Source organism: Acipenser ruthenus, chromosome 8 (assembly GCF_902713425.1).
Source record: "Acipenser ruthenus chromosome 8, fAciRut3.2 maternal haplotype, whole genome shotgun sequence".
Taxonomy (NCBI): Eukaryota; Metazoa; Chordata; class Actinopteri; order Acipenseriformes; family Acipenseridae; genus Acipenser; species Acipenser ruthenus.
The window spans coordinates 57,108,732-57,252,910 of record NC_081196.1 but is presented as its reverse complement, the minus strand read 5'-3'; the positions used below and the strand labels follow the sequence as shown (position 1 = coordinate 57,252,910).

At 38.1% G+C, this 144,179-nt stretch overlaps 2 protein-coding genes across 2 annotated transcripts in view; one reads left to right on the top strand and one right to left on the bottom strand.

Moving 5' to 3' along the window:
- The window catches only part of LOC117406760 (Krueppel-like factor 5), a 9,500-nt gene extending 4,033 nt beyond the window's left edge, over window positions 1-5,467 (top strand). The window contains exon 4 of the mRNA XM_034011047.3: window positions 3,534-5,467. Within this exon, the coding sequence (XP_033866938.1) occupies window positions 3,534-3,712 (179 nt within the window). The 3' untranslated portion in view covers window positions 3,713-5,467. The remainder of the gene's footprint in view (window positions 1-3,533) is intronic.
- Window positions 5,468-37,654: 32,187 nt separating this feature from the next.
- Window positions 37,655-116,848, bottom strand: LOC117407189 (Krueppel-like factor 12). The gene is made up of 6 exons (XM_059029349.1): window positions 116,693-116,848; window positions 90,218-90,307; window positions 71,358-71,913; window positions 59,740-59,875; window positions 48,065-48,222; window positions 37,655-43,659 (listed from the first exon to the last, which is right to left on the bottom strand). Exons 2-6 carry the CDS (start codon window positions 90,281-90,283, stop codon window positions 43,478-43,480), a joined length of 1,098 nt encoding a protein of 365 aa, XP_058885332.1. The 5' UTR covers window positions 90,284-90,307; window positions 116,693-116,848; the 3' UTR covers window positions 37,655-43,477.
- Window positions 116,849-144,179: the final 27,331 nt, after the last annotated feature.

Here is a 144,179-nt window from a genome sequence, read left to right as displayed (position 1 = left end):
GTGTTAGATAAATTAGGAATATTATCACTTGCATGACTATCAGCCACCATAAATCTAAACTGTCTGTGCAATATTTATCTATTGGCATAAGAAGGTCATGTACATTGTAACCGACCTGTATTTTCTGAAATGGTGTGTTATTTGTAACATATCTTGTACATTTGGAAGGACGGCCATAAATTCTGCCTTATTTATAGGGACCATCTAGTCTCGTACTCGTTGAACTGGGGAAACAATCACAGTCATTTTTTTTTCAGTCAATAGTTAATGGCCTGCATTTGCCTTGAAAGATTTGATTTTTTGTTTGAAAATAAGTTAGTAACCCTCAACCTTTATAAGGTCGAGTGGTTAAAGAAAGGGGCCTGTTACCAGGAGGTTCCCGGTTCAAATCCCAGCTCAGCCACTGACTCACGGTGTGTGACTCTGAGCAAGTCACTTAACCTCCTTGTGCTCCGTCCTTTGGATGAGACGTAAAAACTGAGGTTGTATTGTAAGTTATTCTGCAGAAGCAGTTGTTGAGTTGTAAGTCGCTTTGGATAAAAGTGTCTGCTAAATGACTAAATAATATACATAAATACTGAAAAATATCTTCTACAGAAAAGGTTCACTGAAATATATGCTATGCAGTAATGCAATATTGGCTCTGATATACGTGAACATGGTTTATTCCCGTGAAAATGATTAAGCATATTGTTCAGAGAGCTACGTTATTATTTAAAAGTTTTAGACAACAAAAATTAAGCAAACTGGATTATGCACGTGCACGCATAGCGTGACCTCTATGGAAGGCCATCTGGGTCAAAAACGCATTATGCAGCGAAATGTTGTGTAGTGATTTTTATATCGATTTTATATATTATATATATTTTTGTTCCAACTTTCTGTTCTGTGGAATGTAATAATCGAGAACCAAAACAGTGAGTTTTTTCCCCTTCATTTTACAATGGCATTTCCACGTTTGTTTCATTTGAAGTGTTTAAATTTCAGTTTTCGTTTGCTTGTTCAGCTACAGAAAGGCACAAGTAAACCTTATAATGTGTTACATATTGTAAGGTCGTGCTGTAAAATAAAGGCACACACACAGGGGCCACGCCCCCTGCCCCTGCTGCTATGCTGTCTCTGCCTGCATTCTGAGCAGTATAATGGCTTTTATTACTTTTTGAAAACAAACGACTATCCGAACGACTATTTAAATTATGAGCGAATATCCGAACATGAAAATCCTGTGTTCGTCCCAGCACTAGCACAGAGACATAGTATTGAAGAAGTTTTGCTTTCCACTCTGAATGAAAAGTGGGGATCCACATGTATATAATATCTCAAATATCTGTCATTCAGACTGTCTGCTCAGTGAGTGTCTGTGGGATATTTTTAGCTTTGCAAAGAGCACTAGCTTTTCCCCTGCTATGTGATATAATTGAATGTCCAGTCTGTGGGCTTGTTGATCAACAAAAGCAAAGAAAGTTGTCTGTTAGTATGATAACACTCTACATGTGTTAAGAAATTGGTTATGTCAGTACTATAGGAATAATGGAAGTTGATTATGCAGCATTTGGTTAATTCAACTTGCACATTTTATGGCATGCATTTATGTCTAGAAATATGTTTTTGTCTTGTTTTTGTAACTTTTTATAACTAAGATTTTGCAAAACTACAATACCTTAATCCTTTCACAAAATACAAAAACATTTAAATACACTTTTATTTGTGTTTGTTTTTGTTCTCTGTCCAATTCATCTTTTGCAAACCTTCTGGGAGGCCCTGTACGCTTTCTCTGAGCAGTCGTGCTCTTTAGAAATCCTGTATCGTTTGAAGCACTGGGCTTTTCCTAACCTGAAAGGGTCTACACAACAGCTACATAAGTACATGCAATAAAGACAATCTTGTCTGTCTTTCAGGTGAAAAGTGCTGTTTGCAAAATGTGTCCTCTACAGGTGTATACCTGCCCCTTTGTTCCTGTCTATACCAAGGCTTTAGTTCACTCTGAATGGCTCTTGTGGGAGAAGGGGAAGTAATATATTTATAGAGGTTATTGGTTCTCAAATAAAGTATGTTTAAGTTTCCTGAAAGAGTGACTTACAATATTTACAATGGTTCGCAAAAGTGCTCTATTTTGGGTAACCTTGTGAATCGCACTGAAATCCTTTCATCTGGGAAGACCATATACACATTTTAATTGTTACCACAAACAACTGTTGATGTAATAAGAAACAGGTGCAGAGTAGCAGAATGTTATGTGCTAATAAGTTATGCCATATTTAATAACAGACAGGAGCTCAGGATTACAAACTTTGGCAACTGTTTAGTGAGCTGTTAAGTATGTCAGCAGGCCAGCAACCAGAAAACCAAAAAATCTGTGGAATTTGATACAGCCACATAAAAAACTTGTAGTGTACTTGATATCCTAAAGCTTCATACTTCTTTTTGGATGAGGTAAAATAGCAATCCAGATGAGGCATGTGTTCTGTGTATTGCTTGCCATTAATTATTCTGTGATTCCTATGATGTCACTGTTTTCTGATTAAAGTGGGACAAATTAGCATGCACTAATTTAAAATAAATAAAAACTTGTGGGGAGTATATCTGCCTTCTGTATAATACAAATATCTGTAAGAGGCATGTATCATAGGTATCTGTGGTCACATCTGCCTCTGTATGTTTGCTTGACTAAAGTTTGGTATTCTGCAACAATGTTAGTTCATTTTGATTAAGGTTAAACCACTTTTAGCATTGCATAAAACATTTGTGTCGTCTGTCAGAGTGGTTTAACTAGTGTAACAGGTGTTGGTACAGGTGTCTTATTTAAGAAAAGGATGTTTCCCTGAGGGTCCCCTTCCCCAGGTCTCCAAACACCCCAGTGGTTTATGGGTAAAAGTTGAAAAATGTATTATTGCTATGAGGTAGTTTTCTTCAGTGTTAAGAGATCACCAGATTCCCTTGATAATTGACACATTTTTAAATATTGGTTTTGCTATTGTGTTTTAATTTGTTTTGTGTTAAGGTGAATTTATAGGATTGTATTTTGTATGAGAATTCTTGGTGTGCCAATATGTTTTTCCATAGTGGTGAAACTTCTTAAATTTACACTGTCCACACTACGTGACTTCTCATTCTCATTGAAGTACATATGTTACATGAGATAAGCACAGTGAATCTGTTAAAGACTTTCAGTTTACTGACCAAGACCCCAAGCTGTCCTTTAGTCCATCTTTTGAAGTATATGAAATGCCCTTATTAATTATGTTGAATAAGGAACATAAGAACATAAGAAAGTTTACAAACGAGAGGAGGCCATTTGGCCCATCCTACTCGTTTGGTTAGTAGCTTATTGATCCCAGAATCTCATCAAGCAACTTCTTGAAGGATCCCAGGGTGTCAGCTTCAACAACATTACTGGGGAGTTGGTTCCAGACCCTCACAATTCTCTGTGCAAAAAAAGCCTCCTATTTTCTGTTCTGAATGCCCCTTTATCTAATCTCCAGCAACCAAGTTTCTTAAGCGTTTGTGTTTGTGTTTTTGTTTGTTTGTTTCAGGTGAAAAGCCATATAAATGCATGTGGGAAGGCTGTGACTGGCGGTTTGCCCGCTCCGATGAGCTCACACGTCACTTCAGGAAACACACCGGGGCAAAGCCGTTCCAGTGCGCAGTGTGCAGTCGCAGCTTCTCACGCTCCGACCACCTGGCTCTGCACATGAAGAGACACCAGAATTAGACAGGACTCCCTGAGGATGGGCAACTTGTATTGTCCAGTGTTTGCTACCAATATATGCTTTTTTGATATGCCACTGCCACAGCTAGATTTAATGATACATTTTCACACTAAGCTTTTTTTTTTTTTTTTTTTTTTTTTTAAGGGGGGGTGACTTTATTTTTGTATAGTTTGAATGCAGCATGGAGGAACTAAGGAAAAGCGTGGTTTAGCTGGAAACTTTTGCGGTGTTGATGCAAAAGCAAATAGGAATGAGAAAGAGCTGGTGCTCGCTATAAAGGTTATTTACATCTCACAAAAACACAGCTTTATATACTGTACCTTTTGAGTTGTTTTGACCAAAGCACTGTTGACCGTAGTGGCAGTTTAGTAAATACATTGGAGGTCAGAGAAACGTGCAATGGAAAGGACAAAAGCCTTCAGGTATTGTAGAAAGTTTATGTAACCAAAGAACAAAGCTCAGATACTACTTGAAATTGCATAAATTAATTTCTATTTTTTTTTAATTGGTTCTTATCAGATAGGAAGGACACATATTAGTATTACTAGTATGTCTTGGTTTACTTGGTGATCTTGGTTTTTATTTAAAAACATACGCTAAGATTTTGTTAAAGGTCTTTTGCTACCATACTGTTTATGCAAAACTGTGTAAGAGGCCCACAAAATCCATACTTCGGTATAATGGTGATTTGTTCGTTGTTGGTCTGACATGTCAGTACTACTGCAGATACCAAGCTGGCCACAAGGACTTAGTGTGTGTTTGCCTTTTAGTGTTTGACATGGTTTGAAAAAGGTACAATATGGACACATTGCTTTAAATACCTTCAAACTAATGTTATACAGATCTTTGTTATAAAGTTGATTCAATTTACCCCCAAAACATCATATAAAAATGATACCTCAGAAACTAACCATTGATAGTTTCTCAAACTGGAAAGCAAATATAAGAGCTGGTTTATTTATATTTAAAGCACTGGCAGAAATAGGATCACATTTTACTGACTGGATTTATTTGACCTAAAACTAGTGACTTGCACTTTGCATATTGGGCTGCCCTCCAAAGGGTAAATGAATGTATTGCTACATATTTAATTCAAGAAAAAGCTGAACAAGTTAATAGAACATATTTTTGCCATTCCAGTGGATTGGCCATCAGAGGGATCAGACTGGATCAAATTGTTATAACAGTGTCCCCATGTTTAACATAATAAACTTCAAAGCTATTTTCAGTTGTGCCATGCTGAATCCTGATGAATATACAATCATGTTTATAATAAACTTATGAACAGTACCTCCACTTGAAGTGTCTTCAAAGGTATTTTATAATTAAGCCCACAAATCAGGAATACATTTTTATACAGCACTAACCACTGGACCACACAGCACTAGTTAGAAGCACAATGTTTTACATGGGTCTTTGTAACAGAGAGAAATATTTTCTTTGTTATACAAGTATTCCTTTTGCAGTGTGGTTATTTATTTCTCTAAATTAATAATTGTCAATTTTTGGGGGAAAAAGGTAAACTATAGGCCTAGTCATTTATACAAATAACTGAAATGCCTTAAGAAATGTAAATATTTGGTAGCTGATGTACATATTTTGTAAGATGTGTCTAATCTTTATACTGTACCAGGAAACAGAGGCAAACGGAGTTGCTGTCCTGCTTCAGCATTTCATGTGTTTTGTTGTTTTACTTTTCTTTCATTTTTGTAATGTTATATTTAAAAAAAAAAAAAAAAAAAAAAAAACATTTTAAATGTACAATGAAGCTGGCAAAATGTTCACATGTATATATATATATATATATATATATATATATATATATATATATATATATATATATATATATATAATAAAACAAAATGATGCCTGATAAAAAATAAAAAAAAACCTTGTCATTGCTATTTCATGCTTTATTTTCTCTTCAAGTGTTGATAACCAAATGTTAAAATCACTAATCTTTTAAGTTATCTACCAACATTATTAACAAAAAATAGTCCATTAGTATTTTTTAAATGATGTCCACATGGGTACAGCTGACAAGGTTTCAAGGTGAAATGACATAATTTGAAGAACTTTTAAGTCGTTAAAATGTTTTGTAGGATGGGTTTCAAAAATGATTTTCTAGACTGACTTGGTGACCCATTTCATCAACCTGTACCCCACCAGGGTAAGCCACTACAGGATTTTCTGAGCATTTTACAATACCAGGGAACCCACCAGGATAGTCTTCAGCCAACCTTTTTAGGGGATTTAATCATATCATGGGGCACTTCCCAATGAAATGTTTTTTTAAAAAAAGAAAAAAACAAAACAGTTGTGGCCTCTCCAGGGAGGATCTTGGTTTACTAAGTCAACCCCTTGGATTTCTTTAAATAACTTCCGCAGTGAACCCTGAAGGCCACTATCGCCTGGTAGTTGAGTGGGGAAGCTAAGAGTACCATACAGACCAGGTAATACCCGGGAGGTAATCCAGGTTTTCTTGCAATTAGAAATTGGTAAACAATGCTTTTATTGTTGTTTTAAATCAGTAATTTACAGGTTTGTTTTCTGTATTTTGCTTTCCTGACGTTTTTTTAAAGCTAGACATTCTATTCGAAAGGTCTATGGTCATCTACTTTGTGGTAGTGCCTTGCAGTGGAGCTTCCTGATTTGGTGGGTGAAAGTTTTCTAATAGCCAGTTATTTAACTTGTTTAGACTACAGTCCTGTATAGAGGTATAAGAAAGATAGTCCCATTCAAACCTGCATACTGCTGTATACAACCAGAGGGTTGTGAAACTCTGGCCCTTCCTGTCCAGGTCTTTGCTGCAACTATGTTCTTGAACATTTAATTATTTCTTATACTTCTTAAACCTGGAGTAAAATTGCAGAGTTGCCCACCACTCAGAATGATCGATGTCTTTTTCTGTGAAAGACACTGAATCTATTTAAATAGCTATATTTACTGTAAATTACATACTGCTAAAATATTTAAGTATACACACAACGTGTGAAGCTATTTTGCAGTGTTTAGTTTTAATTTACCCACCCTTTTAGAACAAGATAAGCTGTATGTGGATTGTTTTTAAGGGCAATAAAAAGCCAGTGAGAAAATAAAAAAGAAAGTCGTCTTTGGAATTTAATGATGAATTGTAATTAAATTGTGCTGAAGTTCAAAGCAAGTGTTGCCCTTATATTTGAGCATAGTAACAGAGTGGTTATTCACACTCTAGCTGCCAGTTTTCAGTTAGTAATTAAATATTAAATAGAATTTCATGTTTGCACTTAGAATTATCTGTTCTAAATGCCAAACAAGCCTGTTATCATGCACACTGATGGATGAATACACAATGTGGCAGGGCATGAATGGTTGCTAGGTTTTAAGCAATCATTGGAGCTGGACTTGTATGTTTGCAGCTATTAGCAAATAAAGAGAGATAAGGCTATCACAACTAATTAAACTGTTAATGAGATTACTTCAGTGAAGTGAAAGTATTTGAGCTGCATAAAAAAATACACAATAGTAGCCCTTTAATAGTTATGTGGTAGCTGAGGTAACATTTAACGTCTTTGCTATTTTTACTGTTATTTTAATGTAATATATGTATACTTGCTACTATCAATGTGTTTTTTTGTCAAATCTGCAGTTATAATCAATGTTTATTTTTGAGAGAATTTATCAGGTTTTTTATTTTTATTTTTCAGTTCAAGAAGACAATTAATGAAATCGAACAGTATGCTTTAAAAAAAACACACTTTTTATGCAAATGTACATTCGAATTGGATAACTGCAATGCATATGACATGGTTTATTTAGATTTCCAGACAGCTTTTGACAAAGTCCTGCATAAAAGATTAATACTCAAACTGAACACAGTAGGGATTCAAGGAAATGCTGAAGTACTGATTAGAGGAGAAACCTCAAAATGGAGCGAGGTAACCAGTGGAGTACCACAGGGATCAGTATTAGGTCCTCTGCTATTCCTAATCTACATTAATGACTTCTGGTATTACTGATTCTGGTATAGTAAGCAAATTTGTTAAATTTGCAGACGACACAAAAATAGGAGGAGTGGCAAACACCGTTGCAGCAGCAAAGGTCATTCAAAATGATCTAGACAGCATTCAGAACTGGGCAGACACATAGCAAATGACATTTAATACAGAAAAGTGTAAAGTATGGCACATGGGCAATAAAAATGTCCATTATAAATACCATATGGGAGATACTGAAATTGAAGAAGGAATCTAGGAAAAAGATCTAGGAGTTTATGTTAACTCAGAAATGTCTTAGACAATGTGGGGAAGCTATAAAAAAAGGCTGACAAAATGCTCGGATATACAGTGAAAAGTGTTTAATTTAAATCAAGGGAAGTAATGTTAAAACTTTACAATGCATTAGTAAGACCTCATCTAGAATATTGTGTTCAGTTCTGGTCACCTCGCTACATTTATTATTTTTATTATTATTATTATTTATTTCTTAGCAGACGCCCTTATCCAGGGCGACTTACAATCATAAGCAAATACATTTCAAGTATCACAGTACAAGTAATAATACAATTAAGAGCAAGATAAATACAATGACTTGGTTCAAGCAAGTACAAGTGTGACAAAATACAATTCAATAATACAGCAGATAACAGTGTCAGTGATAGTTACATCAGGATATGATTAAATACAAAATACTACAGATTAAACACTTGGCAGATTACAGTACTCTGAAGTACAGGATTAAATGCAGTAAAATAGGGGGCAGATAAGAGCAAGTAAAGCGCATTTAAGGAAGGGTGATAAGTGTCCCAGGGGAAAAACAGAGGAGTTCTACAGGTGCTGTCTGAAGAGGTGAGTCTTGAGGAGGCGCTGGAATGTGGTCAGGGACTGGGCAGTCCTGACATCTGTAGGAAGGTCATTCCACCACTGCGGAGCGAGGGTGGAGAAGGAGCGGGCTCTGGAGGCAGGGGAGCGTAGAGGAGGTAGAGCCAGACCATGGGTCACATATGTAGAGCAGATAAAGGGGCATTCAGAACAGAAAATAGGAGGCACTTTTTTACACAGAGAATTGTGAGGGTCTGGAACCAACTCCCCAATAATGTTGTTGAAGCTGACACTATGGGATCCTTCAAGAAGCTGCTTGATGAGATTCTGGGATCAATAATCAGGTAATTTAGCAAACGCTTTTATCCAAAGCTATTTACATACGGGCCAACGGCAGTGCCCCACCCGGGAATCAAACCCACACCCTTTTAGGTGCAAGTCTGGAATCCTAACCACTACTCTACACTGCCACTACTAACAACCACCCAAGCAAGATATGCTGAATGGCCTCCTCTCTTTTGTAAACCTCCTAATACTGAATTTATGATTTAAATCAGTACTTATTTTCAATACACACACACACCTACCTTTACATTAGAGTTAGGGTTAGGGCCATAGAAGAACTGCATTTATGGCAAATCATTTTGTTTTTCAACACTCAATATAGTTGAAACAAAAAACGTATTACCTTTAGAGTGTCAGCAGTCATCTACTCACCGTGAAAACTTTCACTGTATCGGTGGCAATTACGAAAACAGCGCACACAGGATATATTGTGAGCCATGTGGTACAATGCTATGGCCTCGAGAAATCAACGTCTCAAAGAGAACGTTTGATGTGTTCAAAAGAATGCCGTCGTTTTACATTGGCTTTCTGCACCAGGTAAAGAGTGTGGCCCGTCTTTCTGCACCTATGACCATTTTAAAGTTGTTATAAAACACGTATAGGTGGCAGTATTGTTTGAACTAGGAGGCTTTGTGGTCCAGTGGCTAAAGAAAAGGGCATGTAACCAGAAGGTCCCCCGTTCAAATCCCACCTCAGCCACTGACTCATTGTGTGACCCTGAGCACTTAACCTCCTTATGCTCTGTCTTTCAGGTGAGATGTAATTGTAAGTGACTCTGCAGCTGATGCATAGTTCACACACCCTAGTCTCTGTAAGTCGCCTTGGATAAAGGCATCTGCTAAATAAACTAATAATAATAATAATAATAATAACTACCGAAGCACAGCTCCATCCTGAATTTCAGCAGCACACCACTGGATTGGAATGTAAACAAAGACAAATTCAAAACTAGCCCCGGTAAGCATGTTATCCCACTTACGTTATCCTCTCCTGTTATCCCACACTAAATATACCCACTCTTGTAGTATAAACTCCCATCTAGTAATATTCTCCATACACCCAGACTCATTCAACACTTTCAATTAATCAATTAATCAATTAAACACAGCATTTAAACTAGGTGGCTGTGTAAAGGTGACCATCTTAGCCTCAGACTGTTCCTCTGCACCTGAGCCAAGATGGCTGCCAGCAACAAAACACACGCACACACATACATACATACACACACATATGCACACACGCTTGCCACAATTTGGAATACAGGTTTTTGTAAATTCATCACTGACTATACTATTTCAAATACAAATATACATTAAGTAGACCTTTTCAGTTAGCTTTATAGTAACGTGGAGCAGTCACAATACCATCATTCTAAATGCATCACAGGTGCACAGCTCTTTTGTATATTTTTAAGGCTGTGGTGACAGCTGGTTTCCCAATCTGAATTATTAATAGTATATCTATATGACAAAACAAGATACAAGTCTAGTGCTGTTGAAGTTCATGGTTTGATCAATAGAGCATACAGTGGCTCTCAAAAGTATTCTCACCCCTTGGACTTTTCCACATTTTATTGCACATTTTACATGGAATCAAAATGGATTTAATTAGCTTTTGCCACTGATCAACACAAAAAAGTCCATAATGTCAAAGTTAAAAATAAAATCTACAAATTGTTCTAAATTAATTACAAATATAAAATAGAAAATAATTGATTCCATAAGTCTTCACCCCCTTTGCTATGACACACCTAAATAAGCTCTGGTGCAAACAGTTGTCTTTAGAAGTCATATAATTAGTTGAATGGAGTCCACCTGCGTGCAATTAAGGTGTTTCACATGATTTCAGGTTAAATACACCTGTCTCTGGGAGGTTCCACAGTTGGTTAGTACATTTCCTAACAAAAACTACATCATGAAGATGAAGGAACATTCAAAGCAAATCTGGAATAAGGTTCTTCAAAAGCACCAATCAGGGGTAGGATATAAGAACATTTCCAAGGCATTGAATATCCCCTGGAGCACAGTAAAGTCCATTATTAAGAAATGGAGAGAATATGGCACAACTGTGAATCTGTCTAGAACAGGCCGTCCTCAAAAACTGAGTATCTGGGCGAGAAGAGCACTAGTCAGGGAGGCCACCAAGAGGCCTTTGACAACTGTAAAGGAGTTACAGTCTTCCACGGCTGAGCTGGGAGACACTGTGCATACGGCAACAATAGCCCAGGTGCTTCACAAAACTGGCCTTTATGGGAGAGTGGCAAAAAGAAAGCCATTGTTGAAAAAAACTCACATCAGATCTCGGCTAGAGTTTGCCAGAAGGCATGTGGGAGATTTTGAGACCAAGTAGAAGAAGATTCTATGGTCTGATGAGACCAAAATAGAGCTTTTTGGCCTCAACGCTAAGCGCTATGTTTGGCACAAGCCTAACACCGCGCATCATCCTGAGAACACCATCCCTACCTTGAAGCATGGTGGTGGCAGCATCATGCTATGGGGATGCTTCTCTGCGTCAGGGCCTAGAAAGCTTGTGAAGATAGATGGTAAAATTGATGCAGCAAAGTACAGAGAAATCCTGGAGGAAAACCTGCTGAAGTCTGCAAGAGACCTGGGACTTGGGAGAAGATTCATCTTCCAGCAGGACAATGACCCCAAATATACAGCCAAAGCCACACTGGAGAGGCTTAAAAACAAAAAGGTCAATGTCCTGGAGTGGCCCAGTCAAAGCCCGGACCTCAATCCAACTAAGAATATGTGGAAAGAGTTGAAAATTGCTGTTCACCAAAGGTCACCATCCAACCTGACAGAGCTTGAGCAATTTTGCAAAGAAGAATGGTCAAAAATTGTAGTGTCCAGATGTGCAAAGCTGGTAGAGATTTATTCAAATAGACTCATGGCTGTAATTGCTGCCAAAGGTGCTTCTACCAAATATTGACTCAAGGGGGTGAATACTTATGCAATCAATTATTTTCTGTTTTGTATTTGTAATTAATTTAGAACAATTTGTAGATTTTATTTTTCACTTTGACTTTATGGCCTTTTTTTGTGTTGATCAGTGGCAAAAACTCCTAATTAAATCCATTTTGATTCCATGTTGTAACACAATATAATGTGGAAAAGTCCAAAGGGGGTGAATACTTTTGAGAGCCACTGTACGCTATGAACACTCACTGAGTACTGCAGTTATTTAAAATGTTTATCCCTATCAAGGAATTGTTGTATTTGTGTGTGTTTTGTTTTTTTTTTTTGGGGGGGGGGGGGTTGCATTCTTTCATTTATTGTAAGTAACCGACAGAGATTTTTGGCAGAATGTTTTTATAACCCTTAAATGAGAATGTCAACTTAATATTCAAATGTTCTTTGATGGGGAAACTTCAAGTTAAAGCTTGCCCTTACAGTATTAAATGCTGTTCCTTGCAGATCTAGTAAAAACAAAAACATTCTCGTGTTATTTTGTGTTGTGGTTACAAGCATACTTCATGTTTTTGATGAGATCATTAATTGCACATTTCTTATGAAGTAGTGCAGCAGATAGGAAGGGATACTATAAAGAAAAGTTCAGGTGTAATTAGGGGCAGTGTGAATTTTAGAGTTTGAAGGGGGTACTCTTCCCCCTGCACTGGAACTCAACATTTGCCGCAGAATGTTTTTAAGGCACACTGCGTTGTTGTTAAGTCACCCTTCACAATGGGTTCTTGTCTACCCTGTGGGCCTTGTAGGTCTACTGACCCTTTCAGAAGAGAGCAATGGTCCTATCCATATTGTTCTGGCTAAATTCCTATACCTGTATGACAAGAGTCCCTAGCAGCAGTAATTTCACAAAAAATAACATCAGTCTAAAAGGCAATCTCATCATGCATTCAATCTGGGATCAGAAACATTTAGACTTCAGTACATTCTTGGAACCTTCTCATTAAAATACATTTAATCTTATCATTATTCTTCATTTAGCTGATACATTTGGGTTATTTATCTGATGCTTGATCATATCCCGGATACTCTTGTATAGACTATTCCATGCCATATACCCTTCTAGCTCAGCCAATCAGAGTGCAGGGAATCTTTCGATTGAAGTATGTGTAAGGTATAAACCATGACTTTCTTTTTTCCATTTATACAGTTGGGTTTTTACTGGAGCAATCTAGATAAAGTACCTTGCTCAAGGATACAGCAGCAGCGTCCCCCACCTGGGATGAAACCCACAACACTCTGGTCAAGAGTCCAGAGCTCTAACCACTACTCCACACTGCTGTCCTGGTGCTATGTCAGAAACATTTTGATAAGAGAGTTATGAGGACCTTCTTGTCAAACTGCATGCGGTCTTGCAGAGCTCCGCACTTCACTAGTCTCAGAAAAACTGTTTCTTCAATGGACCCTTTTTGGTACACCAGGACATTATGTCAGAGGTAAAACTACACTTTTTAAAACATAAACAAAGTTTCAATACATATGACACAACACCATTGTTTATTTAATTGTTAACTGTTATAGCTTCTAATAAAACTGCTACAATTAAGCATGCAGACCTTTAGAAAAACATGATTTGGACATTTCTAAACTTTCCAGTATCCCAGCAGGACTTCATTATTTACAACCTTGCATGTATACCTTGGAAGTCTGGTTTGTGGAGCTTATTTCCCACGAGCGTTCCTCCTACTACGGGTTTTTCCTCCTCTCTGTGCCCAGGGATTGAACTTCTGCATCTCATTATTGTTCTAACATTTTCATAAGTTAATCGCTTCTCTTGGGGGTGGGTGGATACAACCATATAGTCTATACTTCCTCAGTGGTTCTGCCTGGTTCCCCAGCCAGATTCTGAATAAAAAAATTAGACATCCGTAGGATTCTCACATGATGTGGGAGTATAGGGAAAGCATGACTAATTTATCATTCACATAGAGTGAAGCCTCACCATAAGGCTCCTCTTTATACAGCAACCTAAGCTACACTTGTCTGCCTGCTAAATGTTACCAGTGCTCATTTTAAGCAAAATACTGTTACCATTTTAACAGTAATGTGGGCCTCTTTATAGTGCACCTATGTATAACACACACAATAGCTAACAGAGCTATATAAACCTTGAGACTACAATAGCATCCCAATGGGCTAAACATGGCAGCCAATCTGATTGTTATAAATCCAGCATGTGCAATGACTTACCTACAGTACTGATCATTCATGCACATAGTTTATAACAAGAATGATTTTTTCTAGTAAAATTATACCAGTTTATGTCAGATTTTAGAATAAAGAGATGGAATTCAGCATATGTTAGTAGACACATTTAGCTACTGCCTCTCTATGTTTTGAATTTTACATTGATTAACAGAACACAGAAATATGCATTTGCATTTAACTTAAAACTCACAACTTGCAGCATTTTACTGAATACATTAGTCACTAAGCAAGCATTTTGCCTCATGTCACTCTGAGGCTGTCCTGGTTTAGCAGTCCTGCTTGTAATACACAGGTATTGCGATGACAAAGTTAAACAGACCGAGGGACAGGGACAACCCTGCCTTCACACCTCCCTTTCAATGAATGTCATTTCATCTGCACCTTTGTGCAGTTTCTACCTGTAGAGCCTACCTGTCTCTTATCTTTTGTAACATGTATCCTCCGCCACTGTGAAGCAATTCTCACTCCCATTGGAGGAGAGCTGGAATGACACTGCCTGTCCGGCCTCTAGCCAGTCAAGCTGAACTTCATCCGGCGCCTCAGCATCAGAGGAAGAGACTCCCGGAGAGAGAGAAGACTCAAGACAGTGTGTCTGCGCTAAGCACATTTCAAAATCCCTCAATCCCTTAATTTCAATTGGTCTGTGTTAATAATGACTAATAAAATAAAATAAAACATGAACTTGTTGCTTGTCCCTGGGCATGTTTAAAAATATATATCAAATTTAAATGAACGAAAACAAGATGTCTAAGAACATCACTGCTGGCAATCTTGCTCAACCAATCTGAGTTTGCTTCGTAGTGTAGCAGTTCCTGAAGCAGGATGTCTCTTTTAATGAGGCTAGCGCTCGCCTTGTGTGGCAAACTTTTATTTTTGGGGCTACCATTGCCTAGTGGCAGGACCTGTGTTAAATAAATCTGCGTGCATGTGTGGCATGTTAACACCCAGTGCTCTGTATTATTCAGTGACGACCCACACACGTAACACTTCCCCCTGTTACAATTCCCTATATAAATATATTCAGCCTGTCATTCAACAGTATAATATAAAATTGTAATAATTTTGGTTTCAAGCTTTTTAGTCTTTTAAACCTTGAACGTTTTTGTTATGAACTAGAAGAGCCTGCGCCAGGTGTTGGGTGATATTAAAACACTATATTCATCATTGTCAAAGCTGAATTCCCGAACACAAATAACTCTCTCTGAGCAGGTGTGGAAGCCACAGTTCTGTAATGAGAAAATACAAAAAAGACAGGATTCTGTGTACTCACTGTAGTTTGTTGCCAAAAGATAATCCCTTTTCAAATCTCAAAACCTTCTCATAACATTGCCTGCATTGTTAGATTCTGGGTGGTCTATAAAGATGAATTGGAAAATTGTACTAAAACAGCATGTTTAAGGTTTTATGCCAGATGCCCAGATGTGATAATAATCATTACAAATTTAAAACACATGTAACTTCTTATTGGAAAATGATTGTTGCTAACATTACTTCTGTGAAATGTTAACAACGTGTGTCATGAAGAGATCCTCAACAAATTAAGTTATATGTTTGTTGCATGGTATTCCATGCTTCTCGTGTCACACAAAATGCCATGCAACAGGTAGCTGAAATGCATTTCTCTTTTGCTGCTGAAGTTTCTGATATCTGTATCTACGTTTTTCCTTTTGTTTTTGCAATATTAGGAGAAACATTTGAAACATATAGCAGACAGAAGAAAACATATCATAAAAATTGGTGACTTATTGCTTAAAATAATTGAAGCTAATAAAATAGTTCCATAAAATGTCTCCACCATGCACATCCATCCAGAAACACATGTAAACATATATTTTCATTTAAAAACATGATATCTTGTATGACACTAGGGCTGGGACCAAATCAAACTTTGACAACCCGGTAATTGCACTTAACAAAACTGTATTTAATAGCATTTTCTTTTTATGAGTAGAAGAAATAAGATACTTACAAAAAAAGAAAAGGTTATTAAATACAGTTTTGTTAAGTGCAATTTGCTGGTTGTCAAAGTTTTGATTTGGTCCCAGCCTAGGTTAAAGAAAACTCTGTTTGGATACCAATGCTTTTTGACTGACTGGGCATTTCACCTGGTGAGTGAAATCGTCCCCACCCTTTCACTGGCTTCTTTCCTATCAATAACCAATCAGCTGCTTGCCTTATTGACTAACATGCTTTTACCCAGAAGACATTGCTGAGGTGATATGATCCATGTAGTAGAAATGCAAACAGATAACCCAAGATAAAGGCTTAGAAACTGAGCGTTTCCTTTAACCTGAAATGGTGCCATATATCATAAATTAAAATGCACCTGTGCTATAACATGCATGCTCTTTTAAAATGGCACCTTTGAGACGTATGTAGCTAATGGAAATGCACAAAGCAATGATTGAGTAGGAAGTGAGAGAGGGCTCCTTGTAGTGCTGCTCAGAACACTCGTGCAGTTGAATTCTGAACTGCTCAGACAACCCTGTCATTAAAAATACACCCTTCAATGAAAGAATTCCTTTTTTTGTTTCAGAAAAAAATAGCAATTACCAGCAATTAAAACACTACAAAACCGAGCATTAACAATTAGAATGTTCAGGACCAAAGCAATTTTGTACTAGTTACTGCTTCAAGAAAGCCATATCCATTGTATCCATTGTTCTGCTCACAGATGTATGTGCTGGATAGCTCTTTTCTTTCGATGTATTAAACACCCCCCATGTCTATGTATACTTGATATTTGACTGTTTATTGCACTAGAGCAGAAAGTGTGAACAGATTCCAATGCAACAAATACATAGAAAGTAACAAAACAATGAACATTCCACCGAATGAAATAATAAAGAGGAACGCTTCCACAATACAAATACACTGTTGCAGGGCTTGGTGATCCATTACCTGTAACACAAACAGATGTTTTAGTTATGTTTAAGTTATTTCTTCTGCTTTTTTAGTTATTTCTTCTGCTTCTGAAGAAAGCAATGGCCTTTCTGTAAATGGATTTCATCACCAACTTTCAAAGTTAACAAAGAGGAGCACTGAAAACTTGAATGGAAGAAGAGAGACAAAACGCTAATGTAAACCCACACCCTCGCAGCGGTTATATTCCTAATCACCACTACATTATACTTCAAGCAGTTAATCAGTCTTTCAGTAAACACTGATTTCTTTTCTGCCCACTCTTGGAGCAGATTTACGGCTGCAATGTAGATACCAGTTGCCAAAGTCAGTTGGTGTCAGGTGAAAGGTTACATTCTACCACACCGTAACTGCTCCTGGTTAAACACCTGGAAGTAAATACTATTATTATTACCGGTATTTATTTCTTGCCTTTATCCAGGGTGACTTATAGTTGTTACAAAGTATCACAATATAAAGTATCACATTGCAGAAAATGTTTGTTAGGGTTAGTTTACATTTTATCAAGTTTGTGTAGACTTAATAAAATAAAATGTTTTCTTATTAATATGGAATAAATGCATCCTATTTTGCTACATCAAAGGAATTTATTTGTGTTCTTCTTCTGGCAGTCTGACAGCATTTTGTTTTGTTAATTCTATTCAGATATGCCACTCAGTCTGTTGCTTATCAAATATATGTCATATTTATAAGTACAGCAGATACAGATTGTATCTTTTTTTCTGATTGTAGGTTTTATTGGAGTTATTTTGTTCTTATATTTCCTTAGATTCTTATTTTTATATTTATATTATTCATGTTATTCATGTATATTCTTTTTTAAAAGTGATCTTATAGTCATCTTGTCTTTTGAGTCTTCTGATGTGAATCCTCACTTGTCTAGCTTGCTCATTCACACACAAAGTTTATTCCCAAACTGGTTTATCTGCAAGATTCAAAGGTCCAAGCATCCTAACTAGTCGATTCTTTCAGAATCATGCCCAATGTCTGTCAAATGGACAAAAAATAAAACCCTTTGAGGTCACTTAAAGGTGCAAAAGTAATATACAGTAGGCAAACAGTTAAAAAACTCTAAAAGGGTAACATCAATTTCAGTGATAGCAATGTATGGTATACTGTATGCAGCAGTCAGAAAGTGTTCATAGGTTAAGCTTTGTGTAAGTGCACATATGATAGAATTCTGCTGGCAGGATCCTTCATGGTTTGTAATTAAGTGATGGGCGTACACCTCTTATATTCAGGATTGATCCACATTAATAGGGGATTAAGTTCCTGACACCAATCATTTGCACTAACTCCCTTACCCAAAACAATAACACTTTAAAATGTCTTTCAGCATTTAGATAAAGAAGCATTGGCCTTTCTGACAGATTTCAGCTTTTCACCCTCTGGCATTTACTGACTGATACACATCTAGTGTCACTGCATGCAAATCTGTAATAGAAGACTGAATACCAGAAAACAATTAAACCTGCTAAACTTGTAATTCAAGATCATTGAGGAGTGCTGTGGTACAGTAAGTGAGAAAAACATGCATTCATTTGGTCATCTTTTAATGTAAAATTACACAAGACCTTCACTTAAGTGCTCAGAGATGATATATTTCTAGTACATGTTCCATATTTTTGGGGTTAAGAATTTGCATCCAAAAAAAGTCAGGTTCTTAGACTTAAACTGTTTTTGTGATAACAATCATCCTGTGGGTTTTAAAACAGCAAACCTGATCAAAGCTGGTCAAACCCCAATAAATCCTTCCTGGTCATGTCCTCCTTTGTTTCCATACATACACTGTACAGTATAACGTATGCGAAGACTATGAAAAGCATTCAAGCACATATTACTGTCAACACTAAAGACTTCATTGATTGTCCACTGTTCTGGGATGAAATGCAACAAAGGGTTAACCCAAAAGAAAAAAAGTTAAATACAAGAGTCAAGGTTTTTCTACTAGTATATATATATATATATATATATATATATATATATATATATATATATATATATATATATCACAGTAATAACATGATTTCTAATCCCAATGAAAGTGAACAGCAGAAAGATACCACTTGTGATATAATACTAAATATGTATCATGGCAATGTAACAGTGGTAATGTAACAGTATTAGTTGGGGTTCGCAGGGTAATAAAAGACTTGTTACTTGTTTCTTTGCTTTCAGAATAGGATTCAATATGTATGCATGGTGGCCCCTTGCTTCTGCTTTGTCCAACCATCAGTGGTCACTGGCCATCACTGACATGCAACCCTTTAAACCGGAACTGAAAACACAGCATTGTGTTTGCATTAATTTCACTATATAGAATTCAATTGTTTTGTTATATAATGCCTATTTTGTCAAGGAGCTTAAAACGATGAAGCAAGTATGAAAGCAGCATGTCTAATCCAAAGTCCTTAGTGGTAAACCATCTTGTAGGTCTCTCATTGTCCCTTGTTCCATGCCTAACCTCACAAGAAACACATGCTCTCACAACCCCTCTGACATTTTCTATTCTTCTGGATGAAAACATCGCCAGCTCTCCCTGCAACAGCATTCTTTTCATAGCTAATAGACCAAAACAGAAGCTGACATTATAATATTATATTTTCAAGAAAAACCCCATTGCTTTTTTTCAAAAGGATAGTTAAAGAATAAAGGGACAGAAATATCTTGCTTTGTTTTCTATTTGCTCTATTATCTTAATAGAAAGACAAAGGTGTGTTTACTTTAAGTACTCGCTGCTAAAGTGGGTGAACTTCTTTCATTTGAAAAAAAAAAGAAATGTCTGTGGGAACTAAAGCAGGCTAGACTGATGGTATTGTATTGTTAGTAAAACACATGGTAGTGGTGTTGGAAAAGAAGGCTTGGAATTAAAAAAAAAAAAAAAACATTTTAATAAAATCTTGACATGTATACAAAGAAAAGCAAATAACAGCTAAACCTTCCTGAAACAAGGGTTAAATAATTCAATTGGTTTACCTGTCAAAAAATTGAAGGACTAAATGAACCTGTGCATGTGCTGTATAGCCACGGCCTGTAGTCATCCTGTAACTGAACTACTCTGTTGACAGCACATCACTGCTGGTCCTTCTAGAGAATAGTTACCAGGGTTACCAAACGATGACCAATGCAGACAAAAGTGTATATGACTAAACGCACTGATTAAGTATTTAAATGTCACATGTCATGCCCAAAATGCCACGGGTTTAATTACCAAACTACTGTAGTGAAAGTTTCCAATCTAAAATTCTATTTTTTCAAATGGAAACTGTACCTTCAACACCTATATTTGTCAGCCGGGGGTTTTGAAAATTGCATTGTGGCTTACTCTGCTACACCTGGAAATAATAGGGGTATTCCACATTTTCCAAATAATTATTGTCATCTCCAGAGTAACTGAACTTGATGCACGGAACATTGCACAGTTCAGTTTGTGGGTTATGATGAACCATGTGAGTGAGATCTTACTAACAGCTTTTATAAGGAGGTCCTGGTAATATAATCATCATCTTAGTATTGTGACCTTGACTACCTCTCCAAGAACTATACATTTGTAATTGTTGGTCCCAGCTAATGATCTGTCTAAAAATAGGTGTGGTTTGTTTCCTCTAACTGGAAGAGGCTGAAATTAGATTTCTAGGGTCCAGGGAAAACACTAGTAACCTCAGTGAGTCAGTGCAGAAGGAAGGAATTACATACCGGGGCTAACAGTATGGTGTGAAGCGAATCACATCAACTGAGGGAGGTGTTCCAGCAAGCGCAGAACATCCGACCACACAGTGATTTCATTCAAAGCAATTAACAGCTACTCTTCTCAGCAAGTGAACTGCAACCAGTAAACCATTCTAAAAATAAGCACTCAATACAGTTCCCTGTTTTTGGTAAACTTGACTCACACTTCTGGAAAATAAAAATCATCCATTTTCAGAACACTTAGCAATAAGAAATCAAATCAAGTCATTTTAAACATGTAATGTGACAGAGTTACACATAGAGGCAGTTCCAATTCGTCTGGCAGATTGATGGATATGCCAGGCAACAGGGAATTATACTGGAATATTAAAGTGTTACTGAACAGACCGTAGGGTTAAACACAGTGCAATACTTTCCAGAGTTTTCTGCTTTGTATCAGTATCTATATTCCTGGTCATAGATCAGTTTTGACCAGTTATTTTCGTTTCGCAGCGGTTATGCTTCGAGTCTTCACGTCAAAATGTCTTCTGAATTCACAACATCGACAGCCTCAATCCAACCTTGCTTCCTGATTCCTCTCCCAAAGTTCTAAAACACTAATAAAATGATGTCACAAATGCATCATAAGACCATGCATTATACAAAACTCAGTTAAGTAATGTATTCTGGACCTTTTCATCTTATGAGAAGATGGATTATTTTAAAAAGCCCAGGGCACAAAAGAAACAACAATAGGAAATCCACCTGTCAGTGCTATGCAGCTGGAAATAAAGAACATGAGCCTATGGGGAATCAGAATAAACAAAGGCCTGCAATAAAAACTTACCTGGTTTTGTCAAGGCTAGTGTCTGCAAGCAACAGGTGAATAGGTTATGAGATAAACAAAGGCTAATATTAAGTCATCTGCGATTTGGAACTGACTTTCAGCAAGTTACTGCGTGCTTGACAATGTCACTGCTAGGGGGACACAGGTACCATTCCTCGGCATTGGGCTCTGTATACAGATTCAAATGCTCCGTTGCTATTGTCTGGTGTTTTTTTAATTAAGGGACTAAACAACCATCCAGGTAAATTGCTTTTAAGACATTTAGGATTTTTCCAAACAAGTGTAAAAAACATTATCTTGCTGTAATACGGGGAGTGAGTATCTGCTGACAGATAAGAGAGAGAGGTTGTGGTCGACACACCATGGAAAAACAAATGATTTTTAAACAAATAATAACAACATACAGTCACCTCATTTGGATGCTTTTGGCAACAACTCACTGGAGCTCTTTCTTAAGCCCCAGCCTTTTATATACCTGCATTACTTAAAACAAATTGAGTTATTCATTAATTCAACCATCAATCAAGGTCTGCAGTTTCTTCAATTCCTGCCACATTCTCAGATGGAAATTAAGTGTCACACATCAAGGCCCAAACGTAACCCTTTGCTGTGTCCAGACAACACACACATTTACACTGCTGAATATGGGAATGAAGGAAAATAAATTTACCAAAATAGGTTAAATCCATGCACCAATACATACATACATATAACAGACAACATAAAACACAAAACACAAAATATGCACAGGGGTGGGGCACCCTGCCACAGGTACATAGAGGTCAACATCACAACTGAATGGACTTCTTTAACTATCTGCTAGGTACTAAATTGGTATTATTTCTAACAATGCTGCAATACATTTTAGTAACATATAACTAACAGTAAAAGAACTGGTGACGCAATCATGATTATTTTACAAATAATAATAATAATAATAATAATAATAATAATAATAAAATACCACCTGGAACTCAGGTCCAATATTGCTAAACATCCATTTGTAAACTGTTTGTGTAATGATGGAAATTATTTGTAGGCATATTTAACACGGTTCATAGTTGAACTTAATCTAAGGAGCACATTTCTCCAGGTGTTACACTATGTTGGTGCATTCCAATTGTACTAGCTGATCAAACAGGAAGAGATTGTTTTGATGATCCTTTTTTTTATGGCTTTAAGTTCAAGTCATCAAATCCCCTTAAAAACGGCACAATCTTCTGATTCTTATTTACGTGTTTATTTATTCATTTAACACAAACAACATTCTATTTCTATTTCACATGTTTCATATTGTAGGATGCTATTTTATATTCAGCATGATCCTTGATGGGTTAATTACTTTGGGTAGATTAGGTCTTGAGGCAAATCAGCTTTCAAATAAGACGTTTTATTACCTTGCTTAAAGTCCATTATCCCTTCCATTACGTGTTTGTTCTTTAACTGAATTGTGTTCAGTTGTTTCTGTAGGTGAATTCAATACTTGAAACACTAAAAGGATTTCCTCGCTTGTTGTTTGTCAGAATGTGGCTGACAATAAAGTGTGGAAGTGATGGGCTGTTTATGTTTAGCCACAAAACAAAATGCACTATTGACAATAAAACAGCGCACCATGCATTAAGGGGCTCTCATCAGGCTAGGTTTACTCTTTGAAAATCTAAATAGAATTGTTCCATTAATATTGTAGCGAGCCAGGCTGGCATCTCCCCTGTTAGCAAGAGCTGAATAAGTATGCTGTTTTAAATGTGCTAGCATTCTGTTTGTTTCAGAGAGATCTACGCGGTGAGCTGCGGGTGCATTATCAGATCTCCTAATCTGGGTATATTCAGGTCAGGAATTAAGTACATGCACAGAGCTGCGGAGTCAACTTTAAACAATCATTAAATCAATCTGCTCTTCACAGTATCCATCCTCAAGAATTATATATCTGCTGCCATTTGTTTTCAAATAAATATGATCATATATAGCCCAAATGTTTAAAATGTTTATTGAGGATATGGCATTCTGGAGATATAGGGGGTGTCTGTCTGTCCGTACCGCTGTCCCTCTGTATGTGACATTTACATTGTTGCATAAACCTGGAGAACTGCTTTTCCCGTTGACAAGAAACTTGGAATGAACATAATATACAAGGGGGTATTTGTCTATCCACATTTTCATGAAACATTTCCATTTCATCGCTTATTCTTATTCTACACTATGCTGCTGATACATGCCATGATCCTCAACGTTTTCATCGTAGTGCTAGCTGTCATTATGAGTTTCCAGGCGTGGTGGGGGATGTATGTTACAGACTTGTTTGTTCCATACTTGTTTGTGTCTCTAGTACCACTGCTTCCACGACGACCACTACTGCTACGACTACGACTACTAATAAAAATAACAATACTGTTAAATAACTGTATTGTTGTGATTTGTAGAAGCTGGAAGAAATTTTACTATGATTTTTTTCTTTCAAAAACTGGATGCCCTTCCTATAATGCTGCAGGTGTTTCCGTGTCTAGAGAACGTCCACGCCGAAGCAACGTCAAATTATCTGCTGCAAGACTTCTGACTGAACCTCTTTCTACAATTATGGCAGATGGATTTATTGTCTTGACCCACCTATTGATTCTTATTCCACATGGAAATATTCCCTCTGCAAAGAGTTTGGTTATTGATCCTGGAACCCTGTGAAATTTTCATTAAAACTCATCCCTACTTGGAATCGGACAAGCCAGGTTTGGAAATTTCAACTCCAAACTTCATGTTCAGCACTACTGGATATATGATTGTAGCTCAAATCGAACACAAAATAGTTTTTCAATAAGCTGTTTTCTTTTAAGAAAATGATTCTGCGGATAACTATTATGTGGTTGAACAACAGACATGCAAATTTAATGTTTGATTCTGATAGCAATTTATTCAAATTGTCATCTGATAAAGCAGGAATGGCCCACAGGCAAAATAAAAGTTCCTGCCAAAGACTTTGAAAAGACACTGTGGAAATGATATGACAAGACACAAAATATGTACGTTTCAGGTGTCTTGTGTCATCTTGTGAGATGAAAACATGTTGTATTTGGATAATAACCCAACGGTCATATAAGTAACAACTTTTATCATTCTGTATAATTGTTCCAGTATTTATTTTTCCACTTCCCTCTCAATCTCCCCAAACACCACTGTGGGAGGGTGGTGGGTGATTCACTGACACACAAGAAACAGCAGGTGTACTTGAAGCACCGCACAGGTGCCCAGTTTTATTATGCTGGGTGTACTTTTTATTTTCAGCCCGCAGAGGGCGCTGTTCACCGTGGTCTGCGTACCAACTATGGTAAGACAGAACCACGGACATACCAATACGGTACGGTTCAAGTGCGGGCGCACTTACAAGTGCTCAAACAATAATTCCAGAACCAAAGGTGAAAGAAAACAGGAAAATAAAACACAGTAACAAAACTACAAAAGAAAAGGTGCTGCACCTCGGCAGCGTTACCCCAGCCGCCGCTAGCCGCACGGCCCGGGTCTCCGTCCTACTCTGGCCGTCTCCTCAGCCTACCCTTACACTACACAAGGGGTCTGCCCACGGGTTCCCCACTACCGCTAAGTTCTCCGTTCTTTGTCTTTTTTTTGGTACTTCGTTGTTTTTCTTTTTGGTCCCGGTTCTCTCTCGGTCCCGGCTCCCGTACTTCCCAGTACGTATTTTGTTTTGTTCTTTAAAAGGGCAGACCTGAGGAAACAGCAGAGTATTATTTTTATAGGGCAAACAATCCCATTAAAGCCCGCCTACCAGCCACTCAGAGAGGGGGAAAGCGCACACACCCTCCTCCCCACCTCTCCGTGTCACCGCCATGACTGACAGGCCGACCCCACGGGACTGCCGCCCCCTCCCCGCAGCATCGTGCCTGCGTCAGACGGCCAGTCCAGATCTCTCCCTGTTACAACCACTAAGAAGCAGCTCCAGATAAAAGGAAAGTAGAGCCAAGTCATTTTCTGAGATAATACAAGGACCCCACAAAAGTTCAAGTTTCTGAAAGTGTGTTAATGGGTGTGTAATTGAAATTAATTTCCAGCCAATTAAATTATCTAATGGTATAGCATGATAGTGCATGGTGAACTTCTATTTTAATGTTCAAAAAGGCATATGAAACAAATAGAACATCTACTGTCATCTACTGCTTGACTTACAAATGTCACTAAGTTTGTGATATACAGAATACTCCAAAGCAAAGGCTAATGGTTTTAACATCTTTTCTTGGCAGTTGCTCTCCTGGGCGGAGGAATGTTGTCTTTTGTGTGTAATGTTTTGATGGAACTAGTGGCCACTTATTGGTCATGTTATGCTTGTCTTCCAATGCTAAGGCCAAACATCGCAGCAAGTGGCGCCAAGTAAACCGTCTTTGGCTAAGACCCACCTTACATCCTGTCAAAATGTGCCTTAATGTTGCAGGTGATGAACACAAAGGATATGAGGGATCATCTCCTACCCAGAGGTTTAGATTCTGTGGTGATGGGAGAACATCATATGTTGACCTGATGAGGAAACTGATCCTGCTCTGTTCCATTATCCACAGGTCTTGCCAGCTGATCTTGCATTGTTCCACACTCTCCCATCTCATCCATTCTCCCTGCTTGGCCTGGGAAATGGCCTTTACGCACCTCATCCTCTACTCCTGCTATTGCACCTCGTTGACTACCAGCTTCCTCCGTTGAGCTGGGGCTGCCTTCTAGACACTAAATATTTAAATAGAGCAACTGGTAATGATACAATGTTTCATAGGACATATGAAGTAGTGGTAATGGAAACACAAAACTATTTGCCAAAACGCTTCTTGCAGTCAAAAGGGAAAGGCCACTTCAATTTCAAAATCATAATGTTGACCATAACTACATTTAGATATAATGGTGGGTTGGATTTGTCAGATGTTGACTTTTAGCAGTGATTGTCACTGATGTATGTTGCATTCCAACCCATTCCAGTGGAATTACGATCTTGCTGATGGCAGGTCTGTGTGTACCCAATAAAACATGCCTTCATCCTGCAATGGCTTGGATCCCAAGATTCTGACCTGAATATAGTGTTCAACATTTGTTGGGATATTTGAAATGAAACATATGCACAGTAGTTGGTACTTTATGAATATAACTTCACTAATCCCCATAGTTCTAAAGAGCAAGGATCTTGCATGACTGATAACAGATGGTCAGAATATTTAAAAAGGTTTAAGGAGTTGCCATAGCGATAGTTTGCAATGTGCCTGGTGGTGCCCTCATTTTCATTTAATCCAGGTCAGGGCAGGTCACAGGACCAAGCAAAGAGATCCTACAATATACAGTGCCTTGCGAAAGTATTCGGCCCCCTTGAACTTTGTGACCTTTTGCCACATTTCAGGCTTCAAACATAAAGATATGAAACTGTAATTTTTGTGAAGAATCAACAACAAGTGGTACACAATCATGAAGTGGAACGAAATTTATTGGATATTTCAAACTTTTTTAACAAATAAAAAACTGAAAAATTGGGCGTGCAAAATTATTCAGCCCCTTTACTTTCAGTGCAGCAAACTCTCTCCAGAAGTTCAGTGAGGATCTCTGAATGATCCAATGTTGACCTAAATGACTAATGATGATAAATAGAATCCACCTGTGTGTAATCAAGTCTCCGTATAAATGCACCTGCACTGTGATAGTCTCAGAGGTCCGTTTAAAGCGCAGAGAGCATCATGAAGAACAAGGAACACACCAGGCAGGTCCGAGATACTGTTGTGGAGAAGTTTAAAGCTGGATTTGGATACAAAAAGATTTCCCAAGCTTTAAACATCCCAAGGAGCACTGTGCAAGCGATAATATTGAAATGGAAGGAGTATCAGACCACTGCAAATCTACCAAGACCTGGCCGTCCCTCTAAACTTTCAGCTCATACAAGGAGAAGACTGATCAGAGATGCAGCCAAGAGGCCCATGATCACTCTGGATGAACTGCAGAGATCTACAGCTGAGGTGGGAGACTATGTCCATAGGACAACAATCAGTCGTATACTGCACAAATCTGGCCTTTATGGAAGAGTGGCAAGAAGAAAGCCATTTCTTAAAGATATCCATAAAAAGTGTCGTTTACAGTTTGCCACAAGCCACCTGGGAGACACACCAAACATGTGGAAGAAGGTGCTCTGGTCAGATGAAACCAAAATCGAACTTTTTGGCAACAATGCAAAACGTTATGTTTGGCGTAAAAGCAACACAGCTCATCACCCTGAACACACCATCCCCACTGTCAAACATGGTGGTGGCAGCATCATGGTTTGGGCCTGCTTTTCTTCAGCAGGGACAGGGAAGATGGTTAAAATTGATGGGAAGATGGATGGAGCCAAATACAGGACCATTCTGGATGAAAACCTGATGGAGTCTGCAAAAGACTTGAGACTGTGACGGAGATTTGTCTTCCAACAAGACAATGATCCAAAACATAAAGCAAAATCTACAATGGAATGGTTCACAAATAAACATATCCAGGTGTTAGAATGGCCAAGTCAAAGTCCAGACCTGAATCCAATCGAGAATCTGTGGAAAGAACTGAAAACTGCTGTTCACAAATGCTCTCCATCCAACCTCACTGAGCTTGAGCTGTTTTGCAAGGAGGAATGGGCAAAAATTTCAGTCTCTCGATGTGCAAAACTGATAGAGACATACCCCAAGCGACTTACAGCTGTAATCGCAGCAAAAGGTGGCGCTACAAAGTATTAACTTAAGGGGGCTGAATAATTTTGCACGCCCAATTTTTCAGTTTTTTATTTGTTAAAAAAGTTTGAAATATCCAATAAATTTCGTTCCACTTCATGATTGTGTCCCACTTGTTGTTGATTCTTCACAAAAAATTACAGTTTCATATCTTTATGTTTGAAGCCTGAAATGTGGCAAAAGGTCGCAAAGTTCAAGGGGGCCGAATACTTTCGCAAGGCACTGTATGTTTGAAATCAAATGGCTGACCCTTTGCAATGATACCATGGTGATATTTCCATGAGTTAAACAGTGGAGGATCGACATGATGCCACCCTCTAAGAGTAAGGGTTCCTGCAACACTTGTTGCTGCTGTTTTACACTGTGTTTATAATGTACAGTATGTACCAATCCTGGTTATACATCCTGGTTAAATACTGAGATGTCCCAATGAAAGGTGCCATACAGAAACGTGTTCACATAAGTCAGTAAAAAAAAAAACCTTTCTTTTTCTTTTTTATTAGACTGGTAAAGTTAATAAATGGCAAAACAAAATAAACTTTATTTTTTCAATCAGACAGCTTCTTCAAAAGTGAACTTGTTCTGTCTCTGTTGCCCTCTAGTGGTCATTGCATCACATTCAAATACAACAAAATAATTCATAAACCAATGATGAGTAAAGTTCAAGATACATAGAAATAAATCAGTCAAATCTCTTTATTCGTTTCATTCAGCATTGATCTTTATGTTGTACCTTTGTTATATTGCTGATAAACAATGAAATACCGTAAGTGTAATATAATACCTGTAAATATACCTCATCAGGAATGGGGTAAGCTTTAGAAGATAAATAAGGGGTTATTTTAGGCTTTTGTAGGGAAGGTGGAGGGTGTAGTTAACCTTGCTTATGCAATAATATCATTAGCCTTTGCTCTGAAAGATAGCAAGCCTTTCATCATTATAGTCCTGGGAGCTTCTCCGGCCACAACCAGAATGTGACTGGATAAACATTCATAAATAACAAACAAATGGAACATTTTCTGAAAATGCTTAAACATGTCCACACAAGGCTATGAAGCAAAAACACTGTACTGGTAGTGTGTTGTACTACAGTGTTCTATCATAAATTCAGTGCTACACCAAAACTAAGATGTTTATCTTTTTCATTACTAGAAAATGCTGTAGTAATTATATAGGAATGCAAAAAAAACATGTAATCTGCACCTGTGAGGGAAAAATAACTTAACATCTGAACATTTTAAACCTAATGCATTGTTCTGCTGCCTTAAAATACCGGTACTCTGAAGAAAAGGGTGTCATGAACTCCCTGTTCATTAGGCTAAAAATACAGTTTATATTAGATTCACAAATAATTCTCTCAAATGGAAGTTTTGGGAATTATTTTTCTAAAACAAAAATAAAACAATTAAGGTTGCAAAAATGTAAATAATCACATTGTTTAAGACCTATTTTTTGTTTTTAATTCTGTATTCCTTTTTTCAAAAAACAAACAAAACATGGGGAAGCTTTACACTTTAGTTAATACTTAATGGATTGTCTACAAGTAGAGTTAATATACTGTGATGGCAAAAACTTAAATTAGCACACCATTGCTGTATGTGATGAACACGCATCATCAATCAACCTGGATTTCTAAAGCAAAGTTGATGCTGTAATTGTAATAGAAACGCTCTTTCAATATTTGTGTGACTTTTAGACTTTCCTGCAGGATACTTTGCCGTTTGTGAGTCTGGGAACATGTCTGCTACAGATTTGCTGAACTAGTCACAACATGTAAAGGTCTCTGCATATGTTTCTTTCTTGATCTCTGTTTCCTTTGGCAATGACAGATGTTATTGAAGCTCTGGTTTTCACTGCGTCACTGGCTTTTTGGTGTTTTTGTGATCTCTCCTGCTTACTACAAACATCATCTTTGCTCCCATGTCCCACCATTAAAATCAGTGCTGCACAGTTTACAGAAAGTATGACTTTTTCCAACCATGTTTAGGATTATCTGAGAATCTGTTGCGGTCCAAGAAGCTTGAGATTTGCATCAATATACAATTGAGAGTCAATTATCCGATCTTTGATCAACCATACTGTCTAATCAACGAAACACACCTGTAATCACATGATGAATTATGTGTGCTACTAAAACGGCTGTGATTTACCTACCAAAAAAAGGACCAGCAGATCGAAGCAAATGAAAGTTACAGAATTATTCAGACCAGCAAAACCTTAGATGGAGCATTGTGTGCTTTAAATTGTTGCAGTTAAGCAAATTAACACAGTCACCGCGTTCTTGATTTTTCTTGTATTTCGCAGTAAGAGCTGGAGATCCTGTGTATGTATTGAGCAGCTAATATCTTTTATTGTATTAATTTCAATTGCACATTATTACAATACTTTAACAGCAAGCATAGAAACATTTTACTGAATTTTTGAAGTTTAATGATTCCTAAAGTTCTGTAATGTGTCAAAGTTGTACTGAATTGTATTCTTTGATGAATTTCAAAGTTTGTGGTACGTTTAATTACAGCATTTCATTACCTTAACTGTATTGTTAAAGTTTTACTGAATTGCATTAATTTAATGATTTGTAAAGTTTCATCATTTTCTATGCATATACACATACCGGATGAGGAGCGCTTATCACACACACAGCCATTGCAGGTGATCAACTATGTGAGTTTGCCTCACTCACTGATTGCATGCCTGCCACAGGACTCCCCTGGGTCCTAAACCCTGCAAAGTACAGACGGGAATTACAGTAACCACAGACAGTACATGCCTTTTGGAGAAATTAAAGGTTTGCCAACATAAAGGGGTTTAACAGTAGAGTTTTTAGCAAAATACGGGAGAAAATCTGACCCGGGAGTTATCTGGGAGAAGTGTCCAAAAAACGGGAGAGTCCTGGCAAACAAGGGAGAGTTGACAGGTCTGCATTAATATATATTGTTCCTGAAATTAACAAGTGGTATGAGAACATTGTGTCTAGGTGTTGGGGTTAGGTTATTTATGTATTTGACAGAAAGAAAGAAAAAAAATGTAATTTTAACTAACAAAATAATTCCATAAATATTGCCTGTTCTGCACTTCCAATAGATATAGCATAGCGCAATTCGGGGGCGTGTAGCTGGAGATCTTTAATTTCGGTTCTCAAACGCACAGCTGCCTGATTTCCGTATTAGTTCAGAAAACTAGTGAAAACATTTTTAACCCTGTCACATATGCAAATGTTTTTATACATAGACAAGGATATTAGGCACAATAACCAAATATATTCTACCCTGCTTCACTCAAGCCAATGATTTTAATTCCAATCACAACCTCTAGACGGCAGTATAACACCACAAGTTGTGTCTTTTCTATCCATTCCTGCAGTTCGTTGTCACTCCAAAGGATTCTCAGGAGTTCTCCTCCTGCCTCAACCTTTTGCCTATTCCCAGTTTCAACTCTCATGAAGCCACGCGCTCATTGGCTTTCTGAGATGCTCAGAATCCACCGTCACATTAGCTTCCAGCTTCCCTGCATCAGGCATCCATGCCTGCAACCTCTTCCTGTTCCCGGATTCACACTTCCTCATCTGGCTCTGCTCCTCCAAACCGACCAACTTCATCAAGGCACTTTATTCAACTTTCAAAGTCATCATTTCATTCAATGTGAGCCGCCAGTCAGATACGGAAACCATGTCCTATGATTATTTCGGTCAAAGCGTCCTCCTACCCCATAATGGACAATACACTCATAGACTGCTCCTGATCAAATCAATAGGTTTTACAGCGGCCTCAGATCTATGCATTCTTCTTCTCTGCTCAAAGGCAACCCCATCTCCGGCTCCATCTAAACCGCCCTAACACTCAAAGACCAATATCCCTGCATTCAGCAGATCTCTGCTCGCTACAGCAGGCCACTGCGCACTACTGACAGCATTCCACCGTTTACTTCCTCAGATCTCTGCACTGTTCAGCAGATCCTGCCCTCTATTGTTAATCGCGCCTTACTACAGCAGATCTCTGCTCCCTCTTCAGATCTGCTCACTATTGCAGCATGCAAAGTTGCTTTAGTTTACTGTTTAAATCTGCAACCGTCCTCCTCCAGAGCTTCCAGCGCTCCAGCTTTCATCCGATACTGAGATCATGGCAGCCATCTCCAGAGTCAAGGCTAATGCTAATCCCCATCTAATAATAAATAAATGAATAAATAAATAAATAAATAAATAAATAAATAAATAAATAAAAAACGGGGTACCTGACCTCCTCAGCAATCTAGTCATATGTCCGCTCATCCTCTCAAATACTACAAGCATTAATACATGGTAAGAGACGTGTTACGAGTCTGGAAATCTGTCTTGATTATGAGTTAAAGAGTTCCACTATTAGGAGAATGACTGGAATTGTGAAACCCAAATCTCTGAATGTGAGTTCACCTTTTCCATTCCAAGCAGACATGATAGTAGCAAACCGCTGATCGATCCCTTATTAACTAACCCTCAGTTCCAGCACTCCTTCTGCCTCTACTTTCGGTATCCAAGTTCCGTCAGCTGGTCCCGTCTGCTTCCCCAACCGCCCTCCAGACTCCCCAGTTTCACCAGCTGCTATTCGACTGAATCCTATTCTCAGTAACCTCCTTCAATCTGCTCAGCATTACACGTCTGCAGCCCTCACCCCTTCTTCAAGATCTTCCTATTCTACAGCCTGGTAAGCATTTTCAATTTTCTGCGCCCAGAATCGGATTCATCCTATTCCCTTCAATCAAAACCGGATCCTGGCTTTCATCGTCCATGCTAGGGATTCTCTCCATCTCGCCACAGTATCTATTAAACTTTACATTTCTGGGATCCAATATCACTACCGTATCATGTCTGTGCCTTCTTCCTCCATTCTCTCCATACCAGCAGTTCGCCTGACCCTCTGTGGGATTCTTAAGAGCCTTCCCTCTGCCTCACCCTCCCGCCTGCCTATATTAATGGACATTCTCTATTCGTTCATTTCTACTTTTTGGAAAGGCTGCTTCTGCCCCTCTACTTATGGAGACCATCTGCCTCCTCAGAAGCTCTGAATTCACTGTTTCTTCTGCTTCTAGTTTCCCCACGGCAGGTATTCGTTTCTGTGCCTTTCTTCTATATCAGATGCCTACTTCATCATTTGGCTGCATACCTCCAAGACGGATCAATTTCGGCGTGGTCAGTTCATTCAGCCGTCAAGGATCGAGTTTCTGCCCTTTCTTTTCAATGTCAAGGTATCTCCTCAGCAGGAAAATCTGCCCCCCCCCCCCCCCTCGGACCCTCTGTTCATTGATTCTTCTCGCTCCTATCATCACTCGTCGCTGGTTCTCAACCCACCTCTCCACCCTCGTCTTCAGAGCAGGCCTCCCTGCTCAGCTCTACTCCCCCCATTCATTCCATATAGGTACAGCCACCTCCGCCACAAGGGCCAGCATCAATCACAGCCAGAATATGGGGAGCTGGTCCTCTTCTGCGGTGGATTCTTTCATTCATTCATCCTCCTCTGATATAGTGGCAGCCCATTTTAAAATTGCTAGTATGCCCAGAGTGGGAGCTTCCTGTCCGTCAGGGCCACCAGAGCTTTTCCCCTAATTAAGGTTTTTTTTTTCCTTTCCACTGAGTGGCGGGCACACACATAGTTACACCTACTAAAATCCCTATCATCCCTCTGTTTGTCCCGTTTATCCTTCTGGTCTTTTGTCTATGTTATGTGTCGGCATGTGCTCTTCGTCGTTTGTCTCACGGTGCAGGTGTTTCGTGAGGAGCTGGGAATCCATCCTTTGGGGGGCAAATGAGTCTTACTTCCCTGACCTCAGGTCCAGGCATCCACCTACCTTCCTTTTAAAGGGGGGTTCTCACCGCCGTGAGTCAGAGCGGACCCCCGGTCACACTCTATCCTATCGCAGCTCATGCACTTATCTTACCTCACCTAGTGAGGCTCTGTTCTATCCATCCCTCTTTTTTGGGATGTGGCCGCTTTACACTTCCAGTGCTCAAGTCCCATACTAATCTGCATGCTTTTTCTTTACTTTATGTCCCAGGCAGCATGGAGTCTCGGACAATCACAAGGTTTAACGAGTGCCTCTTTAAGAAGCCTCATATGCTGTGTATCCTAAATAAGTTTTGATACTCTCTCTATAAATATTCATGTGTTACAAAAAATCAAATTCGAAAAAAAAAAAATACCATGGAAACTATATGTTTCTTTTGAGACCTATACAATGAACAGAGAAGTACAGAACAGGTAAGATTTACTGAGCAGAATAAGATATTTCAGAAGTAGCATGCTGGACTTCCAAACAATGGCATTGTTGTGTATAGTACTACATAAACGTTGACTTCCAACATTCTTCTGGAGGGTCTCATTGTGAGTACAGTAGAGTTGAAGCATATTATCAATATCATTATTTAAGCAAAAAGTTCCATGTGCTGCATGTGCAGCAGAATGAGACATGGCAAGCAGCACGCTGGCAATAGGGAGTTAAATTCCCTGTGTAGCACACATCATGTCCCTGGTCAGACTAAGGGACCACATCATTCAGTGTTTTCTCATAGACCTTGCTTTCTGAAAATAGATACAAAGGATTTGATTTATTGGACGCCTTTGTAATTATACTCTTTCATCCCAAAGCAGAACTATCTAACCTGTGATAAAAACACCCTTTTCTACAAAAGCCATAATTACATGATGCTGCAGGATAATGATGGCTTGTTAAACAACACAATGTCTAAAGTAAAAAGAAATAACATTGTTTTTGTATCTGCATTTTAGATGCAAGATATTGTAAAGTTGTTATACAGTCGAAGATGCAGACGATAGTTAAAAATCACAAACATGTCACAGTGTCCTGTGGTGTCCCGTATGGCTGTCATGTGCTGTCCTCTGCTGTCTTGGATATTTCAGGACATTGAGGTTGGTGTCCAGAGGCAGTGCACTTTGTGGCCTCATTGTTATATATGGCTGCAGGGCTGGGAGGGGGTAATTTAAGTAAAACTATTTTAATTACCTCAAGATTTCAGGTACAAGCCTTTAAAGTAAAATGGCACTATGAAAGAATGACTGCATTCAGAAATACTCAAAAATAAGCTTAATTGACTTGAAACGTCTTAAACGATGCACGCAAATTCCTACACTTGGTTTGATTGAATGAGTAAAATGAGTTTTAATTATAAAATTAATTTACCTTTACCATGTTAGTGCAAGGCCTGATTTCAGAATTATTAGCACAGCCCCACCTCAAATTAAATACAATGATGCCCAACTCAGGATATGGACAGATTTGTTGTAAAAAATGCAGGCAAATTGAATATTTTATTGTATTCAATAGGTATGAGAACAGCGTAGCAGTTTGTTAGTTTTTTTTTTGTTGTAAACATAGCCATAGAAACTTCTAATTTGGGTAAGGCACTGTGAACGGGAGAGAAGACATCTGAACTGTAAATCTACCTCCCGACCTGGAAGGGCTCTAAATAGGGATGCACTGAATCCAGGATTCGGTTTCGGATTAGTCCCGAATACCTACTTTTTGAGCAGGGTTCGGATTCGGCCGAATACTTAGGATTTGGTGAACCGAATCCGAATCCTATATCCGCCCAGATTGGTGAAAGGGTGTAGCTGTAAGACTGCTGAACAACTCTATTGTGATCAGCTGTGGATTGGAGAGAGCGTGGCGCTGTACTGATCACAGGGAGGAGTTTAGTAGTACAAAGAGGGCGCAGCTACGTGAGCTACACGACGACCGTGTGTATGTGGAATCAGGGCTGTAGTTGTTATAGGAGAAGCTGACGATGACCGCGTGTGTCAGTGGAATCGGGGCTGTAGTTGTTATAGGAGAAGCTGACGATGACTGCGTGTGTAAGTGGAATCAGGGCTGTAGTTGTTATAGGAGAAGCCGACGATGACCACGTGTGTCAGTGGAATCGGGGCTGTAGTTGTTATAGGAGAAGCTGACGATGACCGTGTGTGTCAGTTGAATCGGGGCTGTAGTTGTTATAGGAGAAGCTGACGATGACCGCGTGTGTCAGTGGAATCGGGGCTGTAGTTGTTATAGGAGAAGCTGACGATGACCGCGTGTGTCAGTGGAATCAGGGCTGTAGTTGTTATAGGAGAAGCTGACGATGACCGCGTGTGTCAGTGGAATCGGGGCTGTAGTTGTTATAGGAGAAGCTGACGATGACTGCGTGTCAGTGGAATCGGGGCTGTAGTTGTTATAGGAGAAGCTGACGATGACCGCGTGTGTCAGTGGAATCGGGGCTGTAGTTGTTATAGGAGAAGCTGACGATGACTGCGTGTGTCAGTGGAATCGGGGCTGTAGTTGTTATAGGAGAAGCTGATGATGACTGCGTGTGTCAGTGGAATCGGGGCTGTAGTTGTTATAGGAGAAGCTGACGATGACCGCGTGTGTCAGTGGAATCGGGGCTGTAGTTGAATTGTATTTGGAATAAGGATTAGTTTAGGGATTTAGATGCCACGTAAAAGTATAGGAGCGAGGTGTGTAAGCAGGATCTCTGTTGTTAGCGGAGTAGCGTTCGTCACTTTTTGTTTGCAGATTTGTTTTAGTGTTGCCTTTTATACGTTTTCATGTCCGCCATGATCTACCTTTGTCTTGTAAATAAATCCTGCGCTCCCGAACGGCGTTGTCATCAAAATCACCTCCATGTCTCCTGTCTGGATAATCCACACCCCGTCACACATGCCTCACAACATTACTACAGACTTGTGAAAAACAGTATCAGATGGAAGCAATGTTTTGTACCTAGAGTTCTGTTTGGTAAGGTCCGGATATTTAAGAAATTATTTATGAAAGTTTTGTTAAGGGAAAAACCATCAGCAGTAAAATGTGCTATTGGTCTCTTCTTTAATCTTTTTTTTTTTTTATATGGCGCCTTTCATAGTGGAGCACCATCACAAAGCGTTTTACAAGATATGAGACTAGGGTGTGTGAACTATGCATCAGCTGCAGAGTCACCCGAAATCTCACCCGAAATCATTTCAACCAGTATGTCTGTTTTCTGAAACCCAATACACAGTTCAAAAATTCTTTCTTCTATTTCCTTAGTGGGCATTCCCTCAGACCCCTATTGGTGAGTGTATTTTTAAAATTTGAATTGGATTGGTTCGTACTGTAGTTGCATACTGTATTTTTACACTATGATGCAAGATCTCTGCATATGGGTTGTAAGCCAAATTCTAAATTCTACACCAACACATTTTCTTTAATGAAAATCCATGTGCTCATTGTGGTATTTTGACATCCAGTACCAAATGGCACCACAGTGGCTTGTAGTGTATATCTGTACAACATCATATTAGGATCACTACTGTATATAGCATGACATCCATTGTGTACCCTGGTGGTATTTTTGTGTGTCTCCATTCACTATGAAATCACATGAACTAAAAATGTGCTTGAAAGATTCTTCTCTCATACTGTAGCTGATGCCATCTTCTGACTGACAGCGAAGCTCTGGAGTCAGTCCCTTTTGTTACATACAAAATGCAACTTTATTTACCTTCATGCCTCCATTCAGATAATTATACAAATGCATACATTTATAGGTTTAAACTCTATTTCAATTCACAGCTCAATTCATATGAAAGTTGAGTACAGAAAATAAAGCGATGCACTGACAGAGAATGTTTAGACACCATTAGAAAAAACAAAACAAAAGAAACCTAACACTTGTTCATTTCAATCTCTTAAAAGAGATAAGGAAGTATCATCCTCTGACAGAATTTCATTACCATGGACTCCCTTTACATCATTGTAGGGCAATATCACCATTTACAGTAAGATGAAAAGCTCTGAGTATATTTACAATACATACACTATACATAAATACAAGAACAACACATACATAATATCAGTAAACTTGTAACATAGTTATTGTCTAAACTACATAGTGTACAATGCAGAGAAAATCTTCAACAGTATTGGTATGAAACAAAGGATTTAAAATTTTTTTCAGAATAAACAAAGTTTTTAAACCACGAATCATTCATATAATGGTTTGGTCTTCCAGTCTTTGGACAACAGTTAATGGTGTCTGTTGCCTTTTAATATCTGTCCTACAAATATAAATTGAACTCTGACTTTAATGAGGTATAAAACCTGTTCATCTTGTGCAAGCTCAGGGTTTTGTCAGTAATGTATGCCACTTGTATTGCAAGTCAGTTCTGTATATGAAATATAGGAGGCAGTAGGTAGTGGGTGTGGTCTGGGTGTCTGTTATACAAGATTCAATTAAAGACACGATTGAAAGCCTTCTTACAAAATTCTGCAGCCAAACTGTAACTCTGTTCTGGTAATACAAGGCATCACCATAGTCAGCAAAGTCCTGTCGATATCCTAACACATCGCAGACAGAGAACATGAATGCCTTACTTTAATAAAAGGCGTGGACTTTTTTGAACATTTACAGGTATATTTTCTTCCCTAAAAGCGGTTGAAAGCATTCTGATGTTACAGATTCTCAATGACAGGTGTACCCCGATGATGCTGAATGTTAATGCTTTAGCAGGCTAATGCAGTGTATCACAGGCAATGGGTTTTAGATTCTAGAAGAAACACTGTGACCACTGATTCATAAGAAGAAAAAAAAACACACTGTTTTGCCTTGATAAAATAGAAGACTAGAAAATCATACCAAAAAAGATTTATATTCATGATTCAAAGTTGTTCTTCTAAAATCATTTATATTAACTGAATATGCAAGTTATACAAGGTGTTTTTTCTTTGTTTAAAATTAGAAACCTTTCGAATTTACTTTTAAACTATTTACAGCCAATGTAAAAACTATGAATCGCAAAATACTTTTCACTATCACATATGTTACATAATATTTAAACAACTGTTGTACAGTACAATATTCAGTTGTAAAGATGAAGTGCCCCCTGCTAAATAATTAATAAAAAGTTCTGACGGAAATCTAAACAATATTTTCCAAGCTAAGAATTCAAAAAATATGTTAGAAACAGTAATTGATTTGGGTAAGGAACCTATTTTGGTTAAAACGTATGACCTTTTTGACCTCTTTTCTTAGTAAATAACAGGTGTTCAAATTTTTGTCAACTATAGGTATTCATGTTGCTTAAAAGTTCAACCCCTCCTGTCGATTACTGTTTAACAGATTTTTTGAATTCTTAGAATTTTGTTTCAACAAAAACCTAAACTTAAAATACTGCATGCAGCCCCCAGGGAATTCCAACCCAATACACCTACAGGCAAACGTTTAATGACAAATCATTTCAACCAGTAAAAGAATTGTTATGAGAAGATAGACTGCTATATTCGTATAATCCTATCAAAGAAAACTCTAATTAATACTAGGGACATTCTGGACAGGCAGACAGTCGTTCCATGCAGCCTGGTATTTTATTTCAGCTACACGAGCAGCTAAGACTGGCCTCATCCCCACTGGATAAGGATACCAACAATGCCACAACTTGTGAAGGTAGGAGCTTTCTGAAGGCTACTTGTCTATCACAATGACTGGCCATTGTGAGTTTCCATGGCAGCATCTGTGATTTGGGCAGCATTCGGCCCACAATAATATACTGGATATGTACTGTATAAACAAAGTCCATTAAATGTATTTTTCCTGGCAGGATAAGGCCTTAAGAAATCCCTGGCTCTATGGGATTCCTTTTATTTATTTATTTATTTATGTATTTATTCACATGTAATAGTTACTCATATGAGATTAAACTTAGGCAAAATGGATCAATATTTAATTTGTACAGGAATTTGTTGAACCACTAGAATAAACATTTTTGCCAAATGGTAATAGTACAAGATATTCTGGCATTGTAAGGGTGGTATTGTTGGTTTATTACAGGAAAGCGTCCGGTGGATGTGATAGTTTCCTGCTAATCCTTGTTGAATGGTGTGGTTGGGGGGATTTGTGAAAGCCACCCATCACCTAAAATCTAAAATCTAACCAGGTCACAGCCAGCTTTCAGTTATTCCCTGTTACCGTTTCTCTCACATTTCACTTCATAATACTAGAGCCAAGGTAGAGAGAATGACTGCTTGGTGGAAGGGCATGGAGATCACAGAGAGTGAGGAGGGGCATGGAGATCACTGTGAGTGCGGAGGGGCATGGAGATCAGTGTGAATGAGGAGGGGCATAGAGATCACAGAGTGAGAGGCATGGAGATCACAGAGAGTAAGTAGGGTCATGGAGATCACAGAGAGTGAGGAGGGGCATGGAGATCACAGAGAGTGAGGAGGTGCATGGAGATCACAGAGTGTGAGGAGGGGCATGGAGATCACAGAGTGTGAGGAGGGGCATGGAGATCACAGAGAGTGAGGAGGTGCATGGAGATCACAGAGTGTGAGGAGGGGCATGGAGATCACAGAGTGAGGAAGGGCATGGAGATCACTGTGAGTGAGGAGGGGCATGGAGATCAGTGTGAATGAGGAGGGGCATAGAGATCACAGAGTGAGAGGCATGGAGATCACAGAGAGTAAGTAGGGTCATGGAGATCACAGAGAGTGAGGAGGGGCATGGAGATCACAGAGAGTGAGGAGGTGCATGGAGATCACAGAGTGTGAGGAGGGGCATGGAGATCTCTGTGAGTGAGGAGGGGCATGGAGATCACTGTGAGTGAGGAGGGGCATGGAGATCAGTGTGAATGAGGAGGGGCATAGAGATCACAGAGTGAGGGGCATGGAGATCACAGAGAGTAAGTAGGGTCATGGAGATCACAGAGTGTGAGGAGGGGCATGGAGATCACAGAGAGTGAGGAGGGGCATGGAGATCAGAGAGTGTGAGGAGGGGCATGGAGATCACAGAGAGTGAGGAGGGGCATGGAGATCTCTGTGAGTGAGGAGGGGCATGGAGATCTCTGTGAGTGAGGAGGGGCATGGAGATCACTGTGAGTGAGGAGGGGCATGGAGATCACTGTGAGTGAGGAGGGGCATGGAGATCACAGAGTGTGAGGAGGGGCATGGAGATCACAGAGAGTGAGGAGGGGCCACCCTTTGAGCTATCTTACTCAGTCTGAATGCTGCATAGTGCTACATCAAGAACAGCCTCTGATGAGCAACTGATGCTCTGTTACAGTCTCCATGCTGGCATCATTATGAGAAAGTGGTGGTGGAGAAATTGTGTGATGTAACAAACTGAATGATAATTGCAATGCCTTCTTCAAAACTGCAATGTTTTCTTCTAAACATCACAGTTATCCAGTTCATGCTCTCTCCTGCAACAATGCTGGTGCGAGTTGTGGGAACTTGCAAGTGGTGTATTGTGGGAACAGAAAACCAGCATTGTTGCAGGAGGGAATGTGATCTGGATACACTGTGATCCTTAGAAGATACTTTTTTTATTCTCCTGGTGAATACTCCTGAGTAAATGTTGAGAAATGTATTACCCAGTTGATATATGAACCATAATGTGTGTTTAAAAATGTCAAAAGAGTCAGCAAAATGTTTAAAGATGGACACAGCACAGGTAACATGATGTGTTTCTTTTAAACGTTGCAGGGTGTTCTGTAATACTTTAACACACAGGTAATGGGATCAGACTCTCCACTTTGGGTTGTAAATCTAATCTTCCAGCACATACTTTTAAAAATTCAATGTTTAATACTGAACTCTTCGATCAGAATAAAACTTGCCAAAATAATCTGGATTTGTTTCAACATAACCAAACTTAAAACAAATAATAATACCCACACACAACAATGTGTGTCAGAGTATTCTTGGCTTTAACTTTGAGACTGCCAACCAATTGCAAATACATCTAACATACAGGTGGCAACATAGGCAGACAATTTGAACATTGTGCTGGTAAATAAAAGACAGGTACTGTATTACCAATAGGTGATGTCATTCTCCATGTCTCCGTCATCTGATGGCCAGCACAGCTATAAACATTCTCTGTTAAACATATATAAAACTGTTGTCTAGAGAAGTGTACCTGGCATTGACAAAGCAGGACTTGTTTTAATGGCTCCAGGTTCTTTGAAGGATCAAGAGAAGGTGTGAGATTTTTAGAGAAACTCTTTACAACTTGTAAAACGTATTGCTCTCCTCTTGTGTTGATATATTCAATCAGATTATCCCTTTGATAACAAAAATCAATAGCAATAGGCTTCTCTGGGATTCACATAATTAGGATTATGATCAGAAAAAAAAAGTACTTGTTAGGTGCTTAACATAGTGCTATTCAATGGTAAATACATGTGTAAATATTTAAAAGAGTATAATGTTTATTGCTATTTTTAAAATGGGGTGTGGATTTTTTTTTTAAAAACTCAATAAACTAAAAGTGCACCTTACTGATTGCTTATCACAGCGTACAATGCATCTGATGCATTTCTTCTCATATGTCAAGAACACAAAAATAGTCACATAGACAGAATGAAGCGGTTTTACTGGATGTCCCTCAGTCTCCCTTAGCCCAAATAAAGATTATTAGGGTTGTCCATGTGCTTTTGAGAACTGCTGTTTTTAACATGTGTTATATAAAAAAGAAAAGCTCTACCAATATGGAAAGAATCCCTAGAAGCTGGGGATTGGGGCAATGTCTGGTACCTTGGGCTGGTGGGCTCTGCTGGTTCCAACCCCTACCTATATCAGTTATACTGGATTTAAGTGCAGATTTCCAACAGAAAAAATCCTCTTAAAAGAAATAGTAAGCTGTACGTTGATCTCACTTTTATTCTGCTGTGGCAGCACCAGTCCTCAACTCCACAACAACGGGGTCCACCAATTGTTTGTTGATATCTGAAGGTCACTCATTATTGCAGGACTCCAGAAACAAATTAATCTCTGATTTCCTATGGCTGACAAGCCAAAGAGTATTGAACACATTGCAAAACACTGTTTGTGAGTAAGCTGCTCTGCTGGCTCCATTGATTGGAGAAACAGGGCGCTGATGGCGTCTCTGAGTCATGGTCTGCTCTTCTGCAGAGGTCTTGGTTCTTTCACATTATTGTTGCAGAAAAGGCCGCCTTTTTGAAAATCAAAATACTTTTTTATGATGATGTGTTAATACTTGTTTGTCAAAAAAAGACATTTCATTTTGAAGTATAACCAAAAGTAGAGGACATTAAAAACGATGCCCAAAAATAAGTTTCCTAAGCTCCAAACTTAAAAGCAACATAGGTAAAAGGCATGGGGTCAGATGCCTATATTTTAAAAGTCACAGAATCTCCTTCTTTTTCTGTTTCCGGACATCTGAGAATGTCTATTTGAACGCTCCGGGGTGGGAACGGTGGGGTTGGGTTCAGCCCAGCTGAACTTGGGTTATAAGAGACCCTGCTCTTACAGTTTTTGTGTGGAGGTATCTTCTTCAAACCAGCATGTGTCTGCGTCGGTGAAGGGCCAGGTGGTCTGAGCGAGAAAAGCTCCGGTCACAGTCTGCACATTTAAAGGGTTTCACTCCGGTGTGCTTGCGGTAATGCCTCGTCAGCTCATCCGAGCGAGCAAATTTCCATGTGCATCCCTCCCACGTGCATTTGTATGGCTTTTCACCTGGAAAACAGTCATGAAAAAGGGGTACATCTTAAAACAGCTCGAGTCGTGATGATGAAATGTATGTTTAACAACTTGAGGCGGTTTCAATGGGAAAAAAGCAAATAATTTAGCGTAGAAGGGGATATGTGTTGCAACAACTTTCCAGAAACTAAGTGTTAAACAGCTAAGTATTTTCACAAACTACTGGTTTACATGCAATGACTAAGCAACATAATCTCAAGTCGTATAGCTGCATGATTTGTAGTTCATTAATGTTGACATCAATACCAGTATCCCTGCCAAGGTTGCTTTACCCTAAAGGAAAAGCCCTTACTTGTACAGGCACATACTCTACAGCTATGGCCAAAAGTTTTGCATCACCTAGAATTTTTGGATTGAGACATAACAAAAAAAAAAAAAAAAGAAAAAGAAAAAAACCACAACATGAACATAATTTAGACATTTTATTTGACATCACGTAATCAAAGAAACTACAAAATGACATAGATTTTGAAATGTCATGTTTCAATTTTTTTCAGTTTAAGTATATGGAAAACTACAAATCGGTATGTAATTCAATATGTTAACATAACATTATTTAGCATGTTTCAATCAACTTCATGAAGCAAAATGAGTTCATTCTATAGAGTGATGCAACACTTTTGGCCATAGCTGAGCTATTAAACTTTGCGTGTCTCATTAGCTTTGAAGAACAGGTCTTTCCTGTTGTAGCTCTTTGACAAGATACATATAGTTTTCAGTCTAGTGTATTCACTCATCTTGTTAAAAGATCAATTACAAAGTTAAAACTTTTTTCCTAGAATTGCACTGACTTTTCTGAGGATTGTAATGTTGTCTTTTAAAATAAATACTTTACCAAACAGTATTTTTAGAAGCAGTGCTCAGTGGGTTTTTTTGCCAGGTCGATCGTTTGGGCAGCATCATTTAATATACAGTAATATGTAATAAATCCAGATTGGGTAGAATAATTCTTTTTTGATAATGTGCTCTTCTGCTTTTCTAAAGTTTTAACTATTGTGGCAAAATAAAGCAGTCTAGCTTATGAATTGCAAGAACAATACCAAAAGCTATTATACAGGCACACCATGCTTATTTAATCTGAAATGACACTCCCTGTGTCAGTGTGATTTTAACTTTTAAAATATAGCTATAAAATAAGTTTTAACCCTTGGTCTGAAAGTATTTTAATGGAAAATGTCTCCTTAATTTGTGTGAGTAAAACCTGAAGGTCACAATGTATCCCTGATAGTATATAATAAGTATATATTGATTTATAAATATATTGGTGCAAAATGTTACGCTGAAAAGTCATTTCTAATGATTCACTAATTGTGTACCTTATTATAACTAAGGTTGGCATCAGCACACTAAACAAAAGAACTACATTTCACATGTACTGTAGACAGGTGTGTACTTTACATTGTGAATCAGTTACATCCGTGCTCACCGAAAGTCCCAAGGCAATCTAATAGGCAAGGCATGTACTTTTAAAGCTTTAATTATAGGCGGGGGAGGTTTCTCATTTGTATACTAATTTATTTTCAAAAAGCCTCTGTTTTACAGTTATACAGGTATTATTATTCTTTTTTTGTTCGGGTTCTGTTTTACAGTGGTGTCCTAGGAAACAGCGGAGCGGAACTGAAGAATGCTTATCAAACGAAACATTACAGCATTAAGTGATCGGACCGGTGGGGGGTAATCTGATTTACTGGGCAATTGACCTACACCCTGAAAGTAACATGGGAATTCTGAAAACTACTGCAAGTGCCTAGTTTGCCTATATAAAAGCACAGCACTACCAGTTATGAACACTTGTATCCCTGCAAAGCCCATATTAACATTACAGACTTGTATTTGTTTGTACTCATTACTTGGTTTGGCCTTAGTCTATACTACAAATTAAAGCTAGGAATTTAGCAATTTAATATGTGTACAAAACAAATCACTAGCAATTATCATAAACAGCATTGATCCAAATGATCCAGCATCAACAACCCTAAACCTAACCCTTAACCTAAACCCTAATCTGTACATACACATACAACTATACACCATGTGCTTCTGTGTTCTTATATTCTCAGGTATTCACTAAAATATCTTACTGATTGGTTCTAGAATACCAGATACACTCATTATTAGTAAACAATCTGTTAAAAAGGTGCATGCAGGATCACAAGTTGTTTGCTTATTGTCTATTTCCATACAAACGGCACGTGTTCCGACGACTCCACCACAGCTAGCATTAAAGCTGAGACAATAAGCTTTCAGATGATATATGATGTGCCTTTGTGTATAAATGTAGGATTAAATTCCTAAAATAAACCTTTTTTTTTTGCTCATTCTGCTGCTTGCCTATTAATTTAATGCGAACAAACCCAATACCTGAATTAGGGTCTGCCACTGAACAGCCTTTGACACAACCTAACCAAAACCCACATGCTTAACTAGTCCACACACGTCAAATTAAGTAAATGGGTGAAACTGTCGCTTTTTATATTAGGGAACCGATTGCTCATCTTGCCAAAGCAAACTTATCACGTGACTCATCTTTTCTCCTTGACCTACCCGATTTTAACTGATGCAGAAAAGACTAAACCTGTTTCCATGAGACTGCACGTGACAAAGGTGGAGACATTTCTCAGGCCTAGGCACGTATGGAGAATGATGCCAATAATTACCCACACTACTGCCATGCACGCTACCCAGTAAGTGATCCTCATTTTATAGCTCCAATGAATGCAAAACTGTTTGTCTGAAGTTAATGGAAGCTAATGGAATAATGATGCTAGTACAGTAAATGCTTACGGCCATGTATTATTTTTTTTAAATGCATATGTCCACCAGGGGGAACCATATGCTTGGGAATTAAAAATCCTTGCTCCTTCACACCACCTGGTGGATATACTTGCGCTGCTAACAAAAATACTGTGGTTGATTAGGCTTGAGCCAAAAAAAATGAAATACAGAATAAAACAACGATCTGAGTTAACTTGAAACAACTAGTTAGCCGTGTGCCAACGAGGAAAGCATTTGTGTGGTTTTAACTTCTAAAGCTCGAACTTCAGTGGAAATGGAAACAGCTGATGAAGAATTGAAGTAACTGGGGCCACACTACACAGGCTGTAGAAACTGGAGTAAAAAAAGTCACAAGAGCCAAAGAAATCAAGGAAACTCAGTTTGAAAAGTACACAAGACATCACTGCACTGAGATGGGCAACTAGGCTGATGACTACTGTATGAGGAAAGGTTAACTAGAAAAAAGAAGGGAAAGAGGGGACTTGATTGAAGTCTATAAAATCATAAACTGAATAGATAAAGTTAACCCAAGACACAACTTCAGATTTAGCACAGAGTAGAACTAGAGGACATAACTGGAAGCTGAGTAAAAGTAAGTTTAGAACAGGAGGAAGGAAGCACTTCATTTATTTAAATGCATGGAATAGCCTACCAGGTGACATAGTATGATCTAAAACACTGGGAACATTTAAAAAAAGACTCGATTGTGCTTTTAAATGATATCCCCCCCAGTAGGGCAGACTGGAGTGCTAACGGAGCCTGATGGGCCTTTTCTCCTTCCCACACTCCCGTGTGAAGTACAATATGTGGCAAAGGAAGCATAATTCAAGTCTAGTCAGCCGAGTCAGCCAGGATCACAACCTCTTAAATTTGGTGTATACCTTTTCATCCATTTGCTACACAATCATTTATCTGGCTCCCTATATTGACCCTTTGCTTTGTGTCCTATACTGTATGTCTCTTTCCTATTCTTAAATCTGTATTCTCTTGACTCCTCAGTTTATTTGAATCTTACACACTTATGAAATCACCAATTGCTTTGAACATGAGTAATGTGTAGGCCGTTGTTTACATGCCAGGATTCAGTAATATGATAGAGACAGTCATATACATTGATAAATGCATACATGGATAGATTTAGATAGATAGATGCTAAAAGATAATTTCTTGGTTCACTGAGGGTTGTCCAAGCCTGGCAGAGTTCCCCCTGCTTAATCTCCTTTTTGTCCTGGAAGCCTCAATTAGATATGTCTGAATCATCACAGCTGAATGAAATCACAAATTGCACATTCTAAGTGCACCTTGTCAAACTGAACTTACAAGGTCACTGATTCATTGGAAAAAATAAAGAAAAATTAAAAGCTCTGAGCAAGTGTTATTATTAGCTATATGACTGCAATTCAGGCAGTGGCAAATGCCCAGGAGGAAATCCATTAAGAGTGCAGGGAGTGCAAAGATCTTAAAAAGAGGAATGTCATGACTGACAGCAAGAAGGAGATGTGACGGGATCCAGGCCTGCCAAACATTCTAAGGAGAAGAGGTAAATAGATACATGTTAACCCTTGCCTGCTAAATATGTTGGTGGCCCTGATTCCTCGATTCCTACCTGTATGGGTCCGCCGATGTGCTTTCAAGTGGGAGCTCTTTGTGTACACTTTATTGCAGCCTTCAAAGTCACACCTGTGTATGCGCCGCTTCTTCGAGTCAGGGGACTCTGACCTCCGTGGGCGCCTTGTGCTTTCAATACTGAATGGTGAAATGGAACTGAAAGACAAGAGAACAGCACAATCAGGACGGTAACCATGATGTCACGTACTACAGCATGTGCACAGTCCAATTAACGGATCCAATACAGAAGCAGTAAAAATAGTGGTGGAAACCGCTGCAGATCTAAATACTGCTTAGATCATTCATATGGGACCCCGAAAACCCTGAAAAATGAAAAATGTATTGAGGAATGGCATTTCTGATTGTATGGCTTGTAAATGTGAATTAAATGAGAATGCATGTAGTTTTGATAATTATGATTGTACATCTGCAATGGAACTGTATTGAGAGAATCATAGAATACAGCTGATAAAGCAGAACATGAACTAACCCAAAAGTGACTCAGTTGATGTTTTACAGCATTGGACAGAGGCTATAACAAATAAAACAAATGTATTGTAATACTGTAGACATAAGATTTACTGTATAATTTCCCTAAAATGAAGACAAACCATATTAGTTTCCATATGAATATGCTTAAATTCATACTGGAGTGATACAAAATCAAATTTACCATGACTTTGCCTGTAAAGGAAACATCTCTCCACATGTGGTTTCAAATTCCAAAACAACCTATTTTAACATACGTAGTGTATTTAGTTTTATGTTCTAGGGAAACCACAATCCACAAACGTAAGACAGGAAAAATAACACAGTGGGCACTTACTGCATTGCATGCTGGGGGGAAATAAAGTTTCTTGCTTTTACCACAGCCTCTGCTGCTATCATTAGTTATAACATCACAGGAACTCATTTTGTAACAGTGTGACCGGGTCTTACGTCACTTGCGTGGACAGCCGCTGTTTACAAACTACAGAGAGACAAGGAACTGCAGTGAACACGCTTCTGCGCTGTTTAATAAACAAAAGGGAAATCAAAAAGTCAAACAAAACACTGCTCACAGAGCAAAAATAAAACGGTTAAACAAAACAGAACTTTCGCAATAACACAATTACAAAATAACTGGCGCAAGGGCCAAAACAAAAGGTTTAAACAAAATACAAAAAGGTAGGCTGGGCATTAGCCTTCACTACACTTCTTTTTTTCAAAAATAAACACAGCACAAACAAACAACCACTCACCCAAAACACCTCCCCCAAACAAAAGAATTGACCCTTTTTTATACCATGTGGCTGGAGCCTAATTATCAGTGATTCAATTAGCTCCAGCCACATTCTCACATGTATTTTGGCAGGGACAGGAAATTAACCCCATCCCTGCCAACCACCACCAAATCACCACACAACAATATTATTTACAGGCAGGGCCCTGCCCTGCTATATTTCCCCCCCCCCCTTGTGTGCAGCACACATGGCACCACGGCCACCTCCCCCCCCCCCCCCCCCCCTTTGAAAGCCATCCACCCTCCCTCAAGTCTCCTATTGTCCTTCCTCTCCCATTCTTGAGGGAGGGTTAGTCCATAGTCCGGCGCCTTCCTGGTGGGACCGAGACCCGGCGACAGGGGACCCAGGCGTAGTGGATGGGGCGTCAGGAGCGCAGGCAGACGAGCAGTCAGCTGCAGCCCCAGGCAGAAGTGTGAACCCAGGCGATTGTAGAGCGACGTCTGGGCAACCAGGGGGAGCGGAGCAGGAGACCAGGCGACCTCCTGTGCCTGGTGGTGCCGCGACCTGGGAGTCAGGCCCAGCGACCAGAGGTCCAGACAAGCAGCCTGGGTGTCTGGGAGCCCAGGTTAAGGGAACCAACCCCCAGGCGCCGGGCTATGGCACAGGGGTGGTGGTCAGGGCTGTGGTGGAGGTGGTCTCCTCACCTCCCCCCCCTTCTTCGTAGCCGGTAGCTCCCCTTTGTGCGGCTCCGGCCACAGTATTCCCTGCTGCCATGAAGGGCTGGCAGCGACCCCAAGCAAAGCCTGCAGTGACAGTGGGAGGGGAGCCCCTGGCCATGAAGGCGGCAGCAGGAGCTCCACTTTTCCCAATGGTGATGTTGGAGGCAGAGGTAGCTCCTGCTCCTCTCCTCTTGATGGCAAAGGCGGCAGGGGCTCCTCCCCTTCTGGCTGCGAAGGCGGCAGGGGCTCCTCCCCTTCTGGCTGCGAAGGCGGCAGGGGCTCCTCCCCTTCTGGCTGCGAAGGCGGCAGGGGCTCCTCCCCTTCTGGCTGCGAAGGCGGCAGGGGCTCCTCCCCTTCTGGCTGCGAAGGCGTCAGGGGCTCCACCCCTTCTGGCTGCGAAGGCGGCAGGGGCTCCACCCCTTCTGGCTGCGAAGGCGGCAGGGGCTCCTCCCCTTCTGGCTGCGAAGGCGGCAGGGGCTCCTCCCCTTCTGGCTGCGAAGGCGGCAGGGGCTCCTCCCCTTCTGGCTGCGAAGGCGGCAGGGGCTCCTCCCCTTCTGGCTGCAGCGGAGGGACCAGCAGGCATGCTCCCTCTGCTGGCGGAAAGGGAACCAGCAGGCTCTCTCCCTCTGCTGGTGGCAGTGGTGAATGCAGAGGCAGCAGGCATTCTTCTGGTGGGAGGGGGCAGTTGAGTGGGGAATGCCCCCGCTCTCCGCAGATGGGGCACCAGCAGGACGCCTCTACAGTGCGGAGGATGGCCCCCCAGCTGATCTCCTCTGGTGATGGTGGTGGGATCAGCAGGCACTCTTCCTCTGCTGGTGCAGGCTTGAGCGGTGGGCATTCGGACTCCTCACTCCTGGGCATTGAGGACACCTGGGTATGGTCGACTGCCCAGAACCATTCGGCGGCGTCCCCAACCAGGCCCTGGTTCCAGGCCTCCTCGTACTGGGGATCAACATAGGGGCAGTCCTCCCGGTCATGCCCAAACTCGCCACAGGCCTCGCACATGGGGGCCCCTTCAGCCCTCCATTGTTCCTGCTCAGCTGCCCAGTTTGGGGGTCCAAACTGAGTGGGCGCCCGGGACCACCATCTCTCTCTGCTGCGGTTGTGGTTGCTGCCGCTTCTGCTGTTTTTTGCAGCTTTTCCTTCCCATTTTTTTTTTTTTTTTTACTACAGTCCCGCTCCAAGTCTCTAGGGGGCACTATCCCACTTCTGACACCATATGTGACAGGGTAGCGTCGCGGGCCCAGATGTTAATCGGCAGGCAGAGAGACTCGGAAACCAGGAAACTGCAGTTAAAGTGCTTCTGCGCAGTTTAATAAACAAAAGTAAATCAAAAACTGGAACAAAACACTGCTCACCGAGCAAAAATAAAAGGTCAAACAAAAACAAATCTCGCACACAATAAACCAATTACAAAATAACTGGCGCAAGGGCCAAAACAAAAGTTTAAACAAAACTGTTCAGGCTGGGCAGAGCCTTCACTGAACTTTGTCACACCAAACACATGTAGCAACACAGTAACACACTGTTCACTCACCCCAAAACACCTCCCCCAAACAAAAGAATTGACCCTTTTTTATACCATGTGGCTGGAGCCTAATTATCAATGATTCAATTAGCTCCAGCCACATTCTCACATGTATTTTGGCAGGGACAGGAAATTAACCCCATCACTACACAACAATATTATTTACAGGCAGGGCCCTGCCCTGCTACAAACAGTCTTTAACTTTGCAGTCTTTGTTTCAAAGTTACGCCCTGACTTTCCTCTCATCCCACTAAGAAAAAAAAAAAAAAATTATAATACATACTGTAGAGATAACAAAACAATTCCAGTAAATCATACCTAATTTGTATAACCATCACTTACAGCGGTAGATCTCATGCTGTCCTGTATAAAAGATTCACACATTATGTTGCGTTAATGTTCACACATTATGGTGCGTTTCTTCATGCAAGCTCATGATGTTGACTGGAAGTGTTGCATTGAAGTATCTGCAAGGAGTGATCACTACATTTTCTTTAATAATAGCTTCAAATAAAATAACATTAAAAGAATCAGATTCACCTTTACCATAATGTTTTCATATAGGAAAATGTGAGACTTACAAAATGATGGCAAATCATATAAGGTGAGATTTACTGAACTTATTTTGTTAACTTCCGTACTTTAATAGCTATTCATTTGTAAATAGCCAGTGTACCAATATAGGGTGGTGCAAGACAACACAGAACAAATGCAATACAAGTCAGAAACCCCAGCAGCTTTGATTATATACCTCTGCCTTTAACTGGAGCAGTCCTCTGAATGCACCACCCGCACAGCAATAAAATTCTGTAATACATTTACAGGTATGCAGACATTACTGAAGTACTGTGCAGCATCGTACAACAATAAATAACCACCACATAAAACAGAACTGTCTGGATGGGAGAACAGATAGCCCAAGGGGATTCCTGGCTTCACTTCCCAACACTTACCATCACTGTCTGGCAATCAGGGCTTGACCCATGTGCCTATTAAGATGTATTTTCAAAATTGACTGAGTTGATTTTAGTAATGTTGAATCCATTTGAAATATGTTTATTTGTTTACAGCTGTCTTTTTAAAATGATCTACTTACATGCAACCCCTGGCTGCTCCAACAGTACCGTGCTTTGAAATCAGTGACATGTGTTTAATAATTCACTGTCAACAAATGCAATTATTTACAGAACAGCTGCAAGACCAACTTGTTACAGATTTCATTTGCACAGTTCAGATTTTCATAGCCCCATTCCCCTAAGTCCCCTCCTTCATATTAGTTGAAATGCATTGATATCTCTAATTGTATATGCAACAGTAACACGTACACATATGCTACTTTCTTACTAAGTTTCTGCAGGAAATTCTCCATTACTTGAAGATTTTCAGACTCTCAGCTTAGCCTCAGCCTCTGTAGATTACAACCCCCACTGATGTTTCACTTTCCCACCTTTCCACCGCCCACACTCCTCACCGTTGAAGTATGTGCCAGGCATTGTCATTTGCAGCATTGCGGTTTTGTGACATGAATTCCTGTTCACACAGAAGACTGAAAATACATCTGTGGTCCATTCCACAGCAGTCTTTAAATGAAACGTAAGTCCCACTTCTTATTCCTCTACCCAGAGGCCTGCAACAGGCTACTGAGCTCAGCACGCAGTTCAAGAACATTGCATCAGTGGCCAGGAATGAAAAACATGTTGCCTATCCCGCAAACCCAGCTGCCAAATCCACATGTTGAAAGTATCCCCTCGCCAAAGGCGTCTACTCAGACAGACACCAGCAGCTCTGGTGTACAGGGGCTTAAGAACAAGCTCCCATTCTACCTCTAATATCACAGGCTGACCTGCCAACGTCCTGGGGAAAGGGTTAGCCAGTGCTGTAGCTCAAATAGATGCCCAGTTTAAACCAGTCTCAAGTTAAACGCTTACAAGTGTTACTATGTGGAAAAGTAAAAGCAGTTGCCCATTTGGACTTTCATTGTGTTTTAATGTCTATAATAATTGTGGGTAAGCTGTAGAGCCACTCACAAGTTTATTGTGCGACAAACCTGTCCTACATTCCAATAACTGAGTATTGTACCAGGGCCAATATTTCTACTCTAGTGCTGCAGGGCAAGAGTACTGGCAGTAGACTTCAATGCATGATATTGTATGCACCAACTTTCTGTATCTTTAATGTACAGGCTTGGAGGTCACCTTCAAACCAGGAACGGTTTGACAGGCAGTTGCTGTGTTTGAACTTAGTTTCTAGATGTAGATGTTTAATTTGATTAGCTTTAGTTTCAAACTAAAGCCTACAAAATGTACTTATTTCCAGTTCTGTCCTTCGTGTGCGACAACATATATTAGTAGGTGTTTTTATTTAACTGACGAACTGTGTCACATATAGATATTTTCTTTTTGTCTACTGCAGTACATGGTGACAAAGGAACTCTGCAGTATTTCAAAGCTCAGTCTCAGTGGATTTACACTACTAGGCTGTGCTCCAGTAGGAGCTAGGAGACAGCTCCTCTGGTTCCCATGGCGATTTCAATCTAAACTAAGCAGCATCTCTTTGGGCAGGCAGTGAGCTTGACTCGCAATACTGAAGTCTACTTCTACTGAGTCCACAACATCCCTGTGAAAATGACATGTTTAAATTGAATATATTTAAGTTATAATCCTGATTTCTGTATGTATTTCTTCAAGCAGCTGCCAACCATTTGCATCAAACAAATTGTGGTGCTTTACCATTCCCTAACACAAGAGGGCACTCTTTTACTTTATTACTACACCAGTAAAGTGACATAGAAATCTAGAACCTCCTATCTATATCTACTCTGGAGCAGGTTCTGGCACCTCTGGCATTGGGTCATGCACTGATAATGTATACTAATGTAAAAATGTAACAAGGCAAGTGGTGTTTCAAAATGCATTTCCACACCAAATTAAAAAAAAAATCCCTGAGGAAATTGGTGTGTTGACTGTGGTTTTCTAATTAGAAAATTGTTTATTTTTTCTGTGTGTTTCAACATTTTTTGTCACTGATGCCTTTCATTCAGTGGTGACTGTTTGAAAAATGTTTTTCCTCATTTGAGCTTTGCTTAAACTTGGTTTGAGTGTGAAACTAGTAAGCAAAATTGGTGCATTTTGTTTTGGTAAGTACTTTAAACAATTGTCAGCTAAGGAAGAGAACAGTGGATTTCTTGTTAGGTAAGGGCACTGGCAATCCTTTTATGGAAAGAGCTTTTTAAAACAGACTTAAAAGGATAGATGAAAACTTAAATATTAAGGACAGTTAAACCAGTGCAAACTGCAGAAGTAGCCTGACAGGAAGTAACATGTCAGCTTCTGTAGGCAGAGGTCAATATCAGGCATGTTGTTTCAATAGTCTGTAAAAAAAAAAGGGGGGGGGGGTGTGCAGGGGGAGAGACTGATTGAACATTATAAACAAGGGGACAAACCTTTTAAATATTCCACTTATAAAATGTGCAATCCCCTTACCTTTAAAATCAGTGTATTCTCATAAACAAATAATTCCCATTTCCTATAAAATAAAGATTTTCAATTAGAAACCTCATCTGGAGTGTTGGTAAACGACAGGCCAGGCCCAGTTTCCTGGTTCCAGGAGGAACACACACACTCTAAATCCTTATTAACATGCTCATGGTACAATGACTGCAGCAGCTGAAATAGCCTTTGCCATGCACAAGCGGAGGGGGCACAGAGATGGAGACAGGCCAGACAGACCCTCTGGTGAACTCGTACACACGCAGCCCACTTCCTGCTGTTCTGCAGCTAAAGGGATCACCTGTTGCTCTTGGCTCACCGCCAAGCTGGGGCCTAGAGGAAATGACAGAACCTGTTAGAAATGAGCCTGAGGTCCCAGTCCTCAGTCCCCAAGTGAGGGGAAACATCAAAACAAAAATTATAATTCAAAACTTCACAGACTCTTTCGCATGGGACACAACCATTCAAAGGATCTGTGTGCAGGAAAGCCCTTGAGGTGACTGGCAGGCTTTTGTAAATTATTTGTTCCGCAACTGCCTTCTGCTCACACAACTGAAGTCTGCACACTGCTATACATCTCAGCAGGCTTGCTTGCAAAGGCAAGCCACCAGGAAAGTTGTACGACAGCTTACTCAGAACATGTACAAACTGCATATTCCAGAAAAAGTATGTTCCTTACCATTAGACTGGTGTTCTTTAAAAAAGCTTTAAAAAAAAAAAAAAAAAAAAAAATCCAATTGAAAACTATGATGTTTCTGATGTGATGTTTATAACTGGCTCAGATCAGACCCCACACTCACAGACCTGTTTCACATATAAACTTGCTCCCACTGGAATGCTTCAAGCTAAACCATTGCTGCCTCAGTGTGCTTCCTTGCCTTTATTGTGTTTACACATTAGTGTTGCAGTATATGTGTCTGAACTTTGATGGGCTTAACTAATCTGTGCTGGTTTATTTTGTGCTTTTTTTTTTCATTTTATCTCACCTAGTGCTGCTGCTGACTTCTGCTCATGTATGCCTTGTAACATCCCCCCACGCACACTTTATTCTGTGTTGACGTATCTTGCACATGTGTGTCATCCCACGTAACTAGGCTGGATGTGGCCATTTTAGCACAGGCAGTATTGTGCTGTACTAGAATGTATGTGGATGAACTACTGTGTCTCATGCTTTGATAAGATACAGGCTCAAGGCTTGATGGGCACAAGAAAATTAGCACAATTGCATCCACAGCCATTCTGCCTACCTTTAGTTAAAGCATAAAGCTAATCTACATTCTTCCTAGCTTTTTATTTTTTGTCTATGACACTGTCATACCTTATTTTTCTTTTGACCAGTTTGAATTGGAGACATGTCTGCACAGATTGTTTACTGTGTGACTATCTCAACAAGAACTGTATGACTATCTTATAAAGATATCTTATAAAAGCACAGGAATGCTACTGAGATTAAATCTGTTTAGAAGCTGAATGTTTCTCATCCTGCTCCTTTGGTTTTATTTGTTTCAATCTCACATTCTGTCTGATTGAAATTTTCACAAGAAGGTGTGGCATGATGCACAGAACGCTGGAAGAAATACCAAACCGTACTGTGGCTAAAACCAGGAACTGGGTAATCTCTACAGCAGCTGCACACAAAGAGAACCTTTATTCATCAGGGAAACATACACATTCCTATGTATCTGTATAAGTCTTGCCGTATGGTCAGATTGATAGACAGATGAATCTGCACAGTCAAGCTAACAGACAGATACTATAAATATAAATAACTGGATGAAACTATAAATAAATAAATAGATGGATACCTTTCACTCTTCAGGCATTCGTACACAGCCAAGTAATCGCTGAGCTCTCTTCTTATTCCCCCACCTGTTCAATTCATTGGGCCCCCCAGCCTCATGGGGCGACACAGTCCCCGCTGGTTCTGTTCTAACCATAGCAATGTCATCCCACTGCTCCCGAGGAGCTGATGAATATGCTAATGCACTGCAGAGGCTCCGGTGTCACACACGCACTTTCAAGAATCGCTTTACTTATTTATGAGCTTACCTTGGGAAAACCTACAGAAACACAGAAACATGTTTATCTCCTTGCATTTTATGAATTGTTGTTAAAGCTATTGTATAGGAATATGTTTACCTGTAGGTCTTTTAAAGAGATGAGCGTTGGCCATTATAAAACATCTGGATAGTGTTCTGCACATTTAAGCACAACTCAGCACAGCTTGACAGACCTTCATTTATTTCTGTATCAAATGCTGCTATTTTCTAAGTATAATAACACGCTTCCGGGTGTCCATTCATGTGGATGTATACAGGCACGGTCTTCAGTTTCACAAGGTCCCTGATGGGGTTGTTATTTTTCCTTTGGAATTCTACAATGGGATTATGTATTGTTGCTAGTACTATCTCAAGGTCAAATCTGCCTAAATATACTGTAAAAATCTTTTTGTCGTTTTCTGCAAACATAGAAAGGTTCTTATCAGAGAAAAAAGTAAAACTTGGTAAAAATACGGCAACCTAATCAATCAGACATATATCTTTTGTGTTACTTGTGGATCACATCTGCTCATTGTGGGTCACTAAAGCACACCTTAGATTAACAGACCAAAACATTGAATCATTCTTAATTGCTATTAGCAGACCCTGAATCAAATAATATTCTGTTACTGTGATGGAGAGACTTCCCACAACTGGCTTAAAGATTGCTGCATTATTTAACCCTTGGATTAGGACAGATTTTGAGAGAATGTGATTCATAAAAAACAAAGGATGTAATGTTTTAAAACAATTAAAAACGTGCCACATTATTATACAGTAGATTGCTGCTTTGACAAAGTCACCACCATTAAATAATGTCAACCATGCTGCTGCTGAAGCAAGCACCCACTGCAGCGTACCCTCCAAACTGAAAGACTTGCAGTGCACAAGTAAATATGCCCTTTCTCATAGCAGTTCTACATGTACATTCTTTGTCTTCTTTTTTACTGTAGCTCACACCCCTCTCAATGACGGGAACATCTCAGCCCAAATTCCAATAGAAAACAAGAAGTGAATTTGTAAAAAAAAAAAAAAAAAGATTATCGAGTACCTGTGTAGATTAGTCTAGCTGTAGCATCAAGCACAGCAAATTAAAAAATGCAAGCTGATAATCTCTTATTTGATGCTTTAAAATATTTACGTTTTCAGAATATTTAATATTGAATATCCTTTTAGCTGTGTTCTCTCACATTATGTATTGTTCTTTCTGCTGACTCTTCCAGCAAAAATGTCAATTTTCAACAATTCAAAAATTTCAAAATTGAAGTAGTTTAGAAAATGACTACCAGGAGTGTGAAACTGCAATTTCCGCCCCCTTTGCAACTGGAAGTAAATTGAAAATTTCATATACAAAAGCACAGTTTCAAAGGGGATATAAATTACAGTTGCACACTCCTTGTGGTAATATTTGGAATTCAAAGATTTTTTCCAAATGCAGCTCTTGAATGAATGTAGTGAAGGAAACCGCCAGGCTGTTCTAACACCCTATTGTACTCTTGATTATGTTGCACTGTGCATTATATCTATTTACTTATCTCTAACAAGTCGCTACATTCTGGCTACTACAGAAGGCAAGTGCAATACACCAGTGCCTGAGACAAAAGCTGTAGAATCAATGAGAGGAGATCATCAATGATGGCAAGGAGGGGTATTTTTAGGAAAGGTAAAATGTCATGCTTGAGATGACGTCATTGGGTCTGTTACACTATGATTTTATGCCACACAGGTGACATCAGAGAGGTATCCCACACAGAGAAAAGTAGCTGAAACAATAGATGCTGTCAGCCTGACCAGACTGGCAGGAGAAGCTGCCGATTCCAAGCAGACACTGGCTTGTACATGACAGACCCGTCAAATGAAATAAATTGCTAGATGATGTCAAGTTGGCCTGCAAAATCTAACATATTCATTTTAAACTGTAATTGCATTTTTGGCAGCAGTTTGATTGTGGGCAGCAGTGTGGAGTAGTGGTTAGGGCTCTGGACTCTTGACCAGAGGGTTGTGGCTTCAATCCCAGGTGGGGGACATTGCTGCTGTACCCTTGAGCAAGGTACTTTACCTAGATTGCTCCAGTAAAAGCCCAACTGTATAAATGGGTAATTGTATGTAAAAAAAAAAATAATGTTATATCTTGTAACAATTGTAAGTCGCCCTGGACACAGGCATCTGCTAAGAAAATAATAATATGAGTAGTGATTACATTTATTAGGAGAATAATAAATAAATAAAGCGGCTTGGATGTGAGTATTTCCATCACTTGATATGAAAAAACAGGCTTCAGTTAAACTTTTTTGACACTTACTGTTTTCAGTAAAGACATCGTTAAGGACAAAAAAATAGATAAGGATATAAAATGAAAATGTGACAACTGCAAAAGCAGCTTTTCTCAAGAGAAAAACAAATGGCAAATGGGCTTTTAAGAAAGTTCAGTCATAAACTTAACACAAAATCTTTCTTCTAGATCCTTTTACCCCTTCATAAGAAACCAGTGTGAAGAATTTCTTACAAAATCAGAAAAGAAAGGTTTTCAGAGGTGCAACAGCCTTTAAAAATGATGTGTTCATGTTCATATTCATGCGTTAAACAAGCAACCGCTGTATTAACTTGAACTGACTGACTGACAGATGCCTGGCTTTGTTTTGGCATCGGTAGAGACATAGAAACAGCAATACTCACTCCTGCACAGCTCTTGCTATAGAGAGAGCAGTGGATCCAGTTTCATTAACACTGTCCAAGGTCACATTTGGCAGGTCATCATCATCACTGTCGCTTTTGATTTGTCTTGGAGACAAGTCGTTTGGGTCTATTTGTGCTGTAATAAAAGAGACGTAATAAGACAGAAATTAGTATCATAATGTGAGGAATCCAATACTATAATGTGATGAGTAACGTCTAAATCAAACACTGTACAGCAGCCCTGAGTGTGTGTCTACTGTACGCATACTGTTCATTTACACTGCTGACATTTTTACAAGCACAGATCACAGAATTGTCAAAGATTTGCCTGCAGCATATATAGTATAAACAGGGGTGTGTGAGAAGCACTGCTAACAATAGGACATCTTCATTATCATTAGTTTCCTTAGAGAACCACATTGAAGGACAACTTGATATGAGCATGAAATACCTTAACTTACGTTAGAAGTCAGAAACCATCAGATGTGCCAGAGTGGAGCTATGAACCTGCCACCCTGCAACTCTCCGCCCCACGTGGACAATCATCAAACATGTGATATTATTCTGATATGTAATCTGCAAATGCACACCATCTAATAAAATAGCAGTGCCATACAGTAATAGCTGACATACAAAGTTTGATTGAACGTTGCCTTAGAGCAGGGAAACAATTCTAGTGATATTCTTTTTGAACAGTATTTTTTAATAACAATGAGTGCCCTGACATTGCGAACACTTGGTATCTTTTAAATATGGCCGGGTGATAAACTGTGCGGCAGCATCAGCTGGTTAGGGACTCTTAAGCTGGTGTGAGGTTCAGTCAAGAGGTGGTTGCAGTAGGGCAAGTAAAAGAGTAGCATACAGATGGTTACTGGCTGTAGGTAGAGGAGTACACAAAGAGAATTACAAGTAACGACTGCATCACAACCAGAGGGAAAAAGCCTAATATATATATATATATATATATATATATATATATATATATATATATATATATATATATATATACAGGGTGATTAGAAAGTAAGTTTACCACATCAACACACCATATCATTGATGTGGTAAACTTATTTTCTAATCACTCTGTATATATATGTACAACCTGGTATGGGTATGAAACATCTTAGTTCGATCAACTCTGTGTACCATTTTCTGTTTCAGTTAATACATCCTGGTGGCTTCTTAACCATCTGAAATTTAAAGCTCCCTTTGGCCGCCATACAGCTATCAAACACATCTCTATAGAAATACATCAGTATACCACAAGGATCACACATCTTACGTAACTGAACCTCATGTATTTTACATTATCAAGCAAACGCCCAGAAATCACTATAGTGCAGCGCTATTTTTTTCTGCTTTCAATATTAAAATGTACAGTCTAGGGAATATTTAATGTCAACAATCAATCTTTTGTAAACACTTAAAAGCACATGCCAAACTCTAGAAAGAGAAACATGAATGTGAGTTTTTCCTGTTGATGGCATTGCATGCCTTGTTAACTCTGTTTGCTCAGTAAAGCTCTATTGCTGTCTGCAAAGTGTCCTGTCCACATTAAACATACAGTAGGCAGTTCAGCTAAGCTTCTGAAGAAGCCACGTTTACTTTAACACATTGCTAATTGACAGTTTGGACTCTAGGCGAGATTCTAAATTATTCCATAAAATAAACCGGCATCCTTCAGTGTGATTGGCAGCTCCTCTAGAATTTTGTGGAAAGCCAACAGTATCAAGTGCTTCACACACATTTTCTCTTTATTGCCCTCAAAAAGAATAGCTTTTTATATACAGTAAAGCTGCTCTCCCTTACACAATTGCATTGAATTGATCTGATAGGATTATATTTTGTTTACACTTCTTTTCCAGAGTACCTGGATCTACAGTGCGTCATTTTCAAATGGTGTATCAGGAGCACGTTATGGTTGCTACAGTACACGTGTGTGACGCAAATCCAATCAAAGAGATTGAAGGGCAGTGAAGAAGTTTCTCCCCAAAAAAACATAATTCACAGCAAGACATCAAACAGCATTAAAAAGGTAAACATTAGCGATTGTACCCAAGATTGTATTTTTCACATATAACATTCAGGAATAAAAAGCAATGTATTTTCATCTTTAAATCTGTGAGGGCCTCTCTCACAGTACTGAGGCCCCGAGGCTTCTCTGTCATCTCCGCTCAGTTCCTCCTCATTATCAGCCAAGGGTGGTGTGCCCTTAGAGGCTGAGATGCTAGTCAGCTTTCCTGTCAAACCCACTGCAACACTATCAGGGACTGCCTCCACCCAACACATAAACAAAGACAACTCTTAAACATCAAGCTGATGAGGAAAGGTTTTCCTGTTCAATGATGTTCAAAGCAAAATCAGCAACTGCTGGGTACAGGTCTAAATTTGAAGTGTTGTTACCCCCCCCCCCCCCCCCCCACACCTATTCACCATGTCTGGGTTGATAGAGGAGATTGACCCTATTGCTTCAAGAATCATGAAGGCTCTACCTCAGTATGAACTATCAAAGATTATACAGGATTACTGGTGCCATAAAATAAACACAGTAACATAAGTATTGTTTTATTTCCATTAAAGCACTGTCACAGAATCTAAATGAGATGTTAAAATTGCACACATCAATTGGCATTTAGATAAGATTGTATAGTTTTCTTGTTGTGTGCAGTTCTATCTAGCTAGACAGCTGCTTCAGTAAGAATCTGGTTTGGACTAATGCATTTTCAGATGAAGTTGCTTGAAGCTCTGGGTCACACAGCACGACATTATTTGCTTTAGGAATTCAAACTACAATTAATATCTAGATATGTTCATGTATTTAACCCAGCAAATGTTCCTTTAGGATCAGTGTGTGTATGAGGTTAGTGTTGTGTTACTACTCTGAAAGAGATCATCTGTAAGATAGAAGAAAATGGGCAGCAGTGTGGAGCAGTGGTTAGGGCTCTGGACTCTTGACCGGAGGGTTGTGGGTTCAATCCCCAGTGGGGGACACTGCTGTTGTACCCTTGAGCAAGGTACTTTACCTAGATTGCTCCAGTGAAAACCCAACTGTATAAATGAGGAATTGTATGTAAAAATAATGTGATATCTTGTAACAATTGTAAGTCGCCCTGGATAAGGGCGTCTGCTAAGAAATAAATAATAATAATAAAAAATATTCCTATCAAACTGACATCTGGGAACTAGGTTCAAATATAATTATTTATTTTAAGTTCCATTAATAGTGAGATAATTATCTATAAACTAACACATGCTTTTTCTATTGCATTTTTTATTGAATAAATATGAAATAATAGTCACTATTAGTGCTGTAACAGTAGTAACATCATGTAATCACATTGTTATTAATGTAACTTAAAATAATGAATTTCCAAACTGAAGCACATTCCTACATCTAATCTAAAGCATAATATAACAGGTTTTAAATAGATCTTAATACCGCAGAACATTAACTCCATATTCATTCACTCCAATTTAGTAATGTCCAATTATTCTTTTTTTTTAGGCTCAGCCCACCGCTACCACCCCTGCGCTGACTCGGGAGTGGTGAAGACGAACACACGCTGTCCTCCGAAGTGTGTGCTGTCAGCCGACCGCTTTCTTTTCACACTGCAGACTCACCATGCAGCCACCCAGAGCTACAGCGTCGGAGGACAACGCAGCTCTGGGCAGCTTACAGGCAAGCCCGCAGGCGCCCGGCCAGACTACAGGGGTCGCTGGTGCGCGGTGAGCCGAGGACACCCTGGCCAACCTAGCCCTCCCTACCCCCAGGCGGCGCTCGGCCAATTAAGCGCCACCCCCTGGGAGCTCCCGTCCTCGGTCGGCAAAGGAATAGCCTGGACTCAAACTTGTGACGTCCAGACTATAGGGCGTATCCTACACTCCACGCGGAGCGCCTTTACTGGATGCGCCACTCGGGAGCCCCACCGGGGTGATTTATTGCCCCTTTATTAACACGACTAGATCTTCTGCTGTTTTTTGTCATTACAACAGTCCTTAAACTCAAACTATTATAATTAGGTCTTGTTTTAATTGTCAATATTTTATAGGATCATTTGTGCTATAATTGTAGATTACTTTTCTTTGATCTCTTAACAGTTTGCTTCCTGTTTCTTAAACATAAGCCAGTACCCCGGATCTGTGTGTGAACGTCTATTTGAGGAAGCTAAGTTATGCAGACTGTCAATATTTTCCTCTTAAGGGAAGCATTCTTTATCACAGATTTTTAAGTTATTTGTATAACACTCTGTTTTCTTGGGGAAATGTCACTTTATGTTGCCTTAGCTGAATACCTGGAGTGCATTGGCGCTACAGTGATTACACACCACTAACGTCCACTGCCAACCAGTTCAAGTGCTCTGCATATTTTTGACATGTCTGCTACTGAAAGGTTGATCTGAAGCAGAAAAATGACCTGAAGCTATTCTGTACCAATGAGATCCCCAGGTGATGCTTAAGCAGATGATAAAAAACTAGGACAAGACTGTTATATGAGCCATGAAACTCTAGTGTAGATTAAATGTTTGGAGGCTGTGTGGTCCAGTGGTTAAAGAAATGGGCTTGTAACCAGGATGTCCCCGGATCAAATCCCACCTCAGCCACTGACTCACTGTGTGACCCTGAGCAAGTCACTTAAAGATTTATTAAGTGCGTTTACTAGGCATCTCCAGCCCCGCCCCACCCTTTCGTTCGCTATAGCTTTCACATATGCTAAGAAATAAATAATAATAATAATAATAATAATAATAGTTGTACATACCAATCAATCATCTCCTGATCACTCGTTTTATCACCAAACGCCTCAATAATGCGATCCAAGTCATTATTTTATTGCTATAACATCTGAAAAAAGCTCTGCAAATGTCCGTGATATTCTCTGAGCGCTGATGCAGTCACAGGCAGCTTGTTTCCTTATGGCCGCCCCTATCTGATCCCAGGGGCAAGTATGAATATTCATGAGATACGCCCTTTTTTTTTTCGGCTTGTCTCGGCTCCTGTCGCTCCCACTCGGCCATTGAATGGTTTTCTCGGCTTTTTCTAGAGAAAAAACGACTAGAAACCCGTTTTTTGCGTCTTTTTGATGATGTCGGACAGGGTCCGACATTGGACCGGATAGGAACAATTGCAATGTCGGACCAGGTCCGACATAGGACCGCAAAGGGTTAACCTCCTTGTGCTCCGTCTTTCGGGTGAGATGTAGTTGTAAGTGAGCTGATGCATAGTTCACACGCCCTAGTCTCTGTAAGTCGCCTTGGATAAAGGCGTCTGCGAAATAAAAAAAAATAAAAAATAAATAATAAATGGGATATATATAGATAGATATAGGTAAAGTCTGTGATAGATTAACTGAGGGGCGATACATTGGTCCCCATATCACAAGAAGTCTGTACCCAATATAAAGAAATCTGCATCAGAGTAGATGATATAAAGAGATGCAGTTCTGCTGTCAGGGGGGCGACAACAGAAAACCACATCTCCCAGAATGCAACAGTATAATAGACTAATTGGGTAAGACAATTAGCTAATTGCCAATAGCTGATTTTCATTTAATTAGGAAAGGTCTGTATATAAGGCCAGCCTAAAGAGCTGTTGAGAGTTTGCTGGGCTAAAGCCGGTGAGTACACAGACCCACTCTGTGGAAAAATATATTTTAAAATACTGTTTGCGTTGAAACAAAAGTGAATAAGAATTTGTTGTTTTATGGAAGGGAGAAGGTATCAGCCCTCACCTCTACAGTCAGGGACTACCAGGACAAAAGTACCCCAAGTTTAGTTAGTGCTCAGAGGGGCTGATGTAAAGATAGATGCAGTGCAAACAACTGTGCCTGCAAAATCCAAATTGCCTGGCAGTCAGGCAATTATTTTGCACTGTGGCCTATGTAAGCTTAAGAGCAATGCAAATTACTCAACATGCGCAAATAATGAGCTGCAATCATGATAATGAGTGTGCTGTCAGACCAGGAAGTAGACAGGACAGTACTGAGGTGAGTGAAGCACTGATGCACAGTTTAATAATTAAATAAATACAATGTTTGAACAAAACACTAAAACACAGACAAAACGGCACAGTGGCCAAACAAACCGAGACAAAACAAACAAGTATTGTGCTGTAAAACCAGTACGGATAGTAATTGTTAATGATCTTATTCTCCTAAACTCACGACTCACGACTTTTCATATATAGAAATTGGCCCCCTTTTATATATTTAAAATATATGGGATATATTTAAAATATATTTTAGTCTGTAATCCATATATTTATTTTATATGGATTACAGACTAATGATAATATATGGTGCACCATATATTTTCAACATATAAAATAAATATATGGATTACAGATTACATTGTAAAGTCACGCAAACATCAACGCCTGACAGAAGTTACTCATATTATAAAAAAGAAAAGTTTACAACAAACCTTGAATACAAACTACACAATATGCAAAATTAACATTGCTCAGGGTAACCTGAAAACCCTATATTACCAATACAGACACAAACATTATGCACATCCTCCAACCAGCTTTCCCTCCCACACAGATACACAAAGAAGCAGACAGATTACCCTACCATACACAGATGCATGCTCACACACAGACTACCTAAACCGATCAAATCTAATATTTAGGTATGCACATACATACATTTGGTATCTTTGCCTGTACCAAAACATATTCTTGCACACACAGAATAATAATAATAATAATACAATGCTATATTCAATTCTATGATTTCATCTTCCTGTTTTTTCAAATCTGGCCTTGTTTCCATGGAAACCTGGCCAGAATCAGGAATAAAGGGAAGCAAATAGACCTTCCGGAATGCCTGTCAGCAGTTTCTCACAGTAGAATTGAGGGGGTGACAACATTCTAAGAGCCCATGAGATAACTGGTGTGCATTTTAACAAGATATAGGACTCCTTTGGTTTAAATGAAATCGTGTTTACTGTGGTTAGGCAACAACAGATAAACAAAGGCTGTTTTTAAAGTACTGGAGAGCTAAAAGAATAGGGAGTGTCCACGCTTTTTTATTTCAACATTTGGGTGTGAACGTGAGTTCTAATTAATGCAATTAAAAAAACAAATAGATCATTTGGTTGTCAATATTATATACCTTTAACTAATTACATATTTTCAAAACAGCAACAACACCCATTTAGTTTGTATCTCAGAGGTGAAATCTGTATAAGTCTGTTAAATCTCCCTTTTGTGTACACTAATGATTTGTACCAACATTCATAAATGAAACATATTCCTATAGGCTTCTCTATTATTGTTTTATATTTACTAATTACTGTATACATCAACTGGACTCTGCTCTCCCGTGGTTTTCTATGGAGGTCAGCATTCCTGTCGTTACTCAAGAACGGAAGGTACAAATTAAGCATGGTTGAGAAGACATTATGACACCTATTCTCATAGCATTGCTGTGGTGTTTACAAGGTAATAATGGAACTCCCTTGTTAAAATAATGCTCTTGAACCCTGGTCTCTGGCTTTGTTGATGTGTTTACTGAATTCCGTTTTACCTTGTAAAACTCCACAGCAATGCCAATTTCCCTTAAATACAACATAAATATACTACTATGAATCACACTTTAATTGGTATTGTCATTCTATATTTCTTGTGTTTAGGGTGCTTCTCTTAGGGTCTAGTTACCCACCACAGATGTGTAATTCAGACTAGGTCATCCAAAGTGTCTTTATAGAAGTGAATACTAGCGCCATCTAGTGATAGTCAACTTTGGATCAAGTTTCCTTTTGTTTTGCCAGCATTACTGTGCACTAGAGGGCGCTGGCTCTTGTTAATATAAAGACTGGCTGATTTAGCCTGCATATTATATGTCTATGACGGGAAACTAGAACTGAAAAGCAGTTTCTGATAAAAGTCAAAACACCTTAATGTTAATCAAAAAATACATACTTGAAACACAATACGAGTAGATGCTTACTTACACAAAGACATATTCCTCTACAGCAAAATAAGTTTCCTGCCCTAATATAAAATTCAGCAAGAAATGTAGTGCTGTTGACTAAATATAAAAACCCACCTTCAGTATCCAGATATGAGTGATACAGTGTGCTAATTATGACTCTATTTTTGACATAGTATAACTTAAAATTATGTTTGCTTCTGAATAATAAACGTTTATCACAATATGCAAAATCTATTCTTAGATCATTGGTCAAATATATTTTTTCTAGGGCTGCTCCGATTAATAGATTAAATCGGACTGATTAATCAAATAAAGAGTTGATTGCAGATTATTTATTTATTTTTTTTTACAGTTCAATCATCCAGAATTTTATTTTTTTAATATAAATTAAAATCAACCAATAGAAGATCTGCATTTTCTCTTTAGTCCAATCATAAGTGGGGCGGAGGCGGGGCATAAACAGTTGAGGGTATTCTCCATTTAGGTTGAAGAACGTCTTGGGTGTTTAACCAATGGGAAAGTCAAAGATCTGCCCAGGTTTTGCAGCAGTCCAATCATTAGTGAGCAGAGGCGGGACATAAATATGCTAGGGTAAGCAGTGTAAGAATAGCTGAATTTCGCATGATATTGCTTATTATAGAGACTGTTCATGAGAATTATATTGAGAATTTCAAAATACTATTTCAAATTGCTTTTTACAAATTAAAAAAATGTCATCAGACAACAGAGACATCGTAGTCGATTTGGTTACGAATCAATTTTCAAGAACGTTCTCAGAAATATTGGAGATTGTTAAAAAAGGGAGGTATACACCACAAATACTCGAACTGACACAGGAAGGGAAGGGATATACTCGCCACTTACCTGGATAAGGGCGTCTACTAAGAAATCAATAATAATAATAATAATAATAATAATAATAATTATGTGGAATTACTTTCTCTAATTTCTGACTACGACAGCATGTTAAGCAACCACTTGTCAATAGCCATAGTATTCGCGGGTACCGAGATTCAGAATGACTTAATCTCTTCAGTGTTTCAGGTTCTGCCAAATGCAATAAAAGCAGAAGTACAGAAATCTAAGTACATAGCTGTAATGTTAATGGTAGATGAAACAACCGATGTTGGAAACGCAGCTCGGATGTTTTGTGTTTTCAGGTATATGACTGACAGTGGCCCGAAATAAAAGTTGTTCTGTGAATTTGTTACATTTACCAAAATAAAAAATAATAATAAAATGTTTTAAAAAAGACAAAATTCCCATTTGGCTTATTTTTTTTTAGATTCTATTGAATTTTTAAGTATTACTATGCAGGACAGCCGCTATAAGATATTTTCCTTTATTAAAAATGTGGACGGATTAATATACTGATTAATCTACCGATTAATCAACTAATGCCCATAAATGAACCGATCAAAAGTTTTAATCGAGTGACAACCCTAATTGTTTTCATTTTCCAAACATAACCTTTTTATTTTATGCTGTTTTTTTAATATGTGACTTGGCTTTAACTAACAGGATTTATTATTGTATTAATACTTGTACTGTGATTCTTGAAATGTATTTTTGTTTACGACTGTAAGTCGCCTTGGATAAGGGCGTCTGCTAAGAAATAAATAATAATAATTTAAACAAACGCATGTTTTCTTCAGCATTTATTTGTATTTGCTATTTCCACTCCTCCCCTTTTCCATTTTTACAAAAACAAAGTTAATTCTGACCCAGTTTTCTACATGTTTTTGTCAGTGTGCATTTGGGTGGAGTTGCTGTTGCTATGTGTAGCTAAGTGGTTGCTGTTCCACCCATCTTCAGCGTTGGTTCCACCCAATTACAAAACACTTTTTTTCAATTATGTGGCTGACAACCAACTTTTTAAAAGCTTCTCTCTTAGGACCTCACTTGGGGCCTTCAAGACTGGGAGAGACAGATATCCCAGATAAACAGTAAAACAGCCGTGTCCCTTGTGCAAAGTGCTACAGCCTCAAAGACATTTCAAAGCACACCCAACAACGTTTACAGCATTAAAACCACACCCTTGGGGAAATCAGTTCCAAAATGGCAGTTCACTAGACAGGTTGCCGGGGCAAAGAGAAAAAAAAAAACCTGAGAGTAATAAAAAACAGACAGGATTGTGGTTCTAATTAAAATAAGAGCAGAGTCCCAAATGGCCTACATTACCTGAACTTGAGGCAAAGCAGCAGAAAACTCACAGAATCTTTTCTTATTGGAAATCTCTAGACAGCTCTCTTTAAATAATGTACAGCTTCAAAAAGTTCCTCCTTGGTTGAGGGCAGATTTATCTTTCTCTCATGTATTTCCTACACCTTGTTTCTTACATGCCACAGTATGAGGTCTATCTGTAACATGAGGCTTCACAAGAAGGGTTTGTAACTTTGCATTTTCTTTACATTTCCATTTTAAAAACATGTACAGTATAAATACCTAATATATTTAATCTACAGCTGATTATATTTATATACTGAACAATGCAGTGTAATGTAGTATGGGAGGGTAAACTATATGAACAAAAAAGGTCAGGGAAAGGCAACCTCAACTGATTGATGGGAGTATGGTAACCCTGTGTAACGGGTGGATGGGACTCGGGTTATAAAACCTGTAAGATTCAGATCATTTGTTGCTTTCCCTCCCTTGCACGCACATGTACACTATTGTGTTTCTTTATTAGTATTACCTAAGATGTTGAAATGAGTATTACTGCCGTTTAGCATTCGTTTTTGATTTATGCTTATGTGATTGCTTCCCTTTCCCTCTCTCTTCAACCCTTCCCTCTCATTATTATACAGCGCATATACTGTACCAATGTCCCCTTTTCCTCACCTGTTTTGTAATCTGTTTACTCCTGTCCTCTTTCCAACACTGCTCCCCTCCAGCTTCCCCTCTTCTCCCCCGTTTGAAACAGGAAATGTACTGTTTCCTTCAACTGTTACAATGTTTAGTTTTTTTCAGCCAAAGTATTCCCGTAAAGTAACACTTGTTTTTTACTACTGATGTAAGTTTTTTTAACAACAGGATTTAACAAAAAAAAAAAAAAAAAAGAAGAAATATTTCTCGTCATACCCGTATAAATGTTTACCATATTACAAGCATAGCAAGTGTAATACATCATAGTGAAAGCAAACCACGGTAAACTGTGATAAAAACATAGTATAACTATAGGACAAGCATGGGAAAACTGCTAAATTACTGTGATGTCACAAAAGAAGAGAATGCATAGTGGCCAATTGCTCATTTACTTACAATTAAATCAGTACTGTTGAGCCATACCTAGTGTATATACATGGCCTTTTAGCTTCAAAGCAGTAATCATCTTTATAATTCAATAAGTTAATGTATGTACAATACATAATTAATTATAAAGACACCTGGAGCCATTAGAGATTATATAGAGGACACACACATCAACAGTAAACATAGAAGTACTGTACAATATGCCTACAACTGATTTGTTTTTACTGGCACTTGAACACCAACATGTTATAGTTTGATATTGAAAATACATGGATAAATATAGATATTACCATAAAGCTCTTTGCTAAGAACACTGGTACATGTGTTAGTGTTCTTTGTTCTTAACTTGGAACTTCTAATATAATGTGTACCTTCTGTATAGGTACAGTACCTTGAAACGGATACATATAAAGAACAGCCAGTTCCTTACCTTTGACCTGGTGTCTGCCTTCCTCCAGCAACGGTAACATAATAGTGGAGTTCAGACTCCCTGGCGACCTCACTGCTGTGTATACCAGAGGCATTGACTGGACCACCACAGGGATACGATGCACGTGACTCGTCAGTTTGTTAGTTTGGAGGTTCATGGGGCTGGAAGGTGGCACTGGGTGGATGATGTGCAAAAACTGCTGACCCCGCACCCCAGAGGTGGACGCCACAAGTGGGCCTGGCGATAACATGCCTGTTGACGATGCTGATGATACTGAGGCAATGACTGTTGGTGAGGAGGTGTGCCCTGAGGAGGAAGAGGAGGATGAGGAGGAGGAAGAAGGGGAGAAGGCCGATGTCACCATGGAAACTGGTGACGACTGTGACGATGAAACAGCTAAGGGGGAGGTCCTGGCTCTGTGTATAGACAAGTCCACTGGCTCAGTCTGTGTTTGGAACTGGTCAGTTGATAGCAAATCCTCTGGAGGCTCTGGTTTCACTTTACTAAGTAAAAGAGGCACGGCTTCCATAGTGGGATAGTTGTGGACTTTTGGAGACTGTGGGGAAAAAAATGGGAAGAATTAGGCATTGTGGTTTTCAAGGTAGAGCTGTAACAGTTACATCACCACATAACTCACTGGGCAGCAAATTTTAAGAATTGTAACATTTTCAATGAAAGGAGAACACATGTTGCAAATACTTAATTAAATCTAACAACAGTTTTTTTTCTTTTATTGCAATTGTGCAAAATGCAATATTGTCCGATTTTAAAGACATGGCCTTTAAAAATGCAGCCAGCTCTCTAAGCTGAGTCAACTTTGGCTGGAGAGCAGACCTTGACCTCCCACTCCAAAGACATTTTAAATGACCTTTTTATATACTCCATGGATCTGTTTTTACTGTATGATGTGAAGAAAAAATCAATCCTATCATAAATGGCAAATTATTACCACGTATATATACAGCCTAAATGCAATAATATGTATGCAACATGTCACACAAACTCCATAGATAATAATAAATAACCAATGCAACAGTTAAATATACTTTTTTTTTATATATATATATATATATCAAAAGAATAGCATCAGCGAGGATTCTGGACTATGCTTTAGAGTTGTTGGTTATAAAAACCACATTTCAATCAAATCAAAAAAAGTCATCACTAAAATAAAAAGTGAAAGTAAAAATAAAATAGTCATGTTAACAGTGGCCAGATTTTAAGATGTATGGGTTTAAAACTGTCTCCAGTGATCTTGATAAATCAGGAAACGAAAAGGTATTTTTTTCAGATAAAAATATAAAATAAAATAAAATAAAAAATATATATATATTAAAATGAATGTGCCTATAGAACATAGAAATAACATGCTTCTTCATTTCATCAATACATTTTTCATTAGTTTGTTCGTCTCACTGAAATCTAAATAGGGACCTCCAAAACAGTTAAATGTGAAGATGTTTAAATGTTAATTCACCAAGACCTTGCCCTGATACTTGATTTGTCTTTAACCCTACACACGTGCAACTGTTCACACGATTATTCAATTCCTGTTTCGGAGATACTGACAATTACTTTCACAGAGAGAAACCATCCTACTTGTGACACTAACTTCAGCCAGTCAAAAGAGAAAACCAATGAAATAAATCCACTCTTCTGACTACTATGCAACTGTAACCAACGGTTCAGTTTCAGGAGAAACACTTTCTGAAGAGGGAAATGATTTATACATGTAGGTGCAAAGAATGGTAAAGCAAGTCTACTGGTATTACTACCAAGCTACCAAGTGCCTATAGATTTAAATACATTTGAATAGGAATCACACGTCTCTGCTGTGGCTTTGGTTACGTCTCTGTTTACATTTAAAGAGAAACCAGTCCTGATCACTAATGCCAATGCAGAACTGTTTCAAATGTGTACTAGCTAACTGCACATTTTTTTTCGATAATGGGCTCCCTATTTCTTAGCTTTAAAAGAAGAAATATGCAAATGAGAGCATGCGAAAGCACGGGAAGTATGTAAAAAGAACAACAAACAGGGTCTGAAATGCAAGTGGTCAGTTTTATAAAACCATTAGATCTCATACTACAGCGGGTTAAAGAGGATTATATCTGTCTGTCATTGCAATCATCGTTGTCAGTCCATTTGTTTTTAAAACTATTTCTTAGAATTGAATTATCAGCTCCCCAAAGTTCAACACACTATGTTGCCTTGCTTAAAGGGAGTTAAAATAAAGATGCTTATTTACTTTGATTTGGTTTGTGTAACTTGATTCAGCTATATTTAGAACACTGTAGTGGGAAGATCAGGATACTTTATGTTTTTGTTTTAATGTTAGCTGGGAAAAAATGCAACCTGTACCTTCTGAAACTGCCACACCTCTTTCAAAGATGCAATCTATTATTATTATTATTATTATTATTATTATTATTATTATTATTATTATTATTATTATTTAATAGACCCTTTTATCCAAAGCAACCTACATAAATTAAACACAATATAAAAGTGTATAAGTTACAGCAATCTAGGAGAACACAATGCAAACATGCACTCAGTCTAGATGATGTTAATGTTTAGTATAGTTAGCAGTAACAAATGACTGGGTACACAGATTGCATGTGGTTACGTGTATATGTGGGTGTATTTTTAAGTAGACCACCTGCAGAATACTGTAGGCTTTCCAAAGGCAAAGGGAAAAGGCAGATCATTGCTATTCTTAGCTGTGCATAGCACTGGCACACCCAAGCAACAACATTATCAGCTAACTTTTGCAACCCACATTAACTGATATCATTGTACTTGTTAAAATAAGCTAATATATTCATCAATAACCTGGAGAATTACTGGAGGTCAACAAAGACTTCAATACCTTAATTTTAGTTATTCCTAAATTAAAATAATTCCCTCAACCAGGACCATAAAAGGATATAAATCCCGACAGCAGATCACTTTATTTACCACCGTTTGGTCCCTGATAACTGCACAGTGCGAACCTCACAATCACACAATCATGCAAGACATTCAGGGAACATGGTACAACATACAGTCAGCACTCACATATCCAACCCTGTGACAGATATTCAGATAAACTGTAACATTGAAGAGATGGGCTTAAAGGATTTAAGTCAATTATATTTATGTATGGAATTAAACCCAAGCAGTACATAAAAAAAAAAATGTGTGGGAAATAAATAAAAAAAACTAATTGCAGACGTACTGGTATAAAAAAATAAACAGAGAACATAAAACTGAGAAGTATACACTACCAATGCATCAATGATACAGATTAGTGTTTGCATCCAGGATGGTTGGTGATGAAAATAACCATAACATTGTCATTGTCAAGCACCAGCTACAGAAATACATCTACATACTCAGGAGGACCCACTACACAATAAATCCCTTCTAAAAAAAGAGAGCAGCACTGATTTCATTAACAGCAATTCACATTCTAGAATATACACACTGAACAGTTCTCACATTCTAGAATATACACACTGAACAGTTCTCACATTCTAGAATATACACACTGAACATTTCTCACATTCTAGAATACACACTGAACAGTTCTCCAGGCATTACTTACAGCTGTGTTAACATGACTTCATGTACTGACTGCTGGGTAATGACAAATATACTGTATGGATACCAGCACATGGAAGACATCACAATTCTAAGTTAACTTCATCATCCCAATTAGGAAACTATGACCATTATTGTGGCATTTTGTGGGTTTTTAAATGCAACAAGTACATACTTCTTTTTACTCTTCCCTCTTAGTAAACTTTTCTGAAAGTTATATTTATCTAAAATTAACATTAATGATTCAGTAGCATGTCTTCGAAACTTTGAATATATGTTCAGTAACTGATATATAAGGGTTAGAAACCCTAAGCCTAAAACAACCTACAACATTGCAGTATGTTCCAAAGAAAAACAAATAAACACAGAAAATGAATGTGCAGTGTGAGTCCCAGCCACAGCCTAAATATCTTAAATCTCCAAAATACTAGAATAGAATGCATGATACCAAAAATGTACAAATGCCATAATGCAAAACCAAGCTCCCTAACAAATATCATTTCGCATTACACATTAAGAGTAATATACCTCATTACCAGAACAAAATATGTCAGATGGATAATAGACTGTGGTGAGGTTTACATACGGTGATCATTTCTCAAGCTACTGCCATTAACTATTTGTGTTACATTTTGCTTTACACACCGCTTGATGAAACCGGTTTACATGTAGCTTCCCTTCTTGAAAATCTAGTCATACTCCTCTCAAGAAACAAACCAAAAAAAGCATTGCATCCCTTTTAAAGTAGAACCCTTTTTGCATGTAATGCACATTGCTTGGGATTTCTGTTATTGAAGAGATTAAAAGAACATCTTACATATTCCAGTACTCTATTGGATTTTAAGAAGGATTTACATCAAGGATTCAATTTACATTACAAGCCTATGCTAAAAAAATCCCTCAAAGACAGAATGCAGTGCATGTAATTGAATTAAACAATTTCACTAATAAATAAATGTAATGCTGGAATTTAGTTTTTATAGGCTACTTCATGTACCGCTAATGCGTATCGTGCATAAGACAACAATAAACTGAATTAGAACTATCCTATTAAAATATTTTGTAAAGCACTAGGGAAGTAGAAACCGTACTGTATAACAGCTTGCTTGCATGGTGAAGGTTTTTAATCCGTAACTGATACATATTTTATTGCAAAGGATTTGTGCAATGATTTTGTAACTTCATGATATTTTTTTGTTTTCTGTGCACAGCACTCACATTTTCATGTCAAGAAATTGAGCATGCTAGTTTATCATGAAAAGAGATGTTTTCTCATCCTTGCCATGAAAATATTTTATCATGAACATGTCTTGAGGAATGTTCGTGACAAAGTTATCAGTGTGATAATACTATAACATGATAAACTCCAAACCGAGCTTGTCTTATGAATAAAGAGATCCTTAATTGATAGGATAACTATTATTTATTCTGTATCACCTATGTTTCATTTGTAGATCGGTGTTTATACACAGGCACACACACTCATCTGTATTGTGGGAACTTTTTATAAAATGGCATAAAGGATGTGGGTTCAAGGAAGTGGTTTGCTTATTTTTCACCCTTTTTTGTACTTTTTCTGCTCTTACTACTGGAAGGATCAGTGTTTAGTGCAATGCACTCGCCACTCTGAGTGTTGAGTCATAATCAGACACTGAAGCATTCCACTTTGGCCTAGGAGTGCCAGCCAAGGATTTCAAATCAATGTCTTTATTAACAATAGCAATATTAGCATTGGTCCCAATTTTGTATTTTGTACTTCAATTTGGACTCTACACATATTTCAAAGTCAACCTTGGTACCAAATAGTTTCTACTGGTCTAACTAAAATCTGGCCGTGTGACCTAGTGCCAGGAAGTGATTAGATACCAGGAAGTAAAAGAATACAAATAATGAATGTTTCCCATACCAGAAAGAGGGGCCAGTGACATCGCTACTAATGCTAATAACAGGTAACTTGTGAACCGATGACAATGCAAACTGCAAGCAAGCGCCTTAAACATTATGCAAAAGGGCCAGGCTCCTTTTAACATCATCTCACGACAGGAGTCAGAATGCATAACAGCAGTGCATCACACAACACTGCCTGTTACACTTAGTGGTTTTTATCTGAAAAGCATTTTGAAGCGATGTATTTCGAAAGGCCCTATATAAGAAATAAAGAGTGATTGATTGATTGGTTTAATTGTTAAGCATTTGTTTTTTAAATCTATGTAAGTTATTTGGTCATATGGTGGCAAAATGGTTGGGTGACACAAATTGAAAGAAATAAAAAAAGAACACAGCACTCATTAAAACGTCACTGGTATGTAATTACATTTTAAGTTATAAAAAAGGCTTGCAATAAAATAAATATTACGTAATAATGAGATTTTTTTATCAAAAAAAAACGTACTTAAAAAGGATGCAGACACAGTTTAGAAAAATCCTTTACACTTATTCTTAAAAGCGTCAGGGTGCATTACAAATACAAATCACTAGCACTTATTTAAAGAAAAAAGTCATACACAGGAAGTGAGAAAGGGTGGCGACTGGGAGCCAACTATGACCTTTTAAACTTTCTCTGTCAACTATCGTTTGAACCCAATTCATTATAGAGAGCATCAAGAAACCTTCAAAAGCTACACGATGAAACCTGCAGGTAAATGTATAACAAGATAATAACCTGCTTCAAACTGAAAGGATCATTACTTTCAAGATGGTGAGTTTGTCTAGCCAAGGGTGCGTACAATGCTGTATCTGTTGAAAACAATTAGACCCTGTACTCTAAACAAACTCAAACACTAACCAAACAAACGAGCCACTGTTTATCTTTCATTTCATATTTAACTAACAGTGTCAATTTGCTTTGTGTTGTGGGTGGCTGTATGGCCATTGCACAATAACATGTAGCAGGAGAAACTTCTGTATAAAATGCAATTTACTCAGCTATAACAATCTTTTTATTTAATTGTACATTGGAAGTGTATACATTTAGGACATTTTTTTAACCTCTGCAATTAAGCCCAATATCTAATGAGATGGAACAGTGACTAACACATCTTTGTTATAAAGGGTGGGGCTGCAGAACAGGACTAGGTTTTAAATTCAACCAAAGACCAGATTTACGATTAGACAGGACAGATGGACACAATAATATGATCGTCCTTATTATAATGATCCAAAGTCCGATGGATGTCAATACCGCACAGTGCTTAAACATGTCAGCAACATACCTCCATCATGGCTGTAAATACAAAACTAAGGCTTTCAGTATCATGAAAAAGTGGATTAAGATGACCTACTGTACATTCAATACATGTAAAATGTAATTTCATAGTTTTCTAAATTATAATAAACTCTGAGCAAAAGAATGTTGTAACCAAGTTTGATCACAATTTAATCAGCAGCTCTCTACGTACTTATTTCACAGATTCAGATGACTTTCACTATATACAGTTGTAGTCAAAAGTTTACATAACCCAGTGGAAATGTATAATTTCTAGAGATTTTCTCAAAAGCAAATAAATTATAGGAAAAATCTTTTGTAGCAAAAGTTTTGGTTTTGTGGATGAGGAAAGAAGTTACAATAAGTAGATGTCTACAATTATTTATTTCAGCAATTTTTTTGCAAAACTCCAAAAAAGCTCATTCAAAAGTATTCGTATCCTGACAAGGAAAATTAAATTAATAGCTAGTTGTGGTATCTTTACCAATAATAACCTCTTTTAAACAATTAGGATATTTGTCAATGATTCTTTAGTGATTTTTGACCATTCTTCAACGCAAAATTGTACCAGTTCATCCAAATTCAGAGGACTTCTCTTGTGCACACTTCTTCAACTAAGATTCTCAATCGGATTTAGATCGGGACTTTGACTAGGCCATTCGAGAACCTTGATTGTGTGCTTTGGATCGTTGTTGTGTTGGAACGTCCAACTGTGCTTAAACCAAGTTTTGTAGCGGAGGGTTTCAGATGATTGGTCAATATCTTTTGGTATGCTATGGAATCCATTTTACCATGTATTGGAAATACATTTCCTGTGCCATTAGAGGAAAAGCAGCCCTATAGAAGGATATTACCACTTCCATGTTTGGCAGTAGCTATGGTGTTCTTTTCTTTGTATGCCTCACCAGACTTTCTCCAAACGTAATGACCATCAGCTTGACCAAATAGCTCGGTTTTTGTTTCATCACTCCACAAAACCTTTGACCAGAACTCATATCCATTCCAATGCTGTTTTGCAAACTTTAAGCGATTGTCCTTGTGACGTTTTCCTAAGAGTGGCTTTTTCCTTGGCCTGCGACCATTGAGACTGCCACCATGCAATACTTGACCTATGGTTGAAATGGAAACCCCAGTCCCACTTGCAGCCAATTCATTTTGAATATCTTTGACAGTCAATCTCGGATTGTTATTTTACTTGTTCTTGGTGAAAGAACCTTCTTTCTTCCAGACCGAAGGAGCATTGTGACAGTACCATGAGTCTTGTACTTTTTGATAATAGAAACAATAGTTGAAATTGGGATACTCAAATGCTTGGAAATCTTCTTGTATCCTTCTCCAGCTTTATTATTGACTTATTGGTAATGACAGCAATCATCCTATGCCTAACCCTTTTATACTCTCTAAGAATGTTCACCTACAATCCAGCATTTTCTAGACTTTTCTAGAATTAGGTTCTGCGTTATCATATTGAAATTTCTAGCACCTTGTAGACAATACTATCATAGCATCAAATGGTATGAATATTTTTTTAATTAGTATTTTTGGAGTTTTACAAAAGAATTGCTGAGATAAATAATTGTAGACTTCTATTTCTTGTAACTTTTTCCTAAAATAAATAAATTAATAATACAATTATAACAACCTTGACTTGCATAAAGAAGGAAAAACATTGAGTGAAATAGCTCTCATCACTGTCGCATCACTGTCGATCAAATCAACAGAACAAAGGTCACTCTTGAAATCAGGATTTAAAGGATGTGTTGCAGTAAGAATACCTCTGTTAAGGGGAACAAAAGGCTAAAATATGCACAAGAACACAGACATTGGACTATGGAACAGTGGTCAAAGGTGCATTGGACTGTTGATGGATGGAGAACGACACCTGTGCCTTCTGCCAGTTCTGTTGTTAATTCAACACTTGTCTTCTTTCTATTCCTTAAGGATATTATCTTCAAGTATTGCTCATCCTTGTTAGACAGCTTTTTGGGTCTTCCAGTCCTGGGTTTGTCAATTACAGATGATGTTTCTCTGTACTTGTTGATTATGCTTTGGATACCACACCTTGAAAATCAAGTGATGCAAGCTATTTCACTCAATGTTTTTCCTTCTTTATGCAAGTCAAGGTTGTTATAATAGTAGAAACACTAGTGGAAAATGCAACATGACTAAGACTTTTGCACAGCAGTGAGTGTATATAGGGTCACAGAGTGGTAAAAAGAGTTCAGTCAGGAAAACTCATGCGATAGAAAACAATATTTATTAAAGCATCTTTGGCCCTTAGACTTGCCCTTCGAGGTACCCCTACCCATAATTTAGTTTGTTTATAGTGGAGAGGCTGACTGTAGAGAAGCCATGGGCAGGGGGCAAGATTGCTGCCCCCTCCCCCCCTTAGACAAAGCAGGAAACCAGGTGGAGGCTTGGGAGGAGGAGGCGAACTCTGACGTACAGCAGGGAAGAATGGATTGAGGAAATATATAAAGACCTTTCTAGCTGATCATTGGGCGTGTTGTTTATCGAATGACGAATGAGGAGATACGAGCCATTTGACTGACGAATGTTCTGGAAATGAGAGTGCCTAATGTGCTTGATGTTTACGATTTCAATCTATCTTAAAAAAGAAGTTCCCTGCCTGAGCCACCGCTTTGCTAAATTGCTACACCCACTTCATTCCAGTCAAAGTACTGCTGGTGAATTATATATTACAGAATCTTAGTATGTTTCATTACCAGTTTGCATGCTAATGGTCACAATATTACACCAGTAATGTTCACTGGATACAGTGACTAACATCTGACTAATAACACAGCTGCTTTCCTGCTAAAAGGACAACCCTGCTGTGTGTCCGTGTTCTGTAAGACAAGACACTTGTATCTCAGGTATCAGACAAAAAGGGGCATCTCCTCTCGCAATATCCTTTAAGCAGTAAGGCTAGGCCTTTCTCAGCACAAGCTTTACCACAGTGTTATTCGTGTTCTTATCAGATAGAAAGATACAGCTCAATCTCAATCCCACACATTAAACACGTTATTATTTATCTTTAGAACTTAACCCTTCACAAGCACAAGTGTTCTCTCAAACAACTCATATTTACAGTAATTGTAGCTAACACAATAATCCCATAAATCATGTTGTACTTCCATTGGCTGTATAGGTCTCAATGTGCAGTTCTAAAATAAACAAGTTATAGCACACGTGTATTTTCATTTTAAAAGCGTGATTTTGGTTACTACTTTAGATTAAAGGAAGCTCTCAGTTGCTATGCCTTATTCATGGGTTATCTCTTTGCAGTTGCACCCCCTGGGTCATTTCACCTCAGAAGTCAAAGCATATTACTGGCTGAAAAGCATGAAAGTCAGTAGGGGAAGCATCTGATTGGCTATTGACAGAAGAAAAAAAACAGTGAAGGGGTGAGGACACTTTTGCTATCAAGGTGAAATGACCCAGGTAGTCTAAACTGTTTCCTATAACATGTTTCTTTCAAAGCTGCACATTTAAGAACTATAAAATGAATAGATATGCATGGTGGAGCAATTCTATTTAACTATTTTGTTAGCTACAAGTACTTTAATGACTCCAGTCAATGTTTGTTGACTTATATCATTATCTATGAATATGTAATTACAACCAATACCATTTTTCTTGTGAGTCTAGCCCAACAAACTATAAAAAAGAATGCCTCTAAGCAAATTAATCTGGATTTAAATAACTCAATTTAAGATTTATTTTATTTTATTTGTTCTGTAAATCTTTTCCTTGCGTAACATTAAAGAGACATACAAGTAGATTTTAGTTCTAATTATGTGTATATCTATGTAGTATATGATCACTAAATAATAAAAACTAAATCCACTTGTTAAACAACACAGCTGTAATGGATAAGCGACAGCACCTAGTTTTAAAACACTTCTACTGTGGTGTTCAAGCACATGGATTCTAGTTCCAGGATACTAGGCATACACTCATCTTACTATTGCAAGAAAGGTTTAAGTTACACAGTCAGTAACTGAACAGTAACTTTGCTTTCTGCACTGCATCATCTTCTCTCTTCATGTAACCATGCCCTACTTGCTTCTGCTTGTATCAGTTCCCAGTAGGTGTTTAGCAAATTGGTTGCAATTACATCTCCTCTTCAAATCCATCACCTTAATATCTCTAATGCCAACGTTATCTAGACTAGGGCTTAGTAGGTGGTCTAAAACAACACAGCACTTGCACAATACTGGCAACTCTCAGGCAAGAATGTGCTGTCATAGCTGCATCAGAAACAGTACCATGGAGAATGCTGAAATGATATCAAATACACCTAAAAAAGACCACAATGCTACAGGTTTACAAGAAAGTGAGAGCAGCTGGACAGATCGGTCTTCCAAAACTGTAATACTGGGTCAAACAGTTCTCCTATGAAAAACTATGGGGAAATGTTGTATCTCACTTGGGCTACTATGCCTATAACATGGTATCTGACAACCAGGCACAGAATCCAGGCATGTAACCTTGTTTGTGGTCTTGTAAATATTTGTATGTTGGGTTTGTGTAGGCAGCATTGTTCACTAATGCAGCAGTGTGGAGTAGTGGTTAGGGCTCTGGACTCTTGACCGGAGGGTTGTGGGTTCAATCCCCAGTGGAGGACACTGCTGTTGTACCCTTGAGCAAGGTACTTTACCTAGATTGCTCCAGTAAAAACCCAACTGTATAAATGGGTAATTGTATGTAAAAATAATGTGATATCTGTATAATGTGAAATAATGTATAATGTGATATCTTGTAACAATTGTAAGTCGCCCTGGATAAGGGCGTCTGCTAAGAAATAAATAATAATAATAATAATACTGGAAAATGTTAACAGTATTCCAACAGTAACCCTGACTCAACTTTAAAAGGAGATGCCCCAATGTGCTTCTTTAGGAATGCGGGATCTGTGGTGAATCTGCTGTCATAGTGTTTTTACACCAGGGAAGCAAAGGGTGTCCCGCTTATAGAAACAGGAAACCACCGATCTGCAGCAAGCCAGTCTCACTTGAAGCCTGGTATTTATTATTTATAAGACAGCTGGTCTAGCTCTCTTTGTGGTGCTGGTTCAATGAAAGAAATCATTTACCTATGTTATGTAATTTACTGTCTGAATCCATCATTCATAGTGATGCAAATTCACAGCCTTAGTTCACTTGTGAATATAGTTTTCTTTAATGTATACTTTTTTGTATAAAAGAAGCACTACCTCAAAGTTATCCGCTATAGTGGTGCTTTCCATCCTCTACTATTACTCTAGAGTATTGTTTATTTTCTAATGTGTTGATGTTTATATTGAAACATTTTACAGGGTTTATAGGTATCGGGAAAAATAACAGATTATGGTGATTTGGCTTTTGTTCAATTTAGTCATTTTCATGTGTAAGGAAGCATTAGAATAGCCCTTGCAGTGCACTTAGTATTAGTTTTCAATATCTGTTAAAGTATTTATTCTTCTTGTATTGAAAAGCATTCAGAGGGGGTGTATAGTCTCTATAATTATACTGCTGTAAATGGGTATTAAAATGTCTTAAATGATGTAAGAACTGTGTAATGATTTGGCAACCCGGTCTATTAATTTAAATATTGAGACTGGATGTGAACTTGGAACCACATATGAGAAACTTACCAGTCAAGTAAAACAAATCCATCATTGTCTTATTCTGATGTCAATTCTCTACATTTTCTACAGTCGCTACACCACACACTCACAAAGCTGAATCCCCAAAACCACATCAACATCACCTTGTAAAACAAGCAGAATCACATTATATAGTACAGTATACATTTTAGCAACACAAGGAATTCCATCTGCAATGGTTTGGTATTCGAGACCATTAAAATAAACAACAAAACAGACAACTCTCAATAAACAGTTGGCAGTTTGCCCAGTTGGGTGCTAGTGGCTCATTGAGCTAAGCCTTTTATCTCTTAGTCCAAAAAGAGTTCCATCTCCTGATCCTCAACATGGGCAATGCTCATCTTTTGAAATAGCCATGTATTAAAGAACTAAAAGCTTCTTAATTAATTTAGTACTGCAAATCCAAACTTAATCACAGTGTTTTTTTTGTTTGTTTTTTTTAATCTTTTCTGGAATGTTGCAAGATGTGAACAGTTATGAACAAAAAACTATAATTAAAATAGATTAATGTCAATAAATTGTACATTTTTGGCAACATACTTTTTAGCTGCAAGTAATAAGGATGAACAACAAAGATCTTTTATGGGCTTGCATGTTTAGCCGCCTATGCAGTATGTGTGTGTGTGTGTTTTAAAGACCTTGTTGCTGAGCACTCAGTTGTATTCATTTGCATAATCTGCTGTGCTAATCATGTCTAAAGAAAGAAAAAGATTATTTCAGTCCATTTACATTCTTTCTGAGCTTCCAGTAAACCTTTTTCCAATGCTGGGAACAGCATTTTGTTCATATTTCTGAAGCAGACACAAAAAAGATTCAGTATGTTCAAATGCTAACCTCCAACACTGAAAAAAAAACCACCTACCCCCTGATTTCTGGGCAGTGTGTTTCTGTTTAGGTGTTTTACTGTATTGATGATTTCCTTTCAGTGAATACATATTACCAAAAGAGGACCAGCATGTCATGCATGCATACATGCTTTTCCTATGTTTCGATTTGTGTCATAAAAGAATAGCGATCACTGTGCTGAGGTAGCCACTGAAGTCTTGAAGGCATATTCCAACCACCATTAAGGTTAATCGCCACACACACAGAGACACTTCATTAGCACAGACCTCATCGGCATAACTAATTCTTATAAAAAACAATCAAGCATATTTGACTGATTATAGGGTACTTTGGAAACTGTTCCTCAAAGCTATTTACTCCTGGGAGCAATTTCAACATTAGTTTTATGAAAGGAAAACAGACCAGTTATAAATCATAAATATTAAGAATGCATTTAAGTGCACTTCAGAGTCCATCTATAAACATGATACACTGAGGACTTATTCAAATTTAAAGTCGACAAAGAAAGGCTAAAGCATTCCGTCAATGTATTTTTCTCAAAACTGTACACCAAATTATGGTATACTCTACTGTATCATTTCTGTTGCTTGGAAATTGAAATGTTGATATCCAAAACAGACTTTACAAATGGCAACAAACAAACATAAGACAGTATTGTGACTGTGTGTGTGTGTGTGTGTGTGTGTGTCTATATATATAATAAATATGTGTGTGTGTGTGTGTGTGAAGGTAGAGTCTCTACAGTAATACAAAAGTTAAAAAATCTTTGAGCCAAACATTCAGTTTTATTATTTGTTTATTTAGCAGACTCTTTTATCCAAGGCGACTTACAGAGACTAGGATGTGCAAATTATGCATCAGCTGCAGAGTCACTTACAATTACGTCTCAGGGTCAGTGGCTGAAGTGGGATTTGAATCAGAGACCTCTTGATTACAAGCCCTGTTCTTTAACCACTGGACCACACAGCCTCCTCCGCTTTTAATGGCTTACCAAAAGTTGTAATGGCTTACCTGATGAAGACAAGTTAGTGTCGAAATGCATTGTTTGTCTATCTTACGACCATGTTTTTAAACAAAGAGATTTTTTTATGAATACAAATGAGCAGGAGTTAAATATTGAATCCTTCTGAAGAAAAATGATGCGCGCGACTATGAATGGCCCTACGGAAACTTTTGGTAAGCCATTAAAACTTCACTGCATATAACTATGGCAGCAGTGTGGAGTAGTGGTTAGGGCTCTAGACTCTTGACCGGAGGGTTGTGGGTTCAATCTCAAGTGGGGGGACACTGCTGCTGTACCCTTCAGCAAGGTACTTTACCTAGATTGCTTCAGTAAAAACCCTACTGTATAAATTGGTAATTGTATGTATATTAAAAAAAAAGTGAAATAATGTATAATGTGATATCTTGTAACAATTGTAAGTCACTCTGGATAAGGGTGTCTGCTAAGAAATTAATAAAAGAAAGAATGTGTAAGGAGATTTTTATTTTCTTTTTTTTCTTATAGTTTGTGCTATTTTAAAATGAAAAATAATGAAAATAGATACACAATATTTGGGATTTTTAAGGCTCGTGGTCTGACAGCAGTTGTCATATGTGCAGTAATTTCCACAAATGTATTGTTCCCATGTGCAAACCAATATCTCTGCATGCGTGCAAGCAAAATGCAGAACATATACACGTGCAGATCTGTCCAGCTTACTGCGCTTTCTACAAAGATCTAAAAACAATAGAACTATTTACAGTGACCAAAAGTGGAGTGAACGGTAATGTAAAAAGTTTTTGTCAAACGATTACAATGCAGGGAAAGCAGCACCAATATCAAACAAAAGATGCAATCCAAACTATTTATTATAAAGAGCTACAGTAGCAGAACATCGTAAGAAATTATTAGTTTAACTTATTATTTACAAATGTCTTATCTCACAATCAGACAGCTAGTGAAACGTAGCAATCAAAACGATTTAATAATAAAACAACATCTGCAATGAATTTACTGAGGCAAGCGTAGGCAAAGCAGAGAAATGCTGCCTTTTTTAATAAATATAAATAATTGTGATTTTGGGGTGAAAAAAACAGCACTGTGAGCTATGCTAAAGAAATATAGAGTGACTAAAAGCTCTAAACACAGGCAGTCATGGAGCAGCCATCATTGTATTAAACAAACACAAAAAAATAAATGTTTTTTAAAATCAAATAAACTTTTCTAAAATCCCAAACCTCAGTGAGACAGTGTTTTTCCACTTTCACACAGCCTGCAGTGCACATCCTAACTGGTGCCTAGGGCTGCAACCGTGCACGATACACAGAGACAATGTCATCTTTCTAAACTGTTTACAAAAATATTACATTTATATTTTCACAACGTTTAAAAAAATGTCAACATTCCTACCCCCTCCAAAAAATACTTTCTTTAAATTATGACAACACAAACTTTTTCTTGATACGGTGAAACAAATGTAAGTACAATTCCAACTTTACTTTTCCCTATATAGTCCTCTCGAATCAAATGAACTGAAGCATTGACTCTGTACAGTGACACAGACCAACTCCACCTTCTTCCCCACACCAATCGGCTGCCAGTGTCACAGACTGCAGAGGGGGCGTGGTTGAAATGAGAGACACTTCAAACACTTAGTTTGCAACGAATACTGCCTGACACTATTTGGCCATTACTAATATTAGGAAGGAGACCTTTATTCGTGCACATCCAAATATTAATTCGTATTTGGTAACACCCCTAATATATATATATATATATATATATATATATATATATATATATATATATATATATATATAAAATAGGCACTGTATGGGTGATGTTAAAGGTTTGTTTTCTAATAGACTCCAACCTTTGAGTTCTGTGTCCTGATTGTTACCATAAAACAGTCACCCATCTACAATTGGCCCTGGCTTGCACCTAACTTCGCAGGCTACTGTAGAAGAGCTGAGAGATTAAATGGAGGGTGGCTGTGGACACTATCAAGGCAACCCGGAGGTCAAAATGGGGCACATATTTCCGACTTGTTCAATGCTTGTTTTTGGATTAGGAAATCACTGGTCTCAATTCACAATTTTTGAAGAGTATATGCCATGTTCCCATGAATGGTTTTAGAAGCAGTCAAAGTAATGGGAATTGAGTATGTTGACCAGCACCGGAACTGGACAAGGGCACCAGGGTTAACACCCATGTCTTTTTATGAATGGATCTTTAACGTTCATAAAATAAAACATGTTTAAAGTCTTGTCCAAAGGCTCGTCCATAAAAGTGACAAATGCTGAGCCATTTCCCCCTTTTGTTGCAGCATGTGATACTTATTGAAGGCCTGAGAACCTCTGGGTAGGCTGGCTGGTTGACTCGAAGACAGACAAACCTTACTTGGTTACAAAATAAAGCCACAGGGGACGGGCAACCCAGAATCAATATAATTAAAACTGGGAGAGTCACCTAATCATTTGGGTATCCAAGATCTTCCAGTCAGCCTGTGGAACTAATGGCTGTGTCTATCCAATCATTGCAGCAAACATAAGGCTTTTTTTTTTTTTTTAAACTGTTCTAACTGTTGAGCCATAAACACAAAAATGAACCAAAGTGTTGTATTCTTGCTGGCTGGATACTCCATTGTATCTCTAAAGCACTGTTTTTGAAGCTCCCAATGAGAACAAAAAACAGACTACCAAATGACATTAAAAATAGAACTGAGAAATGCTTTTTTGTCAACATGATGGATGTTCCCAGGGACTAATGTCAACAGAAATGGAAAATGTGTTAAACCTCAGCAACCCCCGCTCTTTCGCTTTCGTGCTTTTCATCTTTCTTCAGTTGGCCGGCTTAGCCTTCATAACAATCATTTTTAAGTAGAGCTAATTTTCCAAACAGTTTCAAGTCAAATATTTAATAGGGCAGGCCCTTTATAGAAACAGTGTGGCCGAGAGGCTGAACTGCACTTTGTTTTTTTAAAGACACCAAGATTACAGTGCTGGACATCAAAGTAGACTGTTTTGCATTAAAACATGAAGTTTTCAAATTATTTATTTATTTATTTATTTTCCTCTAAACTCACTAAAAAGAGTTCCACTCTGCACGCATTGTTAATATCCATTGAGAAAAAAAAAGAGATTTAATCAAAAAAAAAAAAAGATTTAATCACACAATCTACTCCTGCTTAACTTTGTGAAAACAAAACAAAGCCTTTCTTTTTCAACTATTCATGTAAGATCAGTTGTAACTGTGAGCTTCTTTCTGCTGCCATTTTTGAGAGAAAAGTGCTATATACATGTGTGCAGTAGACAAACATTTTTTGGTAAAGGCTGTCAAAATGTTTGCCCACTTACCTGTATTTTTACTCTGTAATTTATGACTGAGTTTTAAGTCATGGATGTGTAAAGTTGGTAATTTTGAGTCCTACAACAATAAAACCACAACCCAAAGTTTGAGACTAGACTTGCGTTTAACACCTGTGAACATCTAAGACAGACATGGTTTTCTCAAAACTAGTTACATACAACTGCCCGTCACTCCCTCGTTGTACAGTGTTTCTGTGCCTAAACACAATGATGCTTTATTTTAATATTGATGGTAATACTCTATAATTAATTTTATTTATAAATTGAAAGTTAAATGTAATCAATAATTGAGAAATTAATGTGGAAGCATCTTTCCAAGTAAAAACAAAGCCAAGGTACTGTGGGATATTCAAAAAGGGGGGAAATATCTACAACAAATGGGTACTTCATTGATTTATTTAGTTATTTTTCTTCAAATCAGCAATATGATAAAAATCAACAGAAAGCAGTTCTACATTCCCAGCAAACTCAAAGCAGGCAAAAGAGTAAAAGGCCAGCCAGTTTATTTATCAAGTTACATCACCCTGTTGTTTTTTTCACAGGATGCGAGTGTTTTGGGGGAGGGGGAGGGGGAGGAGGGGGGGGGGGGGGGGACCAAAAATATCACAAGAGCTAAAAAATGTTCTTACAGTGAAACTATTTACAAACACATGTTTTAAGTTAGGCCAGGGGGCTGTGAAGCAAGACAGAGAGCCTATCACTTCAAGGTCACACATTTGATTCCAGTTCAAGGCAGCAGTGACCACGTTGTTTTCATTTGATGGCTGCTCCGAGGGGAGGTAAGCCATGCAAAAAAAAAACAAAACAAAAAAAACTGTAGTGGTCCAACCCATGTTTTCAAACAAAAACATGTTCATTCTTGGCAAGGTTGTCAGCTGTGGGTGGTGAACTTGAATGAGCTAACTCATAGAAGTGATTTTTCTGAGTGGCATGCTTCTTTGAAACTGCTTGTGCAATACTTACACTGAATAAAATATTGGACTTAACTCTTCAGTAGATATTGAAGATTCCTATGGTCACATCACACTATATATTTCAGTGCAGCTCAGCAAAGCAGATCCACATTATGGGCTCAACTGTGGTACAGTTTTGTTTTACAGAAAAAATGACTAATGGGAGCACTATGGTTCAGGCTGTTTAGACACGGGACCCCCTTGGAAGGTCTGGGAATAATTACGGGTATCACGAAGAGGAAAGGGGAGTTGTCTGGAAACCACTGCTTACCCGTTGTTCGGATTCCAACAGCTCTGTTTTGACTCTTACTGCTGGCATCCCGTCAAGCATTAACATTATGTTGTCAGCGGTGACTGTGCTCTGCAAAGGAAAGAAGGAAGGTGTCAGAACAAGGAACCAAACATATTCAAAATGGCAGAGCAGATCTCAAAGGTTGTATTTGGTTTTGGTGTAAAAAAAGAAATAAAGTATACTGAAGATTTTCCCCCAGAAAAGGCTTTTTGCTATACATCACATTCCAAGATAAATAATAACTGACCTTCATCTAATACCATTAGGACAATGCTTTTCAAAGTGAAAAGAATTGACATTTAAAAGTTAACTTTTGTTGAGTCAAGGCTATTAATTAAATAGAATTGAAATTTGACTCTTTAAATAGCATATTATAGCACACTTCAAGAATTTTAAATCTCACTGTTGTTTAAAACTCTATGCCATTGCCTTCTTCCAAAGAAGGAGTTGTTTAGGTCTCTTTAACAAGCTTTCCATGAAAATATTTTTTATTTATTTTCATTTGTACTTGCAGTATGAGTCAAAACATGAAGCAAAATCTGTTGGCTGTTATCATTTTTCATTTTCTTTAACCTCCCCCCTAAGATAACACTGCTGCCCGCTCTGCAAAACAAAATCAGCATACAACTACACAACACCAGAGACCTCAGAAACTATGACTGTAGGAGGCCAAAGTCGTCAACAGCTTCCTCACAAAAGTGAACAAAACGTCATACCTGAGACCTATTAACTGCTGTGGTTATTCTCTTTCTTATTTTTGTGTGTGCTTATTTTGGTGTTTAATTTTCTCCTGCTCTGTAGCAGTATGACAGGTTAATTGTGTTTTAAAGCAACAACAACCTTGCCCTGTCAGTTTCTGTGGCACTGAATATAAACTTAGCTGACACTGGGATGACATTATTTAAACATTGAAATCCATTGTTGTGTTCCATGCATCTTGACTGAAAACATGATGCATAATCTGGCAAATCACTTTTGATAATGACCCACTAGAGTAGATAGAATATACTGTATCAGTGGAGTCAGGCAAGTAAAACATAATATGTTGCAATATATTATGGATCACTAAATAGTATGTTATATGATAAGTGGAATCTATTTAACATTGACTTTCCTTAGGATTACATATACAGCATGTACAGTATATGGCTTTGAGGATTTCTATTAAATATAATATTGCGTAAAAAAGGAGGAATCCTGGCCTACTTAAGAAGGAGACTGAGGTAGAGCCTCCATGTGAGAATGCAAGAGGAATTTAGTTGATGGGCCAGTCAAGCAACGAACCAGCCAGGTAGTCAGCAGGGATATGAAGAGAGGCAGAAAGGACAAGAGGAGACAGAGAGTGTGAGAGCTGGTGGATTACTATCGCCACATTCCATATGCACCAGGAAATCTGCACCATCATCGTTTTCAAATATCAGACTGAGGCTGCTGCAGTCTACATTCCAATCTGCAACCGGATCATTCACAAAAGTCAAAGATCACCGGTATGTATATATTTTTTATCCAACATTTCCCTGACAATATAGTATATTGACTGCTTTCTTGTTCAACCAACTTATTTATTTCTGTAGTAGAAGACTTGTCATCGGAAGTAAACTATGCATCATCTCTTTAGTGTGTATCTGCAACTTGGCTCTTGCAGCACTCTTTGAAAGCTGCACAAGTCTACAAGATCACTGCAGGCAGCTACTTTGTGATTTCACCTTGCTGTATGAAATGCTAGGCTGCCCAGATCTGCATGAATCTGCCTGCCTTGGATGTCACCAGCGTAGCATAGTCTCAAACACCACACTGGATTCTAGTGTAACAACACACACAAACAGGAAAATAGCCAGGTTTAAATTGTGTTACTGGAACATGGTAGTATGTATTTGAATGGAACAAAAGAGAGTAAAACATAAAGCAGATAAGAACACACTATATGTTAGAGTAGTACAGTACAATGATAGCAATTCTAATGGTGTTGTACAAAGAGTGTAAAGTGTAAAACACTGCTAGAGAAAGTTCCTTACTGCATTGCCTGAACACAGTGCGGCAGGCTCCATGTTTGTAATAATAATACATCTGTTAGTTTCATTTTGAGAATTGATTTAAAGGTGTTACTGGTTTCATTAAAATAAGCAGGTAGTTGGATGAGGGCTGCTTCTGAATAACAATCTACTTCCATGTACGTTTTCTAAGCTGGCAGTAATATAAATAGTTTCACTATTGTGTAAAGATCGTTTTAATATGGTCCAAGGTACACGTGATGCCTTTTATTTGTTTATTGATTACCTATTTCTACTTCCAAATGGCTTTTTGTGCATGATAATCTTTCAAATTAAATGTGTTACAACCAGGAACTGCAGATCCTAATGTGCCTTCACCTCTTAAAAAAGTCACCAGTCACACACTGATATATTTAGTCAAAAATCTCAATCCATGTTTCCACACACATTATTTTTTCTGTCTTGTGAAGTTAATATGTACAGTATAACCCGTCCTTATGGTATAAGAGTGTCTTCTCGCAGAGCATATTTATTTTATTATATTATAATAATATATTATTATTATTATTATTATTATTATTATTATTATTATTATTATTATTATTATTATTATTATTATTATAACATAAAAGTTGAACATTTGAAAGATTAACATTTTCAAAGTTGAACTGTTGCAATATACTGCAAAATATATATTAAAATGCATTACATCATACATTAAATGTGCTAATCTGTGTATTGTACCATGTAGTATAATACTGTATAGATTTCCCGTTACCTTATAGTTAAAAAAAAAATCACAATTCACAAAACTACAAATATACAGTATGCATGCTTGTCATGTCCAAAATGTGCAGTAATTTCCAAAAAGGTGCATTACTGTTCATCACCATGTAGTTTGTGTTCAACCAAGTTTAAGTTGCCTCTGCCTTTAAGAATTGGAAACCCTACATTAAAATGCACTCCACTAAGCACCAGGTCTTTCAAAGCCAATTTATTGTTGTTCTGTGGGGATTTTATCTCCTTTCCTATGGTTCAGCGACTTGGCTGCTGCTGCAGGGTGGAGCAGCAGCAGAAGTCAGTCTGGCATTGACAAGTACAAGAGCACTACAGTACAGTTAGATATCCAGAGAGAAACAGCCCTCGTCATCTTGTCATTTCTCTCGCTCTCTCTCGAAAGCAAACCTTTTTTTACAGTGGATTCAGGGATCCTATAATAGAATGTCTCTAAGGCCGGTTTGCTTAAGGACAAAGAAGGATGAGCTGCTGTGGATTTCCATTTTGAAGACTGCTGGTGAAGAGGTTGTCTTGTGTGGGAGACAAAGAGAGACTTGCTGGAGAGGAAGATTTAATGAACTGTTACAATCTGATTACAAACTAAGTTATTTGAGTGCTGCACCAATTTAAAGGAGATGATGTCTAACCATTTCAGTATTCGACTCAGATGCATACAGTACAAACCACAAAATGAGCGTTCAACCAAAGAAAATGACTGTAAAATCCATATATTAAAAAATTAATAAAAATACATAGTGTGTACAGTATCTGTACCCTCTATTACCAGAGAGAATCTTTGGCATAAGTACTGCAGTACATTTTCAAAGTGCCCTACTTATGTCCCATAACCCTACCCTGGACCACCCTGTGACAAAGTCAGAGAGGGCAGTCACTAGCCATTCAATCGTTGGGCTCTTTTAGAGATGTAAGAGTCCTGCAATTTAGTGACCTAGGAAGCACATTGAAGGACTACCAGCAATACATCAGAAGTTGCTACCATGTGCAAACGCATATTTTTTCAATATTTCATTTGTGTTCTAACTGCAAAATATCTACTGCTTGCCTTTTGGTTCAATCTATTTCGGATACAGGCTACCATAGATGCTCATTACTGAAGTCCCTAGAATAAAAAATAATTAACTTTCTTAACTTAAAGTTATCTGTTTACAGTTGGTATTTATGTTACCAGTATAAAAAGGGTTTTTATGTTTAGAAATGGATTTACTGATTTGTGCAAAATATGTCACTTGTAATTAGGACACACCGATAGATTCCAATGGGGGGATTCTAAATAACTTTTGTAATATTTGAATGTTTTATAGAAATGTGTTACTATTCTTCAGAAGTCCATTGTAAATACATATTTCTACTATTATTATAGATTTCTATCATGTCTTTACAGTAGATATCCATAGTAGTCACCTTTGTTGAAATTAAATTGGAGAAAATGTATCCACCAAGCAATATTGCACAAACTCATTATTAATGAAAAGAATGCTGCTCCAGTATACTTTGAACTTGAGGAGCTCAATTAAATGTACCGAGAACAAAAGGAACATCCGTCAGCTACGTACGTCCTCTATTGAGAAGCCTGAATAATATGTTGCAGAGTTCTCCACAAATGACAGATTAACTTCATTTTAAAATAAATAAAATCTTACAAAAAAGGAATTCTGCATTTGTCTGCTTTCTTTATCAAATCTGACACGCTTACTGTATACTGAACGTTACTTATAAAACCATTCTTATGAGGTAATTATGGGTAGTTCAAGGACAGACTTTCTTTTTTTTTACCTGAAAAAGACATTGTTATTATTATAATGAAACAATGGGCCCTATCCAGCAACAGTCTAGAATAGCTTAATGAATATCAAGCTTTATTAAATTAAAAGAAAATGGAATTATTTAATAATTAAGGAGTTAAAGCTTTGTAAATAGTGACCAGGCTGTTTAAGTCATGGCTCCAGGGCTTATCTCATTATTCTATCCCCCAGATGTACCTGCTGTAAATAAGTGAAAGTCAGGCATAGCAATAGAAACAGTGTGTACCATGTACACAACCAGCACAATGGTGTAATGGCACTTAAATAAATTATGTATTTTATTTCTGTATTGGATTTTATTTGTTTTGTTTCAAGTATGAAAATGCAACTTCTAGGTGAGCAACAGTGTTTCCAATCTACATTGCATTTTGCTTCTGAGACATACAGCTAACAAACTCAAGTATTGTACTTCCCTGCAACTGTTTTGGAACAAATTACAATTACAGATATATTTGTATTAGTCCTGCACCATCTATCAGATTAGACTTTTATACTTTGACTTCACAATTAATGTATTTCCTTAACATAAAAAAGGATCAACACAGAAGTAGAGCAGATATGGGAAAGTCTGTTTTCCAGCAGCCAACAGAACATGGCAGTGGACTGAACATCACTGAAGTTACAGGGCTGGATCTGTGGAAAGTGTTATAGTTTTGCCCCTGAAGCTATTACTATTAAATGATAAACTGACCAGGACTGTAACATGCTTGTTTATTCATTGTTGTTACCAACAGATCCATTCCAATCTCAACATTCCACTCCCAAGGACCCTAGTAGTATCCTGTTTAGCAGGACCCAATTAAGGCAGCAAAGTATTGCCAGATATTAAACAAAACTGCCCATACAGCGGGCTATATTATTCCACTTTACTACAAAAGGTAATAATGAAACAAAGCATATTGTCTTAAGAAAATAAGGAATCTGTCTTTAGCTACCAGCTTGCTTTTATGCAGCTAGCGCCATGTTAATACCATCAATACTTTAAATGTTTAGGGACAGAACACTTACCAGCTTCCATTGAGCTTACCACTGCAGTCATTATAGCTGTTATTAGGTACATGGTCTTGGTTTAAAAAGAAAAATCAAATGCAGGTGTGTCTGTGTTCCATAAGTAGCTACTGTACATACCAAGGCTCCAGAAAGCATGTCCTGTGAGCCAGCATAGGCTTGGGAAGGATTTAGGCATAATTTAAAGTCATCTCTCATCCTTCGATTTACCTCTTTATGTACTGTTTGTCTGTGTTAAAGTCCCTGTTCCTCATAGACTAACCCTACCTCCAGACACATCTACTGGAAAACAGTGTTTCTCAGTGACTGCAAGCAGCTCTTCAGTAGCCAGACTCTGCAACTGATCTGCAGCAAGCTAAGCAGTCTTTATGTAAGTAAAGTTTATGAAGATGTGTTTTTTTTTCTTTGCTATAACCAAGCAACAAGGTCCTCTTTTGATTTACAGTGTATGTAATGTATAAAGCAATGTCTAGAAATGTGAAGGGTAATGTAAAATATTGAATAAAAAAATAACGATATACTGACATACATTCTAATATAATGCATATGTCACGGCAAGGAATTGTGTCAAACTTGTGTTTTAAACTGCTTCTCCTACTCAAGGGGCAACTTCCCTCTCACTGTTAGATCTCCAGATTGGTTTTCCAGAATGTCAGTAAATGCTGATATACAGTGATAGATCTGTTCTTGGAATTCCATTCATTAACAACATGTTCTTAATATTATTGTTATGTACACGTACATGTATTAAATGATATAAAGTGGAAGCACAGTGTGGTAAATATATTTGGAATCATATCCATTAAGCATGCATGTTTGAAAAGCTGCAGCTCCGATTTGTGAGGCTGAGTTAATGGACACCATCTGAAGCCTCCCACCACTCTATCCAATGAGCAATATTTACTCACCAGGAACAGAGCAGTTGTTATTGGAATCTGAGGACCACATGGGGGCCTTCCAGAACACTATAGGCTCATGGGATGGAATTGGCAGCCTGGGATCAAAGGTGAAAAACATATTTCCTGTTCTCACTATTGTTTTTTTTTTTTTTTTTTTTTTTAAACTGTACTTTATCAGAGCATTCAGTGAGTCCCTTCAAAAATATAAAGAAAAGCATTACTGGTATTTAGTAAGACAGCTCAGTCAAACAAAAATCAGAACTACAGTAGACTGGGTCAAAGGGTCTTTAAATTTACTATAAAAACCATATTGGCCATTTCTGAAATTTCTAACTAGGCACGCAACAGAAAAAAAGAAAAGGAAACCTGGATCACCTTATTCCAAGCTGGATTAGAATCTCTGCTAAAGGTCTCAGATAAAAACAAAAGACCAGCAGAGTGTGGCACAGCCCCATCCCTGGAAAGAGTTATCTTGAAGAAAAATGAGGGCAATTCAGCTTGGAGCAGACAGAGCTGATCTGGGATTCAGTTCCGAGTCCTGTGTTTGAGAGGAGAGCAACGGCTGCAGCTTACCTCCAAGTTGCAGCGAGAAAATCCCAGATGGCTATCAATGCTGACTGAAGCAATCGCTGCTACAGTGGGATAACGTCAAGGCAAGCCGAAACAAATGACTGTCAAATCAATATGAGGTGACAGGACTCAGAAGAAAATCCGACCTTCAGTGACCCATTACCGACCTCGGCACACAAATGATTTAAAGAACCTTCAATTTCTCGTCAGTAATGTGGCACACTATTCATTGTGCCTGTGTGAGTGTGTGTGTTGCCTTTGCATTCCTTATGCCCTTAATTTAACTGTAGTTTCTTGCTGCCACTGCCTCTTTAATATGCCTGTGAAAATGTCTGAGATTTATTCTGTAATTGTTCTTGCATTTGCTGTGACCAATAAGCCCCTGCACAGTTTAATGCAACATTTTTTTTTTTTCAAATATAGGTCAGAGTTTTCAACACAACAGCAAATAAATATCATGCTTAGTACAACATGGCATCCACTTGAGTGTTTGTGGATATGCTTATGTGTGGGTTGGGGGGGGATTTGCGGGTGTGCATGTGTGTTGGATAGAAAATAAGTACTAAAATATCATACAGTATACAAAATTACATTGACTCACAAGATTTTAATATTTAAGTTTAAAAGTGTATTATTTTTGTTTATTGAACATACATTTGCCAACAAAACTCACATTTACAAACAGATTAATGAATTGAACTAGAAACCTTTAATTATTTAATCCTAAAAGGTTATCCCTGTTCTTATAGCGCATTGATATGGCTTCCCGCTGTTACCATGTAAACTGTCCTTTGAGTGTCACTGCATCTACGACACAAGGCCCTATCCTGCTGCGAGGGAGTGAAGGGTAAACAGAGAGGAACCGTTGAAGAGAAAGTGGAACAGAGCCAAGGACCAGGGCAGCAAACTGCAGAGGAATAGTTCAGCTAAACGATTAAATAACACAAAACAAAAAAACTGTTAACAAAAAACAAGAGGACATAACTGAGAGTGCAGAGCAATTTTTAAAACAAAAAAAACTCTAGAAAATAGTGACACATTACAATAAATCAGGTTTTAAAAAAGAAAATAAATGCAGTTGGCCTGGCCTGCATTGCTCTGAAGGATATGTTTATTTTCAGTTCTCTTTTTTTGCGTGCCTATAACTGCCAAATAAGACTATCAACCATGACACTGACAAACCGAGTGTACAGCACGGGGTAAAACCTCTCAGATTTCTCATGCACCCTGCCAACACATTTAAATTGTGCTCTGGTGTCTATGCAACTGATTGAAGCGACAATACCATACAGCCACCATTGTTATTTGAAAATAAAAGATGATCAATTATATTAAGGCAAACAACATAGCCTTTCATACACAACAAATTTCACCATGCATCATCAAATTAAATACGATTGTCTATGTTACGGTTATTTTGGGAAAAATCGGTCAATCAAACTTTAATATGTTTTATGTTCTTTATACATTTCCCACTAAATGTATACATTAACTGCCTATTCCATACATTAACCAATATTTCTTTGGTCATTTCATAAACGGACCAATGAGCTGGCAACTTTATACAATGACAGTTTACTTTATTTCCTGTATGGTGTTTTTTTTTTTTTTTTTTTTTTTTTAATCAATTTACCTTGTAACTATTAATTTACCTTTTTTTTTTTTTTTTACAAATGGACTGATTTTACAAAGTAACTGTAACATCTACATACACATGTTGACACTTAAATGTTTTAGAATATACTTTTTCTCAAAGTGTATATACCAATATATGCATAGATTCCAAAATATTTAAACATAAACTTGAAACTATATCCAGATAGCTGCAGAAGATGGCCCTACTGTGCTGGTGATCACAAGAACTGTTTTGACTGGACAGTGTGAATTTACAATAATATTCTAAAGTCAACGTTAAGATATATATTTATGCTACACATATTTGCATCCATACACTCATATTTGTAGCAACTGGGGTACCATTTTACTATCTTAGATGCATTTTAGACACCATTTTTCTTTAATAATTTTTGGCTTGCTCTGAATTACTTCAGACTTTCCATTTCTTATGGTGCATTTTCCTTGGCATACAAATGAGCCAAAGCCTTTGGATGCTATCAGAACATTTTTGAATTGGACTCTAGACAGATTTATTATTTCAGTTCCAGGGAAGAATTACAGTTTTTTCAATGTCACCTGAACATTAGCTATGCATATTTTTTTTTTTGACAATTTAAAATCTTTTAATACATACAGTTTAATGGGAGGTGGATGTTCTGTGATGAAATTATATGCAGTCCTTGCATACTGTGTTAATGTGATTAATTGACTTTTCAACTGTGGAAGGTTATGTATAAAGTATATTCGGTTTATTCGTGTTTATACATCACTACCAAGGAAAATAATATTCCCCATAAAGAAATGAAACCTGCACCGTGAGATGCCAGTTTGTGTTATTTCTAAACATGGCAAACCTGGTAAGGAGGGGGTTTCTGTGACTCAGGTTTATTTCCTTATTTCCAATAAAATAGACACTATTAGGTTGTCATTCTTTAACTATATAAAATTATAGATATACTATATTAATAAATTACAGTATAAATAACTTAGATAGAAAAATCATATTAAATTATTTGCACAAAAACAGTGCAGCCATATTTGTGTGTGAACATTAAGTAACTATATATATATACTGTATATATTAAAGAAACAATGTCATTAAAACCCTTCAATTCTTAAATACAAGAGCTTTTCCTTGCCCTTTAAATAAATCTAGTCACTCGTCAATATCTGTTTTCCATTCTATCCTCTGGCCTGCAAAGATTTCTGATGGAGCTACTGGGATTAAATACTCATTCATCACAGTACATTGCCAGTCATCATTTGGTTTCTTTTGGAGGAAGCTGGAAGCTTTTGCTAATTTTTTTACAATGCAAAAACTATGCACATTTCAATGAAAAAAACTTGAGTTATTACAGTAATATGACAGCTAACAACCTGAACCATTGAACATGGCTCTTCTTAACCTTATTTAAAAACTAAACAAACAACCAAGAAGATGTCTGCACAAAACAAAACGCATTGATGCAAAGATAATGTTTTTCATCAATGTCTGGCAAATTGACAGGAAGTTTGTCACTGGCTCCAGCTCGTGCTGTAGAATACTAGCCATGTTGCTAAGTGGAAGGGACAGCACACAGTGACAGAGGCGTGGCTAGGCGTGCCTACTGTGAAAGAAGGGCTGATCTAGTAAACAGACAGCAATTGTATGAAGTGAGAGTGGAGATATCAGGAGCAAGGAGGGCAACATAAATCATGTGCAGGCTCATGAATATTATCTTCACTGGAGATACCATTACATTTTGGAAGTAGAATTCCACACTACTTGGACTTCAAAAATGAATCATTACCAGAACTGTAAAAATAACACAACTAAGATTTGTATAGCGATTAATGAGTCGTGAGTGGGATATCTGGCTGGGGCACCATGTCAGTGCTTTGTACAACATGGGTGCTATCCTCACGATACACAAAGTACTGCACTCTGGAACTCTGTTTCTCATTGTAGCTATTGATGAGGAGCTTCAACTGCAAATAGTCCCACATCGCATTGCACTGGGATAACCCTTAGCTGGATTTAAACGGTGTTTCTTTGGAACATGGGTGCTTTCAACAGAGCCCTCAACATACATTCTAAAACAAGCCATCACTGTTATAAATTTACAGTACTACAGTAACAACCAGACTCGAATTACACTGTCCTCAAATACATCTCCACGCACAGTGGAAAAATTAGAAACAGGCAAATACCTATGACGCAATGTTTGGGATACACAGTAGATTAGTACTGTATAAACCCTGAAGACTCTTTTCCTTTTAAGCTATACTTGATGTGAAGAAGTTGAATAGTGGCTCCGAGGATCTGCACACTGTGTTCAAAATGTCAAGTTGTTGCTTCTGCAATGCTTCACGCAGTTGCCCTCTGTTTGATGAATGACAGTTCTGTGGAGAATGAATTTAATCAAGCTCAGGACCAATGTAAATATAAAAGGAAACCCTCACATTAATCTCTGTTAGGGCCACATCCTGATAAATATCCAGGGGAACTCTTTGGAACACATGCAGTACTGTATGATAAGACTCAGTTATTGGTTTTGATGAAGATAACAGATCTACTAACTGGATCTCCTCTCTATTATTCCAATCTAGATTATCACTGGGTTAGGAGCAAATGGATCATATTCTGATTTTGGGTTCACTGTAAGGTCCACTGTTGTCCTCTTTAGTGGCTCTATACATAGAAACTGAAGCCGCAATAACTGTATCAGTACTATAATTATCAATGTAATCTCTTACACAACCCAATCTACTAAGTGGCTACCCATAAATAACACTTATATAGCCAACCAATTGCCCCACAAATACAACTTCTGACAATTGAAACATCTACAATTTAATACAAATTAATCTCAAAGCACTATACACAACCAGTGATTGGGGGAATTAAACTATAAATCAGGGCAATCATATTGGTTTTAGGAATAGAGTTAAATATTGAACAACTTTGGGTCAGGTCCCAATATGTGGAACAGTACATGGTGTAGATACTGACATATCATGTATATGCATGACTAGGGAACAGGACCAGCTGAGTGTAAATAAACAGAGGTAACATACAGACTAGAACGAATTAGATTCAAAAGGTTCAATCTAGAGAGTCCAGCTCAAGAAGGTAACGAGCAAAGCTCTGCACCCAATTCCAACTAATGGTTACAGTAGAAAAGATATTCCATTGTTAGATAGACTATTCTATGCTCTGGTATATACAAAAAAAGACTGAAAAGAAAGGCAATGTGTACTTTCTAAATGTGCAGGGTGCAATTATGCAAAGAGACAGTCGGTACTGCCCCTCCCCCCTCCCTCTTTCAGACAGCAGCTTGTCACACAGGAAGATGAATTGTGGGCTCTAATTGTCAGCCTCACCCGTAGCTATCATGGCAGCACAGGGTGCAAGAGAGGAAATGATCAGAATAAAATGTGCATATGTTGTTTTGAAGTCTACACAAATTAAAGCGATGGTGACAACAGCCAAACAAATGGCTTTGAGGTTTATGCAGATGTCTCTGGTTTGGGTGGGGGTCTGTGGATTTAAGAAGTGATGTGGAATCTAGAATGTAGGAAAACTAATTTTGGTTGGTCGGTGTTAACTGCTTTTTTTCTCGTATTGCCTCTGTGGGGAGCTGGGTCCACAAACATATGTTCTCAAGACTGAGTGTGTAAATACTGACTAGAACTTTTTCTATCCCCGAATGATTAAACACCAGCCCTTGTAAGAAAATCTCCTCTTCCTGAAAACAGGCAACTGGCAGTTGCTTCCTCACACTTTGATGTCCACATAATTTAAGAAAGTCCCACTACACTGGATTCAATTTCTTACACATTATCCATGTCTGGTTCACATGAACATAACAGAAAGCAACACTGTACCAAATTATTTGGAGCTCTACTAACCTACAACAAATGGTGAAGCCAGCAAATATAATTTATTTTTAATTTGAACAAAAGAAAAGTTATGTATTTTGTGATAGGGAGTCTGGGTTATCCACAGACAGAATTGGGTCAGACACAGACAGCTCTCTTTGTAATGTTGCACAGACGCCCAGCATTTATTTCAGGCAGTTCAGAGTTTGAAACAAAAGTCCCTTGGCTGCTCACCACACAGTAAGACGTTTTCTTCTTCACTGTTCGTACGGATGTCTGGGTCCGGCCAGTAGCCGTGAGGTGTGTCTAGGAGCTCCCCTCTTGATAGCGAGATGCTCCGCCGGGACAAGCCCACCAGCTGGTTAGGGACCGCAGCCGAACAATCATCGGCTACGATTCCCTGCAAACAAAACGTAGCTGGCAGCACCTCACAGATGAAGCGTCTAGCTCTCTCCTGCAAACATGCACATCCACCCTAGAAGCCAGTGGTAGGACACTATCCCTGTTAGATATTTAAATGCACTCATTTACTCAATTATTATTCCATATGTTTTGGGATATTTACTTTGCAGGATTCTGCAGTACTTCCTTAGCTTTGGGTGGTGACAGGGTTATTTTTTTATTTTTATTTTTTTAGATCAGCAAAAATAAAATACTATAGAACCTGAAAACGTAACCATAATAGTGTATATAATAATCTCATTTTAACTGGAAAATAAAACTCTAGCATTATGAACACTATTTAAAGATGATAGTAAGTAAAGTGTTTATTGTAAAATCTGTGGCACTTTAACTTTATAATAATAACAACACAATCATCTACTTCCAATTGGAGGTTACTGGTAGCCACAATATGCGAGAGATATTTATGACCCTGTGGCCTCAATTCTAGAAAGGCAACCAACTCTTGTAATAGACTGCCAACATCTCTGGAAATATCATAATGTAGATCTTCTAAAAGGAGGTGGTAAAAGGAAGTCACTTATTGAAACGGCTTGCCCTCTAGTTCCAGCTATTTCTGATCCACTATGTCAGTAATTCTACTGGGATGACACTTCCGGAGATAGTTGAACTCTGTTATGTATGTTCACACAGTTACTGGGTAAGTTACAGCTGGGTCATTTCAAGGGTTATGCAGTTGCAATTCTAATTAAAGAGAAGAACTTGCCTAATGAAAGAGTTGGTGTATTAGTTTATTTATGGAACACCAACCTAGGGCATCAAGCATCCTTTATTAAATGTCATGGGAACTCCTTGTGTGTAAAACACACTAGCAAAAGGGCAGGAAACTGGATTTGAGATCTGGAAAGGGTCGCTTTTCAACCTAGAATGAATACATTTGAGTAAACATGCTGGTGCATATACAGTGCTCCTTGAATATTTCATGATTTGATAATTCACAAATTATTCACAGTCATGCCATATTGGCAGTACAGTATTGTGACAGAGAGCAAATGAGTCAACAAACTCCCTCCCGACCTGTGAGGGCATGGTATAACAGGAACAGAGTGCCCGGGACTGGATGGTTTGACAGTTCATTCCAGGGTCAGTCAGAAGTCGGCCATCCAAAAAGGAGGCGAAGCCACAATACTTGAAGTCAGCGCCTTACTGCGGTAGGCGATGTGTCAGTCATGGATTGGAGGAGACGTGATTGCACTCGCTACCAAAGGGGGCGTGACTGAAGGTATATCAGGGTGTGTGGGCCGAGCGATCTGTTCCTCATGTTATGGTTACGCATCGACCTACAAGGAGTACTGTGTAGAAAACCGAGTTTTAGTGTTATTTGCCAGTCTTGTAACCTGTGTTATTTGTCATTTGTAGACGACTAACTAATCCAGGAGCTGTCGCTAAAAGCCAGCACCCACTCCAGATCACTCTATACCATGTTGTCACGAATAAACTGAATCACCACTTGCACTTGGAGCACCCACTGCTGGACTTGTGATCATGTGTGTTTAAAAGTGAGTGTCTACTTCATTTATTATTTTGGGACTGAACCTCGTGACAAACCTGAGGACAGACGTCATCGTGTAGAGCCAGGTATTATTACTTATCAGCAAATAAAGAGTTGCTTTTTCACCGTAAACTGTCTTAAGTCTATCATTACTGAGCACTGCATCACCACTGCACCTGTGCACTACAAACCACTTTGCCACAAGTATGTACATGTACTATAAGGGCCCACGTCTTCATAGAGAAATAATGAGGATGAACTGTATTATTTATGCTCTTTAACATGTATAGTCTAAGAAAAAAGCACTGTGCAACATGCATACATCATCATAAAACAAGCATCAGGTATTGTTATTATTTTATTTTGGAACCAGTTCAATTTTAATGTGCTCTTTGGGGGTATACATACCTCTGAATCCCAAATGAGGGACCTTTACAGTGGAGCATTTCCAAGCATTTAACTGGTCTGTGGTCCTGAATCATTTTCCAGTGTTTATGCTGGAGCACAGTTTATAATCACAGAGCAGGCAACTACTGTACTATAGTATAAAAGGCATTGTTTTGTGCTTTGAGATACATGGAGGATCTTATTTTGTGAATACTGTATAGTTGCAAACAAGCGTGGTAAGATATTAAACAAATGGCCCACTTAGCGATCTTAGAGATGGTATACCACTCTGTTAGACGCTTGGTGAAATGTTTCCTCATTTTGTGGTTTTCAGTATGACTGAGGTTTTGTACATATACCCAGATAGTCTGGCTATGCTATTTTCAAGCCTTATTTTCCCACACTTAAAAACTCATTAAATAACTATTTTGTTAAACACTAAAATAACTGGTAGTGCCTTTTGTGAAATATGTTACAAAAAATAAAAAAATAGGATTTGTTTGAAATACTAAAATTAGATTTTTAGATTTTTATCTGTTGAAAAAAGTAGTAATTTTCTCAGCAGCTGCATATTCAGAACGGAAGCACTAATGGAATGTTTCTGGTTTGCATGAGACTGAAGTTTGCCTCGTTCTCATAAACAAGTCTAGCTTCCTGTGCCGGGTTCACATTGCTAAATCAGGCCGGATGATCATAGCCCACTCCAGCCTGACCTCTCACTGCACTCACATTTCCCTCCTGTCTCGTTACAGCAATGCTAAGTACTGACAAACTATTGCTAGACCAAATTCAAAACAGAAAAGACAATATTAATTTAAATTAAGCAGAGTTGTTGAATGAGAACTCATTAACAACAACAACAACAACAACAACACAAAGTTACAGGAAAAGGGACAGAGATTTCCAACATGACCAACAAGCTTTCAAAATGAATTAAGAATATGGTTTTAAGATGACGGGACTCCCACTTTTGCTTATGCAACATAAAATACGTGTCGGTTGACAGCGATAGAATCTCACCAGGGCTATTCCCCAAGCTGCCTGTGCAGAGCCAGTGCATTAAAATAGACCTGACATGAAAACCTCAAACGTGCCAAGGAACAGGTTGAGCCACACAGAGGACAGGACTGGATAATGCTACTTGTCCATCAAAAACAATCTGACCACTGGGGATTTTGGACTATAAAACTTAACCCCATTCACTCCAGACTATAACAGAATAACTCATCCTATGCATTTCTTGTTCATACCACATTTTTCTGATATAGAGAAAAAAAAATACAGTATATAAATTTAAGAAATAAAAATAATATTTTACTTACCAGTATGTATTTTAAACACAAGATTCACTGAATAAATGTACACCTGTAGTTGCTATGAACCTGGTCAAATATAAGCATTGAGTTTCTAGAGCTGAGCCAAAGATGAACTTGACTTTCCCAAAACCAAAAACACAATGAGGGCTGACTCTGCTGCTCCTGGATTTAACTCTTCTGCTCCTGGATTTAGGCACCGATGGTGTGTCCGGTTATAATATGGTTTGAATACTGCTATCCCGCTATAGTCTTTGGATGGGCTGTTCTTGTTTTAGTTTTTAGATGGGATGTGAAACATGGTTAATTTCTGTTTTGAGGATGTTCAGTAGAAACTTTTTTTTTTTAATTTAGTCTTTGCCAATTATTTTTATTATTTTCTCCCCAATTTGGAATGGCCAATTATTTTTAGGCTCAGCTCAGCACTACCACCCCTGCGCTGACTCGGGAGGGCGAAGATGAACACACGCTGTCCTCCGAAGCATGTGCCGTCAGCCGACTGCTTTTTTTCACACTGCGGGACTCACCATGCAGCCACCCAAGAGCTACAGTGTCGGAGGACAACGCAGCTCTCGGGCAGCTTGCAGGCAAGCCCGCAGGCGCCCGGCCAGACTACAGGGGTTGCTGGTGCGCGGTGAGCCGAGGACACCCTGGCCAACCTAACCCTCCCTCCCCCCGGGCGGCGCACGGCCAATTGAGTGCCGCCCCCTGGAAGCTCCCGTACTCGGTCGGCAAAGGAATAGCCTGGACTCGAACTCGCGACGTCCAGACTATAGGCACATCCTACACTCACTGGATGCGCCACTCAGGAGCCCAGAAGAACCTTTTTGTTTGTTTGCTTTGTTTAAAGGAGGAACAGCATTATAGACTCAATTGCACAAACAAGTGCCTTACCAATATAGATAAACAAGGAAATTAATCATGGGTTTGTATAACTATTCAGAAAGGATTTGAAATCAACACCAAACCTTTTGACAGAGTCTTGCTATGTATTTGTGGTTAGGCAGTCGATTGCTATCAACTTGACAGTTTGCTGTCTGTCTCTCTGTCTGGGTTTATTAAATTTACTTTCCTTTCTGCTGTGGCTACAGCAGGTATGACCACAATGTGTTGACTTGATGTACATAATAGATACATAAGGGTTTTTAAACAAGACAACAGTGGCCAATAAAATACACAGTGAGTTTAACGAGCATGATTTATAACTAAATCCACATTGTTACCCAGCTTCTATAATGTATACTGACAGTAAAATTACTTAGGCATCCTGAGAAGAAAAAGGTGTAAAGATAGGGTCTGGTATTCAATGCATCAAATTTATACAATCTAATCTGAATTAAATATTCACTCAAAATAAATGTATTAAATGCATCCTAATTGAAATAGTTACTGCCTGTGACTTGCATTTCACAGACAGTTCCCAGTGTGCTCAGCACTGGAAGGTCCATCAGGTATTCTCATCAGGAACACACATGCTCAAATTCAAGACGCTTTTGGCACATTTCTGTCACTCACCCATCTAACACAGGAACCAACACAAACTAGATACTGGTAAAAAGCCTTGGCTCTATTGTTATTTTTTCCTACAGACATTTACAGGGCAATACATGTTTGAAATGCTTTCAACAACTCTCCCACTCCTTAAAGGCTCCTTATACAAGTTCAAGTTGTTAGTCAATTGTGCAAACTTAACACTGGAGTGATAGCTTAGTAAATCTGACCTACTATACACCACTTGAAGAGTAGCCCAAATCAGCTCTGCAGCAGCAGAATTTGACTATGTCAAGTACAGGTACTACAGCAAACAAGCCAGTTTTCAATTAGAGCAATACCTAAAGTTAGGGTAATCCATTTCAGTCTAACAAGTATCCCAGTATATAGTCAAAGTTATCTAAGGTTATGCTGCTCACTTTGTGGACATGAAGGATTTAACACATGTTTAGCACATTCATACAAGCTGCCAGTTGTATTGTTTGTAATCTGTCCAAAGCTTGTCTGCCCAAGTAGTTTTACAAAACCGCAAAAACTGAACCTCTGGAGGTCTTGGGAGTTTGGTTACCCCAGCTGTCTGTTGGCTTTAGCTTATGCCAAATTAGTTTAAAGTGTGACCAACTACAAATGACCTGACAATATATTGGAAGTCATTAAACATATGGATTAACAAGTGAAACTACAGAGCCAAATGACATATAAAACTGAACAACTGTAACCGTATCATTTAGCCCATCGCTTGACCGAATGACCTTCGACAAGGTGGTGATTTTTTTTTTAATTTTTTTTTTTATTGGACTTCAAAGAGAAAAGCAAGAAATATATAGACATCAAATGTAACTCAGGTAGAAATAATACAGTTCTCTGGTACCGGTACTGGAAATTGCTGTTGTTGTCCTTTATCCAAATTCTTCAAATTGCCACCCTACTTTTTCCACTTATTTTCATGTTAGCTGATTTACAGGATCTAAATTTCAAATTAGTTTATCCTGCGTATGGTGTCTGAAAACAAAATCAGTCACAGTCGATGCTGGAACAGCCTGTAGGTGAGTGGTGGTTAGTCAGTTCTGACCTCAGGAAAAACAAGGAGAACATGTCAGTCTTGTTTAAATTTCAGGAAAGTACAGGCTATGCGAAGTCGCCGGTCTTCGCTGGGGATTCTGAAGGGAGCATTGCATTGGCTCTGGCACTCCCGGGGGTTAGGGAGGCAAAACCAGCAGCTAGAGCAAACCCTGCAGGCCAGGCGCCCAGTGAGCTCAAAAGAGGACACCTGTTGGGCTGGCCTTTGTCTTCCAGAGGTCGGTAGCTTGCAGACATCCGCTCTCGAGCTTCTGGGTGAAAAAGAGTAAGCTGACTCGTTGTGGTAGCGGAGGACGCCTGCTGAACCTTCGGGTCTCCTGAGCTGTGTGGAGAATTACTGTGGTGTGGGGAAAAAATTATTGGGCATTCCAGATCGAGAAAATCGGGGGTAAAATAATTGAGCACACAAAATTGAAAAATATATAATAATTCAGGAAACTAATTAGAAGCTGAAATGTTCAGTTAAACAACCAGAACTAACTGTATTCTTATTGGTTGGTGGTAAATAACTGTTGAAAACACAAGATGGTAGTAACATTATTTTTGTTACCACTGTATTGTCACCACCACTACCTCAGTTGAAACCTCTGCTGTTTAAACATGTGTAAAAATCTGATATACTGTACCCTCAGAATTATTGATAGGACATATTATATTGTTTTAAATTGTAACCATGTGTCTGTAGAATTGACATTTAACTAAAACAAATAAAATGTGCTCACTAGTGTGTTTTTTTTAAATAATTCTACAGACAAAAAAGAAAAAAACCAAAACACATACCTGGATCTACCCCATTTAGAGTAACTGAACAGGGCCCAATACACAGTATACCAACTTTGTGCTGTACTTACTATGCATCCCGAGCCAGATGTGGTGTGGCAGGTACAGGACTGGTTGCTTTTGTCGGTGCAAAGTATTGATTGGCTGTTTTTTGGTGGATAATAAATCATATTTGGACCAATCATGTCTTTGTTTAGTATTTGCGGTCCAGTAGATGTGAACTGAGCTTTCATTACAGCAAGTCAAAATGAATAAGACGGTGCTTGGGCGGATTGATTTTTGATTTGATTCATTTGATGCTGTGACATTCCAGTGGGCATCTACTGCCTGATGGAAGCCTGTTAGAGCTGGAAGCTGATTGGCTGATGGTACTGAATCGGTTTCTAATGTGCATGATTTCACCATGCAAGTGTGGCTGTGTGACAGATAACTCTACAGGATTATCAACACATTAGAGGACTATAAAACTGCTTACACCTCAATGACTGGCATCAAATAATTCAGCGCTCCATGACAACAATAGTAGTCACTGCATGTGGCTCCTCCCTCTCTCTTTCATCTATACCCCTGTCTGTGGAAGTTTTTTTTTTCTTGCAATAAGCAACCACTGGTCCAAAGCCACTTTAGAGATTAAACGAGCCAGACCATTTGAGGTTCCCTTTATTTTTATTTATTTATTTATTTTAATTACAACACAAACCCTATTTATGCAAAGATAATACGAAGAGTTCAAGAAAACATTGTTTGTGTATTTGTAAACATTGGCATTCTTTATTTTAAATATATTAACATTTTAAAAAATACTGTACAACAACATAAAATCTCACGTAGGTTTGTACACTATACACAGCATTCACCTAATTTAGGCCATGTACCATGTTTAAAAGAAGCTGATGTAAAAAGCAGGTCTGTATGTGGCATGATATGTGGATCTCATATTGAATTAATAATCTCAAAACCTGCAACTCCATATTGAAAATGAGACTTAAATACCATATATGTTAACAGCAATATACTTGCCTATATTGTAGCTTTGCTTTTCAATATAGTTTTACTTTCAATTACCGCAGATAAAGCACATAAAGAAGCTGTCGGCATATTATACTGCTGCAGTTGTGATGGTAACTTAAGTTATCTCTATGCTTACTCATTTTCTCCTGTTTCGAGGGAACACTGGACTTTTCTTTCTCAGCAGCTTTTAATGATTTGCCCCTGTCAATGTAGACCAGCTCAGAGATTAGACTCTGAGGTGACAGGGCAGTGCATTGTTGTCTGCGCATTAACCCACTGGACTGAGTCCCCAGAGATGTCCATCCCAAGGCTTTAATTCAAGAAATGAGGTAAAGCTGCCTTAGGTGGCTCTCAGGCTTTAAACGCAAAGGTGCTGAATTGGAATCCGTGAGGTCTGCCCACATACATTCCCTTTGATCTGGGGTAGCTGTGGAAGGCAGACACAAGAATCAATTTGTGTCCATCCGACAAAATCAGCACCCAGAAATATAGAAAGATACAGCACAGCCTAAGTGGTTTGTTTTGTTTTTTTTAAATGCTGTATATCAGGATAGTTGCCTCTGAAAAGGAAGTGATGAACTGTAACCAAACATGATCAAAACCAACACCTCTTTATATATTAACAGGGGTCTATTTGAATGATTTAAAAAGTGATGAGTCTATCTAGGAGGCTGTGTGGTCCAATGGTTAAAAAAGGGCTTGTAACCAGGAGGTCCCTGGTTCAAATCCCACCTCAGCCACTGACTCATTGTGTGACCCTGAGCAAGTCACTTAACCTCCTTGTGCTCTGTCTTTCAGGTGAGATGTAGTTGTAAGTGACTCTGCAGCTGATGCATAGTTCACACACCCTAGTCTCTGTAAGTCGCTTTGGATAAAGGCGTCTGCTAAATAAACAAATAATAATAATAATAATAATCTAAATACCTTTAAAACACTGTAAGGCAATTTAAGACAAATGTGGGATTATATCATTAAAAAAGAGTCCACGGTTATTTTCTGTATATCCACCTGTCACAACAGTCCATAACCAAAGCATATATTTAAGAAGCTCACACGCTGTTAAATGCCACATATAGCATGTAGCTGGTTGGAATTGTTCCCACATGTTGTTTAACTTATTTTTGACCTTGAACTGGGGACAAAGTTCAAGAGGCCCCATGAGGAGTGTGTGGCAGGCTAGCCATTAACATTATTTCTTATCAGTTTAACTCTCCTTTCCACTGCCCACATTAAACAGTCTTCTACCTGAGTATGTAATCTATTCATGCACATTGCAACTTACTCTTTACAGTCTACCATATGCACCTGTCACAGTGCGGTCTTCAAAAACAAAAGGTCTACAAAACTACGAGGTCTGTTTGGTTTATTGTTCTGTCAAGTCAATAAGCACAGAGTCGACTTGTTTGGTAACGTTTTCATATGGTCATCAATAACTTTACTGTAACTTCTGTAACTACCTAATAATAATTTATTTCTTAGGAGACACCCTTATCCAGGGCGACTTACAAGATATCACATTATTTTTTTTTACATACAATTACCCATTTATACAGTTGGGTTTTTTACTGGAGCAATCTAGGTAAAGTACCTTGCTCAAGGGTACAGCAGCAGTGTCCCCACCAGGGATTGAACCCATGACCCTCCGGTCAAAAGTCCAGAGCCCTAACCACTACTCCACACTGCTACCTAACACACACACTTTTACAAGACATGTAATTATAATGTGATTCACACAATCAACAAAAAAAAAACCTAAAACATATTTACAGTAACAAGTTGGCAGTGTTGTATGGCTTCACTTGTTATCTTTGACTAACAATTTGGTCCCCTGCACATTGTTTGGAGTTGTTGTCATGGAATTCTGAATGACTATTAGGGTATGTGGGTTTAAGAAAGTATTCAGTCTACCGTTTACTGATTTTATTTTTAAAAAAAAACATCCCTCTGCTCAATTGACAGGGCAAGAAATAGTATTTCTTATTTCTATATGTTACATGTTCCCTCTATTGCAACCATGAAGCTATTGGCATTATCCAGATATTGTATTGTTAAGGTCGCTTGAATAGCTGAGTTATATTACCTGGACAAGTGCTGTGTAAAAATGACATTAAAATCAAAAGTTCATTTAAAATCTCTAGGAGTGCGAGGACACACCAGAAGTTCAGCATTGAAGTTTCTGGAAGGACTGACCAGTACATTTTGTTCATAAATAGCTTCAAAAACAAATAGCAATATAAAATCAATAATGCAGAGTCTTTTATGCAGGGACCTATGTGAGACCTATGCCTATACATACTAGGTAAGATTTATAGAATTATTTAGTTAACTCTGTGTACTTTATGAGTCATTCTGGAGTATATTGCAATTAAAATTTTACAAATATTTAAATACGCCCCCCCCCCCCCCAAAAAAAAGGTTTAATTAAAAGAAAGGTTATTGACTGGGGAATATAACCTCAAGTGTTCCTCTCTATGTTTGGCTTGCCAAAGATTGTGTAACTGTTCCTCCCTCAAGGTCTACAGTACATACTCTCACTGCAGCTGTAGTAAACAAGTATTGGTAAGAGGAAGAGAGGTCAAGGGTTGGGTTTCAAGAAAGGAAATTTTAACAAAAAAAAATGCATTTAAACCATCTACGTCCTGCAGTGTGAAATTCTTTTTGACTCACCCTCGTCACAATCCTGTGTCATGTTAAAAAAACCACAAATGATTTTAAATAATTGAGGCATGGCAAATGATGATGTAATATGTTGTCGCTAGCTGCTTTATGAGATGCAAGTTCTAGTTCTGAATGCACTTTGTGGTCAGTTTAACCTCTGAGGGGCCAATTAGTGGGTGGGTCTGTTCTGTAATACACAGAGATCTCCCATTCCAGTTTTAATTGAGACCACATTCTAATTTTCAAGTCGCAATCACAATTTTTTTCTTTTTTATTTATTTGTAATAACTTGGCAGTTCTTGGCCTGCAGCATGTCAACAGTAAAAATAATTGCACCTGATTTTCAAAGCTTCAATCCACACAACAAAGGCCTCAGTAATTGCAATTTCAAATGTCTGTTATCAACCATGTTTTGTTACGGCTCCAGGTGGCTCAGGTTAAAATTAAAGTTCCACACTGCAAAGGTATTCTAGAAAGTGCAGACCTGTATAAATATTAGATCCTATTGATTGAAAAGGACAAAGCAGTTTAAATGGAGCACAGCAGCACAGGCTGGTGATATCTCATTCAGTTCCATTGGGGCAGGTACTGTATTTGGGGGCGTTTCGTCTTGACAGTGCAGAAACACAAACATCTTATTTCATTCTGTTCACTGTGATTGCAGCATGATACATTGTCCCGTGCTACACGAAGACAGAAGAACATTTTGATTCCCTTTTCCTTCACGTTTAACTTACAGCCCTTTTACTGTTTTTCTTTTGTTAAATTAGTTAAATATCTGTCTTTGTTAGCACCCTCTCGTGGAGGGTGATAAATTGAATTTTTTCCTCCAGCCGTCTCTCGACAGCTGGCATAGTCCCCCAAATAGGTGTTTAAATAGGACTGTAAAATAGTGTGAACTGTCACTAAAAGTAATTCAATCTTTGTAATCACTGTATCAATTTATCATTGCTAGATAGCGTTGATGAGCAGAGGTATTTTTTTTTTATTTTTTTATTTATTTATTTCTTAGCAGACGCCCTTATCCAGGGCGACTTACAGTTGTTACAACATATCACATTATACATTATTTCACATTATACAGATATCACATTATTTTTACATACAATTACCCATTTATACAGTTGGGTTTTTACTGGAGCAATCTAGGTAAAGTACCTTGCTCAAGGGTACAACAGCAGTGTCCCCCACTGGGGATTGAACCCACAACCCTCCGGTCAAGAGTCCAGAGCCCTAACCACTACTCCACACTGCTGCCCAATACAATGAGAAACCAGGCAGTAGACCATTACATTGTTTTGTGCCAGTTTTCATCTAATTTATGTACAAATAAAGTCACAATGAAATGAGATTCTAACATGTAGCAAAATGTTTTCTTTAGGTTTTTTGTAATTTCACTAAAAGAGAGGGTCTGTCAGGTCTGGATACTGAAACCAGGGGCCATGGTGCGCACAGATGGGCACAGTCCGGGGATATCCCACAATCCTCCAGCAGCTTGCTTCAATCCTGCCCTAAAGGCCTTCCCTCTAATTGGGTGAGAGAGTAGCTCACTGCATGTGCTTATTCAGTTATCCAGAGCAAAGCTTGCTGATTGTGCCAAAATGTGTTTTTCTAGGGCAATAAAATTGAAATATGACCGATCTGAGACCACTGGCACACACACATTTCAATGATGAGGATGTTAAAGTCCAAATATAGGCAGTCAAACCCTAGCCACTACTACTATGACTACTAATAATGAGAATCAAATTCTTATAACATTTTTATTCTTATTCTTATTATTAGTAGTAGTACTAGTAGAAGTAGTAAATAATAATAATAATAATAATAATAATAATAATAATAATAATAATACCACAGCCTGTGGGGATACATTTTACTTTGCAACTCACTACTGAACATGTTATAGTCAAATAAATAAACCAGTTGCCATTTGGGTCTCAAGATAACTAATAGATTGCAGTATAATAAACTACTTCTAAGTACAGTACTAGTATAACCAAAAATAAATAAATAACAAAGCAGTGAAAAAAGTCTGTGCAAAACTACTCTGGTAAAAATAATAAATAAACAAAATTGTAAAAGGATTCGTTGAAATAAGAAATTAAATCGACAGCTCACCTGAGTTAACATTATTCCACAACAAGAGGCAACTGACAGGTAAAGGTGCATAGCGCAGGATGACAGTTATTTGTCTGGAATAAAACTAAACCGAGATGTCTAAAACAGTCCCCCTGTTTTTCTTGTATCACCAATCACTTCTGAGAGGACCGCAACAGAAAGCTGCATTTCATGGTACGACAGACAGAGTTAACAACGGAAACAGTGAGTTAACTGTGCTTCTCTCATAAGCCCTGCATTAACACAGTCTAATGTCACTGAGGTCAAAACTCAGTTTTTACATTACACCAAGCTCCCGGGGCCAAGCTGTGACACTGCAGCCGCCACTAAACTCTCTTCTGCTTGTACATAGAAATGTCTTCACTGTCAGCTTTGCCCAGGTCTACTTTAATTGAAAATAACAGCCACAGGCCAGCCCTCTGATATGTGCATTAACTATGCACTATTTCAAGTGACAGCTACCCATCAATACCAATGACTATAATACTAAGCGCACCACAGATGACAACTGAGCCATAAACCCTAAGCCTACCCTCCCCTCCCCAAAATAGCAAACCCATCACTTTAAACCTGCATATTAATGCTGAAGTGCAGGGGAAGATATTGATTCTGTGGCAGACCATTGAAAGGACTAGTACAAAGAGAAGCTTGTGTAATTAACAAAGTTTTTTTTAAGGGGGAGGGTTGTAGGGGGTGTAACCAATGACCCCCCCCCCCCCCCCCCCCCCCCCCCGCCCTCCCTCCTCCATATACACATATGCATTGTTTCCCACATTTTATTGTTGAATTTTTTTTAAACAATCATTTTAGATTATTACTTTTTTAAATATTAAATTGTAAATACAAGAACTTAATTTTAAAAGAAAAAGTCACATCATAAGCCAAGTTTCAGACTGACTAATCTTGTACCACAAGCTTGCCGTATGAATTCAGAATAACAAAAAGGGGATGCTGCATCTTCATTGACTCTCCTTGCACAATAATATGTTTTTACTGAAACCACATGCATGTAAAACAGCATGGAAAATGTGACTTGTAATTGCAAGAATGGCTTGTCACCATACCAGCAGCTGCTTTGCAAAAAGAAGAAAGAAAGCCAGAATAGGTACAGACCTTGTCAATAGCTGCAGAGCTGGAGAAACTGTTTTCCTTCCCTTATAGAGTCCTCTCCCTCTCTGTATGACTCCCTCCCTTTCGGTCTCTCAGCTGCTCAGTGCAGTTCTCAGGAAATGAATGGGGGCTCACAGAGAACTGTTGTACTTGCAAATGACTTACCAGTCACATGATCCTCTAAATGTAGGGTGGGCCAGTGGGTGGAGACTTCATCAACAAGAGAAGACAATATACTCTAAGCTTTAACAGCATGCATCGAATTACATGGGGGCCCCTTGTGGGAGGTTTCCGACAGGTCTGGTTAGCACAGGCTGCTTAGTTTTATACCGTCTATGGTATTTCCTCCAAAATAAGAGGGGGAGAATGAGGCACTGGCCTATTTCTCATTAAAAAAACATACCCTTTATAATATGCATTAGGTGGCAGGTAATTTAGAGCTAGAATTAATACAGCATGATAACTCTGTTATACCCTGTCAAGCCTACTAGCTAAGAAGCAGAAACACCCACAACCTATATAGCTGCACAGTGTGATGTCAAAAATCCTCCTGTACTGCTAACATGCACTTACATACTGTCTTGGATCTGTGTCGTGTTCAAGCTTTTTTTTTTTTACGGCTGAGCCTTATTAGTAAGAAAGTGTTGTGGTGGCATGCATGTACAGTACAATCCAGACAGTGTCCCCTGGGCTTATTCATGTATTTAAAGAAAGTCTAACTAATTTTAATGCCTGATGAAATTCTCAGGAAAATGCAGTTTGCATTCACAGGGTTTTTTTTTATTGATTTAGCCTTGTCAAAATATCACAACACATTAATCTGAATTATCATACAAAGAATTATTTATTTTCAAATAGTGGTCACTAAAAATGAAATGCTTAAAACAGAATAATACACAGTTGTTTGATGTTGCTAGTGCTCATGGCAAAATTATGATTCTACTGTCACAGTATTGCAGTTGTTTGGAATCTGTACTGGCTGTTGTTAATGTATTACCAGCTACACCTCACTGCATAGAATAGTTGATAGTGGCAAACAAGTCCTTGGTTTTAATCTATCCGCTATTTCTCATGGATCCTTTCTGGGAACATCTTTTACTTGACTATAGTCCAGCAAATCTTAAGCCATGCAGATGAAACCCAAATCTGTGTGGGGTAAAAACAAATATGAATTTGCGTACAGGATTTTCAAGATATACTGAATCCAGGAACATTCTTTGAAATTAGAACATACCCAAGTTGCAACATGAAAATACAATCTGTACCTTGGTGAGGTCATAGAGACATCAGCATAAGACACATACTTACCTCTCGACAACACTGTTTGGTTTGTGGTTTGAGTCCTGCCCTTGCCTTTCTATTGAATTCAATAGGCTGAGATGCCAATTCATTACAATGGCGGCATATGGGAGGAATCCTGACCCCTGTGGTTGAAACAGGTAATTAAATATTTGTGCTCTTTGTATTATAGGTGTAGTACGTATACAGGCTTGTGAGTCATATGATTCTCTAAGTCGCTCCTTGCGTTTGGTGAGCAGTCGCAGTCAGGATACTGTGTTGAGACTCAGCCCAGGTGATACACATGCTTGTGTTTACACTTGAGGAAGAGCTTTGATTAAGCAGGGGGAGAATGTAATGAATCTCCTCCAAGCGGCTGATCAGTTAATAATACTGACATCAGCATACAGTTTGTACTTCCCTACACTAGAGCTTGCTCTTTATCTGAATAGTAAAGCTTTTTTTGCTCCTGCCTTTCCATTCAGTTCAATGGGCTGAGATGCCAATTCATTACAAGATTCCACAGCAGACATGAACTGTAATGACATATTCACATTTTCTCAGAAGATGGAGAAAAGCACAATGTTTAACTAAAAACAGTGGTGTTGCTCCACTACCTTTAATCATGAAGAGTTTTTATTTTCCGACTGGCTTAAAACCTAGGGCTTGATACATTGTTCTGTTACCGGTACTTCAATTCAGTTTTGCTATTATGTACAGTCGGTTATACATAATTAGTAGTAGTGGTAGTCGTAGTCGTAGTAGTCTCATCAAAATCTGAAAGAATATATAAAAGAAAACAAATCTACATTGTCAGTTTGATGCTATGAAGCTGGGTCTGACTACATGTTTCTCAAAGCACACATCACTGGAACCCAAGTGCTGGGCTCAGCACTGGTGACATTTAAAGTGTGAAAAGCTTCCACAACACATTCTGTAGATGTGACTGATGGCATGAGGAATACTTTACGTTATTGCAAACACTGTTTAAAATAATAAATAGAAAATGTCGTTGCAGATAGTGGTTACACGCTATTATTGGTTTTAAAGAAAAAGATTTAAAGTAACAAATGAAAAACGTAAATTAATACAATAGCTTCAGAATTAAAAGTTGTTGTTTTTTTTTTTGTTTTTTTTTTATAAATGTCCCTCTAGAAATGAAAATAATTTACATTTAAAAGTTAATCTTACTTTATAATGACTATAAAAAAAGTACCATGCCTTTGGTGTCCAACGCTTCTTTACTTTTTAAGTCTGTTGAGGTTGGGAGGATGAGCATCTACAGTGAATGTGGCTGAGGTCCCCAAAGACTTCATTAGCTGCAGCAGCAGGGACAGCCACACACAAGACAAAATGAAACAAAACAAAAAAACACATACTGTATGTATTCATCAAACAACAGTTTGCACCATATGGCATGGAATCTTATCTGATCTGATGCTCAGCAGGATTTAAAAGGTATTTCAAACCTGTTTTAAATGGTCTGCTTTTCTGCATTTCCCACAGCATAATGTTCTTATAATAATAATAATAATAATAATAATAATAATAATAATAATAATAATAAATCAGAATTCTGTAAGGACAATACAATACAATACAATACATGTAATGTTATTGGGGATCCAGTATACCGGTAGCCATACAACTTCAACAAACTCCTCAGTATTGTTGCAGTCTTGCAGCAAGCTGATATCATGCCCCATATTTAATATTATGTATGGTTTTTGTATTTGACATGTTCTTATAAAGCTAATTGTTTATGAATAATGTATTAATAAAGACATTTAAGGTATACAGCTTCAAGGTTAATAGGCTCACCTGTAAAGAGACGGGGCTTAGAGGATAAAAGGTGGCCTAAATCAGGGCTAGTCTCTCAAGGAAGCAGATGGAGCGAGATAGTGTCTCCTTGGCTGCAGAGATGGACTTGAGAGCACTGAGCCTAAGAAGCACTATTACGAGGAACTAAACAGGGAACTGCAAGGATTAGCACTTTCTACCATAAGTTTAGCAGCTAAGCTGTTGTCTTGACATTTATTATTTTGGTTGCTGATCACTATATATAATTGCACTGCTTGGATTCCTTTGGGCGTTCCTTTGGGCACTGCTTTTAAATGTAACTGTCGCCAGGGACTCTTTCTTTTAAAGGGCATCATTTTGTCAGGGTCTCAGGACCGCTCAGAGGGAGGGTGCCAGGACAGTCAATCATTTGAAAGATTGAATAAAAGGAGTCACATTAATAAAAAAAATTGTTCAAATTCTAATTGGTCAACGAAGCTTGCCATGGCTACGTTCAGCAGATCTCAGTTGTTAATAAAGAATTGCTTGGTACGGCCTTTTAGTTATAGTAGAAAGTTACACAAGGTTATGTCACAAACGGAATTGTCACTGCTGAAGTCACGTGAACATATTATTATTATTTCTTTATTTGGCAGACGCCTTTATCCAAGGCGACTTACAGGGACTAGGATGTGTGAACTATGCATCAGCTGCAGAGTCACTTACAATTACATCTCACCCCAAAGATGGAGCACAAGGAGGTTAAGTGACTTGCTCAGGGTCACACAATGAGTCAGTAGCTGAGGTGGGATTTGAACCGGGGACCTCCTGGTTACAAGCCCTTTTCTTTAACCACTGGACCACACAGCCTCATATGGCATGGCTTTAGAACATGGTGCCATGAAAAAGAAAAAAACCTAGTTTAGTCAAAGTGTTGATTACATTGTAAGTAGTCAGAAATTTATATATACATTTGCTTTGTTTTCTCATTTCAATTACAGTGCCTGTGTGCCCCAAAAGTAGGTCTTCAATAGGTATTCAAAATCAAAAAAGTGTAATACTCATAGCCACTGCTTACGCTTAAATGTGTCTTAAAAGGGATAACATTTTGCATAACTATATGTATATTATAAGGATGTGCATGAACCCAAAGCCTGAACCATACACGATGCCAGGTTATGAACTGAAAGCTTAAGATAAGATATGTCACATGCATTACACATTATATCCAGCCTTCTCCTCCATACCAGCAACTGTCTTGGACCTTTCCATGTTTTACTTCTGTGTATTTCATAACAGTATCTTCACTTGATGTGTGCCAGAAAGGATTATTCACAAATATAACAATGAATTGCAATACAATCATGTACAGAGATCACCGATTCTCTTATACTTCTTTTATAGATTTCCATTTCAATGTCTGAGTCAATGGCAAAGCATTGGAATTAAATGGGACTGATCAGCCTTGGATGGATCCCTTGTACAATGCTCACCTCTTGACCCACATCTCTTGTAAAATACTGTATCAAAAACACCATATTATACTATACAAGCATCTTGTACGTAATACGCAACCCGCACATAACTTGTAAAAGGGTGACTCCCAATATTTGTAAAAGGGTGACTAAAGTTGTGACTTGTATTGCAATTAATTATGAGATAACAATTCATAATCATGTTGCCAATAAAGGCATACTATAATAATACAAAAGTATATTATTGTTGTTGTTGTTGTTGTTGTTGTTGTTGTTGTTGTTGTTGTTGTTGTTATCATCCAGGCTAGCTGTGTGGAGTCCACTTGTTCCGTCAGAATCCACGATGGAAGAAATATCCACAGTTCCCATGCGTTGTTCGGATGCGGTTGAGAGCGGTCCACTGTCGGGGCAAGGAGAAAGCAACGGCAACAATTATTATTATTAACCTAGCACTTTTCATGCTTCAGGTGTCCAAGGCTACAACAATATGTCAGTCAATCACATTTATTGTTACATTTATTCCACTGGAAACATTGGGATGTATGGGGTTAAAAAGGTGACTTAGCAAGCTTTTTGTGGAGGTAGGTAACACTTCCAGTAGTGGAAAATGAAGCATATTAATCATCCATAGGCCATGCATTGCTGAAATAATGAGGCTGGGCTTTCCCACTCTGTTCCACCAGGCTCACCTGCAGGAGCCATTCTGCACTGCTAGTCTGTATAATAGGGGCTGCAAAAACTGGCTGAATACATACACTATATCACAGTTAGATCATAATGTGTGTTGTGTTTAAATATGACATGTACCCTACCTTCTTTAGCATGCTGCTTATTGCCTCCTACAGCACCTTGTTGGAAAATGTAATTGTAGTATATATTTAGCTGCAAAAAAGACGTCTTTCATAAACTAGTCTACCACTATTGTGCAGCCCCTGTTGACTTGCAGAATCGATGCCTGAGAGAGATGACAGGCAATTCAGAGTAAATGCGCCCCCGTCTACAGGACCTTGAAGCTTTGATAAAGGTGCTGTTTGGATTGGCATTCTTTTTATTTATTTATTTTTTGATGATTGGAGCCTTTCTAACGTTCCTTTTTTTGTTATGTATGCATGCTGTCTTTGCAAACCATGTTTTTTTTTTTCGACAAAAAAAATTGAAGTTACTTTTTTATGCACAATGCAATATCATATAATTGCAATTGAGAAGGCACAGAGAAGGGCAACTAGTCTGATCTCAGGACTTAATGACAAGAGCTATGAAAACAGGTTAAAATAATTAAATCTATTAAGCCTAGAAAAAGCAACGGGACTTGATTAAAGTCTTTAAAATAAAAAAAATTGTATAAATAAAGTTAATCCAAGACACTATTTCATATTTAGCACAGAGAGAAGAACAAGCGGGCATACGTGGAAGCTGAGTAAAAGTAAGTTTAGAGCAGAAGGTAGCAAGCACATTTTTACACAGAGTGTTATAAATGAATGGAATAGCCTACCAGGTGAAGCAGTAGGATCTAAAATACTGGGAACATTTAAAAAAGACTAGATTCTGTGCTTTAAAATTAACAAGAGACGAACCTTGATGGGCAAATGGCCTTTTTTCGTTATCAAACATTTCTTATGTTCTTATATTGAAGCTCAGGTATGTTTTGATAAATTGTTTGTTTGATTTTTTTTACTAGATTTTATACATGTTGAGGTTAATATCCAAGTACAGTATAATAAGATTTTTTGTAGTTCATATTTGTGTTTGTGGCATTTTCCAGACATTTACTGTGGATAGCAAGAAGAAAAAAAAAACATGTAGCATTTGAAAACAATGTTTATTTAATACAGAATTGTTTAAATAAGGAAACTTCTATCATGTATTTTGCTCCAAACGCTGTATTATCCTGATACAATACAACATTGTATTGACATATAAAAATGAGTCCCTGGCCTGATGTTATTCTCAAATTGATATCAGCTGGATTTTTATTTTATAACAAAGTCAAAAGCTATTTTTAATTATAAAAAGAAAGCAAAACAATAAAGCAAAAATCATGCGAAAGTAAGACAAAGCTACTGTATAAGGAAACATGTCAAGTTGACACATGTTTTATGGTATATCTTGTCAACTATTGGCATTCACATAGAGACTGTTGTTTGTAGTAGTTATATAAAACACATTTTCAGATCACCCTACTCTTTAGCATACTGTCATCACATCTGACAAGCATAAAAAAGAGGGCCCCCGCCTTTTTTGTAAAAAGAGCAGAGGTTAGAGAACAATCTGGTTCTCTCAAAACCCTAAGTAGAGCCGTGCCTGGGGTATGTGCTGCTTCCAGGCTCCTCGGTGTTGCTGATAAAAGACCACAGCAATGCAAAACTGTGCTGCTGCAGCACTGACACATTTCTAGCCTGCAACACATGTTCTAGGGAGACGGGAGAAAGCCCAGAACACTTCACACAGCAGCAGAACTCACATCAGTGCAGAGGTGGGACCTGCGTACTTGTGTGCTCTTTAAGGTCAAGAGCTTACTGTTTATTTCTTCATGTTGACCACGCAAAATGGAAAATACATGTGTGAGGAGGCAGCTCCATGCAGGAGGTGAATTTAGATTTGTGTAACAGTTTGCAAAGAGCACTTACAAATGTTTAATAGGAAGAGGGGGCAGTTCATTTTTAATGCTTTTGCAAAATAAACATATTCCGTATCAGCCTCTGCAAGTAAAAGTGTTAATCAAGATAGATAGCGATATAAAAAAAAACCTGATTCAACAGTAACTTTGATCATAAACAAGGCAGCTTGGACCTATATACTGAGCATATTATGATATACTGTATGTACAGTATGCATACTAAGATTGGGGAAACTGCAAAATGATGGTTCCCATGATACACCTGTATAAGGTTCAGTCACATACCGTATAAAGCTGAGTACAAACAGGCTCTTTAAACTTTTCAGTGAACATGATGGTGTGCTATGATTAAAAACAATCAAAATATACGTATGTCGTAAAAAATGTCTTCTTTCGTATCCTGAAAAAAGCACAACATATCTCTGAAAATATGATAGTGACCAACGAGCTCAAAACGTGTTCAGAAAAGGAAGGATTGTTGTTCTGTGCTTCTTTTTTCATTACATACTGCCGTGACCTTTAGTGTTAGCAAAATAAGTCATATCTGAGTCCCTCGTCATTGACACATGGGGCAACACAGTGACTGGAAAGGTGAAGGGCCAACTCTGAACATGCTATAAGTCAAGCCTCATTGAAATGAATGATTCTGCCACAGTGCATCTATTTTAGCTGAGCTTAATCAGAATAAATAGAACACGAGTCTTCCATGAAAAGACTGAATCAATCACTACCACTAACTTACCAGATGAACCACTACTACATAGATTTCACTCATTACCTTTATTTAAACAATAAATAAATACCGTAAACTGAGAATCCTTTGTATGTTTTTCAACATTGAACAGTTAGCATTATTGTATTATCTGAACTTCCTTATCTTGAAACACCTTTTTTTCCCAGCCAAAAACACCACTTGGAAGCAGTGGTCAAACTTTCATCCACCCATTCTAAGCTCAGCGGAAGGCCTGTTTCATATATTCTACACATGTCATCAATTTGGGAGATGTTATATTGTTTCTAACCTGTGGCCCTTTCCATGTCTCAGAAAAAAGTCCATTGTTAACTCCATTTTATAACTAATGTTCAGGATATCTGGATGACAATAATATAACCTTATATGTTCCTTGTAAGGTATATTTTGAGTGGGTGACTCCATAGTATAAACACTCAGGCATTACACACTGGATTGCCATGTATGTAACATTTGTTCAACTGCTTCCAAACTACAGTAGTCATTTCACCCTTCTTCTCCGACCTTAACCGGGAACATTATTATTCCAATGCTTCAGTAAGCTCTCATTCTCTCAGACTGACATTTATTTATTGGTTTCAATGCATAGTGACGATTCATGGAGCTAAACTAATGCTCCAGACACCCTAAGGTGGACTATTGGGCCAATAAACATAGTTTATGTTTGCACATAATAAGACTGATTTATTTTGTGTGCAGGAGGACTCCATTTATTATTAAAATTGAGAATTTCTTTTGTTTAAGAACTCCCCCAAAAAATAATAATGGATTTTTTATGTTTTTGTAAGTGTGTCGCCAACAAGGCATGGAACAGTGGACCTATTGTTATTGAAAAAATTAAGACAGATAGTCATGTGATACAATTAAAGTGTATGCACTATTAGGTACATTATATTATTTATTTCTTAGCAGACACCCTTATCCAGGGCGACTTACAATTGTTACAAGATATCATATTATTTTTACATACAATTACCCATTTATACAGTTGGGTCTTTACTGGAGCAATCTAGGTAAAGTACCTTGCTCAAGGGTACAGCAGCAGTTTCCCTCACCTGGGATTGAACCCACGATCCACCGGTCAAGAGTCCAGAGCCCACACAATGACACATTCTTTTTCAAGAATTTTGATGTCATCATACCGTCATCGGAGGGGTAGGCCAGTGCCAGGGTAGGATTAACATCATTCCAGTGATCAAAATGCATCACATTCAAGGGACAAATGAATCAGCATGTTACTGAGACAGAAATACACTTCCTTATCTTCTGTAATCCCATTGCAATTTTACAATTAGCTAGTGATACTGATGGTTGCATTACTGAGTGAGGAATGGTAATTGCACAAAACACAAAACCTAGTTAAAAAAATAAACTTCAATGGAATTAGTAGTGATGCCTTAATGGCCCAACTTTAGCAAAGAACATTAACAAATCTATGTTGTGCTCTTAATGAAAATACAGTATTTAACAATAATTGCATTTCACCTTGGAGATAAAAAAAACACCAAAAAAACCCAGAAATGACACTCGAGTTACATCTGCTGTAAACCAGAACGACCGTGACTAGGTAAATAAAATGGGAACGATTTTAAAATCTTACAAACTTTTTAATGTAATGTGTGTTTAATTAATGGTACGTTCTTATGATGTGTGATATCCAAAATATTAGCATAGCCCCTCCTTAATTATCAAAAATGACACCCAGTGGCGTGGCACGTAGAAGTTTATTATGAACCCAGGCCTTAACAAAAAAGGACAAGGTGTTCAGTTTAAATGGGAATTTCTGATTTGTTTGTTTGTGAAACTTGTTTTTCTAATGCTTTTTCAGACAGCTGTTTAAGATGCAAGCATATGGTTCAATTGATTAAAGGAAAAGTTGAAGGCTGTCTTAACTTCAAAAGAATCTCCTGTCTGTTGGTGCACAGCATGGTGCAAGTGAGGGTTTCTATCAGAAAGAAGTAGAGCACCAGCCATTGGTGGATTTCTAATCAAGAGGGTATTGTTGAATTCCACTGGTGTCCAATCAATGTCTTTTTAAATGATTATTATATTTGATGGGGTGAGTAATTTTTATAATTGCATGCATGTTAAAAGGGGCTTGAGATCTATGATGGTACCTGTGCAAAACCAGCACAATATTGGATGGCAGGTGAGTGGATACAACGATACAACGATCAATGTCAGAACTCCAAATTAAATCTTTAAAAAAAATCTAAGACAAACATTGCAAACTCACAATGCCTCAGGTTACCTAAAATTCAATTCAACATTTGGGGTTGTCACATATTGCATTGAAAAGTAGCTTGCTGAATTCTGAAAACTGTGCCCTCAACCTGTTAGCATCACCTCAACAAATAATAAAATAAACTTTTTTCACATATGCTTTCAATACCATGTAAATACACATTTTATTTGAATATATAACACTATGTAACACAATTTTTGTTCCTGGGTAGTAAGTGTTATTTCCTAATTGCTTATGCCTCAAAAGTATAGAAAATGGCTGTTATTCCCCACAAACTTTGCTTTTGTGACCAGACAGTGATATTTTGAAATTTACCTATTTCCAATGAGAAAACGGGCAAAAGTCAGAAAAAAACAACATATGAATCCAAATTAACATGTATTTATACTAAAGTAATACAAAAATGACTACAAAAGATTTAGAAGTGAGTAGTTTTTCGAGATTTACAATTATACTGTAAATCACTTTCACAAAATCAGCCCCCAAATGTAGTCTCCCATCATGTTCTCGTTATACTGTCCTTGGTAGCGGCGTTCAAAGTCCAGTATATCCTGGTGGAAGCGCTCGCCTTGCTCCTCCGAGTACGCTCCTATGTTCTCATTGAATTTATCAAGATGAGCATCAAGGATATGGACTTTGAGGGACATCCTACAGCCCATTGTGCCGTAGTTCTTCACCAGAGTCTCAACCAGCTCCACATAGTTTTCGGCCTTGTGATTGCCCAGGAAGCCCCGAACCACTACGACAAAGCTGTTCCAAGCCGCTTTCTCCTTACTAGTGAGCTTCTTGGGGAATTCATTGCACTCCAGGATCTTCTTTATCTGTGGTCCGACGAAGACACCGGCTTTGACCTTTGCCTCAGACAGCTTAGGGAAGAAGTCTTGAAGGTACTTGAAGGCTGCCGACTCCTTATCTAGAGCTCTGACAAATTGTTTCATAAGGCCCAATTTGATGTGCAGTGGTGGCATCAGCACCTTCCGGGGGTCCACCAGTGGCTCCCACTTGACGTTGTTCCTCCCCACAGAGAACTCGATCCGCTGTGGCCAGTCCCGCCTGTGGTAGTGCCCCTTGGTGTCCCTGCTGTCCCAAAGGCAAAGATAGCAGGGAAACTTGGTAAAACCGCCTTGGAGACTCATCAGGAATGCCACCATTTTGAAGTCTCCTATGACCTTGATGCCATCTCAGAAAAATGCAGATATGTATCCACTTAGGCAGCTGGAACTAAACTGAACTGGTGGGCTTAAGGCCCCTGTATTTATACTACTATTTATATTACTGGAAAGTTCTAGAAAGTTCTAGAAGTTACTCCAAGTTTACTCAGCACTGACTCTATCTGGAATGTTCTGGAAAATAGGTAAATTTCAAAATATCACTGTCCTTGTCACAAAAGCAAAGTTTGTGGGGAATAATAGCCATTTTCTATACTTTTGAGGCATAAGCAATTAGGAAATAACACTTACTACCCAGGAACCAAAAAAAAAAAAAAAATTGTTACACGGTGTAATCATTGTACTATTATTTGGGTTAATACAGTAATTATGGCATGACAACTGACATACCAGTGCCTTCTATACAAAAACCTTAATGTGAAAAGTTGAATTTATTATTTGTCTGCTTTCAGGTCCTCCGTAAACAATTTCCCCCTAAGGTGCCAAAGTGATCCAGCAGATATGTTATCAGCCCAACAAGCAGCTACCATATATGGAACCACTGAAAACAGCTTTTAACCACCTGACTATAAATATATATATATATATATATATATGCTGTATATATATATATATATATATATATATATATATATATATATATATATATATATATGTAAATATTGTGAGACAGCAGGGAGGGGGTTAAAACCTCCCTGCACAGAAAAAATTTGAAAATGCACACTGGTTTTAGTTTAATTGTATTTGTTTATTGTTTAATTTAAATTGGTTAATTGTTTTATTGTTTAATTATCCACTGCACCTGGTGGTTGTTGTTAAATTAGGACCAGGTGCAGGGTATTTAAGGAGTGAAGCCAGTGTGCTCAAGGGTGCTGAGTAGAAGGAAGCAGGAGAGGTGCTCTGCTTCTGAGCAGTTTGGAAAAAAGGGTACAGTTTAAACCTGTTAAGGTTTGGGGCAGGTAAACGGCTTAGCCGTCCTGCGAGTGAGTCAGGTTCCAGTGTGTATAGTAAGCGCTCCAAAAACTGAGTTAGTAGTTTGTTTGTGTTTTGTTTGGTTTGTAATTAAAAAGAGCGCAACCGCGCGTTTAAAATCCATTTCTGTGTGTTGGGTCGTAATTTAAAGGGGCACGAACCCGTGTGAGGTGCGATCCTTTCACAATATATATATATAAGTGTGCATTTAGTATGTATTTATTTTTCCGTCACAAACAGCAAGAGTTTTTGTTAAAAGAGATCTGTTTAAAAAGACATTGACAACCGCCCAATGGAAACACCCTTTTTTTCCTTCCCACAGCACACCTGCTAGAGTGCAGCTCGGTCATGAAGAACGCTGCCAGCCAGGCACTGAGATTATTGCTTCACTAGCTGTGCCAAGGTCAGCTAGCTAGTCACAGGGGGGCGGGGGACTGCAACATGACCACAGCCCTGGGGAGAGTGTACTTTAGTATCTAACAGCAACCACCTCTGAAGCTCCTAATAGCACACATTTAAGACAGAATTTGTTTGCAGGCAAGACAAATAAAGCAGCCCCATTTGGATTCACAGGTTTACAAAATAATACCCTGTATGTATCTGGGTTTTTTTTTTTCCTTTAAGTAGAATGTCAGTGAAATGCAGAAATTAGCCCAATGCATTCTAAAGCTCCGTGCCAAGTATCACATGCAGTTCACACATATCAATTACTACTATCAACTTCCCTCGGCCTCCATACTTTTGTGACTGAAAAAAAGGAAGGGGCCAGATGCATTAATCAGTAAATGTCAGAACAGAATAGAATACAGTAACAGTAAATATTCATGAAACATATCCTGCAAAAGTTATCCCTAGACATAAACATATCAATAGTTTGTGTTGTTAAAATGCAGCAAATAGGTTTTGTGCTGGATGGAAATTGTGGCGATTTGTCAGCTTTTGAATCCCCTCACATAGTTATTGGATAAGGGTTGGAGGGAATGTTGTGGTTTGGTTTTCTTGCTGAATGTGTATCAAATAAGATGTTGGGTATCATTGTACATTTTACAATCATCACTTTCACCCTTCGTTGCTTGTCAGTCAATCCAGGGTATACGGTAGACCAGAAAAACAGCTTTCCAAGAGCTTCCTTACTGTGTCAGTTTTACTAATACATTCAGAGCTCTTTTTTTTAACAAGTCTTGTGAGTATGGTAAATCCTCCATACATCCATGTGTATGTGATATCTAACAGACATGTAACTTTTTTTTAAATCACCTATTCAAATAAATAAGTAATATACTACACATGACATGGACAGGACATGGGAACAGATCCTAAAACACAGTTCCTTCAGAATAAGTGCAGTGACTGTTAAAATGTATGAGAATAACTGAAGCCTGAATATAACGTGCATTTCGGTGATATAGAGTAAAAACATGAATTAACCTGTCACCAATAAATGAAACTTCTAGAACTTCTCATTAAAGATGTCTCTTGCATTTACTTGTATTGAGAAAAGAAAATCTGTTTTGGGGTGTACTGGCTGTTAAAAAACTATCGCTTAGCTGGTGGCTGTTTTATTGCAATATAATTTGTTGCCATCATGTCAGGAGATACTCATAATACACAACAATGTATTGAAATTGAAATGAAGTTGACGATTGAGGCCTCTATTGAAATCCCACAGCCTGCATGTATTGAGAACGTTAAAATGACTGGATTATTGTTACATAACGGTACTTCTACTGATGTTATATTACAGACTGCTCAGGATCTGTCAATCAATCAGAGCAACATGTTTTGCCTTCTGTATTCCACGACACATCACAGAGAAACCTTATTCATGACATGAACCGTGCCACTTTCAGTTTATATTGCACTGTATTATCCATACCAGCACGGTTGATGTCACCTGATTTAAAAAATCTCACCTGAGGCATCTTCTGTTCAACTGCAAAGTGCATTAAAAGTGGTGACATCACAATAGGCCGCTTAAACAGTAGTCTCTTCATAAACCTTGTCCCTCTTGTCAATGAAATTGACACTAGAATACATAAAAGTTGGTAATGATTAGAAAAAATATATATGTTGTAACTTGTGTATTAACAACAAAGTAGTATATAATAGGGTAATAGGAAGGTTTTCAGCCTTGGTTCGTTCACTTCTATCTATCTGTGACAATACACATTCACCGTCCTATAACCTTATAACATATAAGAATATAGTTAGCCAACAGTACTGCTCGTATCATAAGTGCACTCATGCTTTATATTGCAAGAATAATAAACATTTTTCATGTTTATTTTTCATTAATATAGTTTTCAGTGTTGCAAACTGTAGGTTTACTGTTTTTCTTTTAATGTGTTTTTCACTACTTGAAATACCATTGAGGGGGCTCCACGTGGAGTGCAGGATGCACCCTATAGCCTGGAGATCGCAGGTTCAAACCCAGGCTATGTCATTGCCGACCGTGACCGGGGGTTTCTATGGGGGCGGCGCACAATTGGCCGAGAGCTGCCCGGCAGGGAGGGATTAGGTCGGCAGGGCAATCCACGGTTCACCGCACACCAGCGACCCCTGTGACTGATAGGGTGCCTGCGGGTCTGCATTCAGATCTGTGTTGTCCTCCAGCACTATGGTGGCTTCGCTGTGGATCTGCAGAGCCAAAAATCATGACAGGAACACGTTTCAGAGTCGCCGGGGGGGTTGCAGCGGTAAACCAGGATAAAATAATAATTGGGCATTCCAAATTGGGGAGAAAAACGGGGTAAAAACCATTGGCAACGACTAAATTGAAAAAGAAAAAAATGAAATACAATTTACATACAGTACAGTACATACCTGTATTGTGAATGTTGTTTTCCAGCACCTAAATTACAGCATGTCTGTATATCTATATATTTTGTAGGTGTTGTAGACCTTGTTAATTATTGAATGGTGTAATTTGTCTGACAGGGCTTTCCTGACAGGGTGTTTTTTGGTTTATAAACGGGGTTTTCACACCCAACTTCTTTATAATGAGTGCATTATAGACAGCACAGTTTACACATTAACATCAGCAATGTTTACTACTTATTTTCTCCACACAACTCTACTGCTGACTACTGAATATCACACTGTGTGCAAAGTCCATGTGAAGGAGATAACATTTTTTTTTGGGGGGGGGGGGGGGGGGGTCTTTTTTTTTTGCTTTTTTTTTTTGCTTTTATCAGCTCAAACCCTGGTTACCAGGTTTTATATAAAAGTGCACAGAAACCTTGCCTTATTTCCCAAGAGCTCCACCCCCTCCCACCCAAGCCAGGAAAGGGAACAGCCAAAGCTGTTCATTGTGGCTGCTTTAGACACAGAGGAGGCTGCCAACAGGTAACCATGGCAACAGCACTGCTTTCAGCAGCTACTTTTCTGATTTGAAAAAGGCTGCTAAGAAGTAGAGGGCCTCCTGATCATAGTCCAGATAAAGAGGGTCACAGCAATTTTCTGGCACTGATTAAAATAATTGAGGCAACGGATGTGGGAGTTCCAAAGCAACAAAGAGACATTATTTGTATCTATTTATTACTCTAATAATCTAACTCACCTTCCAGAAAGGGTTATTTTTTCAAGATTACCACATGTGTTTGCTCTGCATAATCACTGATGGTGCTGATTCACCTGGAGGCAAAATAAACCATTTATTTAGGCACGGTCAAACATTGTGAAAGTAAATACCTGTCTGTGCCAGGTTAGAAATCAGAAAACATATTGATTTCTGGGTATGTGTACTGTAGCAAGGCAGGGAGGGGGTTAAAATCCTCCCTCCAAAAACCCGTGCACATGCGTGTGTTACTTGTTTAATTGTATTGTTAATTGTTAAATGATCACTTGCACCTGGCAGTTATTGTAAATTAAAGCCAGGTGCAGAGTTTAAAAGAGAGACAGCCAGTCTGTTCTGTACTGCTGAGTAGAAGGAAGCAGGAAGGTGTACCTGCTGCTAAGCAGTCAAACGAAAGGTACTGGGTGTTACCGTGCTACAGTGTTTAAAACAGCATGTTTGTTTGTTAACAGATAAACAGCTTAGCTGTCCTGTTTATTGTTAGTGTGTTCCTGTATGTTTAGTTAGTGCTCGAGTAGAGCTAGGTGTTTATTGTTTGTGTTTATTTTTTTGTACTATTAAAAGTGCACATAAAAAGCACTAAAACCTCAAGTTTGTAACGGGTCTGCTTTTTCATAGGGGCAAACAAACGTGAGTGAGGGCGGCTGTGTTACAGTGCACATACTTGTCAGTCATTCTGTCCTAGTTAGTATGTGATTATCTTTTCTGTTTCAAAAGTTGTTCACAAGGCCATTTTCATGTAATTGCGCAGCAGTTGCCAAGAAAGAGCAGAAATTGTTGGTAATTACTTAGGTATTACCATGTTACTCGTGACTATTCATATATATATATATATATATATATAATCCATGAACACAAAACAAATTAGTCATTATTATGTTACAAAGCTAGTTGTTAAAAAAATTAACTTGCACTTTTAAATAAATTGACATTATGTAAAGCAGGTACCGTATGTGTGTGTTAAGATTAATACAAACTTCAAATGGCATGTTTTAATTGAACCTTTCTACAGTATTTGCAGTGGTTCTGATTTGTTCTGGGTTACAGTTCTCCAAAACTGTGTTTTAACAATTTATACTAAAGCTGTTATTAACTAGCTTTGTTGGGCCCACGTCATAGGAGAGTTACATAATAAAATTAAGCTCTTTATTTAGGAAACTGAATTAGTTGAATTATGCTGAGGGGAAACTGTCATATATGAATGTAATGAGTGTAAGTACAGTACATACTGCCCTACAGAACATACAACATTTAACCTCAAGTTAATTTAATTGTTCGCTGTTTAATTAGCTACTTCACTTCTGTGTTTTCTGGCTCCATTACACAGATGTATTTACTTTAAATATTTATAAGAGAACTAAAAGGAGACCAACCTCTGTAAGATCAAGTGACAAGATGTGATGGGAAGTTATTGGAAAACTACATTCAAAATATACTAAACAGTTTTGTTTTTTTTATTGTGTTTAGAGTCAATTCATTTAAACTGCTGTATAATAAGCATTCATTCTAGAGGTTACATTCAATTAAAAACTATACAACAGGGGTACATAATGGTTGTCAATGTAAAAATAACTAATGAGTGACAGATTCAAATCTTCTTCCAATTCTTTTTTTTGTATTTTGGTTACCCACGTAGGACCATAATGGGTATCCTACTCTAACCTACAAAATCTATCCATAAATGTATTCAGTTGCGCTTGCTAATTTTAATGTTCACGAGCTGACCATCATTTTTTTGGGAACACCCACACAAGTTCACAACTGAGCTTCACGGATATGATACTGTCGCAGCATGCTTCTAATGTATCCATCATCCTTTCATAATGAAAGGATGATGGAATCAGTGGTTGGAAATCCTGGCCTGTGATTGGTTAACACCTCATCATCGGAGCAAAAATAGTCCCCGTTTGTCATGTGATTGGTTCACATCGCTGTCAGTCCCGCCCCTTTTCAAAGAAATGCCCTTTTCCGCTGTACTCAACAAAAGAAAATGGCTGAACACCGATTCTGTGATTTAACTGAAAATAATAAACTGGATTATGCAGCAGTCAGCAAGCCATGCGGAGAGCTGGACGCCAAAAAAACGTTTATAACTTCAAAAACATTTTCTATTATTCGTATTTATATTATTTATTTATTTACTTATGCTGTATCAGCTATAGCTAAACAAAATATATAAGTCAATATTTATTTCCATGCTGTATCAGCTATATTTAAACAAAATATATAAAGTTGTATTTACTATACTTCCTTCCTCGCTTATTTTCTTGACTGATTCATATATTAAATATATACTGCAGACTCAGCCATAGTGGAAAATGAAATGCCCCTTGGGAAGACTATTGTTACCTCCTGCAGCTTCAGGCATTATAGCTCCCCTGTCGGTAACAATAGTCTTCCCTGTGGTCAATAATATTCCACTATAGCTCTCCTCTCCAGTCCATATTTACTTTATAGGAGGTAGTGTGGTCCAGTGGTTAGGAGGCAGTGTGGTCCAGTGGTTAAAGTCCAGAGCTTGTAACCAGAAGGTCATCGGTTCAAATCCTACCTCTGCCACTGACTGACTCACTGTGTGACCCTGAGCAAGTCATTTAACCTCCTTGGTTGTTAAATCAATGTCCTATTGTAAGTGACTCTGCATAAAATGCACAGTATGCAGCCTACCTCTGTAAAGTGCTTTGTGATGGTGGGACACTGTGAAAGGCTATATATATATATATATATGTATATATATATATATATATATATATATATATATATATATACACTGTGTATATGTGTATATTACTGTTACTGAATAATAATTTGTAATGTGTGGTAGGAAAGGCAAAGAAGTGTTAAGTGATTTCATTTATCACTAATGCTGAGGGGGAAAGGCAGTGTGGAAACGTTGGTACTGAAGTTGACACTCTTGCTGGTCTCACTCATTGCAACCTTGTTCATTACACTGTTTGAATTGTTTATATTGTACCTTTAAGGTCAGACAACATGTTAGCAGAAAAATGAAATGACAGAAGAATACGATTTCAGAATATTTTCTTAGCACCCAATATGAGTGCAACACTCCCTCTCCCTATGCTTGATAGGTTTTATTCTCCACACACAGGAATGTATTTAACTAATTGCCACCTATAATAATTGTAGATTATTATTTCTCACCTCTATAATCAGAATCTCGAATTCACTTAGGAAAAACATTGTCCCTGTTATCCTTTATTCAGAATGTAATCCTCAGTACTGTATACGTCAGAATTAACTGACTGAAATTTGAGGAAGATGATGCTGTCAAATCCCCAAAGGTTACAACAACTTCAAGTCCCTGGCATAACTGTAGGAAAGCGATTCTCTGGCTGTACTGTCTTCTAAGAATGGAAAATATGAAGTAGTCTGTTACATGTCTAGTGGCACATTGTTCCACCAAGCAGAATGAGATGTATGTAGAATGAGATGTACTGTATGTGAATAACATAATTCAGTTAGATAACATCATAAGAAAAATAGTTTTTTTTGTTCTTTGGCGATATAACCTGTTATATTTTGTATATTTATTAATCATATATGGAAAGCTATATTTTACATTGGAAGAATTGAGGAAGAAGAACTGAGCAGATAGCTGAACAAGTTAAAAATGAGGACTCGGTTTTAACATTTCAAGTTTTGATTGTACTAAACATGTAGAAAATCTAAAATGTGCCAACACGAAGATATCCACAAACACTCTGGAACATGTTTGAGGAATTTTACACAACCCAGCAGCCCGACAGTTGCAGGAGCAATTGGATTCTTACTACTTCAATTAACTGTGATGCCATTTTACATATTATGGGGTCTATTTACAAGCTTAACATGTCCTGAAGTAAAAGCCACTGATCTCTGATTTAACATAATTTCCTGAATTAAACCCCAGGTAATGCACTCAGACACTGCCAGATGGATTTAACAAAGCAGTTATTAAAAGTTTGGGCCAAGTTTACTTGCACCTGAAAAAGTGGGTGTCGCCATATGCAAATAAACTGCGTCACTTGAAAAAGTGTGAAAACCAATATGTAGAAGTGTTGCTGTCCAAAATTACACACAATGTTTTCTATGATCTGAATGAAGTAGTATCATGCAGTATAATAACAGAAAACTGGGGAATGAAAAAAGCAGACAAGTTTATGGAGGCTTATCCCTTCTTAGTAATACATCAGTATTCACCCTTATACTGTAATCCATAACTATACAACCTTCTGGTTGTGCTTCCATTTTGAGAGCCTGTTTTACTTCTTTTATATAGTATTAAGACAGGAGGTCACATTGTAACAGCTTTGAACTTATTTTGGGCACCAGGTAGGTTGTAACCCTACCAAAATAAGACAATAAGAATAAAAAATAAACAAACAAGAAAAATACCAATTTTAAAGATTTCGACAAAGTCGCTACCAGAACACAGATACTGAAACTAAAATAAAATCAAAAGCTTCTGAGCTGCACCCTGTGCTGGACAGCTTCAGTTAAATATCAAAACATGTTGAGACAGAAAATGCTCAAAGAGAGAGAGAGAGGGAGAGAGAGAGGGAGAGAGAGAGAGAGAGAGAGAGAGAGAGAATATATATATATATATATATATATATATATAGTGGCCAAGCTTGAAGTCTATTTTCAGTCCTTAATGTCCATAATAAACATAGCCACACACAAAACAAAATGTTTTTATTTAAAGGGACAGGGATCCCCAACTTAACTGATCGTCACAACATAATACTAAAATGTTATACATATGTTACTCTGCCTTTAATAAATTACATAGCTTCAACGCTATTTGTTATTATTTTTTATCCTGGCAATTAAAGCTTTGGTGTATGTTACTATACACCTCCTCCTTATTATAAGACCCTACACCTGTGAATCTGAACTGCATTAAGTCCTATTAAAATCCTTTTAATTTTAACATGGACCTCTTTATAACATGCAAACCAATCATTGCTATATATCATGCTTAAACTTGTGAAGCATGTATATAGGGAGGAAAAACAACATAACATTTCACCCCCTGTGGCTTTTTAAAATAAATGTGTTGTAAGAAAAAGGTTCACTATGCAGTAAAATTAAAGTAAACTAAAGTTTAGGAATTAGCCATACGTTAATGGAATGATTTGGAAAGCCATGTTGATTAATGAATTGCTGACATCACTACCCAGTCATCAGAAGGAATGGTCACAGATACCAACAGTGAGGTACAAGTAAGTCCAGTTCACAAAGTATACAATATGCCCATGATGGACCACCCCTACATTCATTGTTGTAAATGAGAGGTTTCTAATTTTTGACCATGCAGTGAACATGCTAATATCAGTGAGATGAAGTTGGCATCACAGGGTATAAATCATTTTGCTGTTAACCTGTCTCTGTTTAAATGAAGATCTAAAGCAAATACTTTCAGTGCATATTGTGTCATCGTTCGGAATATTAACAGACATCATCTGGTTGCCCCTAGCAGCTCACAGCACTTTATGCTTCAAATCAAAGGGACTGCCCTTGGGTATATGATCCAACAAATTCAAATACTGATTCATTCTTCTTAATTCTTAACAATCAACCCTGTCCTGGCACATGTTTAGAATAGCTACAGTATAGGTGTTTTTCTAATATAGTAAACTGGCAGGACAGGAGTGTCTATTGGAATGGCACCATTTCCCTGGTGCATATACTATAAAAGGTTCACATTTTGATTTTGGTGAATTGTCCCCAGATACTGCTGTTTTATAGCACAGACATTATCCTGTCCAGCTCAGGATAGCCATGGTGTAATGTACAGTATATGAAATGATAGTGCATGACTACAGTATGCTTTTACTGTACTGGTACAGACACAAGTGAACTCATCTATAATGTTTCAGTAATTCAGTTATCTCAAAAGAATTCAGAAATTATATCAGCACCATTGTATCTGCTTTTGTATTTCTTCAAGATACTGGTTATAAGTCTATGATCTTTTCTTTGATCAGTCCATGCATCAACCAACCCTTCAGCCATTATTATACTTAGAATTATTCTTGCCATTAAAGCTAACAGTCAACTTCAGGCATTTTTATTAAGATGCGCATAAAAAATTCACTTTAAAAAAATGTCTAGTTCTCAGCCTAATCTAATCGTATTGGTACATATTAATGTACACAAGGTAGAAATTAACTGTGTAGGGTTAATAATTAGATATGCTGGTTTGTAAGCTGGACAAATAGTGTCTTTTAAGGTCAGCTTGCATGGTGTGGCAGGTGCAGCATTCCAGCATGTACTGATGCACACGGTTTTAAATTGTAACATGTTTGTGTTCAGAACCTTGCCTTCTGTTTCATTATAACTATCTATTTTAGTGTTGCTTTGGCTCGCTATAACTCATTAATGTCTTAAAGGAATGACATGCACTTTTGCATGTGTGTAGTGGGTATTTGTGCCACCTAACAGGTCACGGTGTGGTTGTAATAGTTATGCAATTCACTATCACAAATACCAAAACTGCAGCACATACTATGGCACTGCAGTAAGAAATGATCCAATGTTGTAGTCTAGTCACTTACACTGTGCAAGGAGATGTGTTTCCATTGCTGTGTTTTTGGGGAAAACAAGAGTTCATTGAAAACAAGAAAGCTTAAGTATTTTTTTTTAATTTTGCTATTATGCATTTATCTGTACCTTTAAATCTCATTACGGCCGCACTCATTGGTCTCACCCACCTTTTCAGGTACAGAAGTAAACCTTGAAACAGATTCCTCAAACCCCCCTGGGCTCCATTTATTAATGCTGACTGGCACTGTCTAAATGAGTTAGCAGGGGGTTACTAAGAGAAATCACTTTAAGCTCTGCATCTCTTACTCCAAGGTGTCCCGGTTCCCTCAATCATTTTTTTTGTGTTCGTTTTTTCATCTATTCATTTCGTCTTTCTAAAGCCTAACTCTTACTGCGATCTCATGCTTATAAGGTGCTTGCTTCATTGTGCTTCGTAACACAGGGGAAATGCCCAGTGTCTTGCTTGAGTTCCTTTTTTTTTACCAGATGGCCTTTCACATAAGGCTGGATAAGGAATTATTCTAGCAAAAGCCCTGCCCCCCCCAAAAAAAATAAACCTTGAACCCTCCCACTTCCACTGTGCACCTCAATTACCAGACCAATGGACCATTTGTGCACTGGGCTCAGCAGATGTGCTACAAATACAGAACTGTATTTAATATTCTAGTGTTGAATTTTGGTACTTCATGGCAGCATTGAAGATCAAATTCCTTTTAATTTATCCACAGAGCAAACATAGCGAAGCAGAGGTATGGTGACATTCCCCATGAGCTTGCCTCAAGTCTGCCCTGGAGGCACCACCCTATCAAGGGGTGAGGGAGCAGCCCCATGTCCATATAATCCTTGGCTCTATTTTTGGCAAAGGTTCTAATGCCAGTAAACTAATTTTTACCTAAGCCAGTGCCAGCTTTCAGTTCTACACACTTATTAAATACTTGTCTTAGTAAAGGTGGTCGAACAGCTCATTTTCTCTTTGCTCCTCAGCTCTGTTCATCCAAATGCATGATCAGTTCTAGATGAACAGCTGTTGTATTTATTTCAAAACCATCATCAATTTCCAAAAAGCAGCCAAACATGCCAGGTGCACTAAAGCTGTTCTGGTTTTTCCAACAATCAAAATGCGGCAGAGCTTCCAATCTTTAGTTCGAGTTTGGTTCATATCTCTTTGAAAGTTATTTAGTCATTGTTGATACTCTGAAGTGAAATACTCCCAGTGTGATTTTGTTTATGTTGACTGCTGATAGGCTAGGCTGAAAATGTTCCTGGCAGGTGTGATGCAGGCTGATGCTTTTTGGGCTGCTTTGTTCAATGTCCCTGCCAGATGGACTAACATGGACAGTGAGGCTCTTCAAATCTGGATTCACCGAGAGTGAGCCAAGTAATTAAGAAATAAACTGACAGGGACTGATATGAAGAAACTGTATTGAAATTAAATAGTTTTGCTGTACTGAAGATCTTCAAAATATGTTTATAGAGAGAGAGAGAGAGAGAGAGAGAGAGAGAGAGAGAGAGAGAGCGAGAGCTGTGTGTTTCAGGAAGAAAATGTCTATACGCATATGCAGCTTTCAAGTGCATATAAAAACAAAAACGCTTTCATTATTTTGTGGCATCTCCACCATACTGTATAAGTCAGCGTGTGGTGGGGTCTGCAGTGCTCAGGGAGTTAATTTGAATTCAGTCAGGCATTTCGGATAGACCCACATTTTTTCGCTCCCTCTTTCACCTATAGCTGAACGAATGTCTCAGGAAGTTGCTGGAGCAGTGCAGACTGTCTGGGACATGAAGGAATGCAGAGCAGGATAATCACAACATCATCAACTCGATTCTCAGAGCTAGCCAGCCAATAATGCTGTTCTAATTGAATAACTTATCCACAGCTATTTCCCTGGGGACAGCCCTAGGCGGAGGCTCTGTGTGGTTGCAGATGGTGTAGCAGTGTCTAAAAAAAATTAAATAAAAAAACCCCTGTCGGTATACTTTAACGTTTCATACAGTAGCAAATCCTCTCTCCTAACTAACCTATCCAATGTATTAATCTCCTGCTTAAAGTGTGTTTCCTCTATCAGGAGCCAAGTCCTTGATGATGGTTTCTTCATGGTTTATTTAACTCTTTACACATTGTCTCTGGATTTATTTTTCATAGACTCCCAGTTCATCTGATAAATCTCAAAACCCTGTGCAATCTTCAGGCCTGGGGGAAGGATAACACCAATTAGACCACCAGTGCCGTTCTGTGCTCAGCCACCCATGGTGCATCAGTGTGGGGGATGACAAATTTAGCTTCCTGTCCCTAGTTTGGGGTGAATGCAACCTTCTGAGGAGATCTCCACTATATAGGGAAAATATGGAAGCATCTAACAATGTATTTGAGTGTCTTTTGTATATATATATTTCTGTTTGTTACATAGTATGTAAAAAGATAGGGCGGGTCCTGCCATCATTTAGAGCTATCAAATAAACCCCCCTTAGAGTCAACAGTGAGCCTTCGTTCATTTGAATCAACACCTACAACAATGGCAATAGAGACCGTTGCCCAGTGCTATCATGATATATTTGAAAAGGCAGAATTAATGAGGCAGAGGGATACATTCCAAATATAAATCAATATGCATTAAGCAATGACAAAACAGCTCTTAGTAAGTACCTACAATGTTTTTTAAGGTAACTTCAGATTCCTTATCAGCCGGATATTCTCCCATGAGCTAGCTATTTTATCAATAGAGTATAATAGTTATGAGGTATATAAATATATTTAAGTTAAATTAGGGGAGGTGACTAGTGGAGTCGATGTACTGCATTAGCCTTCACCTGGTGGCTTGGGTTTAAGCTTAAATCAATCTAGTGACTGTTTCTCAAAGCAAGGTGCATGATTTAGTGCACAGTGAGGGCATGGTCTACATTCTACAGTGCTTCCCAATTCAGCACATTTCATAACTATACTGTACTGTAGTTACATGAAGAAATACATATTTTTGTGGCTTCACTTTTAGCTAAAATGGCCAAAGCATGACAGTAAATGTCTGGCACACTGGCAGTGTTTATTCGTGTTTTGAAGTGATGCCAATGCTGTCAATCCCTCTGCTTTCTTACATGGTAAATTAATAGCGACACAAACCCCCATCTGTTAAATTAACTCTTAAAGGGTTTAAAAAAAAAAAATCCTGCTGCTGTAGGTACAGCCATGGCCAAACGTTTTACAAAAATAAAATAATAACTATATGAACATAATTTAGATATTTTATTTAACACCATGTAATCATAGAAACTACAAAATGATATCGCAAAAGTCTACTAAAAGCCATAACAGTAGTCCAGTATTTCACGTTAGATTTTGAAATGTCACATGTTTCAATTTATGTCAGTTTTTCATTAAGTATACAGAAAACTACAAAGCGGTATATAATACAATATGTTAACATAACCTTATGCAGCAGGTTTCATTCGTCTGTATGAAGCAAAATGAGTTCATTCTATAGGGTGATGCTAAACCTGTGGCCATAGCTGTAGGTCCTAAATTCAACTATTTCCAATGTGGTATTAATTTGAATGTTACCCTCAAAGGAAAGCAACATAGGTCAAAGTAATCTCCAACAGTATTGTGAGTCATTGTATTTTCTGTTCTGTGCTTAACTTGCCTTAGAGGATGAATTTTAATTTTGGAAGAAAAAAATAGCACCTCTGAAACATAATAAAATAAATGACACCATCTGGGACCAAATCCCTGTAGTCCAGATACAACACAAAATCAGCTTGAATTACGCAACCTCAGCAACCTGATGTAACCCCTATTTCTCTGGTCATATCTCATTTGTTAAGTAGAAATTGAAGCATCATTTACAAACTAAGCATGTCTATACTGTATTTGCTGACGTTATTGATTAGAGCTGGACTGTCTTGCTTGCTTTGCAAATAAGTATTCAGTAATTATGTTCTTATGTTGTCAGTGGTGCAGTATTATCATAAAAACTAAATAACTACAATGTACTTATATAGGGGAGAGTAGGTAAAGACAGTTGACCTATACTGAAGCTGTAAGTTACTTCTAAGTCTCATTGTGTGTGTATATATATATATGTGTGTGTGTGTGTGTCTGTGTGTGTGTGTGTGTGTGTGTGTGTGTGTGTGTGTGTGTGTGTGTCTGTGTGTGTGTGTGTGACCTTTAATCTTCAATTCTGAAAGTAAACAAAAACACAGTTGCCCCTGGGAAATTTTCTTCACTCATCCACTCATCAGGTCACTCATCACAGAGAACATATTGCTATCTTGGTGGACCCACCTGGCACTGACCATGTCATTACCCCCCTAATGTACTGGAATGAATACATGCACTCATTTAGCCAGTGTACTAAATGAAATGCTGCAGATATATTCATGTTTAGGTCTTTGGAATGCTTAATCTAGATGAAATATACTGTATTAAATCCCCCTTTGGTACCTGAGAATTTCTATGTGTTTGGTGCAAGAAAAAAAACATTGGTAGGGCTTGAGAGCTGAAGAAAGTTCCTGTCTGAAGTGTGGGGCAAAAATAGTCAAACACAAAATATTTTCAATTTGAGCATAATTTTATTTAAAAAAAAAAAAATCTTATTACCTTTATTTGAGGCTTTCCGAATGTATTAAAAAAAAAAGTAAAAGAAAAAGTCAATATTCCTTTATATTGAAATATTGGCAATATTTAAGCGCTATGCTTAAGTGCTGTATTTTCCACTTGTGGAATGCAGCAAATACACTTACCTCACAGCTAAATGTGCCTGACTGAAGGAATTCACTCATTCAGCCATAATGTAATTGAGCTCTTTTCCATTGACACAGCAACTGGAAGGATTGCAGAGCTGTTATACAACCAGAGCTTTGGCCTCACATTTAATATAAAATGTGTTTTGTTCTTCAATGTGCCTTTTACAGAATGTCAACAGCTGATGTTCTGTAAAGAAAAATCATAAACAAATAAATATGGTACTTTTAATAATGGTGGTTAAAGCTAGCAAACTCTGTTCCTCCAGAACCAAATGATCAGTCAAAGGAAAAGGCTGCATCACCTGACAGCAGGTAGCAGACAGGTCAGTACACAATACGCTGACCTC

Excerpts from the sequence above, each read along its gene's own strand:
- LOC117407189 (XM_059029349.1), bottom strand. The coding sequence starts at position 90,283 with ATGTTAATGCTTGACGGGATGCCAGCAGTAAGAGTCAAAACAGAGCTG. Across the intron at positions 71,914-90,217 it reads TGTTGGAATCCGAACAACGG|TCTCCAAAAGTCCACAACTA; the intron begins GTAAGCAGTGGT and ends TTTTCCCCACAG. Across the intron at positions 59,876-71,357 it reads AGGCAGACACCAGGTCAAAG|CACAAATAGACCCAAACGAC; the intron begins GTAAGGAACTGG and ends CTTTTATTACAG.